The sequence below is a fragment of the Sipha flava genome, unplaced genomic scaffold, assembly GCF_003268045.1.
Source record: "Sipha flava isolate LNK unplaced genomic scaffold, YSA_version1 120_pilon_pilon, whole genome shotgun sequence".
Lineage (NCBI taxonomy): Eukaryota > Metazoa > Arthropoda > Insecta > Hemiptera > Aphididae > Sipha > Sipha flava.
In genome coordinates this window covers 241368-385546 of record NW_020271746.1, presented here as the reverse complement: position 1 = coordinate 385546, position 144179 = coordinate 241368, and the positions used below count along the sequence as shown (strand labels likewise).

At 28.6% G+C, this 144179-nt stretch overlaps 6 protein-coding genes across 14 annotated transcripts in view; 4 read left to right on the top strand and 2 right to left on the bottom strand.

Moving 5' to 3' along the window:
* LOC112693926 (blood vessel epicardial substance-like) overlaps positions 1–13191 on the top strand; it is a 38216-nt gene extending 25025 nt beyond the window's left edge. The window contains exons 4-7 of the mRNA XM_025569198.1: positions 5017–5128; positions 5201–5312; positions 6748–6972; positions 9632–13191. Of these exons, the coding sequence (XP_025424983.1) occupies positions 5017–5128; positions 5201–5312; positions 6748–6972; positions 9632–10005 (823 nt within the window). The 3' untranslated portion in view covers positions 10006–13191. The remainder of the gene's footprint in view (positions 1–5016; positions 5129–5200; positions 5313–6747; positions 6973–9631) is intronic.
* Positions 13192–16116: 2925 nt separating this feature from the next.
* LOC112693931 (ATP-dependent RNA helicase DDX3X) lies at positions 16117–22216 on the bottom strand. Of its 3 annotated transcripts, none has more exons than XM_025569205.1 (13): positions 22044–22216; positions 21751–21859; positions 19381–19428; positions 19084–19309; positions 18792–18987; positions 18507–18728; positions 18327–18448; positions 17989–18259; positions 17766–17922; positions 17404–17706; positions 17152–17308; positions 16948–17066; positions 16117–16271 (listed from the first exon to the last, which is right to left on the bottom strand). In XM_025569205.1, exons 1-13 carry the CDS (start codon positions 22086–22088, stop codon positions 16168–16170), a joined length of 2079 nt encoding a protein of 692 aa, XP_025424990.1. In that variant the 5' UTR covers positions 22089–22216; the 3' UTR covers positions 16117–16167. The 3 variants fall into 3 exon arrangements, with proteins under 3 accessions (XP_025424990.1, XP_025424991.1, XP_025424992.1); XM_025569206.1 differs by having other exon boundaries at positions 19084–19291; positions 22044–22215; XM_025569207.1 differs by lacking the exon at positions 19381–19428 and having other exon boundaries at positions 19084–19291; positions 22044–22215.
* A 249-nt stretch (positions 22217–22465) lies between these two features.
* On the top strand, positions 22466–24686 carry LOC112693932 (60S ribosomal protein L8). Its single transcript, XM_025569208.1, has 6 exons — positions 22466–22575; positions 22891–23036; positions 23269–23410; positions 23487–23705; positions 24305–24507; positions 24567–24686. The coding sequence occupies exons 2-6, from the start codon at positions 22899–22901 to the stop codon at positions 24639–24641; spliced, it is 777 nt and encodes a 258-aa protein (XP_025424993.1). The 5' UTR covers positions 22466–22575; positions 22891–22898; the 3' UTR covers positions 24642–24686.
* A 792-nt stretch (positions 24687–25478) lies between these two features.
* LOC112693942 (protein PIH1D3) lies at positions 25479–35412 on the top strand. 2 transcript variants are annotated; one of them, XM_025569221.1, is made up of 4 exons: positions 25543–25617; positions 32749–32789; positions 33283–33521; positions 34435–35412. In XM_025569221.1, exons 2-4 carry the CDS (start codon positions 32753–32755, stop codon positions 34690–34692), a joined length of 534 nt encoding a protein of 177 aa, XP_025425006.1. In that variant the 5' UTR covers positions 25543–25617; positions 32749–32752; the 3' UTR covers positions 34693–35412. The 2 variants fall into 2 exon arrangements, with proteins under 2 accessions (XP_025425005.1, XP_025425006.1); XM_025569220.1 differs by lacking the exon at positions 32749–32789 and having other exon boundaries at positions 25479–25617.
* An 18263-nt stretch (positions 35413–53675) lies between these two features.
* LOC112693954 lies at positions 53676–107304 on the top strand. 3 transcript variants are annotated; one of them, XM_025569237.1, is made up of 4 exons: positions 53676–53892; positions 101303–101488; positions 106130–106377; positions 107187–107304. In XM_025569237.1, exons 2-4 carry the CDS (start codon positions 101357–101359, stop codon positions 107191–107193), a joined length of 387 nt encoding a protein of 128 aa, XP_025425022.1. In that variant the 5' UTR covers positions 53676–53892; positions 101303–101356; the 3' UTR covers positions 107194–107304. The 3 variants fall into 3 exon arrangements, with proteins under 3 accessions (XP_025425022.1, XP_025425024.1, XP_025425023.1); XM_025569239.1 differs by lacking the exon at positions 53676–53892 and adding an exon at positions 100765–101133; XM_025569238.1 differs by lacking the exon at positions 53676–53892 and adding an exon at positions 100765–101175.
* A 392-nt stretch (positions 107305–107696) lies between these two features.
* On the bottom strand, positions 107697–137416 carry LOC112693953 (inactive ubiquitin carboxyl-terminal hydrolase MINDY-4B). Of its 4 annotated transcripts, none has more exons than XM_025569233.1 (10): positions 137134–137416; positions 120171–120259; positions 117503–117699; positions 116266–116431; positions 115687–115752; positions 115491–115561; positions 111695–111842; positions 111423–111634; positions 108163–108324; positions 107697–107945 (listed from the first exon to the last, which is right to left on the bottom strand). In XM_025569233.1, the coding sequence occupies exons 1-10, from the start codon at positions 137378–137380 to the stop codon at positions 107894–107896; spliced, it is 1410 nt and encodes a 469-aa protein (XP_025425018.1). In that variant the 5' UTR covers positions 137381–137416; the 3' UTR covers positions 107697–107893. The 4 variants fall into 4 exon arrangements, with proteins under 4 accessions (XP_025425018.1, XP_025425021.1, XP_025425020.1 ...); XM_025569236.1 differs by lacking the exon at positions 137134–137416 and adding an exon at positions 126241–126873; XM_025569235.1 differs by lacking the exon at positions 137134–137416 and adding an exon at positions 122408–122474.
* Positions 137417–144179: the final 6763 nt, after the last annotated feature.

The following is a 144179-nucleotide window of genomic DNA, read 5'->3' as shown; positions in this document are numbered from 1 at the left end:
TTATTGCCAACCGATTCATTTGGTAGTTTTTATGTGTTTTCAGGCTGGAAATACACGATAATCTTTAATCATACGATATACATTTCCAGTTTTAACTAGCGGTAAAAATTTATACATTTACAGCTTGACAATTCGGTATGAACAAATTATTCGATACGGTATAATTTGAATGGACTACACCGTTTCGCGAAATAAAATAACATTTTGGGAATGTGCTTACTGTTATTCTAAATTTTTCCGTGATATCCTTTTCCTTCCTTTCAATTATCACTGTTTCAAGGTCTTTTTGATTTTCTCCACAAGTCAATGTTTTTAAATTATGAGGCATTTTTCTCTACACCGTATACATGTAACAGATCGATTGCAACTGACAATATCGAATGTAGTTAACAATAAACCAAATGAAAAATATGATAATAAACACAATAAACGCGATTAAGTTTAGTTATTGGATCGATTATACTGATAATAATTATTATAAAAAATATCCGTCATTTTTCGTCTATAATCGGAACACGAAATGTTCGTGTTATCTATGATTTTTTTTTTCGAGTACCTACTCCAGGCTTTCGCAAAAAATCATTTATTTTAAATTATTTAGTTTTTGACTTAATGAGGTTCCACTGTACAATATTTGTTGATAATTTATTTAAAAACAATTTAAAATTGATTATATTTAATATGTTTATTATGAATATTTAAAAATTTTATAATTATATTATAAAATTAAATATTTAAAGAACTTCATTAACATACATATTTTTTAGATGGATAGGTAAAGAGTTAATATAAATTCATAAAAATTAAAGAAATATATTTTGCTAGAAAAAATATTTGTTGTAAAATCACTTACGCTAATAGACATTGTTTGATTTCATAAATATATAATAATGAAATTTAATACAATGTGATCCCCATTGGGCTCTAATGCAGCAATAATATTGATTTATAATAATAAACATTATTCAATGAAAATAAGAACATTCACTAACGATAAATTAGCATATTATTATGAGTAAATAGCGTTATAATGTATAATTTAATAATATTATGCATAAATTTACAAACATTGAAATAACTTTTCTTAAGACTAAGTTCAAAAAATATTGCACGTTTTTGTACGTAAGCATAACAGTATATTTATAGATGAATCATAAAGGTTAAGTTAAAAAAACAAAGACCTATATTACTTTTGTTAAGGTGTTTAAAGTAAATCATTTAGATTTGAAATAATTCATAAAACTTGTATTTTCCAGCTTATTTCTCATAATTTTACATGTACCTACTGTAAAAAATAAGTATAATATTATGCACCATTACTACTATTATAATTATTACTTTTATTAGTTAATATTACAATATATTTTCAAATTTATTTAATACATTAAATATAATTACTAGCTAAATTACTTGGCTTGGTATGGAAAAGTCTTTTTAAGGACATCGTTTTTAATAGATTATTACAATATACTATTTGAAGTCTATGTGTATATAAACATGTCTTTCTATGCCGTTTACTAAATTTAAAGAAATAATTATATCGTTATAACAATATTAAATTTATTTTGAATTATTATCGTTGATGGTCATCCCAAAAGCGAGTTGCACATGAAACTGCAAACATTTGAATTTGAAGGCATATCTGTTGAAATCATCGAGATGCGTGGCAACAGTTCATATTCACCTTTACATTTTCCATTTAAAATTGTAAATTCAATAATATTGTTCATTCAATTTTTTACCGAAAGCCTAGTATTATTCCAGAATCATGGTGAATTGATGTTTCGTAGAATAATGATAGACATACCAATTTTCAATATTAGAACGTGCAGTGGCATGCCTGGTAAATCATGTGCATTTAAGAATTAAATTGGATAACTTTGTCCTAATTCTTTACAGTATCGCTGAACTTTTGGATTGTTGTGTTGCCTGAAATTCTGTTTTGAATGCCGAAATTGATTGTATTGACATCGTTATTTATGGCTGCTAATATGGCCCGTGCACTGATGATTTCTGTAATTTTATGTCATGTTTGAAAAAAATTTGTCAATTAATACGTCACGACGGTGATCGCTGTAATCTTACAGAAATTTGTTGGCAATATTATTTAATGTGTTGATTCATTGATTTCCATTTTCCCATTCCCAATGTCCAATAATTGTTTTGCGAAATGATCAGAAGATGTATCATTTTATAGTTGTACACGAATATTAGTCTTCAAGTTCAATTTATGTACACGTTGCCATATAACCGATTAATTGAGACATGCATTGAGTTCATTAGTAGGTACCATAACTGGTAGAAATTGTTGAAAATTAACATATAAGAAATTGAGTGCAACACCGAAGAACTTTTGATTTTAGTGTTGGTACAATCATTATTATACTACTATACTATAGTATTTATAATCAATAGTACATTATGTCTCCAATGCTTTTTGTGCTTAATATTACATTCATCTCATATAATGAGTATACAAGTTTATAGTTGGTACTTTATCGATTCTTGAATTTTTGGTGATATTGCATGTTGGTAACTCAGTGATTTCTACATTCAATGGCAGTTTTAGTACTGAATGCGCTGTTCGATCGCCATCTAGAAGAGATGCTACAATTCTTGATGATATGGCGATTACCAGTGCAGTATTATTTCGTGATCGTATGATTGTCAATGATTTGTCTCCTGTGAAATAATCTACAGTAAAATAGACATGTTCATAATTTTTTGGGTGCACTCTAAGGTGTGTGACAGTAAAGTTCCTTTCCGTTTTTTCGGTTTTTATAGCAACAAAAAAACAACAACGGCTCGTTTGAGTTTTATCAGGTGAACCGATACTTCTCTATCCTTTTTTTGCGAAAAAATTTAGTTCTTTTCCAAAGTGTAATCTATCTCTGTACCAAATTTCAACAAAATTATGTAAGTAGTTTAGAAATGTATAAACGCATATGGTGTTTCAAATATTAAAAGAAAAATATGTGTATAATATTGAGCATATTTGATTATTTGGGATAACTATTTAATCCTTATTATTTTAAAACTCGTGAAACTCAGTAACAATAAATAAATAAATAAGTTATTTTAATTGTAAAAAGACCATGTACTCGTATATTTGTTCACAATAATTTTTTTTCTATTTTTTGAATGCTCTTCACTCACCAGTACTGTACAACTGTAATTTGATTTCTAAAAGTAAATAAATAAATAAATAAAACATTTTTAAAACATATCTATATCTATATATTATTCATTAAATAACAGTTTGTTTGGAAACGTTTTTATTCTTTTTTTTTTTACAACAGTATTGTTACTTTTTATCTTCTAACTGTTAAACGTTTATTTTTCTTAATTAAAATATATAAACTTTTATGACTCAATTGTTGTTCATTTAAAATTACATTGGTACTTCGTAAGTATTTTGCACTTAACAGCTGTTACAGTTTGTATAAAGTGAATTATATTTATGGATATCGAGCTAATTGGGACCTACAAAAATTGCGCGTCAGTAATATAAGTATATTGCCCGTACAACCATGTTTAAAAAATAAAATAAACTTTGATACGAAATCGAATGAATACTTTTTACGGCACTAGTTTTTTTTTTTTTTTTTTTTTTATTTAAATAAGGCTTCAACTCCTGAGGTTATTAGCCTGTAATAATTACAAAATAGTAGTAATAAAATATTGATCTTAAACCTATGGGGACACATTATGTTTAACAATAGAGGGAGTTTGTAGAATATAATATGTATGTACAATTATTTTTCTAAATTAATTTTGCTAAGCCTATGTTTTTGAAAAAATTGTATATGTTTTTGGAGTTATTTTCGCCAAGTGCTTGTTGCATTGTTGATGGGTTTCCGAGAATTTGTCTGGAGTTGGTGAACTTGGGGCATTCTAGTGTGATGTGTTTGATTGTCAGCGCTTTGTCACAGAGTTCGCAGGTCGGGCTGTCTTCTTTTGTTATGAGGTGCAGGTGTGTTAGGCGGGAGTGTCCAATCCGAGTTCTTGTGATAACTACTTCTTCGTGCCTGGATGAGGATGGGGGAGTTTTCCATGGGTCGATTGATGTTTTAATTTCTTTTAGTTTATTTGTGTTTGAAATCTTCTCCCACGAGTCTTGCCAGTGACTTTTAGTTAGATTATTTATTTTTATGAGTGCGTCTTGAAATGTTATTTTGTTTATTAATACCGAGCTGGGTGATGCTATTGCTTCGTTGGCTGCCTTGTCAGCTAGTTCGTTGCCACTTATGCCAGTGTGGGAGGGAACCCATAGAAATTCGTTTTTTTTTGTTGAGTTTGATAACTTTTCTTGGATGGATTGAATTATTTCATTTTTGGGGTAAGGATTTTTGAGGGCTAGGAGTGCACTAAGAGAGTCACTGATTATAAGTATTTCTTCGGACACTAAGGTCGTCGCGTGTGAGATTGCATTTTGGATGGCTTGACTTTCAGCGGAAAAAATGCTCGTTTCATGAGGAGATTTGAACATTGAAGTTTTGTTATTTTCTATGAATGCGAATCCGGTTCCATTGGGGGATTTTGAGGCGTCCGTAAAGATTTTTATGTGGTGAGGGTATTTTTCTTCAATTATTTCTGAAAAGTTATTTCTTATAGTTGAGGTTGAGGAGATTTTTTTGTTGAGTTCGAGTAGTTGGGTATTGAGCTTAATATTCCACATCCACGGAGGGGAAGACGGGAAGATAATTTTGTTAAACAAAGTTGGTTTGAATTTCATTATATCTGCTATGGCCTTATACATGTCGTCGATAGTGCGAGGTATGTTTGGACTGTTATGTATATTCAGAGGTCTTCTGGTTGGGACTTGAGTTTTGTTATTTGAGAATTTAGTTACAAATTTTAGTGTTTCTTTAATCCTTCTAAATTCAAGTGGGAGTTCTCCAGCGTTACACATAATACTTGCAGTTGGGCTTGTTACTAACTTGTTACTAACCTGTTACGGCACTAGTCTTTCCATACTATATGCTTGATATTTATGAGTTTTTTTTATACTTTTAGGTGTAGTGTCACTTGCGATGGTACACAATTGCACAATATCAATTCGTATCAGTTTATCGATTCACCTGAATGGATGGCTTCAAATTTAATACACGGAGAGACCATGTTTCAAGTAATGTTGTATAATGTGATCCATAACTTGTTGCACTTAAATTATACAATTTGTTGTATGAATAATTTTTAGGTGACCATAACTGCCGCTGAAGATTGTGTTTATTTGTGTTGGCAACAATCAAAACTCAATCGAATATTTAAACACAGAACACAGTTGCATGCTGTTATTACCAGTTTAATTGGTAAGTTAAAAATACAGTGATTCAAAAATAAATATGTCGTAGTTGACGTGATCCAATTTATATTTTCTACTGTTGTTACTTTTTAGGGAAAATAGGGTAAAATTAATGCTGATAAAATTCTAAAATGTATAAAAATAAGAACAATTAAACACAAAAAATCAAAGTTATACAAAAAAATAAGATACCAATAAGTTGTTAACATATAATATAATTTATATTTTGAAGAATGATTTGTCGGTTAAATTTTAACAATGAAATTATAAATTTCTATATAATGTGAAATATTTTCTAGAAACCCTATGGGAGACTAATACATTCTTTACAAGAAGAAAATTTGTAAAATTATTTTATAAATTATAATAATTCTTAAGTTATACCTAAGTAGGTACTCGAAATTTAATGTATATAGATATTTTTTTATTTATTGTAGATAAATATTACATGAATAGTAGGTAATGATGAAAATTAATAAATATAATTTTGAAATTTTTATATTTTATTTTTTATTTTTATAATTTGTAGAATTTTACTAATTTTTAATTTTATTTTACGTTCTAACAAATATTGTTTTAATTTAAAATATAATATGTATTACAGCGTAGTTTTTAAATTGTAAGTATTCATTAACAATATTGCTAAGAATCATTTCCTTTTAATAGTGGCTTATGGTCATGAAATAGTTTGTAGTTTCCTTGTAAAAACTTTATAATTATACAAAGTAATATCCGCCTGTTTGATTCTTATAATACAAAGAACGAACGTATTATTTATTGATTAGTTGGACTAACAGAATTTCACGAACACAACAGTTATCAAAACTTTTCATTTGGAATTTTAAGTGGATATATATATATATATTCCTTATAGCTAGTGAAATATTATGCAAAGTTTATTTATTGTTATTTATTTCTTAACGTAAAATAATCTAGATTGTGTTATAAATAATAAAATATTTATAATTTAACTGAATGGAAATGTTTCAACAGTGGGACTCGGTCGGAACAATTTTAAATATATTCATGTATATACTTGGTAATGATAGAGTGCTTCTTATGATGCCTCTAAAAAACAATAATGCAATTAAGTGTTGTATAAATATATATATCGACACTGTTCTTAATTATAATATATTATGTTTAAAACAAATAATGGTACGCGAACGTGTATCCACGTGTATTTACTATTATCGCTGTACGAATTTCATGTTTTCTAAGTTATTCCTCGGTTAAAACTAGTTTTATTTTACCTCGTACAATTTTCCGCAGCCATTCATTGAGCATTGATATCTCATGTTCAACACAATATGATTGATGATTCGTATCAATATTGCTTACCGTGCCTTTGTAGATATTTTTTGTAGAAATTTTTGACATTTTCAGTCCTTTCGTTTATTTTCCAGAAATTATATTTTTCTCTCTGTTTGTGTACGCTACAGGGAAAGACATTACGCACAAAATGTACTCGTTGAACGAGCAACTAGGCCAAGCGAAAAGTTTCGACGATCAAACCCGGGCGGCCCGGAATGACCATTGGCGGCAAGCAATCTATAGAAGCGTGAGCTTCGATGCCGTCAATACGGGAACCAAAGGAACGGTCCGGTCGAACGCTTGGAAACGGTACAGAGACCGGAAGGCGTCGTTATTTGCAGATCCCGTTGATAGTGAGTGCATTACTTCCGTAGTCAGTATTTGTTGTTAATTTATTTTGTATAATACGCTGAAGTATAGAAACTAATCGTCCATTGTTCTTGTTTAAATATTGAATTGTTATATTTGCTTGATAAAAAAGAAAATATTTGTATACAGTTTCGATTAAAGGGATTGCAAGCCATGATTTTCTTTCTCTTTCTATTACACGCGCTGTATAGGGGTTTAGACGTTTTCTATTTCTAATGTATCAATCGATCGATGAGGATTTTGAAAACTGATTTAAATTCGTTGTAGTCTTCTTTAGATCGACTTTCTCATATTTTTTGAATGTTGTACTTGACATACCTAAAAATTAATTTTGTTTATTCATATGTTTCCAACTTGTTTAATCCTATTTTGTGAAACATTGGGAGACAAAATTAAAAAAATTAAAAAGTCGATCTAAAGAAGACTTAACAACAAATTTAAATCAGTTTTCAAAACCTTTATCGCATCAATAGATCGACCGGTACGTTAGAAATATAAAACGTCTAAATTCCTATACTGCGCTTGTGATAGAAAGAGAAAGAAAATCATAGCTTGCAATTCCCTTAAGAGAGTAAAAAATTTATAAGCATTAAATATAAATTTTTAAAATTCCACGTATTTTTTTTTTTTTTACATAATTCTATATTTAGAAATCTGTTACAAATTTGAACAATAAGCTTAATTGATATAATAATAAATAACGCAAGAATAACAGAAAGAAGAGATCTCCTATTGGAGATACTTCGTCAAAAGATAATAGTTAGACTATAATTACACACTTTTACATTTTTTTTTATTTTATTTTTATTTTTTTATAATTCCATCTATAAAAAAAATAATAGTATGGGCTAGTGGTGGCTCAGAGAAGTGCACTGAGCGCATTATTAATAAAAACGATGAAATATTTTCTAATAGGATTTAAAAATAAATTGAATTTTAACGAGAATTTACATAAAGTTTAAAAACCATTATAATAATATTATATGTAAAATTGACTATGCGTTGGTAATATTACGACTAACTACGTTGTATTCATGCGTAATAAATGTGCCTTATAGATGTGAACTTTTCAAAAGTCTGCGCTACCTGCATTGTGTAATATTTACTCCGTAAGAAATAAATAAAACGAATTTTTTCCCTCAAAATAACATTTTATCATCTTTTTTTTTCATAAATAATATCAGATTGACATTGCGTTTTTTACTTTCGAACAGACGTTTTTATTCAATCGAAAACCTACAAATAATTCAAAAACAAATCAGAGTATGGTTGTTCGATCAAACTGGGTTCCCACTTAAATTGAATAGAAATAATGTAATGATACTACATTACTATCTCTTTGTCTGTCAGGGTTTTAATACTCACTGCGACTGACGATAATGTTTGAAATAATAGTGTAGGCGGACGTGGCTTATTTACAAAAAGAGTATGTTTTCATAGTTATTATTCACGTACCATTAAGGTTTAGTTTTTTAAAACTTTTCTAATCAATCTAACATTTACTCATATATTGTTACAATAGTTTCCAGAATAATATATCTTATACATATATGATACGTCACAATTACCCTTGGAGTGTTTTAGTACATAGTTGACATTAACTATTATTATATATCTTATTAATTCCTTGTCAGTTATAGGTGGAACTTGTTGGGGGCAAAGCGACCACGAAATTAGACCTTTCGCATTAAAATAATTTCATTTGACCTTTGAGTGTTATAAAATATTTATAACATGTACAATTAGGTACTAAATTATGTAATATTAGTTTTCAACTGTTATAAACAATTCAAATTAAAAATACTCGTCGAATGAAGGTATTTTTTCACATTTCCATAGAAGAACCAGGAAATAGTTAAAAACCATAATTTATTGCGCATTGTGTCGTTATCCATAATAAAATATTGATATACCAAACACAAAATAATATCACAGAATAAATTTTTAGTAGTGTATTATGTAGTTAGTTATTTTTAGTTTTTTCTTTTTTCTTCTTTCGCTCGGTTTCGGCCTTGAAGACCATACCACTTTGATGTTCTTCGCACAATCTTCCTACATAAATTATGGTCTCCCTAAAAATATTTTTCTTAAATGGGGTCTTCTGTCACCTTACTGATTAAATGTGATCCATGGTCCGCCCACATTATTTTTCTTTTTGCAATCTCTTTGACCACATTAGGGTTCTGAAAACGCATTTAGAGTTCGTAACCAAGTAACTTCGGCCACTCATTGGTCCGACTCAGCGTTTCCCGAAGGGCGCGTTTGATTTAATTTTAAAAGTCTTAAAGTTATTGTTCTCGGTGAACAGACGCAAAGTTTATCTTAACCTATTGGTGACAAGACTAAGAAATAAAATTATTTTTCCATTTTTTTTTTTTTTTTGCATAAAAACATGATAATTGACCTATTGAGATAAATAAGTACACCTTTTAAACCGTGCGAGTGTGTGAACAATATGGCAATACGGCATAACAAAATACATTTTACCACGACCAAATAATTGTATATCTGCGTTATAAACATTATATATTTTATATAAATACGGCCGAGGGGGGGGGGGGGGTTGTTTTAACACCCAAAACACCCATTCTGGCTACGCCACTGGTATCGCGCGCACACTTTACAGTAACGCGATCTGCGCAGGTCCCGTGCACGGCCCGAGGAAGTGTTGGATACCGGTGACGACCACGCAAGCGTCCAACAACACGACCGTGTACAACAGCGTGGACGGGCACTCGTCTTCGGCGGACGAGGAACGCGAACCGATGCTGCAGCCGCGGCGCCGGCCGGACGACATACCGCTGTACCGGTTGGACGGCCACCGCCACCAGCAGCAGCCGGCGGTCGCGCTGTTGCCGGTCATCGTGCCGTTGGTGTCCGCGGCCGGCGTGGTCGGGCTGCAGCTGAACGCGGCCGCGGCGCCGCGACAACAGCCGTCCCGGGCACCCGGCTCGTTGCGGCGGCACAACAGCAACGCGAGCAGCCGCGAGGTGAAGTTCGACGAGACGATACTGTAGACGGCGGACGGGCGGTACACCGGTGCGGACGTGCGAGCGAAACCTAGACGGTCCCGCCGGGCTACGGCGAGCCTCGGTTCCCGATATTCGGTCCCCTACGCTTAAAAATAGTTTTTCGTGTACGTTTACCGCGACGCGTTACATTATCGTTATTATTTCGTATAGGTATCTTATAACTACGCGTACCTACGATTCGCGTTCGTAGAGTCGGACGTTTTCAATTGCGTAATTCGTGCGCAACATTGTGGTTGGCGTACACGCTGATCGTTTTTTATCCTCGGTTGAACCGCGATCAAGGAAAACATTAGTGATTCGGTTTCTTTTTTCACTCCCGGAACAGTCCCGGTGTACAATGTACGTAATACATTCACGTCGCGAGTCGGACGAGAAAAAACTCACGTCTCACGAACATTTATACGCCTCCGACCGTTTCATCGAATCACAAAGTATTACATTTTTATAATACTCGCGGTTCGTCGGCGAACAGATCCAGCAGCGGATCTGCGTTTAAAAACGAACAGGACTAGCTAATATTTTCTTTGGCGTGGCCTCGTTCGTGTTAAGAAAAAATCAAACGCGTAGTATGTTATAGAATCACGTGACGGTTTTCACCAAAATTTACGGGCGCGGTGCACGCACGATCGCACGAAATCAAACGCAACAGCGGTGGTGACCGATTTTCGTGCGTTTACCGATGACGATTTCGTCCGGATAGCGTGTTACACGGATATTTTTTGTCGTCGGAAATTTGAGCGGTTTTTTTTTTTATATTTTTCGTTACCGATGGTACGCATCAAAACGATCTACCGGAATAAAGTAATAAAGATCTAAAACAGTATGCGGTAAGCGAAAATAAATTAAAACGACGGAACAGAGGAACTGTGATTTGCCGCACCGTGCAGTTATGATTCAAACGATAGAGATGACACGCAAACGATCGATAGATCGACTGCACCAATTGAACTTTCGTTCAAATCGATTTGCTACGGCTTTATCGGTGGTACACGTGTACCCCATCCGTGATCTGTTCACAATATCATTTTACCGTTGTGAATTTTCGTCGGGTGATGATTTTATCTAGCCAGTGTGGTTTTCGTGTAGCTCGAAACAATCAAAACAATATCGACCATTTTTTTTCACCGTTCGTTCTCGCACACTCGTTAACCGTTCAAATCTGTAACGTTACGATACGCGATTATGCCGGTCGGGAGTTTGCAGTTCCGCGTCTTCCGTGCGCACGGGTCGCGACACTTATTCTCCGTACACGCGTGATCGACAGTTGCCGTCGCGGACTTTCGTAACGGCTCTACGTGAGCGGTTTAACCGGTGCGAATATGTAAATAGGGTTGTATTATAGACATTTGTAAACCATACACGCGTGTTTACTTTTAGCATTCAATACACTGAATATCAAGAACAAATTGCTTTACCGTCAGCAGCCATACCGTTTACGCGTAGGTAAATGTATAATACGGGATTGCATCGGTGTGCATTATTATTTTGTTACGATTTTGTTTTTAACGATTTTTTTTTACTTAACACTTCAATACGCGTCCCACAAAACGTACCCCGTCCAGATTTTTTATATATACATGTATGTATATATTATATCCATTAAACGCACTTTACTGGTACATTAGTAAATTTAATCATAATTGTTTTAGCAAGTTTGTATCTGTTTTACCCGTCGTTAAGTGTGTATTTACGTCGATGTTACAATAGGTATATTACAATGTATAGAGACAATTAATTTGGTATTAACTATGTAACTATGTAGATTAATGATACCAAAGTATCGTTTTAAATCCGCTGAAAAATTATTTATTACATATTGTACCCACGTACCCATTTATTGTGTTTTGAAATGTTTGTAAACTCAAAAGTACCTAAGCGCAGCGACGACTTTTCCGCTGAATTAGTTTTTGAACCTTACTACTAAATTAATTTAATATGCAGTAGAAGGTATAGATCGAATTTCGATTATTTCTGACGTTCAGAAAAAGTTTATAATACTATACAAACCTATAAATGTTCCTAAATATTATTAAATTTGTACGACGATCATTTTGTCTGTGGTAGTGCAATACGAAAATGATAACGGTTTATTTTTTGAAATTTCGTTGTATTACAAGTGAAAAAAGCCGCCGGGTAGACCAAGATCACTTTGGGAAAATTATGTAAGAAAATATTATATAAGTGTCATAGGAGGAGATGATGCAGACCGGAGCTAAAAAGAGGTAGCAAAGAATAAAGAAGAATGGAAGAGCATTTGTTATATGGAAAGGTGGTCTAAAGGTTTTTTTAAAAAAAAAGAATAAATATAAAATTTGATTATAGTTTGTTACTTATTTTTAGAATTTTAACCTAATTGGTTACACGACGTTAATATTAGTCGGCTTTAATCTATTAACGTTGTTTCGAATAACTATAGAAAATCAATATATATACGGCGCACACTCTGTACAAATAAATTGTATAGCTTTTTAGTATATAAGTATTAAACCAATTTTTAATTATAGGTATATTAAGTTTTTTTTAATTCAAAGTATATTTATTTTTTAACGATATTCGTTTATACAGAGTCATCTGTTCGAGACACAACATACTTTTGACAACATTAAACCGTACACGTTTTTGACGATTAAATATTATTTTTTAACGTTAAACCGTTTTGTAATAATTGATTTTTATAAAACTTAAAAACATTTTTTTTTTTGCGCATGTTATACACAATCTATGTATACATAAATACACTTGGTGGATGATGAAAACGCTTAAATTAATAATTACTTAATATCGAGACACTTTGTACAAAAAAAAGTTGAATCGTGTTCGTACAGCAGACGTATCAAAATAATTGTACCAGATTTTAAGGAGTTCTGTATGGGCAATTCACAAACGATAAAGTGTCATTACAATTTTTTCGATTAAGATGTAATCGCTAGATTTGTACGAAAACATGTTTTTGTTTTATTTCGTTGATCAATATTTTATTTTAATTACATTCGAGACATAGTAAAATAACTATGCTATAACAATATTGTCTATAATTTTTGAATCAAATACATATTGTATTATAAAAAAATACTAATTATAATGTGCATTTAAACTAAGAAGTTCTAGTCAATTAAAAAAAAAAAAAAGGAAAATATATATCTTTTCTTAAGAATCAACATTTTTGATAAATTTTATTAATTTTCCTTCGATTTTAATACTTATTCAATACGGATATCAATGATATCTGAAATAATAATTTTTTTTGTTTAAATGCGTGCCTAATTGTACCAGCAATATGATAATCTGTACATTCATAAGCAGATATTTTTTGCTTATAAGTACCACGAAAATGCTCATCGCCTAAACAATATGCAATTATATCCATTATATAAGTACGATGATAATCCAGAAGATTAATGAACGAAAAAAGATAGTTTTTTTTTTTAAATAAAAAGTTTATATGACCGCTCATTAAAAAAATATTTAAGTTTAATATAATAAGATAAATAGACATACCTGTATGTGCAAAGATAGTCAAACCGATTTGATTAGATTAAGAATATTTTTAATTGTATTACATTGTGTTCAATAATAGGTTACCTATATAATTATGCGTAGAAATAAAAAACAACTATAAATAACGACATTTATAGACTACATAGTGTTGCACAATTGTGTATAAATACAATATACGTATATATATATATATATATATTGTTATACACACGCCGAGGATCGTCTCAATTATTATACGTAATTATTAAAAACGTATTTACATCACGAATATAAATTCATTTCTATTCAGTTTTACAATTTAGGCAATCATTGATGAGACTTTTATTTTTGAGCGCACATTTTTATCAAATAAATATATTATATTATAAATATTATGTGTACCACCGACAACGACGACGCTATTTGTTCAGTATTTCTTTAAAAATGTATATTTTAACATTTGTGTGGAAAAAGTTCGTATTCAAATGTTATTGCGATACCGAATATCCATAATATTAAGTGTGTTTGTGTGAGCGTTTCGGGATATTTTACTACGACCGCGGTAACGGATTTAAACAAACGTAATAAGCCATTGATTTTTATTGATGTGATTATTTTTTAAAACGCAGCTTTTTATAAACTTAAAGTTTTGTATACATTTATTTTATTAGAATTTGAGAAAAATAGAAAAAAATGTTTGTGTTGTAATCGTTGATTGTTATTAATAGAATTGATAAAATAAAAACACGTGGAATGTATTAAAAAATTGTTTTTGTGTTGCTCAATCCAATATTGTATACGTCCTAGTTGGTACCTACTCTACTTGGTAGCGAGAAAATGTTTTTTTTTTAATTTACATTTTCATAAAACGTCTAAGTGCTTTGTGCCACCACTGATGTAGGTTCAGAGAGACGAAGGGGACACGTTCTCCTACAAATTAAGTATTTTTTAAAACATGGCTACTATTCAATTATTTTTTTTTATTGGTAATTTAAGAATCTCAAAGCTTTTCATCTTCCAATAGAATAATATGAACAATTGAACATTGAACAGAATTAGTTAAAATTTCTTGTATTTGTACATACGAGCCATATACCAATAATTGTGTTGTATCTTATATCAATCTATATTATACTGAGTACTGTAATACAAATGTGACCATGAAAATTTAATTCACATTATATATATGTTAGTGCTGTTACGTATTCTTTATATAAGTCAACACTTCTCAAATTTTAGCCAAATTGGCTCAAATATCACTTACAGTACTGTGCAACAGGTGAACAAACATCTCACGATGTCAATATCAACAAATGAAACCGAGATTTAGAAAGTTGTATGTATGATACATAGAAGTATCAAGTTTTATTCGACAAAATACATTCATTACACAAAAAGAATTGAACGTATTAATTTAACATTTGTTAATCAGTTTAGTAGACAGATGACTTTTGAGTCTAATTATAACCATCAAGTGGTTTAGTCTATAATATAATTATTGATATAAATTAAATTATATCACATACATTAATTTTCTTTTTTCATATTCAACTAATGTTGCACAAATAATTACAAATATTCTATCTAAAATATTTAAATAGTATGTTACAGTATAGATATCAGTAAAATATATTAATACTATATAATTGGGTGGTTGACATAAGAGTAAAAAAAAATCTTTGTTAACTTTAAATATAAAATTAAGTGTGCAAACAATTATGAGTCTGAAATAAATGCATTTGTTCACATTAGAAATTAAATACTATTATGTATTAAATATATTTAAGTGGTATAAAAAACTAATATTGATATACGACACAACGAATAATGAAAATTTAAAAAATAATACAGGGAAATTTTCTCTTATTTTTATATTGCACATACATAAAAATAAAAAAAAAAGTAAAAAAAAGCACAATGAACGAAACAATACAGAGCTAAAGGGAAATAATACTATCTATAACTTAAATAATGGAGGTATTTAAAACACTCAAATAAGCATACAGATATTGTAAACTTAAGTAGCAAACACCCAATTGTGAAGAAACCTATTCTGATATAGAAATTATCACTTAAAGTAAAACCCAATGTATAAATAAATAATACTCATATAACTATTTAGATTTCCAATGCCAAACTATAAGCAAAAGGTAACTAAATTGATAGGTAATAATTTAAAACTAAGATGAAATACAAAAAGTGATTATGAATTTTATTTGTCTTATTCAAATTCATTAACTATAAATAAATTTAAATACATATACAGCTTCTTGTTATCTATATTTAATGTAACAATTTTGTATTAATATTACACTATGAGTAGAAATTATATAAAATGCTTAACATTCTTGTTTTTGTATTTTAAATACTCATTTTCAAACGAAGATTTAAAGCTATATCTCAACATATATATTAGATGTTTTATTTACTAGTCAAAACAAAGCTTAGAACAGAAATAAAAAAAAATAATATATAAACATACTTTGTTTGAAATCAAATTCATTAATACATAAATAATGAATTTTATCTATCGTGTAATGACATTTATCCTAAATTAAAGAGGCATATCAATTTATAAAAAACTTTAATTCATTTTCTTTCTTTCTAAACTTTAAAATAATATAATTTTTCTTTATTTTCAGTTGATTTTAACTTTTAGTTTTTGCACATTTAGGACTGAGACCACCAATCAGGAGATTTGGAATTACCATTGGAAGCAGTATTACCACCAGAATATGATCCTCCATAATTTCCACCACCATAAAATCCACCGCCTTAAAAAAAAAATTTTTTTTTTACAAAAATTAGTATAAGGATTTTGAAAACAGCAACAGACAATGGTCCGTTTTTGACAACAGAGCATTATCCACTGCAGTGTTATACAGATTAAATTATTTGTTTATGTATTGGATGATAACAATTCCAGTTAGCTAATAAGCACTGGATTGCCGTACATTGTCCTCTCAGTAAACTGGTACATTGCAGTGAAACTCACCAGTCTATAAGAATGTTAATACCAGATTTACTCCATATTTTTTCAATTTTAAAATTACTTTAATGTAGATGTAGATATTGAAATTAAAAACTTTCTCTTTCTAATAAAATAAGATCTATCCAAATTTTTCTTTTCATCTTTTTGTACAAATAGTACGCAATATAAACTTTTTTTTTCCAGTCAACATTCATCTAAAGTCTAGACTCTATATTCACTTGCTTTTTGTTTAGAACCGACTAAAATTAATTACAGAAAATTTATAAAATAATAGGCAACAGAAGCATTTCCATTATTTTGATATTTCGTCAAAAAAACAATCCATTTCATATAGGACTGGTTCTGTTAAAAAAAATGGTCGAAAACAAGAATTGCTAATGCTTTATCAATAAATCACCAAATTCAAAATAAATGCATTATTGCTAATAAAGCAATTGAGAGTACAGGTTGATAGTTACCATTGTTACTGCCACCTCCATAATCTCTGCGTGGAGGTCCTGAACCAGCACGTGATGGTGGCATACTACTCTGAGTACGATAATCTCGAGAACCAAAACCGGCGCCACCAAAACGACCACTAAAATTTCAAAATATTTAATTTATACATCATTGGTATTGCATTAATGCATTTTATTTAATCAATAAATATAGAAAATATTTACCCCTTTGATCCATTACTTCTTCTTCCACTGCCAATCCTAAAGTCACTAGCCATACTTTCTAACCATGTTGGTAATTCTTGTTTTGATTCGGTAATCAATTCCATGAGGTCTCTAGTTAAATTGCGATTTTTGTCATTGAAAAATGAGGTAGCCAAACCTAAGCAAATTAATTACGACAGAATGAAATACAATTATTAATATAAGCTTAAAATTAAATACTGATTCAAATTATGGAATCTATCTAGAATTTACCTAAATTGCCCATACGACCAGTACGACCAATACGATGAACATATTCTTCAACATCTGATGGTAAATCATAATTAATCACATGTGTCACATGAGGAATATCCAAACCTCTAGCTGCAACTGCAGTTGCAACTAAAATTGGTGTGTTTCCTGATCGGAAACTTTTTAAAGCATCTTCACGTTCTCGTTGTGTTCGGTCTCCATGAATTGAGGTAACTGGATAACCGCTGGAATACAAAAATTCTTCCAATGAATCTGCGCCTTTTTTAGTCTCAACAAATACCAATATCAAAGACTCAGCTGGTTCTGTAATAAAAAGCCAGCGATTAATAAAATAGAAAATAATTATTATCAAATTAACAAACGTGATCTGATTGGAGTAGCGTTTAATAAATCTAACAGGTAGGATCTCTTGTTTCTGTCTTCAACCCAAACAATTTTTTGGGTAATATTTTCAGATGTCGAACCAACTCTACCAATAGCTAAGAAAATATAGTTGTCAAGAAAATCTCTGGCTAACATCTGCAAAAATATTGATGAAAACGCATAACTTAAATATCATTAATTTAATATAGTTCTATAATGTACTTGGATTTCTTTAGGGAATGTTGCCGAGAACATAAGAGTTTGTCTGTCACCTGGAGGAGGCATAGAGTCCTTCTCTACAATACGTCTAATTTGTGTTTCAAAACCCATATCTAACATTCTATCAGCTTCATCCAAAACTAAGTATCGACAGAAGTCCAACCCAATTTTTCCTCTCTCCAACATATCTACCAAACGACCTGGAGTAGCCACTAATAAATGGCATCCTTGTTCAAGATCACGAATTTGGTCCATTACATGGGAACCACCATATCTAGTAATCATCAGAATTAGTTAATTATAAATTATTAATATATCTCATTTTTAAAAAATATACTTACACAACACAAGGACGTACTCTAGAACGATATGCAAATTTCTTTGCTTCATCATATATTTGGGTAGCTAATTCTCGAGTAGGAGCTAAAATTAAACCAAGAGGATATTTACGTCTTGACTGAAGCTAAAAAACATGAATTTAATTAATAAAATAATAAATTTGTGATTAATTTTCAACTAACCTTAGGACCCATATTATATGCAGATGGTCCTTTTTCATATATTTGATTAAGTATTGGAACCAGGAATGCAGCTGTTTTACCTGAACCAGTTTGGGCACAGGCCATAACATCACGACGACCAATAATAATTGGTATAGCGTACTTTTGTACTGGAGTAGGAGTATCATAACGTGTCAAAGAAATATTCATGCGTATAATATCTGTCAGCTTAATGTCGTCAAACTAAAAAACAAAGATTGAAAATTTATATTTATATCTAATATATGAAGACTTCACTTTACTTACAGTATTAATGTGAGGGGGTACATCATCACCAGTTGCTTCAACTGGAATGTCTTCATATTTATTAAAGTTAATGCCTGTGCTACGATTTCCAAAAAGTTCTTCTTCCAATCGCTCATCAGGAGGGAGTGGTTTTGTCCAATCTTGATTAGGAGCACTTGATTCATCCCAACGGCCACCTCTTCTATTCTCTCCAGATCTATAAAAACAATTGATATTCAATTAATGAACTAATAATTTCACTATTAATTAAAAGTAGAAAAAAAATGGCTATTATAAATATAATTTTAGTTACCTTCTCCCATCTCTTCCACCACCTTCTTGCCACCTACCACCACCGCCTCCTTGATTGAAACGCGACCAATCGCCGCCTTCTCTATCATTGCGGTAATTGCCTCGATAACCACCTCCGCCTCGACCGCCACCATAACCGGAACTCGCAGATCCATTGTAGGAACGATCTTCCAAATCATCTCTACGACCACCACCACGACGATCGTTTCCTGAAAAAATTATGCCATCTAAATATGATAAAACATTAAAATATAATTTTTTAACAATATATATGTTCTACATAATGATTTATAAGTACCAGATGATTGACGAGGTCCGTTAAAATTTCTTTCGTTATCTGAGATTTCTAGTAGATAAACAAACAATTTTTTTTTACTCAACGATAATATTCAATATTTTTAGGAAATATAATGAAAATATAAAATTATTATTATTATTAATTATTAAAAACCATTATGTATCAGAAATATAATTTTACTGGTAATTAATATTAATTTAATTATATTGGTATAAAGTAAAAAAAAACGGTAAGTTATAAACTAGCAAATAGTTTTTTATTCATGTACATAAAATTGTTTGATGGGGAACGAGGTGAATTTTCAAAAGAGAAAAACACTCAGATACCACCTAATTTTAATGTAGGAAGATAAAATTAAATTTTTTATTTCTATGAAATAAAATATTTAGTTTGCTCACAATTGAATAAATTCAAAAAGGAACAATACAAACTTCCAAGATTTTTTAAATGTTTTAAAAAAATATTGTTGGTACTTAACAATAGTAAAATTAAATTTACAAAAAATGCTTTGTTTTAATAACTACCTAATTAATTTATAAAAAATAATGCTTAATACAATAAAAAAATTATTCTGAAGTATTACATTTTTTTTAATTGGATAGAGTAAGTGGATTATACTCTAGGTAATTTAAATACACATATCCATGTTTTATGTCACAAAATATTGCTTAAAATAAAACATGTGCGTTTCGGTGCAACTAAACGTTACAAAATATACGTCACATTTCCCTGTTGTGTGAATACAACTCATAAAAAAAAAGCAATGTTTAATTTTCAGTAATTGTTATGTTTTTAAAACTATGGACTCGCTCGTCCAAATTGTTTAGTGTGTGTCTAATTTATAACCTAAGATACTTAAATTAATTTATTCAATTGATTTAATACATTTTTGCATTCATAGAGATTTGACAGGGAACATAATATGTTAACACATTGGAGACGGGGAATTTTCATGTTGTATTTGCGTTGGAGATGAGCGCCGTGTCTAACGCGGTGTCTGCTTATACGTCTAATAATAAATTTAAAATAAATAAATATAAATAATATAAAACTATATAAGATTAACATAACCTGTCGACCGTGTCTAACACGACGTTTGTCTTCAATGTGTTCACACTATAGGTAGATTTTACCTTTTTTTAAAAATAAGATACATGGGTATGAAAATAGATACTATACATTATTTCAAAGGACTGTTTAACTAAGAATTTAAATTTAGCTTTTATATAACAATATAGTAGTTAAAAATTTGATACTTAAGCAGTTGAAATATTAAAGAGTAGACAACTATTTTAATAATTTTTTTTTAGAAATAATGATTAAATTGGAATAAGATTAAATCAGAATACTGTTAGGAAGAAATTGAACACATAGTTCATCAATTTTTTTTTTTTGTAATTTATTTAATATCCTCAGAAATTATATTTAATTTAATATTAAAGACTAAATTATAATCAGGTTTCTTAGATAAAATAAAAAGAGAAGTTATTAAATAGTAGCATGTATGGATTACGTTATGTCTATCAATGTAGTACATTCAATGAGAAAAACTTATTTAAATTGATATAGTTAAGGAAAAATAATAGGTACAATAGAATATATAGTACTTATTGGTTATTGCAACTACTATAACTTTTTGATAATAAAGAATTCTAAAAAACTATTATAAAACTAGAAATAATTAATAATTCACTATAGGAGATATATACTCAGACATGCAATTTAAAATGCCTATAAATTAATTTTCTAAAAGATTATCTAATAGAAATCCTTATATTAATACTAATAATAACCACCACTCATAATGAGGCAGTTGCGATAAATTATATTATGAATTAATAATGTTCATTTATTCAGTAGTAAAATATGATAATTTATATATTATAAGATACATTAACTTTAATATTAGAAATGTTAATTTATATATTTAATAATTATTTTAGTAGGTAAGTAGATACAATATATAATACATGAATAAAATATATAATAAATATTGATTTTGAATTGTTTGAACAAAAAAGATTGTACCAACATTTTAATAAATTATTTGATTGTTTTTATTCATAATAGTTTAGTTTATATAGAAATTATTAAACAGAAGTAAAATTAAAAATAGGTGAATTAGGGGACAAAAAGGTAGTACATTTTATTTTAGTTAAATAAACTTAAATCCTTAAAGATTATGGATTTAATGAACTTCAGAGCTAGAAAATATCTACATTAAAATTAAAAATTACAATAAGTTCACTTATTAATAAAAATCAAGCAATGAAGAATTAACAAAGAGAACAAAGAAAACTACATCCAATGGTTGGGAATAATTGAATCAAATGTAAAAAACAAGAACTACCATATACAAATAAAATTTACCTGGTTCAATTGATTCGGAATTATTAGGTCTATTTCTCAAATGAGGCGGAACGTACTTGCTCGGGGCTGAACTGGGCTGTGAATTGCCCTGCAAGTCCAGACCAGCAAACTATGAAAACAAAAAATCAATGTTAAAAGCAGTTTATATTATTTCAATAGAATTTATAAGTGCAAGTAATTCATATTTAGAGGCATTATTACAGTATAGAATAGCGGTATTCAAGACAATGAACGTACACAAGTCTATTTAACCTAGTTGACTATGGTCGGACAGGATGAATTGAATTCCTTACCTGCTGCTCTAGACCTGATCCATTTTGATTGGGTACATTACTCATATTATAACGAATCGGCGACAATGAATACGTGGCTGCACTTGCGAGAATAAATCAACAAAACGAACGCACAAAAATATAAAAACGCTGAAATGAAAAAATGTTTTATGGCAAATGCCAATAATGGCCGACCAGATTGAAAGGAGAAAGACAGCTGATAACCTTGAATGTGACGTTACCAGCCCTGCGGTCCTAACCAAAACGGATTTTCGATTTTTGCCGAATCGCTGTCGCTTCCAGCAATGATTTTTACGGAAAATAGTCGTCAGCTAATTTTTAAAATTGAATCTGTCCCGAATACGTTTCATCGGAAAAGTGAAGAAAATTCCACGGATCATCGGGATCGTCCTCGCCGAACGGACTACGATTGGCTGCACTGCAGTGCCCGTGTCACTCGTCGCGTTGCGCGTCCGCACTGATTACAATGTTTTTCGATCACACGGCTCTTTCCCCGTGCGTACAGTCTCCTGATTAAGTCAACCCGTTAAACGTAAGTACAAATTTTTCTGTTCTTAATCCGAATTTATCCTAACCATCCCCTCGTTGATCGGTCATCCGGATCGCGTACCCGACGACATTCCGTCCGTTTTACGGTGTACACTGGTTCTCCGAACGGTGCCCGTTTTGGTCGTAGGACCGAGCACCACCGGTTGGCCGTCGTCCGTGGATTATAGTTTTCGACTTGTTTGTCACCTTAGTTCTCTATCGACCGTTCTCGTACATTTTTATTCACCTGCTCTTCTCGCTGGCCCGGACGCAGTTTTCCGCCAAACAACCGTTTCATTACTACGTTTTTGTGTTACAGGTATCGCAATGGGTAGGGTCATTCGTGCTCAGAGGAAAGGTGCGGGAAGCGTTTTCCGATCCCACACCAAGCACCGCAAAGGAGCCCCAAAGCTCAGGAACTTGGATTTCTCTGAGAAATACGGTTACATCAAGGGAGTCGTTAAGGTAATGTTATTTTAGTCCTTGTGTTTGAGTTCTTCGTGGACACTGGTCCATTTGTCATTTAATTCATTCATAGTCAATACTTAAGTTGTGTTTACAATTATAATTTTTCATCTCAGTTGAACGCCATCTAATGTTCAATTTTGATTATAATATTTGATTTATCGACTTACAATATAAGGATAAATAACTGTTTTTAATAATCCTTTTTTTTCACTCGATCCTTATTTTGCAGGACATTATTCATGATCCAGGCCGTGGAGCTCCTTTGGCTGTAGTACATTTCAGAGACCCATACAAATATAAGACAAGAAAAGAACTGTTCATTGCACCCGAAGGTGTATACACAGGTCAATTTTTGTACTGTGGAAAAAAAGGTAACCTATAACATTTAATATTTAATTATCTTAGTTCTCTTTTGTTTTTATTAATGAAATGTATCTTTATTTACAGCTAAGTTGAATATTGGTAATGTTATGCCAATTGGTGTAATGCCTGAGGGTACCATTATTTGCAATTTGGAAGAAAAAACAGGTGACCGCGGTCGTTTAGCTCGTGCTTCTGGTAATTATGCAACTGTTGTTGCCCACAATCCTGACTCGAAAAGGACTAGAGTTAAATTACCATCTGGTGCCAAAAAAGTTATCCCATCCAACAACCGTGCCATGATTGGTAAGAGTTATTTAAATAAATTATGTTATGTATTAGACTATAGACTGTTATAACTGTATTAGACTCTACATTAGACTAAATTCTAATTTTTGGTACATTTTTAAACTCTTGTTATAAAAGTTATAGTAGTTTATTAAATAAATTACTTCTTAAATTCTAATTTTTTTGTTTTTTGTATAAAATTCATTATTTGATTTCTATTTGGTAAATTATAATAATGTGTGTCTTTTTTAATTAACTTAATGTTTTTTCTTTTGTCATTTTTGATAGTCAGATAAATATTACATTATGCCTCATTAAAATCAATGATGGTTTATGACATTTGAAACCTGAAAATATTCAGTGATGTGTAATTGGATAACTGAGATTTTTTTACTAATATGTATTTCAAGTACTTTCTATATTAATTATTACATTAATTAATGTTATGATGAATCTGTGATGTTGAAATTTATAGACATTTGAAACCTGATTTTTCAATGAAGTTACATTATAGCTGAGATTCAATTAGTCATTATTTGTTATCTGTAAACTTTTACATTTGTTTTTTATAAATATTTTACATGATAATGATGTATTTGTAATATGGTATTTTAAAGGTCTGGTTTCTGGTGGTGGACGTATTGACAAACCTATGTTGAAGGCTGGTCGTGCATATCACAAATACAAGGCTAAGCGTAACTGCTGGCCTAAGGTTCGTGGTGTTGCTATGAATCCTGTTGAGCATCCTCACGGAGGTGGTAACCATCAACATATAGGTAAAGCATCCACAGTCAAGAGAGGAACCAGTGCCGGAAGAAAGGTAAATTATTTAATTATAATATTACCAGTAAATCTTAACTCTTCTATTTTGTATCTTAGGTCGGTCTCATTGCTGCCAGGAGAACTGGTAGGATTCGTGGAGGTAAAGTGGTCACAAAGAAGGGTGATGATTAATCTGTTTATTGTCGTGTTTGTATTTAATTTTACAAATAAAAAAAACAAAACCAAAATATTGATGTTTTATTTTTAGTTATGTTTTCCCTTAAATTTTGATATTTAATCTGGTGATACAATTAAATTAAGTGTAGTAATCATTAGTCATTCCCGAAATGTATGTGATTCAGTGATGCTTTATGATTGATTACATTAAGAAGATTAATGGATTTTAATTTCTTGATTTTTATTGAAGTTGTATGAAACTCAATTCAGTTATCTTAAAATATCTATACTATGAAGATAAATGAATTTCTTAATTAAATTAGTTTTAGTTATTGAGAGCCAAATTTATATTTTTCTATCATAATTTTGTAGTTATACATTTATATCCAACTTTTTACCTGTCTGCTTCATTGCAATAATATATTTCTAGATTAAATCTTTTATGTATTTAGAACTTTTAGGAATATTATACATAGTGTTATTGGTATTGTTAGTGAGATTACTGAATAACTGATTTCTTAACTTGCTACTTTAATTATTTGAGTTATTGTATAAATGATGTTAACTACATTAATGTTTTTCCAATATAAGTGAATTGAATAACTTGGTATTCTAATTCTAAGGTTCTTAATAATTATTTTTAAATATTTTGAGTTATTGCTAAAATACTAAATGCCAATTCTTATATTTTTTTAATATTTAGGATACTACTTTTACTTGTCAGTTTGATAACAGTGTTAGTCATTTCATTAAAATGTCTGCTTCCATTTGTCATGGCAACAATAATTACATCTATTTTAAATCATGTTTTATCAATAATGATAGTCTGAGGTTTTCGTATTTAATATTTTTTAGTTTTAACATTAAACATTCTTGAATTCATTAAAAATGGATTTTATTGATCTAAAAAAATTGAGTGAAATGCTTGTACCAAAAAATGATTCTTCAGATAGTGAAGATGATCTTCCAAGAACATCTTTAATTCAACTTTGTAAGTATAAATTAACTGTATTGATATAATACATTGAAAATTAATTGTGTTACTTAAAATAGTTCTAGATTTTTCCTTTTAATATCTAGTTTTTAATAATTTTAACAAGTAGACAAGAAAAGGTTTATTGACCTAATAAATAGTAATTGAAGAACTAGTTTAGAAATGTATTGCATTGAACTAAAAATAGTATTTTGTTATGGACTAGTTATGTTATAAAAATAAAATATCAATACCCACAGTTAAATTTGTGACGGGACTGAATGAAGTTTCTAAAACCTTTTTTTATTACTAGGAGTTCGTCTCTTCATTAAAACTAAGTTTCTAATTGTAAACCTTGGAGAAAACACTATGGTTAGGTTTGGAACTACCATAAGATCAGTGTTTAATATCTTTTTTTTGTCGAAAATCGAGAATGAAGTTGGTTGCCTACAAGTTGAAAGTTCTATTGTAATTATTTGCTTTCCGTGATATAATATGAATGAATTCATATTTTTTGTCTTTTTAAAGCAAGGAACATTAATTGTTTTACAAGCTTACAATAATGTTTTTTTTGTGCAGAAACATTTTTTATATAGAACGTTTTGTATAATCTGTAGTACGTATCTAATTACGAGTACTTCTACCTACGTATTAGACATTTGACACCATTGTAATTTGGGTTTCATTTACAAAGTAAAAAAATGGCGCCATTCATTATATCGGTAATATTGGTATTTAATAGCTTAGATTATAATGAATAAAATTGCCACGTGACCAATGTTTTCTAAGAACCTAAATGTCTATAAATTAAATTAATGAATTTTTATTTATTAGTATTAAATAGAATCATTAGGCCAACTATTAATATTATATTTATTCCTACTACTTTATCGGATTCAAGGACCGCACAGTGCGTTTTATATAATGCTATACTATTTTTTCCTATTATAAAAGTCAGTACAATTGAATTGAGAATTTCAAAAAGAGCCTATTTCGAGTTTTTATCTATATAGACTTTTCCGTATATTAATACATGTTTAGAAATAAACAAAAAATTTTTAACATAATGAACACTGTAATAATAATATATGATTTTTCAGCTATTCATAAAACAAATAAAATTAGGTACTTAGGGCTGCATATTGATGATTGTCTAAAATGAAATATACATACTGATAAGTTAACAACAATTTGAGAAAATTATTTTATGTAGGTACCATTTGAAAATCTTATTTATAACTCTTACCATTTTAAAATTAAAGATAGGTACCTATGCAGTTAGTTTTATACTTTAAATGTACGATATCAGTATCATATTAAATTAATTTTACTGTTAAAACTTAGTAATTATTATAAATGTTTTGTTCTTATTTTTTCGTTTTATTTTCTCACATAAGTATACTGTATAATTATTATTATTTAATACTGTTATGAATTCTCATTTTCACACAATTACAGGCTTGGTAGTGACCAACTATTATATTTTTTAAATTATTGTACTAATAAAACTATAGTTGGAAAATAAATAAACTTCGTTATTATTATTATACATGTCAAAAAGGAATCATTTGGTTGATATGAGTCCTTTTCAAAATTGATGTATTGTAGGTATTAATTATATTAATTAAATTATATTAAATTAAATATATTAATATTTTATTGATTGCCACTCAGGTCCGGCTCAAGGGGTAGGCGATATAGGCCCACGCCTAGGGCGGTATTTTTCCTGGACAATTTTTATGTATAAAAAAAAATATTTGATAAAATATTTACACGTAAGGGGCGGCAAAAACTAAATTTCGCCTATGTTTGTTTAAACACTTGAGCCGGGCCTGGTGGCTCTGCCGCCGGTCGATAACCATCGTTATTCATCGTGGCCATTACGTATACAGAAATAATACAATATTATCACTAATCACAAAGTTGTTCAATTACGATAACCTGATTACGTTTTGTGTCGTCTTTTCATTGGCAATTAAATAAGTAATGAAACTTTTGTCCTATCAAAAACAAAATGACGTTGTGCAAACATTCCTCCTACTGAAGAATTTCCACGCTACTCCTCTAAGCTTCTGATTAATAGCTTAAAAATGGAGATCTACAGAAGTTTAAGCGAAACATATCTGAAGATTTCATAAATTTCTATAAAATCATTCTGAAGTGGTCGACAGATATATCAGCACATTTAAACATTGAAGATGACTTTAAGTCCAGGAAAACTTTATTAATTTCGAGGAAATAATTTTCTGCTGATAATGTCAAGTCATAAAAATTAAATTAAAAGTAAAAGAAAAGTTTTGTATTATCTTTTTCATTAACATGAATATATTAAATACTAAATCCATTATCACCATCAAATGATTTGTTTTTAAATTTTAATAATATTATAATTTTCTACTTGTAATAAAAATCCATGAAAATAATATGTATAAAAAATATTTTTAAATTGATTTTTTGTCAATAACATGGATATTTAAAATTTTAATTCACTGTCGTCTACGGATAAATTTCGAGAAGGATGATCCATCTCGGAAAACATAATCAATCAAATTTTACTTCAATAATTTTATATTGCATGGGCATAATATTACATAAAAGTCTGTAATTTTGGAATAAAATTGTTTAAATTAAGAAAATAATGAAAAAATAATCGGTTTTTTGAAAAATTTTAATTTTTTTAATTTTACAAATATTAGCTTTTTTTTGAAATTCCCAAATAAATGATATCGAGGAGTGAGGTCAGAGACATTTTATAACCACTGTATGTATTACACTACACTACCACGAGCGACAATATATTGTTAATTTAATGATATGATAGATGAATTATTCGAAAAGTTTATAATCTAACTTAATAATTTGTATTTTTTATATTTAAATTCATTTCCAATCAAACATACTTAGTATAATATAAATAGATATTCATGATTTATCGACCAAAAGTTTAATTTGGTTTTTTTTTATTGATATTGTAGTTAATGGGTTTAATTATTGGAGTATAGGTTATCAAACTATACTAAATTCAATAAGTAATTATTTCTTTTGGATATTGAATACCTACCAAATTGTTGTAACAACTGCGTGTCTTCGGTGTCTGGACGTGATTTCTAAAATAATGGATTGTAATATTGTCAGCGATTTGTAGATAACATTTGGAGCTTATTATTATCGACGACAACCGATTGTTTCAGTTTGAAAGATTCTCAAGACCAATGTGACAAATTATACTGCTCATATTTGTCTGGTGAGTATTAAAAAAAAAATAAAAAAAATATCTTCAAATGAAGCTCAGAATTTTTCACCAAGTTCAGGGCATAAACTGTTCCAACATCCGTGATGATTATATGAATAATTTATGATTGTTCTCTTTAATCAAGTCAGTTAATGGCAGTACCTATTGGAGTTTTTCACGAATAAAATAAACGATGAATTAAAACGTACTACCAACGAACAACCATCATGTAGTACGGTCATGACTACCTACTGCTACGATTCGACTCTATTTTGCTGGCTGTCGGATTAAACGTTTACTTTTAATTATTTGTTGATTTGTTCAACGAGACCAAGTGTAATAGAAGTACATAGAGAACCAAAGGCGGATTCAGCATCTATTTATGGTCGGGGCATTCTACAGGATAAATTGTATAATCGGCGAACGTAGGAGTGTCTTCAGGGGCTTAGACTTCCCTCCAAATAATGTGATAATATTGTACTAAAACTGTCAACATTTATTTGTATTAACTATTATTTCGTTCTTCTAAATATTCTTTATTTTTAATATAATTTTTTTCCAACTGGGGTGGCACTTTTCTCGTTCCTCCCCCTCTATATTCGCTCATGGCGGAGACGCTTGTGCTGCGCGACATTTTGTAATAATGCGTTTGCGGGTGCTATGGGACATTTTGTCATGATGTGGTGTCGCAATTTTAAAAAACATTTTAATATTTTATACACTTATGCATACTAAATAATATTTTATTTTGTATAACAATCCAAAATATGCCCAATATATTTGTTTTGTATTATAAAATTATTATTTATGAATAAAATAATTTATAATAATTGATATGACCTTAATAAATACGAAACAATGCTGGATATGATAGCCAATATTTAAATTTAAGCAATTAAAAACTTTAATGAAATTATAATTTATTTTCTCAAAATACAACTTTAAAACAACAGTTTTGAAAGTTCATTAGAATGATTTCCAATAATAACAATTACACTTTCTTTATCAATTTCAAAATTTCTTTCAAAATTCATTATTTCTTCTATTGTTTTTTGAGAAATAAATAATTTTAATTTAGTTTTGATATTTTTTAATTTTGAAAATGTTCTTTCACAAGTTACTTGGGTGCATGGCAATATCAATACAAATTTATATGCATAATATGTATTGTTAAAATCAGTGGCGTAGCCAGGTAGGAGGTTAACTGGTTATAACCCTCTCCCTCTTATTTTGTAAAATATACAATCATTTTAATATATAAGAATAATGTTATACGAGTCATCTTTAAATAATTTTCACAGTTTTAATAAACTGAATAATAATACATTTTATATTATAATTTATGTTTAATCGACTTATTAAAATAAAATATTGGTATTTATGTAAGAGAGAATTTAAAATTTAAAACCTTCTCAAAATATTTTTCTGGCTACGCTACTGGTTAAAACAACCAGTGTGAAATGACTAATATTTAATTCTAGCTCTTCATTAATTTCTATAATAAAATGTTCAACTTTAGAATAAAGATTAATAAATATACTAATAATAATTAATGCGTAACATTTAAGGGTAGATGGGTGTTTTACAGTTCATTCAGCAACATCATTAATTTTAGAAGTAGCCGCCACTGACTATCAGCGTTATCATCTTTTTTGATTTAATTTATTTATGCAAATTGTTAATTATATTAAAAGCACTTAGATAGTTTAATGATGGAGATTAAAGAAATTTAAAAATATATATAATCTATAGATGAGCTTATATTAAACGGGTCAGGATAAATTACTGCATTCACAATAACATCAAACTTAGACCAATTTTGTAATAGAGTGCGAGCAGTGCATTTTGTTTTCGAATCAAATGTAGAGTGAATTGAAATTATCTCCAGAAAACAGTATAAAAATAATAAAAATCTTGAATTTTCTTTATCTCGTTAGTTATATTATTGAGCTTAACACTTTGTTTTTGTGCCACCAATGTGTAGCATCAATCAAATTGAATCTCCTTAATTTATCATTACTTATATTGTATGAGTTTTTTTTATTAAATCAAACCAAACTTTCATTGTTTTATAGGAATCTAATAATAATATGGACGATTGTTGTACTAAGCTAAATAGAAATTATGCATTTACACAATATTCAGATTAATCGACCATAATCAAATTCAGTACATGCATCCCATAATGAATTATCGTTTTCTAAATTTGTAGTGTTATCAATATTATATATATTTTTTTTAAATTAGAAATAAAATTAATTTATTTTAAAATCAGTAAGAAGCCCTGCGAATGTCAACACATATTAAATACAGTTACTAAACAAATGGTAATCTTATTTAACTTTTAAATATGAACATTGAACATAAAGTTTGGGGGCCCCCAAACTAGCTCAGTCCGATCCTGGCGACCATGTTGTTGTGTAGTTAAAACATAGACACGTGTTAAGTATGAGTAAATAGTCGTTTGTAATAATACATATTTATCATGCAAATCGTAGTTGCCGTAAGTAACGCGCCGTAAATAAATTCTTGTATGTTGTTGGTATGATTTCAAAACGCGTGGTAATAATACCCGTGTGTTTCCTAGCCTTGAGGTAACGGCCACGCTTAAGGTGGGCTTACCTGTCTACAGGGACACCCGTTTCTTCGTCATCTGCTGGGTCGGATTTCCAATATGTGCAAAGGATGGGCTGCTTAACGGTATAATGCATCACTTTATTGGCATCACTATATCTTTGAACTTGAAAAAGTTTATTCGCAAGCGTATATTGCACTGTACATATTAAAAATCACTGACCGGAAATTATACGCACAATATGGTATAATTTAAACAGATCGCGTTTGCGATTTTTCAGCACGTTCTCTCTGAAAATGTTTTTCCCCCTTTAGTCGAATTTAATTATCGAGGGTTCAAAAATTGTATTTTTTTTTTTTAGATTCTCAGTAAAGCGAGGAATGCATTGGTTTTAAAATAATGTGTATATTATGATTATTATCTTTTTTTTAATTTTTTTTTTGTCTGCTTACATGATTTTGATTTCGGATTGATTCGTTTATCAAGAGGAGGGTTAGGAAATTAACTATCTTCCATGTTGTTTTTATAGTACTGCAATATATTTATGGTTTTTTTTTTCGTAACCATTTTTTTCATCATATTTTATTGTTACTTTTTAGTTATAGAATGTTAATTAAATTTTTTTAGATACCTTATTCACATTACAAAGAGTTATTTATTTTTTCCTTAGTTGCGTTTTATATAGATATTATTATTGTGCAAATTTTAAGTTTCAAAATGTTTCTCTTCTCAAAGTTTTGTGTAATTTATTCGACGATGTTGAAATATTTTAATGTTCCTATACAATAAATTATACATTGTACATTTACATTTTAAAATTGAATTTGGTTATTTAATCATGTTAATGAGAAAAAACCTGTACAAACCTCAGGTGTATAACTTTAATATTGTTGTCTTAAAAGTCTACTTCGACTATTTTGTTTTGAATCTGCAAATATTAATTCTAACAACTTTAAATGTTGATAAATTTTTTCTTAAGATAATATTTCGTATACGCTGAACAATTCTTTAAATATTTCCATAATATTTAAACATTTTTTTGAAATATTATCTAATAATTATAATTTATTAAATAGTTATAATTATTTATTGTAATTTTTTTTATTATACAGATAATTAATAATACGATTTCTAACACGATTGTATAATGTGGATTAACGATTACATATTTTTGAATAAAATATGTCTGAAGTTTTCAGACACATTATTTTATATTCTATATTTTCACTTATATCACGTGGATGTCATATAATATTATTAAGATTAGTTGAGTTAAAACATACAAAATTAAAATTTTTCAAACCTTATCTATTATAATAATTATTTACAAATTAAATTGTAGGAATATGAGTTTCCATGTCGATGATCTGGTGCACAAGTACGGTAAGTGAAATTTATGGTGAATTTCAATTATAAATACTAACTCAATAACTGATTTTCACAGCTTTCTTTATGCACAATTGTTGCAGTATGAAATGCGATATTTTACCAAATTTATGGCGCTTTTGTTTGAAATAAGTACCAATTGTTATTCATTGGAACTTAAACTTTCAAATGCCTTTTCAAAAAGTTCTGAAAAATTACCTAAATTTCACTTGTGCACTAGTATCATTAGACCATCAATGTATTTGTTATACCATACATATTTCATATTGTTGTAATGTGTGTTGTATTTTGAACTTTTAATCCACAAGAAGTTATTAATGAGTAATTTCCTTAGCCAAGAGAGGGTTGAAAGACATGTGAATACTTCCTTTAATTTTGCTTATTAACCAAAAAATTCATCGATAATAAAATACGAGAGATTAGAGTAGAGTTAGAGAGATTCAAGAGTAAAAACTAATGATATATTAATTAAATGTTATAATTACAATAGGTAAATCTAAAACTGGAAATGATACAAAGATTGTGACTAATGAGTCTATAAAAAAAGAAGAAAATAACAAGAAAATCGAGGTGTTGCAGTCGGAAGAAGAGAAAGCTAAAGATATTTGGCATGTGGACGAAGTGATAGTGGTTCCGGAAGCATTAGACGTGGTTTCAGATACTAGGATTAGACCGGAATACGATGTCAAGTATCAACAGTACGTTGGTACGGAAGATGTGTTTCTACAGGTAAAGTTAAATAGATTAATATTCAGAAGATAACTCAAACACGTTTTTATAAGATATGCCACAATGTTATCATTATTATTAAAAATTATGAATGATAAATTATTGTAATATTAAATTATAATAAAATATAATTATTAAATATAATTGATAAGTGCTCTCAATCAGTTCACTAGACACGTGGTATGAATTTTTATTTGATTGTACGAATTACTGTAGAAATTTATTCTATTTTTATAATTGAAATAACGGATATAAGGTAGATCAAAGAGTATATAAATATTTATTAAAAAAACTTAATAAATAACTACACATTTTTATTTTTTTTCGTTTTCAAATGACGTTTAAATTATAATATTTGTTCTATTTATTATTTTACATTTATAATGTAATTATTTAAAAATAATGTCTATTATTTTAATATCATGTAATATAAAGTTAAATTTTATGATATTTTTATTGTTTTAATAACGGATAAGCAATAGTAGTTTTTAGTGGTGTGCCAAGATAAAATTTTTTTTGATGCCAATTGCAAAGTCTAGATTACCACCTACCCACCCACTCATTAATAGACCAAAAAGTACCAATAATAGTCACAAACATCAAGTTACATGCCATAAATATAGAACAAATATAAATGTGATTTACATATTATTATCCAACAATTACCTACCCCTTTTAAACTTGATGCCTGGGCTTCATTTAGACCTATATTCGGCACGCTACTAGTAGTTTATATAACCCAATCAAATAGGTGTCAATTATAAAGCATTAATTTTCCTTTGTATTGATACTGTTATCGTACAACATGTAAATCCGTACGTATTCTATAAAATCGTTTTTGTGATAATTTTTCTTTAGCTAATATCATTGTTAACACTCGGTGGTATAATGCTGTGAACCATTTATTCCGCAGGTGGGACCGAAGACTCCATTGACTTCTAGCTGTGAGGCAATGGTGATTGATGTTAAAATGCCGGGTGATAGTATACAGGATATTTGTACGGACGTTACAGGCGACGCGGTGGACGTCCGCAGTCCTAAGTACAGGTTGCACGTACCGTTCCCACATAACGTGCATAAACAGATGTCAAAGGCTTTGTGGAATGCGTCTTCGAGCACGCTCACAGTCACTGTATTCCTGAAACGTGAATTTGATGATATAAATTTTTGACTTGCAGCATTTCGACTGTTACATGATGCACATTTCAATGACATGCAATTCTACGCCATATTTCTACGTCGAAACAATAGAACTAATTCTGATGCGACATTATTGCATTTAAACGGGGTTAAATATGTTGTGATTATTAAAACGCACTAAGTGTATTGTCGTTATTGTTAAGTACTCGGTAATATTGCATTTAAATTACATATTGAGTACGTTCACGGGGTTTATGGGGTCTCAGATATCCGAAAGACATTTTTATGATTTTTTTTTTACATAATTCAATGGTTTTGCGAACCTAATAGTTGTAAAACCGAAACGCTTATTTTTCATGCACTTTATTGAAGCGTGTTAATTAATATTTAAGCACATAACCATTGAAGTTATTAATTTTTAATAATTAATGTGATTAGTGTTGATTTATGTTGTTGACACAAATTTTTCACAAAAAATACCTCACGGACGTGAAGGTGTCGTGAATCCGGAAGAGCAATTAAAAAAGTGTTTTGGTTTTTGCCGATTAATTTAGGTTAGGTTATCACTTTAAAGTTTTGTAAACGGTATTCAACGAATATAATATGTGTACAGCAATGCAACGTGTACATTAATTATCAAAAACGTAATACATTTGGTGAGAACATATTTTATACGCGTTACTCGTTGTAAACTCAATGTTCACGGATATGGACAACATTAATGATGTAATATATGATACGTTTAATACGATTTAATTATTTTATCAAACAAAGTATACTAGTGGTTTTATTAAGACTCACGGACCGAGGAAGGTAGGGTTAGTGTGCGGGTTAGGTGATGGTCGGTACGCGTGGCCTATTATTTACAGTCGAATCCGCATAACACTACAAGTAAATCAAAGCTCGTCTAGTCGCTTGTTTAAGCACTACTCAATGAGCACTGCTTGAAAAACAATAAAACGTTTTTTCGACGGAACTTAACTATAACATTTATTTGCGACTTTTGTGAAAACGATTGGTTTTTATTTTGTTTATCACGTTGCGATGATAATTGTATGTGAACAATAATGTAATGCACCGCGTCATCAATAGGGCTCAGATTTTGTAGCAAAATAAATCATTAAAAATCATTTTAAGGGGCCTAAAAAAGCATTTATTAAATTAAATTTAAAATAATAAATTGGAATTACACATTTTACACAAACTACACAAATTAAATATTAAAAATGGAATTTACGACAATGTATTTGGTTAAATATGGTTCAGTAAAGTTCATCCTATTGGTAGCTAATATATTAATTTACATAGAAAGTGACCTTTCCGTATCATTTGAAGTAATTGGTGCATATTTCATATAAATTAAATCGTTTAAATCATACTGATTAAATCATATTAATGTTTAGTGCAATGCCATTATGAACGCTACTGATCTTAAGAAGTTTTATCCATCCATTATTCTTTGAAAAAACGTGATCGCACTTTTCTAACATAAATTTCGCTGTTTCACCATTAGCTTCCTCTAACTTATGTTTTGATTTTAACACAGTAGGTGTATTTTTTACCAAAGGTTCGTATTTATCACGTGTTTTACCGTTTATGGAAATAATACTGTAGCAGTCAAAGTATAATATATATAGAAATATGTAAACTTTCATGAAAATTATTTAAAAATTAAGAATAAAAACCAAATGGGAGAAAAAAAAATCAAAATAAAGTGTATTTCGTTAAAATCAAAACGATTCAAAAACGTATTTTTACGTAAGAATTATGTTTCTATCGCACTCCCAAACAAAAGAAGAATTTGCTTCAAAATCCGAGCTTTAATCATTAAAGGACCGTTGGTAGTCCTGCGGCCGTCGCAGCCGTTCAAGTTCGAACTTTGACGTTCAATTAACGCGATCGCCGTTTAAAGCGGTTGTCCTTCACAACATTTACAACGTGGCCGGGCCAAAACGGTCGCAGCGATGGGAGCCCGAAGGCGGATCTGTTTTTGCCCCGAAAACTGTGCGTCTACGCGATTGTTGTGATTGTTGTAATCGCGCGTAGGTATTGCAATAATGCTGTAACGGCATGAGTAGGTTTTTGCCGACGGGGTGCAGTCGCGACACCCCCGTCTGCCGTCGTTCGAGGACGAAATTAGTTAATTAGACACACGGCCGTTTCTTATCGAGCCCGACGAGTGGGCACGTATTCACACGTCCAAATGTACACGGCACGTTATAAGTACAATTGTATAGCGCGCTCGTCGTGATGTCGTGACATGTTCGATTAGCATTCGAGTGTGTGTGGTTTTGTTTCATCGCCCGGTAATAAATATTATGTATTATTGTTTTATTGTTTCAACAACGTCTGTTGAACACTGACATTTCAACTGTATTATTGCAACAGCACCGTTATGTTTGTCGTTATGATTAATTCATCTCGCAATAGAGTTAAACACGTAGCGAGAGAAAATTGATATTTTTTATACATAAAAATAAATTAATATTACTGTAATGCATTGTGTTTGATTTGAAGAAAAAAAATAAATACAAATATGTTTCAGATTGACCTACAATCAACCGTCATTGCGAATAAACAAGTACGCCAACATCGACACAATATTCTAAAATAAACAAGCACCATTTAATATTTTTTCTTACTTTGTGCGCATTTAATATTGGAATTGTTTAATCTAGTTGCATTACTTTTTTTCATTTTCGTGATAGCTGAAGTAAAAGAAGTATATCTGTTCCATTGATATTAGGCTATAGATATATTCAATAAACATCTCTGTTGGTTCTTATTTTATATTCTTTTATATCCAAGATAGTATTGTTGATACAACACTCTATGTGTTTTTTTTTCAAATTTCATCAATTTTTCTTCATGGCTCTTGTATACCTATCTTATTTTACATCCGTAAGATAGAACTGGTCGAATTTGTCTTGAGTACAAGATTGCTTTTGTTGTTATGCATAGTACTTGGCCTTGAATAATTCTTCTAGTGCAAAATATTCTTTATTAGCTGCTATTTCTTTTTGTCTTATTTCATTATGCATAGTATTTTGTATAATTTTTATTAGTTCCTAAATATTTTTAGTCAGTTAAAACTTGAAAAGCTTATTTGCTGACTGTTAAGTCAGGTATGTTTCTAGTTTTTCAGTTTTAGACCATGCACTTAGTTTTATCATGGCTTATTATTAATATTAAGATTTAAAATCATCCGAGTTGGGTCCCGAGTACTAGGGGCTAATCGCAGGTAGTGTCCCGGATTTTTATAGGCACTACACTAGTTCCTGAATATTTTTTTAGTAAGTACTATATTATACTAATATTTTCCTTCCCATTTTAACAGGCATGAGACTGTCTATGTTCTATTTAGACCACAGGTATGGTGTAAAATGTTTTTTATAGTTTTTTTTGTATAGTTTCTTTTCTATTAAAATATAAATTATTAGAATTGTGTTGGTAAAAATGTTATAATTAAAATTATATTACTATTATTGTATAATATTTTTAATTATTATAATACTTTTATTACACTGTACTAACTTTCCAATACTACTATATAAAAATATTATACAAATTATAGAATTTTAAAAGAATGTGGTTCTGTGATCTAAATAGATCATGGACAATTCTAAGTCTGTTAATATAGGAAGGAAAATGTTAGTATAATGTAGTACTTACTAAAAAATATTCAGAAACTAGCCTATACCTAAAATAATTTAGGAACCAACTAGTGTAGTAATTTTAAATTTGGGACCCAATTCGGATGAAGCCTTTGAAATCTAAGTATAAAAAGTTATAGTTAATCTAAAAGTATTAAAATTAAAAATGTACGATTATAAACATATGTATGGTTTTTATTAATCGTAAATGGTTTTTCAAACATTTTCTTAACCAAAAACTAAAATAAATAAAATGCAAATATTGTTCTGTGATAATAAGCAATAATTTTCTATTTAACGACAACTACGGGTTTTATCAATTTTTCGCAAACTCTATAATTTGTGTTACTTAGAAAATCGTTGTTAAGCTTTACAGAAGATACGTAATCCTGAAGAAATAATAAATTATATTTATTTTATATATATATATATATATATATATATATATATATATATATATATATATTTAAAGATATTACATATATCTGGTTTTTGTTGATAACGGTTGATAAATAACAACTTGCGAATTGCTTGAGGATTTTCTTTGATACACTTAAATTAAAGTTCACTGTAATATAATAAACGAAATAATTGGGGCTCTTAAATTTTTTTCTAATAACATCTTTTTACAATTTGTACTGTTAAATGTTAGAAAATATACTACGCTATATAAATTGAAGATATTTTTTAACCATTCAACAGTACAAATTTTGAGAAAATGTTATTAGAAAAAAATGTAATGTATTGTGTATGATTTATTATGTCTATAGTAGTACTTTATGAATATATTTGTATACAGTTCAGAATATTTTATATTTAGTATAGAATTTATTGAAATTATTACGTATCTTGAAGATACCTGAAATATACGGAAAAACGAATGTAAAAATATCGATTGTAACATTTGACACTCATTAATCCAGTCAAAAATTTATTCGAGGATTGGTGACAAATGTTGAATTGTCAACCATTAAATATTTACAAACGTATTATACGAATTTAAAATTGTTATATTTTAGCATATTAGTGTGTTATGATCATTATATACTTAGTCTTACCAAAGTATAATCGTTTTGAGTAAAATTAGCTGAGTGCAGTTATATCAGAATACACTATAAATGCATAACATGATTTTCCGCGGATATATGTATTAGAAACATTGTGCAAACGAACTACGGCAAATGCATATTTAGCGCTTGTAATCGGATAAGCGTGTTGGTTGTATTACATTATCGTTGAGACGATTTCAATTCCACACCGCATGTCTCTTTTGACGCGTATTGATTATATTATATTTTTATTTTCAATCGCGGAGACATCGGGAGTAAAATATTTCGTAGGATATATACCAGTTCACATACGACAGATAGCGAAGACGTACTGAGCGTAGTCGGATTGAAAAAATTAATTAAAATCCCGAACGTTTATTGTCATAAAGAAATTACATTTTACACTTGAAATCATTTCAGAATGTAATTATAAAGACGAGCACGAAACGCGTAGTTCACCGCTGCTCTATTGACTTTGAGTGCAACGAGAATTCGCAGTCAATCGGTGGCAAAGACAGGGCGTGGGGGTAAACTATTATTATTATTATTATTATTATTATCTGTCATTGATCATGGTGCAGGGACGGATTCGGGTGTAGTTGCAAGAAAGCGAGAAAGAGAGAGAGAGAGAGAGAGAGAGAGAGGAGACAATAGCGAAAGTATAATATTGTAATAATTATTTTTTCCTCCGAACGCAATCAGTGGGCTGTCTCCCATTTTCCCCTCGACCGGATACTATAATCTTGCATAGTACCCATTGCTAGAAAACCGACTACCGCTGGAACCGACTGGCTCGCGAACGGTTTATTCTTCGACGGAAAAATGAGATTACGTTTATTACACGCGGGAGTAATATAAATGTTTGTTTTATGTCCGGCGTGGACCCAGTCTAGCGTGAAACGAGATTTGTCGGGATTTTCTCATTCTCGTTTTTCCACAGTATACCACAAAAACTTTCTGGACGTCTGAAACCGGCCGTGATTACCGTTCGCTATCATCTAATCGTAATAATATTAAGTTGGAAACAGACTATTGTCACGTCACGTCAACCCCAGAGGGGCCATGCCTCCGTCCATTGGCCATATTATTTTTTTTTGTTATTGATTTTATATCAGTGCGTCCATAGACTATAAATAAAAACTACATAAGTATATACTTATTCTAGTAGTTTCCTTGTCTAATGTAGTATAGAAGTCTGATAAAGTTTTAGAAGCAAATAAAAACATAGAAAAAAAAAACTGACTGTTTTTATTAAAAAGTCACCTTGGAGGATGAAAGTTGTATATTGAAGTAATTATACCTAATAAAATCTTATATTAAAATTATTTTTTTTCACATTTATTAAGTTGTTTTCAATAAATTATTATAAGTAAAAAATGGTTAGGTATTTTATTAATTTTAGCATGATGTATTTAGAATTATATATGATCAAATAATAAGTAGGTATACGATTTTTTTTTTTTTTTTTTTTTTTTTTTTAATAGTGAAAATAATACAAATTTCATTTGTATGAAATTTCTTTTTACTAGTCCTTCTTTTTAGAAATCCTGGCAATACCACTGTGTCACGTGAGCTCATTCGTTATCATATTGATAAATTTAAACTATGGTGTCACGTTTGGATATACTCTTCTGTCATATATTATTGAGGTGGCGCCGGTTTTCGTTAGATAAAAATTGAAGATGAGAATCAAGTGACCGAATCTGCGCTTTGCTACCGTATTGTAATAACTACAATAATTATAATATAAATAATTATTATTCTCAAGTTCATTCGACTATTACTTGAAACCGCAAATCTTGCGGTGGTGTTATACGCGAGTTCATTTATCGTGGATAGTAGCCTATTACGACGAAAGAATAATGTCATATACTATATTGTCATGCTTTTTTCACATCACAGTTTTAGTCGGTTGTTCGCCATTAAACCCGAGGATTTTTTTTTTTTTAATGGATTGTGCTAGTTCAAATAGTTCGTCGGATTGGGAAAAGGAATTGGAGTCTATAGCTACTTTTGTATCTCTTGACGAATATAATTAGTCGTCAAGAACAAAAGAAGGGGTACATACAGAGATCCGAAACGATTTCACGTGTGTTTCCGAATGACAATGGAAGAGTTTATTTTTTTTTACATAAAATCATTAAACCACACATAATAAAAAAATACAGAATTTCGTGATCTCTTACTTTTTCTATCAAAAGCACGTCTCCGCGTGGAAAAATTAAAAATATTTTATTTCTGGACTCCGGAAAAGGATATTGAATAGGAACTATCAAAACGTGAGATAAAACGTGACTCGAGAATATGTAAACTGTGAGAAACAAAATTCGTGCTGCTGTCCCGCATGAGGTTGATAACGTAACGTGACTTCAGTGTGGTTCTGACCGTGTATTCTACAAGATTCATACTTTTTCCACGTGACGCGAGATACCGTGACAGCACGTGAGCTGAAATAAGGTAACAATAGTCTATTCCCAGCTTTTCTGTAAGCATATTCTATCAGGGCCCGTGTAATGATTACAATGTGTTGTGTTGGTTATGCCATTGATTTTAGAATATCATACAGATACTCCATCCAATTCGTTAAAATTGGTAGCTCCTATTAGTCATCGCTGCCATCTATCGTATTCGACTTGATCAGTACAAGTTTCAAACGAAGAGATACAACTATTTTCCATGGTCTTCGGTTATTGAAAACATTTTTTGATCATGCTGAATGCAAACGATTGAAACGACGTCTAGTGGCTGTTTTTACGTAGCAGTTTTAAATCATAAATAACCTATTACTTCAAAAAATGTACGAGATAAATTATTAAAATTATATATACATACGTATAACTCGGTATACAATTTCGATACATAATAGAAAAGAGAATTAAGTAATTATTAAAAAGAAAACTTCACTGGCTGGATTTAAAATTATGCAAATTATAGCATGCATATATAAGAAACAATAATATTTATTAATACACCTGACAATAGCATGCCCCGTCAAACACGAAAACAATTTTAGTAAGAATATTTACTATTACGGCGCTAGATATAGAAATAGAAATGGAACGTGATATTTTATAAAAATTGTATATGATATACTGGTGTGGTTTTCGAAGTAAACGATGAGTACTGCATTGATTTTCACAATAAACATATACTTGTTTTCTGTTACTTTAATTTAGGTGATACGGTTTATACATTGAAAATATCACGTAGGCCACCTGAAATCGAACGTTTAAAATATGGAAATGTACGAAATAAAATAAAACAACGATTGAAATGGTATCATTTACAGACAATTAGTTTATAATAAGATTATTTTAGCTTATACTTTAACAATTTAGAAAACAACCGTATTTGATTCTTAAATTTTTTTCGCTTTCATGATAGATTCATGTTATTGATATTTTTTATGAGGTTTATATGCATGGTCGATTTTTTATCCATTCCACATTTTTATAAAGACTGTACGGACCAATGTATTTTAAAAAAATTTAAATTTAACCCATAATATGCTAAATTATTAAATTTATTGTTGAAATCACTATATATATATAATAATAATAATAGAATAATAAACAAAGAAGAAGAATATAAACGAATATTAAATTACAGATAAACTAGGATATTAAACTTATAAAATATGTATTTTCAAAAGGCAAAAATTATTAATATTTATTAGAACAATATGATTTTATCTATGATTTATGGATTTTTATTATTTTTATTTATAAAAATAATTTAGTATAGTCTTGTTATATAATAATTATTAATTATTAATTATAATAATTATATAATTATTATATTGTATAGTAAAATACTTCATTATCAAATATCAGTTAAACCATCTTAGATTCTGAGTGAAATGAGGAATGCATATGCATAACCAATATTGGTTGTGTGATCTGTGTATGTATATACGATTTTGACCAGAAGGATTCCTCTGATTTTCACAAAATAAGAAGAAAAACATAGGTATTGGGCTCTAGTTGGTATTTTAAAAAGGGTAATTTTTCAAATTTCCCAATATTTAGTATTTTTAATAATTGTGAAAAAATGACGTAGTTATAAAAAAAATAAAAATAAAATGGAAAAATACTAGAAAATTACCTGAAAGTCATAAAAATGTTTTAATATGTCTTATAAAACGAAATTTTGATAAAATTCAATGAATTTCTATTAAATTATATTAGTTTTTTAATTGTTATCTTATAAATATTAATTGTAGTGATTCAAAACATTTATTGAGTTCTTATATTAGCAACTTGTCAATATTTCATAGTGAAATTTCAACTGTTGAAATACAATTGAAATTTTCGATTTTTCCCAAATCTGAGATGGTTTTACACGAATGTAATACCATTAAAAGCTCAATTTAACTTATGAAAATGTGATTCTATTACTATATTATACATCTTAAAAAATAAAAACTGATCCACATAACCTTTTTCATTCAGAACTGTTTTTTCAAGAGCAATGATATATTATCGGTCAAGTTTAAAATACTAATACAGCAACACCGTTTACCCATACCCGTATTTTTCCCAACCATAGATTCTTACCCGACCCAGGAGTTTTTCTTTTTTTTTATTTAATTACAAAAAGTTTTACTTCTATACGATCATTGTTTATTTTTTATAATAATTGATCAGCTCTTTATAATTTATAGAACGACTTTGACCATTTTAGTTATAAACTTATAAGTATAGCTAAATATTAACACTTCATATAATAGGTAGTAATAAAAACGTTTTAAATTATTTAACATAGACTTATAGCGTTCTAAAATTTTATTTTATGTCGTGATAAAATGCGTTTTATGTATAACATACATATTAAACGAATGATTCATTTATTTAATTTTGAATTATAGTATTTCTTTGTTTTAATTTAATTTTAATTATTTCAATTCTAGTTTAAAATTACTTTAAACGTCCCTTTTTGTTACGTCATTAGAAGTTTATTGAAATCAAATTTTTTTTTTTTTACACAAAGAAAATTACATTTTTTCAGCAAAATGTAATTTTGTTCTAGTGATTATTAAATTAAATTATAATTAATAATTATACTCTTTTAAGATAGTATTTAATGAATCTTGTTTTTTCTTTCAGAACATGATTTCCATAACAAAAGACTTAACACATCTGGTCCAATTATAAATATTTATTTTGCTCAATTAATTTAAATATATGGCTTTAGCTTTTATTTCTTGAGTTTATTTAAAACAGTTATTAATTATTTAACTTTTAGACTGACGTTTTGAATATATATTTAAATTTCAAATTAATATTTAATTTTGTGTCATTTGCAATTATAAGTTATTTAAAATTGTGATTATTTTATCTTGTTAAAGTAATTAAAATAACACATTTTTCTTTCATGTTATTTAATAAAATTGGAAATACGTATATCAAAGAGTTCAGAAAAAAGAAGAGTCATCATTAAATAATGCTAGTACATTTTTTTATGGTACCTATACGTTTCTTGAAATATTTGAAAATATAATTGCTTTTAGACCTTACAATAATGTATGCCTTTGAAAGGATATATTCTTGAATGATTCTCATTATGCAAGTAACGAACCTATTAAATATATTTTATATGCTGTTGATATAAGTATAGCAATTTAGTTTTAGAATTTAAATTTCTAAATAGGACCATCAATCAACCTTTATTTTAGTTCATTTTATCATTATTGTTTGACGTTTGAAATATCACTTAAAACTTTGATTTTAAAATCAAGCTGGGGACTCTTCATGTTTTTATAGTACACCACAATGTCTATTATTCGGCCTAATGGACACCACAAAAATTGATCGTAACAAAAAATATGTGTAAAGAATCCTCACTAAGAAATTATTATTCAACTCTCATTACACCAAATGGCTATGATGGATCATTAAAAAAAATAAAAAAATATATATTTATTTTCTTATTAGCTATAAAAATATTAGATACTGTTAACCAACGAAAAACAATAGTTGTTTGATGTTAATTTGAGACTTCACGTAAACATTAAATGTGGACAAAAAATAATATTACATTTTAGAAGTTTTAAATTATGTTACTTGTTATGTACCTATATATATATATATATATATATATTACACATTTTTATAATTAAACATGAATTTATAAATAAAAATATTCTCGTAACGATGTAATACAATTCGTATATTCGTTAGAGTTTAGACTGTTGTAGTCTAATTAAATAAATGCACAAAAGGAAATATGAACTCCGAGTACATGTGTACACTTCTTGTTGTCCTCTTTTAATATAATGCCAAAGATTTACTAAACAATGATAATGAAAAATAAATTATATTCCATTACATAATTTGTTAAGACTATGTAGATATGTATGGTATGCATGGTATGTATATACTGAATTGAAGAAAAAAACAAATAAACTATACATTTAATTTATCTTTAAATAGATTAGTTAAAATTAAATTAGTGAGGTTGACATTCAGCTGTATGCGGTGGCGTATTACCTCCAACATAATTTTATACCTATTTCATCAGTTATCACATGAAAGTTGACTGCAATAAGTAAGACAACTTATTAAATAAATAATTTAGTGATTTCATAGTAAAATTAAAGGGTATTTCGTTTTCAGTGGTTTCGCATTCAGGCGAAATCTTATATAAATGCATAATAAAAACATATAGTCTCAAAGTATCATATAATTTTTTTTATTACACATTAGATTAAAATTTTCGTTTATAAAACGTGAAATCAACATAAAAAAAGCATGCAGCTTATAATAAAATACCCTTTATTATTTTATTAATTTTTCACTATATATTATCTTTATTATACTTGTGTGAACCGCGAACCTTATAATATTAAACACAATTTTTAATATATTTCATAAGAATGGTAACACGAAAGTAGATTATGGAAAAATTGGTTATAGACTATCGAAAAAGTAATTATTTAGTTATAATTGAAAGTAATATAATGACAGATACTGTGGAAGTGCAACTTCAAAGAGATGTGTGGAGTTGGATAACTAAGTTATTTGACTTCAAATAATTTAGAATAAAGGTGGATAAGGAAAAAATATCTCATAAAAAGAACATTATGATGATCTAAAAAGCAGTTTATTGATATAAAATACTACAATAACATAAAAAACTAGAAATTTAAATATGTACCCAAAATATTAATAATTTTTTTAAGAATTGAATAAATAATAAGTATTTGAATGGATATCGAGTGTTATAAAGTTTAAATATCTTATTATTCTTATTCACAATAAAATATTTATTAAATATTTAACATTTTTATTTTTATAAAAAAGATATAATATATTTGTGATATAATAATTTATTGAAAATTAAATAATAATCTTTTTATAACTATTATAATATTGTTTTTTGAAAAAATAAAATACTCAAAATATTCATAAGAATTGATTTATATACATAATAACTTTAAATATTTTTAATCGAATAAAATACTAATATTACAATTATTCTATGTAAACTATTTTTTAAATTGTTATACATTTACTGTCAAAACATTTAATATATAACTATTTATATAATAATGTTCTTGTGTTTAATAATTTTTAAGCATAAATATTATAATTTTTTTTTTTTTTTTGGTATTTATGATAATAGATTATAACTACAGTGAAATTAATACCTTTCATAAATCGGTATTATAAAAATAATTTATACATATAAATATATAATTATATATACACATTTACTCACAAACCTGTACTCATCATATTAAGTTAAATATAAACTTTGAGCTAGAAAAATTATAAGCTTAGAAACAATATTTTACTTTTGAAAAATCATATTAAAATATTGTGTTTAACTGGCGTTTTGTATAGGCAATATAGATACATTCCTGTCGGCTTATTCTTAAATTTGATTTAAGTTCAAAAGTAACATCTGGTTTATATTATTTTATGATCAATATTATTTTATAGTAATTTTGTTTCTTTGTTTTATGTGTTCATATTTTACATTTTAAAATATCATATTATTTAATACCTATTAATAATATAAATTTAGTGATACGATTAAAATAGTAACACAATTATTAATGACTGCGAAATTACAAAAAAAAGATTTGATGTGTAAATTAATCATTGCATGGAAGTCTTATAGTCTCTGACCATTGTTCTAGTATAAAACTATTGAATGCATTAAAATATTTTATTAATGTATTAAAAAATAATTATATAATCATGAAAAAAAACTTAAAATATAAAATAATTGAGTTTTAAATAATAATTACTCAAATTAACTATATTTTTTACTATTAGTAAATCATATCAAAATTAAAAATAATCGTGGAATATATATCAAAGTAAAAAAAAAAAAAAAAAAAAAAATGATTTATCCTTTGTAATTTTATGAATATTTTCTATTTTCTATTCAATGTATCTATCATAATATGGGAAATGAAATAATTAAAAATTCACCTTTAAGTAATTATCCCAATTCAATGATCATAAAATGAAATTTTATTTTAGAGTCTAAAACTAATTTGATACTGATATGTTTAAAAAAAAAAAGTTTCAGAACATCATTAATTACAATAAAATAACTTTTTACTGTAGTTGCAAGTATCGAAATTTAATACAGTACTTTGTAGAATGGGTTTAAAGCGTCATGGCAAGGCAATAATAGGTAAATAAATAAATAAGGTAAACCAATAACACGATTCAATTCATGTATTAAATATATCTATGCGTCAGTGCATTTTATAAGGAATTTTCACTGGGCTACAAAAAATGTTTTTCTCAAAGTCAATGTAATACCATAATACGATTATAGTATTTCACGTCTGTTTCGCATTATTTCACCCAATCTTTCAAAATACTGTCGACAGAGTATAATCACTGGGCGAAATTTATGTCGCCTAGTTAACCAGTTAAAAATGCACTGGTATGCGTACATTTAAATATTGAAATACATATAATACAATCTATATATATATAAAAATGGAGTCAAAAATGTATAACAATTCATCAATTGAGAACGGTTGGGCTGATTTGGCTCAAATTTTTTTTTAATGTTCGTAATTGCTAGAAAAAGATTTTTATGAAAAACATTTTGGAAAAACCCTTTTTTTTTTAAATTTTTTTAATGATTGGTTTTTTGAGTTCCGGAATGTTTTTTTCGAATTGAAAAAGCTCCAGAAAGCTTTAGCTTATAAAATTGTCCATATGACATAATAAATCGTTAAAATGGGGCCCCTGGCCAACACCAAAAAATGGATCAACATGGTGAGTGATTTACAGGGTTTTTTGCCATTTTCCTCCAAAATGGCTTAACCAATTTTAATGAAATTTTGTATATACATTTGGTAGATCTGTGAATAGGTTTTTATCTATTTTTATAGTTTTTTATACTCCTAAGTGCTATTGTTTAATAAATCGTAGTTTAATTTAATAATTTTTGATCCGATCGATAGCTATGCAATTGAAAATGAATTATTAAATGATACTATTAAAAAACTATTAATTTTATTTTTGGTATTAAATGATGGATATTGCATAAATATTAAACAAGATTCCGTAACAGGTACCAAAACAAAGAAGAATGTTAGTTCGATTGATTATTATGCATATCGGTTGATGATTAGATGCGATCAGGACAACGTTATTCTACGATGTCGTGAGCTTTGTCTGCAGATTATGGTCGACATGTATGTAAAGTTAAAGAGCGAACGATTACGATACTTGCGATTCGTGTGAAAAAAAAGCTGTGTGCAGAAGGTTCTCAAGAAAATTTTCAGATATTGGTGATGGGAAAGTTACTACAGATGAAACGGGATGCATACAATGAGTGACCGATTTCTGCACAATCATTGATTCGCAAGATGCTCTAATTGACCAGATATTTATCAATGTATACAGACAATACACAAATTATGAGTGGCTGGCAGAAAGAACAATTTTAGCAACAAAAAATGTGGACGTCAACGAATTGAATCTCAAGATACAACATTTGTTACCAGAAAACTTGGTGTTATACAAATATATTGATACAGTTTGCGATGCTACTGAAACTGTAAATTATCCAACAGAGTTTTTAAACTCATTGGATTTACCAGGCAAGCCATTGCATAATTTACAACTGAATGTTGGACATTCGGTTATTTTGCTTCGTAATTTGAAACCACCACGGTTGTGCAATGGTACGCGATTAGTTATTAAAAAATTAATGAAAAATTTTATCGAAGCCATCATTTTAAATGGCAAATTCCGAGGTGAAAGTATATTATTACTGCGAAAATCCCTATTATACCCACAGATGTGCCAATACAATTTAAAAGCCTTCAATTTCCAATTAGTTTGGCATTTGCAATGACTATCAATAAGTCTCAAGGCCAAACGATGTATGTCTGTAGCTTAGATTTGAGCACATCATGTTTTTCACACGGATAATTATATGTGGTGTGCTCTCGAATCATTCAGTTTGTTTGTGTTGGCGAAAGATGGGATAACAAAAAATATTGTACACTCTGTGGCATTAAGGGATTGATATTTTTTTTACTAATATTGTTATAATTAGCAAAATATATAATTTTTAAGGATCAATTGTAATGAATTATTAAAAAAGTAAATGTTTGATGTTTTTTCATTTTTATATTTCGTCACCGTTCACAGCACTCCATACCACTTTCATTTATATACCACATCCTTACATACCTATTAGTTATTTTTTTCTAGCAAAATATTCTCTAGAAATAATTTATATGACAAAAAAACGTTTGTCAGATCAGCTAGTATATATATAATTATAATATTGTAATACTTATATATTTGAATACTACTTATTTGTATATTAATATTATATAATATTTTATAAACTTTTTAATTATATTTTAATTATATAAGTATTATTATATTATATATTAATATAGTATTTTGTTTAAAATTTCGAGGGCAAAAATTAAAAATGGATGATATTTTAATGAATTTATCGCGGTTTATTTTTGTTTTTTTTTTTTCAAACCATACGGCCAATTGTAAATTTAATAAGGAAAAGTTTAATAAAATGCATAAACATTTATTTGCAGTTAAAAAGTGACAAAATCAAAACTTAACAATTTAAATTACTCTGTAATTACGATGCCAGAACTCACATAAGCAGATACCACGGTAGCGTTGTAATTTGTAAATAATGGGTATTTAATTATAGAGGTGTAATGTTTTCTTTATTATGTGTATGTACTAATATATATTATTCCATGTATTATGTACTTGAAGTAAACTAAAGCTTTATCAGTTTATATTAACCCTGAATAGTAAGTAATTACTCTGCGTTGTACTTAGTCGGGATGAACATTCATTAGGTATGTACAAATTGTAACAAGTTTGTGTTTTTTTTTTTTAAATCATAAATGAACTGACAAATTGATGTTGATTGTATTAATTTTATGGTTTTATTGAAATGATTTCAAATTTTATTACTCATTAAACTTCAAAATATTGAACAGATGTAATGGCTAAAATTTAAATTGTAATATTTTTAAGCTATTAATACATATAGCAAATGTTTTCAAATTAATTTAAACGGAGTTCATTTTTTAATAAAAACCAAGTAACTAATATGACCGTCAAACTTTTTATCATGTATACACATTTTATTACCACATTTATATAATATTCAGCCAACTAGTGAGATTAGATAAGTATTTTTTTATTCATATAAATATAAAGATAAAGCGACCAAAATTCATCTAGATGGAGATAGTAAAATTAGATATAATGCAATTCAAAAATATAATACATTATATAATATATAATAAATAAAATTTAATTCAATATAATTAAAAAAGATAACTAAATTCAAATTTATCTTGATGAAGATAAAACCATTTTTTATTAAGATAAAAAGTAGATGACGATAATTTTTTTTACTATATGGAAATCTAATGATTTGAAAGTACACCTAGCTACTTTTTAAATAATATTTAAATACAAGTTTTATGTTTAAATTTATTTTTTTCGTTTGAATTGTTTATTCAACCTTTTAGAAATAGCTTTCTAAAATTGTTTATTCAATTTATTCAAGGAACAACGCGCTAACTCAATTATTGTATATTATATTTAATATAATTGTATAGCGTACCTGTAGATTGTATGCTAAATAAAAAATATTCTTTTTACAAGTTAATTTATCTAAAAAAGGTGTATTTTGTATCTTACATAGTTATTTAAATAATTTACTACTATTTATCTAGATATTTCAATATTGAAGTCAATATAATATTATGTTTAAATAATATAATTATTATCTGATTCATTCTGACTAGCTGGATGATCTGGTTTTAGCAAAGGGTTAAATATTTATTTTTATAAATATAAATATTGTCAACATTACTAAAAATGCTTTACAGAAATTTCTGCAATTTTGAACTTTTTTATTTGTAAAAATTAAAAGGGGGAGTTTTATTGAACTACTTTTCATTCAACAAATGAGAAAGAAGCATCGAAATTGAGGAACTCGTGGGAATATTAGATATATCTTTGTAAAAAAATATTGGGAAAATCTCCAACCGTGTCGTGAGAAAAATGGTACATAAGCATTACATTCAAATACAATGGGTGCTTTTGCTCTATAACACGGCTGATGACAAAATGGTACTCCAACACTTAACGGATCCTGAAAAATGTATTGATGTATTTTTGTTGAAATTGGTCGAATAGTTTTTGAGTTTGTCACAAGAAAATACAATCACATTTACGTTTAATATTATATTTCATGTATTCCCAAAGAATTTTAGGTTTTACAGAGTTGTGTTCATTTTTTTCAACTAGTTTTGAGTTCAAATATCATTAGAATAATAATAATCAGCTTAAACACCTAGAAAACATAGATTTGACAATACATCGGTAATTTTTAGTAATTTTGTTTGTATAGCTTTAATATATTTGCTTATATATTTTACAGTATTTTATTAATTATAATTAACATATATGTATTCGTAAAATATAACTAACACGTTTAAATGAATTAAAGTAAAAAGTAATTTTTCGAGATCCAAGTAACATATTCATAGTTGTATCCCTTTAATGTTTTTTATACGATTTTACGTAATCGGTTCAGATGTCGCATGTCTTTAACACTGTAAATATTATAATTTACGTGTAAATTAACCGTTATTATTATTAGTTACACCGCATAATATAATTACATAAATAGAAACATGAAATTTTATTCGACCAATTAGTTTGCGAAAGAATCATTAAGAACATAATGATTACCTCTTATATATTTAGTTTGCGGTAAGAGTTATATTATCGTTAACAAAATACATATAAAAACGGTATAGGTTGTACAGTAATAAATATTTAAACTTACATAATTATAACATAAGTTTTTACCTTTAAGTGGAACAAATAAAATGCGTAAAATATTTTATACCCGCTATTTTTAAACGAGATAGAACACGAATATATTACGTAAAGCCGAACATTGATGACAATTTTTATTAGTTCGGTTATGAAACGATTAGGTGATATACTTCGTAAAAATGTCTTATTTTTTTCACGCATATCGCACGGAACCAGTCGAACTCGTTCGCCGTCGACAAAAGAAGTGTCATTAAAAAGAAAAAGAAACACGTTGATGGGGACATACATTTTATACATTTTATAATTCGCATCGGTACGGCTTGTTTTCGGGTAACCCTACGGACGGGTCGGCGCGCGAACGGGTGGTGTTGTCAGTTTCGCTGGCGGTGGATCAACGTCGGACGTTTACGATTCTGTTCGTAAAATTTAGAAACCGTTATTGTACATCGGTGTCGTTCGGCGAGTATTGTCTTATAATCCCGTCACGGGTTCTGTTCGACAGTTTTTCCTCTCTCGCGACGTGCACGCAGCCGGTCGAAACCGTATCCCGTGCACGTGCACGTGCGTTTGCGGGTCACGGTGACCATTGGAAAACGTTCGTAACACGTCGCCCGGAACGAGAGCCAAGGGTATTATGTCGCGTCGCGCGTTGACACGCGTAAAATAGGTGCGGCGTAGGTCCTCTCTCCGCGCTCGGTCCCTTCGCGATCGTCGTTTCGCAAACGCCGGCTCGAATCCCTACGCGAAATCGGTGCGCCCGATAGGTGTTTGCGCGTTTGTTAGGCCGATATACGTTTTACGAGCGCGTCGTACGGGGCCGATACGCGCGGCGGCTGTGCGCGCGGGGCCGATCGGCGAGCGGACACGGGCGGTCGCAAGGTGGGCCGTCGTCGGCGGCGGCGGCGGCGGCGGCGGCGTTCGAGCGTAAGCCCTTCGGGAGGGGGACGGTCCCGTCGGTCGGGCCGCGGGTACGGGCGCGCGTTCCTATTCGCGTTCATCCGCGCGCCGCAACAAGTTCGTACCTTCGCCGTCTTCGGGGCAGCAACAAGTCCCCCGTCAGATCGCACACGCATCTCTCGCACCCGTCAGATCGCACGAGTCTTCGCTACCGCAATCATCTCCGTCGTCGTCGTCGTCGTCGTCGTCGTCGTCGCGCGCACACCGCCGCACAACAGCTGCCGCCGCACATTCCGCGCACTAGGTACGTGTTGCACACGATTACGATTTATTAAAATATTGTTTGACCGCAACGAAAACGTCTACACCGTTCCCGTTTCGTTCAACACCCCAGTCCGTCCCGCATAACCTCGCCGCGACACGTACGAGACACGATCGCGTCGTGTTTAGCAGTCGTATACGATTTTTTTCCTCTTTTCCGACCACATTTAAACACTACGATCGTGTTCTCGACGTGGTGAAAAAAAAAAAAATTAAATAAATATCAAAACGTAATGGTTCACCTCGTTCGCGGTATTGAGGTATAATAGTTTATGAACGGTTTCGATTAAAAAAAAAAAAAAAAAAAAACAAACCATCATCGGTTACTTAAAAAACGTACTTTTGTTGTATAGTTTTATGCATTGCATTGCCCCGCGTTTCGTTCGTCGTGTACGGGCGAACAGGAATATTGTCAAATCACTTCCGGTCGTATGTTCGATCGCAAATCGCAAGTCTCCGAACCCTCGTAAAAAACCGTTCGTTGTAATTATTTGAAGACACTACGAATATGGTCGTGTATTTTAACTTAAACGTAGGTTTTTCCGTCTACGCTTTTACTCTAATTCTTACAGCGACGAAATAAAATGCAAACATACAAAACAAATCGAAACAATGTTTGACTTCTAGTTGCGTGGAACTAGGGTTCATTTACGTTCACGAAAGCCAAACAATTTTTGGCTATATAATTCTTTCGTTTTTTATTAACTTTATTATCGCAAACATTATTTGAAACTGTTTATTAAAACCATTAAACCGATAAAGATGTAGAATCATATTTTTAAAGCGAGTTAAAAATAAGTTTAATTAAGAAAAAATTATTATTTTATTTCTTATGGAATACAAAAAAAGAGTCCTCATATAATTAACTGCAAATGTAAGTAATTTTATTTATTGAAAACGGACCAAATGTTATCTCATAGTCTTTTTATATGAAAATAGTATTAAATCTTTTATTATATTCTTATATTTCTTATATAAAAAACTGACCTGTATTGTTTCCTATAAACACAGGTATCAAAATAATTTCATTTTTTTCTTAAAAGGCGTAGAACATTATGATGAATTTTGTATACTAAAAATAGCTTTTGATTCGTTTCTTACCTAAGATTTAATGTTAATTGTAATCTTTTTTTTTTTTTTTTGTTCACCGTGAAAATAAGAATATTTTGGCGTTTTAATATTATAATTTGTAATCCTGTTATTCAAACTAATTATTTGATTTGGTTTTTCGTCTCCTTATGATCTCTCAATAATTATAACACTAGATTTTTTCAAAGTGTTATATTACCTTTAAAATTAATCTTATTCGTGAAAGAGAAATTTCGAATTTTATGAAAATAATTACATTTATTGCACTTAAGTTAAATAAATTTATGTGTTAACAGTAATTTTTATCTTGTTTTTAATGCATCTTAGACTACGAAGTTTTTGATCCATATGGAATAGAGTTAATAAAATGTATCAGTAAGTGTATTCTAGAATTATCCTAAACACTAATATACACATCACATTTTCAAAGAATGAAAGTATAGTTTTGATATAGATAAACAAGTTGATTTACAAAAAGAAAAAAAATGGTAAACATATTGAACTTATTTAGATCAGGAAATTATTGAAAATTAGTGACGTGTGATATGGATTGCTTTGCATGAACTTCCGAAATCTACAAAAATAGTGTTGGTATTTTTTTTTCACATTATTTATAGTGACTATCCAATAACGAATGTGTTAAAATGAATTTCTATTAAAGATACAAATCTTCGTTTTGAGAAGTTCAATACTTACTTTGATAGTGAATTGCTTAATTTATGTTTCATTTTATCACCACTCGATTGATATTAAGCAGTGAGAAGTTCTGTTCAATTATTGGTTATACCAATTCTTTTATATTAGGATTTGGAGATGTATTCGTATCATTGAATTTGTCAGCATCAAACATAACAAAATAATAATGAATTTTGTAATTTTTTCACTTGTTTAACAGCTGTCGGCTATCATTCACTATGTGCTAATAATATAATAATCATTATTATGAATAAGTTATACAACGATAGCATATTTTCATAGTTATTTAATATAATAACAGCAACTTAAATATTATATTCTTATTACAATACGGAAAAATATAAAAAATATATATTTTTTTTTATTATTTTTTATGAAATTATATATTGATATCCATAGAATTTCTAAATATATGCAATATTTTGTTATTGTCAATTTATACCACGTAGAAATGACTGAATTGCATATTTAAAAAAAAAATAATAATTATAATAAATAATATATTAATGAACATTATTTATTATTATTATATTAAATATATACATTTATTTGTTTTCTGTATATTGATAATAATAGAGTAGAAAGAATAACGATAAAGAAAAAATAAATAAATCAAGAACAATGTAGGTTTGACATTTTCAATGGGAATCTCTCTTGCATTGTATACTATTATTGGATATAATATGTTATTATTTATTCTTAATATGTACTAATAAAACATTATGGTTTTATTAGGTCCAAACCACACAAAAGGAAATATTCAAATAGGCTTATAAAAATAATCCTTGGGATTCCGGGGGTTACAAAAAATATGCATATAATTATTATTACTAATATTGGCTTATAAATGCAGTTTTGGTACTCAAATGTTATGTTATAAAAACTGCTCACTAAAAAATAATTCTTTGGATTCTTGTTTTGAGTTTAATTTTGTACTTCACAGGCTATTCGATTTAGTAATATGGGTTTAGGTGTTTTATTTTATTTCATTTGGTCCAACATTTGAAATGTAATTTTTCATCGTCGGAGTTATATTTACTTATCCTTTAAATGTATCCGCAAAGTTAATATTCATCTTATTGTATGATTTACTAATTTTATCAATTTTTACGTCTTGATTATATATTTTTAGTATAATATTTAGTTCATTAATCAATGTGAAATGATCTATTTTATATTAAGAGCAAGCACGATTCATAAACTAATTTACAGGGAACACATTTTTCATGGATAATTTACTTAACTTATAGTTGGATGGTTAATAATTTATTTAAATTAATTAATTGTTGAAGTTCTACTCGTAAAACAAAAGTTTCAAGAGATAAGTCATGTATTTTTTTTAAATAAGCAGTATTTTTATCATAATGATACCAATGCATTGGTAAATATTACAATGGAAGTATGAAAATATTAATAATATTTAACATTAAATCTTATATAATTGATAAGCAAAATAGTTATCACCAGAGTGATCATTTTTTTCAAGTACCTGCAAATTGCAAATAATGCAATACATTCAAATATATTTTAAAAATATAATTAATTTAAATAATTCAAATATATTTCAACGTGAAAGTTCAGCGCATGTATGCCACACTCAAACTATGCATTTGTAAACATATTTGAAATAAATTATATTTTTAAACAATATGATGTGCATTAAAATTAAGCTTATAAGAAATTAATATACATATCGTATTCCTAAATACGTGTACAACTGAAAAACAATTATTAGTTAAAAACAGAAACAATTGGGATTTAATTTATTTTTCATGAATAATTGATTTATAAGTTTTTTTGAATAAAATAAATACATTTTGATCAAAACCATCCATGATTTAATAAGTAATAATTTTAAAATGTTGTTTTAATCGCTATAACAAGGCAACAATAAAAGTAAAATTAATTATATCGTCATAAAAATAAAACCTGTCTAAATTAAACAATTAAATAATTACGCTTTACGGTGGTAAGAAAAAAAAAAATTTTCCCATATAAAGAATTAAAAATATTGTGTATAAAATGCAACGATATGTATATTGGTATTACTTTTGTAGTTTATTCAATAATAATGCTACGAAACATAAATATTTTACCGAGTACCATAAGAAAACATTTATTTAAATTAAATTAAATGTATTTTCTAATGAAGTTTGTATATAACGATTTGTATATAAAAAACGATATTCTATAAGTGAATTATTATATATATTTAATGAAACCACTGATGTGTCTCGTATATATATTTTAATGTTTGTATTCAAAACTTTATCGATAACATATATTCCGTTAGTTTTTTGTACTTTGGTAATATAGACTTAACCGTGTAGTAGTTACTATGACGATATAATATATTTTAATTAATTTATAAAACTATAGACACAATGTTTTTAGAGGTAAGTAATTTAATCGCGATTAGGCAGTCAATTATTTTAATGATACCAAAATAATGGAATGGAATATATATATATATTATAAACGTAGAACATAAATTATAATGTGACGATAAAAATATATGTGTTGGGTCGGTTTTTTTATTTTTATTTAGAAGAGGTTTTAAACACTATTTAAATTATACAAGAAATACATTTTTATTAAAAACGCAACTAGAAATATTTATTGTTGAAACGGTTTTGTAGCTGACAACAAGTAGTGGATTAAAATATATCTAAAGGATCATTAGAATTAAGAAAATTCATTTTTAATGGCGAATTTACGCATTTTCATTGTTATACAATTTTTATAATTTCAATAGTTATTATTTAACCATTAACAATCAGAAATAATACTACGTGTATGTTGTGGCCGAGAAATCGAAAAAAATCTAAAATTACTTTAAATTTAATGGTATGCTTTGAAAGCATTCAAATTCAATTTTGCAAGTTTTTAGCGCCTATAAGTTTTTACTGAAACGGTTACGAATTCCATCTAAAATGTAATTGCCATTGATAATTAGTATAAGTACATATTTTTTGTATCATTACGTTACTTTGGTATAACAAAAGTATACTTTACCATTGTAAATTGGTACATATTATTGTACTCTAAAATATAATTGTACAGAGTTTAAACAACTGTTAATCAATCGAGTGATTTATTCTAATTTTGCTTTACTGTAGCAAGTATTTAATAATGTAGCTTTAGTGAATTTAACGTCAAATCAATAACCATGGTGATTTACACTATTAAAAAGTTTATTTTTCATTCGGACACAGATGTTTGATCAATTGTTTTGTCATTAGTAACAATAGTAACTTTAGTTTTCGATTAAATTCACACGCAATATAAATATATTAGTAAATTAATTGGGTTCTTATAATTTTGTTTATCCGTACTTTTTGATATATTTGAAAACAATTGATAGCAAATATGGAAATAAATTGAAAAAGTACTAAGAATTAATGGTATTATTATGAAATATTTTACGTAACAATATTTCACTTCATTTTTATGTATTTTGTTAATTTCCTTTGGATTTTATTCTTTTTCGTTTTGAGTATTACAGTATAGGTTAACTATATATTATACTACATATTTTTTTGAACGATAATAAACAACGAGGTTATAAATGTTATTTCATTTAATTAAAACCTAGAAGTTTTATAATAATAACTAAAGGCATACAGCTCTGAATCATACTCGTGGTATAGAACAATGTTTATATTTTTTTTAATGGTACTTAAAATATGTTTATTAAGCATAATAACTGTCAATTATAATTTTCGTCATATCGTTATAATTAGTTTTTGTGAAATTGTTGGCTAATAATAATTGTTATAAACACTAATGTACGTTCGGTATCATAAACAAAAATTACAGTTATGGCGTTAAAGTTTTCGTTTGAAATGAACATTCAAAAGTTATATTACTGGTCACAACATATGAAAATAAAAATTATATTTTGTACATAATGACATGGCATGTATACATATATATATATATATATATATATATATATCATAGAAAAACGCGTAGTAAGAATATAATATCACTATGATTTACAATAGGGTTAAACCTAGATAATCTATAATTTAATAATTATTTAGGCAAGAGTAATATTAATAATCAGAAGTGTCATTTGGGCGTGGAATATGTTGGTGTAAGTTTGAATTAATTTCTACCCAGCTGTTCGAATTTCGATGTTGGATAATGTAGATACTCGTATACTTTTAAATCAAGAATTAAAAGTATTTTATGTAATCAAGTATTAAAAACATATGAAAGTTTAGTTTGTTCACGGTTTTGTCATCACCGCTAAAATTTATCACTACAAATCATACCTACCTCTTGATTTTTTATTGTGAAATAATCATGAAAAAATAAAAATATTTTATATTAGATACTTGCGAGGTGTGCCATCACTTAAATCGTTTGATCCAGTGCCACATTATTTAGTAATTGAGTTTGTGAGTTAAAAAAAAAATCTTTAAATTTAATTTAATATAATTTTTTAATAATCACATTTTACATCAATGAGCTCCAATTATTATCACCCAAGTAGGTACATCACAATACTTTATTACTAAATATCTTCTAAATTCTAAAGTTTTCACATTGAACTTAATAGACAGTAAGTTTGTAGAAAAATTAACTTTGTTCCTTTGTAGTTGTCGACAACAAGATATCTTAGAATGCAGTTCACTAATTTACAATCCGTGCAAAGATAATCTGATAAAATAATTACAAAAGTGGTGAAAATCGTGTTTCATAATATGATAACCATAAAAAAATTAAAGAATCCGCAAGTAAATTGATATTGAATTAGACTGATTCTATTATTTTAACTATATTTGAATTTATTTGAAATAGATAATACATTTTAAATCTATTTGAACAAAGTTGTCCTCAAAAAATAAAATGTATATGCATTTTTATTATACTCTAAATGAGGTAATATAATACACTCATACATACTCGTATATGTATAATATGATCATTTTTATCACATTAGTGTCAATGCTGAGCTGTTGGGAATTACAATTTATCTACATCTCATTGGAATACTATTCAATACCTTTAATTTTATGGATGAATTTTAACAAATTTGTAAATATGTTATAGTAATAGTGACAATGTAGCCATAATTTTGTTATAATGCTTTATAGTATCGAAAATGTAACATATAAAGTAAGTAGCATGTACCAATATTTCGACAGCTGTAAATTTCCAAATAACTTGTCCAGTACGTTTTATGTAACGTTCACTAAATAAATATGCCACAACGTAAAAATGCACTGAAGACATGTATTGTATTCGTTAAATAAATGTAAGAAAATTATATCATTCGTATTGACGTCAAATGTGGTGATTAAATAATTCATATATACCAATCGAATTCAATCTGTCAGTTATCCGTTTTTTTCTAAGTATTTCTAAATAAATGTTTAAAGCTGTCTATAGTACCTACTTAAAATAATATGAACTATTTATGACAGTAAATGTCATATACAACGCACTATAATTACTTATAATGTTTGTGCAATTTTCATGGAATTCCTTTATTCGAAAAATTATTATAAATAATAATGCGTGGATAAGGAATTATGTTTTTTTGTAAAATAATAGTCGGAAAAAAATCAAAATTAAAATTATATAATGTGTGTATCGTAGACCTCAATATGGTACATAATTTTCAAACTCATTGAAATGGGATTATTTTAAGATATTACTTATATTCAAACCACCATAAAGTATTATTAGGTAGTGAAATAATTAAACTCAGCGGATTCACAAAAAAAAAAAAAAATTCGTTCCTTAATCCACTAATCATCAATCAACTCGAATAGAACTTAAACGCATTATATAACTTTATTTTTATTTTAATATAAATTAAATCTACTTTCAGATAAATTTTAATAATGAATTATGGTATTATTATTAATCACGTTTTATGTATCGTGGGTGATGATATACAATATTATGCACATTTTTAGTTAATTATTTTTGATTTATTTCAATTGTCAACTATAGTATATGTTCAACAGTCTTAGTAACAATATTTGTTCTTGTTTCGTTTTTCATATATAATCTTGATATATGTATTATAGCAATTATTATTATTAACTCTTATTGTATCTTAACAGGTTTTGCATTAAAAAATGCTTCTGAACTTAATTTATGTATGATAGTTAATTTTTTTTTTTTTAATGAGATTTTAACGTTACATTATGATATCTCGACAATTATGTACATGAATCTGAAATAAATTAAGGTTGGTAAAGCTCACACTCTTAAATTCGGAGGCCTGATTGCAAAATAAAATTTAGTGTATGTTTGATTATATTAGCATTTTCGGTCGAAAGAGCATCAATAAGGGAAAAATGAATATCAGAGGTGAAAAAGAAAATCTTTAGCTGAGATCTTTGGATAGAAAGGGATCGACAATTTATGAGTAGGTGATGGAAATCACAGTATTCTCCACCACAGTTGGGTAGGGGACAACACGCACTACTGTTGAGTCCCAATTTAAACAAGTGTTGTGTTAATAGGCTATGATATTTAATTATAATATGTGTAAAAGATAATTTGAGGTTGACCTTGTACAAATATCATATAATTTTCAGAAAGCATAATATCAAAATTATACGAACTCGATAAAAAATAAAAAATTTCAAATTTACAATTTAATAAAATAATATATCATATAGTTTATAACGTATTTATTATTTATATTTAATGTAAATTATTATCTTTATAAATATATAAATTAACTTATAACTTATATGTCTCATTCAATGTCCCGCACTCGTAATGTGTGCATCTAAATTAATCGTTAATTATTATTTTATTAAAAATCAAACCAAATACTTAACCGTTTTTGTTGTGAAAAGTGTCAAAAAAAAAACAATAATTTTTAAGTGCTCTTTAACAAAAGAAAATCACTCTCCGTATGGGGTCGAAAAACACCAAGATACGAATTTTTGTAAGTATTTTAATTACTTAAACCCGTATACGTACATACAACCGTCTTCCCAACCAGGTATCTTTCACTCACGTTACAACATCTAATTAAAATGAATACTAAAATAACCAAAACTATCTCCCTAATTAAAATTACCAATCAAAACACCGTGCAAAGAAAAAACACACACAATAGTCAGCTATGTTACTCAGCTAGGTCAGCTACTTACTCCAATAATGATGATGTTTTCAATTACGACTGGACTGAGGTTGTTTCTCCTAAATCTCAAAAACGTTTAAACTCTGAAAAACAAAGTCCGTTATCAAAAACAGCCAAAACTACGACGTGCACGCGATTTTCCTGCCGTAATAAATTCAGTGTCCTACCCTAAAACGAAGACACAGATATGGAAAATAACGAAATAAACGAAATCGTATTCAAATTAACTCCACCAATATTTATTAAAACAAAAATCCAAAGTTATCAAGCTTTTTGCGAAAAAATAAAAAACCAACCGATCATTTTACTTGTAAAAGTTCTTAAACTTAAACCGAGTCTCTTAAACTTAACACTACCTCGTCAAATGCATACAGAACTATAATTAGACATCTAAAAGAATAAAAAGTAGAATTTTTTTACTTATCAATTAAAAGAAAACAAACCGTACCGGATTGTTATTAGAAATTTACATCCTACTACTGATCCCGATTACATAAAAGAAGAACTTGAAAAAGAAGGATTTTAAACAAGAAATGTCACAAACGCTCTTTATAGAATCTCAAAAATACATCTACCCCTATTTTTTGTAGATCTAGAACCAGCACTAAATAATAAAAACATTTTTAAAAACAAAACTTTATGACATATCAAAGTCAAAATCGAAGCACCTCGAATTAACAAATTAGCACCACAATGTTTAAATTGCCAAAACTACGGTCACACCAGAACTTACTGCAACAACCCATCCGAGATTTGTCTGTTGCGGTGAAAACCACAAAACTGACAATGTACCAAAAGTCCTTTTGATTTCCTTATAATTATTATTCAACAGTGTATTAAAAAACATATTATCTAATCATGGTTCAATGAATAATTTTAGTACAATGAAAGTCGTATTTGACAACATTATTTTAATTAAATATTTGTAGCAATTAATTTGAAATTGCTACAAATTACATTAATTATATTTTAATAATTAATAATTTAAAATGTTTGATTTTATAACTTTCTAAAAAAATATGTGACTAATATTCAATATCTGTTAGCGTTTTTAAGTTTTTATGGATAATATTTTTTTAAAAAAACGTAAAATTACAAACGTAATTTGTTACGTGAAATATTTTGTCATTATTAAATAAATACGATTAAATTACTAAGAAAATAAAGCAATCATTTATTTATTCATAATAAAATTATTATAAATATATATTTTATCGTTGTATTTAACTTAAAAAAATAATCTCTTGTAATCTATTTCTAAAGTATAAGTAATAAAAGTATTTATGTTTTGTTATATTTTATATTTTACCGAGAATATCATTAAAAATATTATTTTAAAATTATTGCTTAATTTTATTGAAATGTATAGCAATAAAAAAAGAGATTAGATTAAAGTTAGAGATTATTTTCATATTTTTTTAAATCATTTTACTTTTAAATATTTGGTCTGGGACTGATATTATATCATGAGATTTTCTAAGCGTAAGGATAAATCTGAAGAAATACTTATATTGTTATATCTTGTAACCGTTATGTTTTTTCAACAAAATTTAATGTTTTTTGACTTGTGATTAAAATGTTATACTAGAGCCTGAACCTTAAGCTATTTTTTGAAAGATTTAATTAGATTTAGGAACTATGTTGATTGGTACGATTAAATTATCTATTACGAAACTCTTGATTCATTATCTTAACGATAAATTAATAAAATTAATGGAATAAATATATTACTGATAAGGTACACTTACGTTATTGTATTTAAAAATAACATTCAGAAAGTTTCGAAAAATGTTTAAACCTAATAAATTTCCTTCAATCAAATAGATGTAACCTCTCATTGCGTACGCAACGGTCACGTTTACATGTGTACAAGTACTACAAACACATAATACAAACGCGAATAAATTATAATTTTAAACAAATAATTATCATTAGAGGAATAGTTTACTAAACGAAGATGAACCCGAAACTCCCATGAAAAATACTGTAGTGGCAATATCACGGGTGAATAGTTTAGTAGGATTTTAGTGATGGAAAAAAAAAACAAGAGAACGGCGCGCGAGTGATTTGAATGATTGCCCGGTTCAGTGAAAAACCTTAAAAATCTACCATCTGTCGACAATTTCGTTAAACCGTGTTTTCTCTCACGCCACTCATTTTATCACCGAATGCGACAAGTGTTATTCTTCCATATCTTATATCCACCTCGTGCAAACAACGCCTAACACCGCAGAAAGTGATACTTACGATATGTGCAATACTACGCGTGCCATGTTACGCAGTAATATTTCCCTTCGTTTGTTCCGGACGTGTATATTTGTGTTCGCATTAACGGTGTTCTATACGTGCATAATCCATTCCGGTGTAAAACGAATCGCAATCCGTTGTACGTCGTAAAGCGCTGTGCACGGCGTCCGGGTGCTGGGTATCACGAGAGCTGTGGTAACCGATACGGTAACTGCCTACTGACCGTACGTGTTGTACATCGGCCGTTGTTAGGGACCGTAGATTGGCCCGGTACGATCGGAATGTAGGGAGAATGTAGATCAGTCTTCGGGGAACGGTCTGAAGTCAAATTTACATTCACGTACACGTGTTGCCGCCACCGTTTCACGTGGTGCTGTGTTGTGCACGATTTCGGCCGAAACGAAAATTTCATGTAACGAATTACGATCGAATTGCTCTCGTAGATGGATTTATGGGCCTTGTGAACAGGTATAATACAGATTTGTTCTCTCGTAACAATGTTGTCTCTTTCGATGTTTGTTTAAACAATGTTAAAAGTATTTTATGATTGTTATTTGACAAGAAAAAAAAGCTCTTAAAAATATACGTGTGGAGTATTGCCTTATACAATTGTACAATGAAGAATGTCATAGAAGGTGACGTAAAAGGTTATATTGGAAGAGGGAGGACAAGAATGGAATATATGAAACAAATCATGACTGACATGGGAAAGGATAGCTATAAGGATGTAAAGGAATTAAGTTACAATAGGGAAGCATGGAGAACTGCAGCAAACCAGTCAAACGACTGAAGACGCAAAGAAGATTTGTACATAATGTTATCTTTAATATTATACCCATCACATTGACTGTTACCTAGTCATAAGTTGTATTGTTTTATTAGATGTATGAATAATACTTTGCAATCAACCGATCATTATTATTAATTATATTGGAGACAGTTTTTTTTTCTCAGTGTTCAATCCATAGTTCGGTCGTTTTATTTTCTCTATTTTTCATTAGCACCACATTTCCAGAGCTACAAGAGGGATTTCATCTTTTTTTTCGTTCTTTTTTTGTGTTTATCGTCCATTTTTCGCACGGCTTGCTTAGATTTATAATGAATAAATTCGAATCATTCACTACACCGTCGGGCGTACGTGTCGCATGCCGATAATCGTCCTAGTCGTCATTTTGGCCGTCAAAAACAGTCGGTCTCCTCGACTGCACGGCCGCGATTGTCTAAGATCGAAGTTGTACGATCGTACGACGGCACGCGTGATTCGATCTAGGAGCGGGATTTATCATTAACCAAGGCAGGGGCTAATGGAGGTTTAAGAATTTGGTTAGTTGGTTTTTTAAATCTATATAAAATTTTAAATTACAGAATATGTTTTTGAGTCCCTCATAAGTAAGTCATTTTTTTCACAATAATAACAAAGTTTAAATATTTACATTATTGGTATAGATTTCGATTTGAAACCATTTTAAAATATAGGTAAATACATATAATTAACAACAAAAGTGAACTGTTTATTTATAAAAAAAATATATAAAAAAGGTACCATATTCATCAATGACCATTAACGATATTTTATTATAATTATTAATAGATAATAATACTTTTCTTTGTAAAATAGATAGATTAGTTCCCAGAGGGGGGGGGGCTAATGCCCCCTTAGCCATCCCCTTAAACCCGCCCGTGATTCGGACGGAACTCGGGGATCGAGCGCACATACACCGAAATCTGGTGCGGTACCGGGTGTCGGGGGAAAAATACGTCAAACGCGAACGACATGGCCTGTGACCACGTGATCCGTTTCGATCGGTCGATGAATTGGTCTAGGAAGATATCGCGTTTTGCTACGAACTTGATGGTGCGATTAACACTTTGGAATGGGTACCATTGTCATACGTAGATGCAAGGACGAGCGTACGTTGGACAGCTTCGACCAAATGGTGGAGGCTAATGTGAGGGGGTGAAAAGGAGGAGCTGGAGCGGGATCGCCGACTGGGGGATGGACTTCTAAATGCGGGGGAGTAAGCAACCTACACTGCTGTAATCCCGCATCGTGAGGGACGACCAGACGACCAGATTTCCCGTTTTTCATCCCAACGATGATGTTTTAAATATTAAACGAACGTTGAGAAACAGAAATGTGAAAAACGAATTCCTACCGTCCTCATCTAGATCGAAACGAAAAAAAAAACAGGTACTCTTGTCGTAAATGTTATTAAACGGATAGCACCATAATCAATTAGTTAATTGTTTTAAAATAATACACGTAATTTCTCGAATGGATTTCGGTTAATTTTTTTTTATCAACTTTTACGATTTAGACGATTTAGAACGTTTATTTTTATTTGAAATAAATAATTAAATAATCTTATTTCACTTAAACACCAGTACACATCTCGTCCGATTTTTAACTTCTGCGCTTCCCAGCTCACTGCGCCATATATTAATCGGAGAATTTTTTCAATTTCAATATACGTAGGTACGTTATGCATTATTTAAGTTCTTTAAGGCTTTAATATTTTTCTCGAAAGCCTAAAATCTGTAATATGAGAACGTGTACAAACCTTTGTTTTTGGCGATCTCTACTGCAATTGCTTCAGTTTTGAGAATCATCTAGATAAATTATCTAAATAAATAATTAATTGTCTTTTATCTTATCTAGATAGTTAACAAAATTAATTATCTGATGAATTAACTTAGATGAATTCTTGAGTTATCAATTATAATTTATCTAGATAAATAAATACGAGTATAATTATTCAAAGTATTCCAAAAATTGAACTTTCAAGTTAAAAACTAATAAAAATTTAAAATTAATGAAAACTTTATTAATATTATTAATTTATTAACTTTATAATCAATTACTTTTATTTTAAAAGTTGTGATACTGCAATACATATTTAGTACTATATTATTTGTACTATTTAAATAGTGCCTATGATTATTATTTTTAAGAAATGTTTACATATTTAAAGACTATTCAATTTATACTTTCTAGTGACTCTTACAATATTTTATTCCTAATTAATATAATTAAATAAAACAGATAATGGTTGAATTAAATTTTTAAAATTATATACCATAAATATTACTACTTAATAAGTATTATACAAATTGTAATGAATCGTTTTATAAAATTATAATATACCTACAAGGAATGTATTTTTTAAAACTAAATACTTATTATTTATTATTTATTTACCATATATGGTAATAGTATAAATATATTCTGTGTTCATTATTTATATTGGAGGTACCTATTAGATCAGTGTTAAGTTAATTTGAATTTAATTAAATTTTTTAAGTATAAATTTATAAAAAAAAAAATATAAATCAATTAACTAAATAAAAAAAAAATCTTTTTTTTATCCAGATAAAAAGTCTTTTATCTATCATCTCTATCTAGGTAATTTAAATTTGAATTATCTTTTGTTTTTATCTTGATAAATTGTATCCAATTTTCTCTTACCTTTATATAGATAAATTTTTTGTATCTTTGCGCAATACTGAATTATTTGTACGCAAGTGTAAAAATCTTGACTATGTCATTGAAGTTTATAATAATAAATCACAATTAAAGGGGTCTTCTCATTTGTGATGGAATCAAAATAGTAAAGTAAACATTATGCATGATTAAAGTTTATGAACTTGGCGCATAAATATTAGTTTGTTCGTGCGATCTTCGTAGTACATGAGCAGATGCTCGAAAACGTATTTCAAACTGTACAGGATTAATTTATTTATACAAGCTAATGAAAACGTTATTTGTCCAACAATAACTACAAAAATAAGCGAAAACTGTATAGTATTTTATAATACTAATCATTTCTTTGAAATTACAATTTTTTTAAATTTTATTTTATTAAAATTGTTAAGTCCAGGAGGATTTTCTCCTCTTGGTCATTATAATTTATCACACGTTTTTGTTTTTTTTAATGTTTTTGAAATAGAATACGGTCTTGTTTGATTACACTAAGCAAGAAACAACAAATTGTATTATTCAAACATTAGGTACCCATCTATATCTCCAAGCAATTCAAACTATTATATGAAAATATCCCTAATGTGTGAATATATTTTATCATGACTCGATTACACGTTACAAAAATTAGGAATAATTAAATCGAACGCCGAATACTGACCTAACCATTATATAATTATATTCCTACCTGATTGATTTATATATAAATAACACGTAAGTATGTATTGAAATAGGTTTCAAATGTTTTATTAAAATTGTTGTTCATGTAATTTAATAGGGGGGGGGGAAGAATAACGATCAGTTCAATTTCCTTCGATATGATATGCCAATGAAAATATCAATTGGACATAATGATAATTATGAAATCAATATATTCTGTCAATGGTTTGTAATAGGTATGTGATCATTTTTTTAAGATTTTAAAGAAACTCTTTGACTAATTGTAATAATTGTCTTAATTCAAAATATGGTCTAATTATATTACGCATAAAACCTATATCTTATATTTCGTGCAACAATATTGGCAAGTTCTATTAGCGATTATAAATATTTACAATATACAGTAACTGTTGTTCAAAAATTACACTTATATTCAAAATAATTATGTTTTCGGTGAATCAGGAAGCTCACAGCCCAATGGATAAATTTGATACCTGTCCATGGAATGAAAATTTATTGAAATTTATTTTTATTTAGATTACCGTATTCTAGGCAAATCAAATACGTGCCTCATTTTTATGTGACACGTAGCTACCAATATTTAAAAATCAATTAAGTAAAAAAATATATATACAATAACATTTTCATTTTGTGACGAACATGTTAAAGAAAAGTATATATATGTTACTAATAATAGGTAGTAAAATAAAATTTCTCACAAAAAGCAAAGTTAGCAGTAGAAGAGAGATGTCAAATAATATTGCAAACATCAAAAAGGAATTATTAATTTGCTTTTTTTTTTTTTTTTTTGTTATTCAAATAATATTCTCATAAATATTAATTTGATTGAAACGAGAAATATATTGGTTTTACCATGATATGTGATTTGTATTTTCTTTTTTTATTATTTTTTTTTATTGTATCTGTACTCACGATTTCGACCAAAAGAAGTGCTCCGATCATCATAAACTAAAAATTTCAAAGATAGGAAACGGGTTATAGTTGGTACTGTTGAGAGGTAATTTTTGTATTTTTCAACAGTTTTCTGAATAATTGAAAAAAAAAAAACAGAGAAAAATATGTTAAAAACTTAAAATTTCAATCAATCGAGATTCTTACCTTTATCACTATTATCACATTATTTTGTTACGCAATATGTTTTCTTGTCTGTGTACATGATTTTAACCTGACGAATTACTCCAATCATCACAATTATCAAAGATTTTTAACTTTAAAAGTTCTCTTATTAATAGGGATCATTTTTTGAATTTCTTAACTGTTTCTTGAATAATTACAAAAGACGAATAAAAATTATATAAATACGGCAAAATTTGTGACATACCGGTTTTCGATAAAATCGAATATGAGTTTTCTTTTAACTCAAAAATTATAATCGCAGGGACTAGAATTTTTATATAGAAACTTTCATTACCGTTTTCTATGGATGATTTAACTTTTAAAAGATTATTTTATTAAGCTATTAATGGAAATTTAAAATTTAAATGATTTTTTAAGTTTTTTTCGAAATCGACGATAAAATAATTTTAGTTTGACAAAAATTCATAAAAAAGTAATACAAAGTTCCTCATACCTATCAATTACTGATTAAAGAAACAAACATTTACGAGTATTTGAACGATACATTTTGATAAAGTGATGACACCCATGGTTTGACAAGCCTGCTATATCCAATATAATATCTTCTGGTATACAGTTTGTCACCGGCTGATGTTTATACAGTTAAATATTTTGATTTTACAAGTCTTATATGTTCATTTTTCACTATCCGTCTTTTAGAATAAACAAATAAAAACATTACTGAACAAATATAACCACTGTGTATGCTATTAAAAAATGTACGGCACAGTTTATATTCATGGTTAGACGTATGGTATTATTCATAAATGGCACCTTAATATACAGTCGGTCCATGACGAATGTACGAAACACAAAACTAATGAAAACCGAGTGTATAATGTTTGATGTTCGTACTCACACCAATATAGCATAAAATTATAGAAATGTATCAAGTATATTTGTGTGTTTATGGTGTATTTTATTTGTGTTTATTTGTGGACACTCGGTGGAATGACAAAAAACTACATTCGCTTATATCTTCACGTGCATTATTGTTCGTGCAGAGCTGATTAAATACAATTAAAACGAATGTGTACATTTTTGCCTCGAGTTTTGTTCTAATTAACTCAGAATTACATTCCAATTCAATTAAAACGGGGGTCGAACAATAATTTTGTCAATGTTTTTTGTGGTTAATCTCAATATCCAATGACCGTGCCAGAATGCCACTAATCACTTATTATAAAATAATTTCCGGATTTTAGTATATATCCAATTAATTACTCAGTATTCAAACGCATGGAAATGTAGAGATTAGCAAAACGCGGGTTGAAAAATTGTATTTATATCGATATTACAATTGTTACTGTTTACGATAGACATAATATTTTCAAATACCTGAGTGATAATTATATTTATGAAAATAAAAATACAACAATATTCACGATAATAGCATTACTCTTATTACATTTATTTTGATATTTTTATTTGTCAATAAATATTATACCAGTAAACAGTTCACAATAACGTACCCATGTAGTTATTTTTTTTTTTTTAGCAATATTACATTTATGTATTGGTTTTGTATACGTATTTTAATATTATTAATGTGTAATATCTTTTTATTTTTCAAAATTGAAAAAAAAAATCTTACGAATCGGTAACTTTAAATTACACTTTTTTGAACTAAACGAAAGAATTAAATAACAAATGGTTCTAAATGGAAATCCTGTATAAATTCCTAGTATACTGTCTACTACTATAATGTCTATGGAGATACTCGTCCTATTTTCAACCAATAAAGGGATTATAAGAACATTTTAGAGATATTCCAAAATATATGCAGATAAATATAAAAAAAAAAAAAAAACACATAATTGTTACATTTCACAACCACAAGCTCAGAATCGCTAAACATATAAATATTACATTTCTTTATTATAAACTATGGATCGCGTGCTATACATAAGAGATAAGACGTATTCAAATTTAAAACGATTCAACGTGTTTTCTCTGTTCGAAACGTCTAATTATCATGTACTTCGAAAAGGGGTTTTTAGAATAAAGTAAGTAATAATTTATACCGGTTATCGTAGTGTACTTTTCGCAATATACTGCAATTTAAATACCTCATTTTCCTATTTAAGTCTTACAAAATATATGTTTGAAGCACCGCTTGAGTTATAGATTATTTCCGGATAAGAAGAATTTCTAAAATGTTGGCGTCTGTATAGTATAAACGTGCACGCCTCTATCGTACTGAGTATGCAAATTCTTGACTCATTATTGTAACAGAAAGGTCAATGTCAACCGATATCTTTTTTTTGAATTCTTAAGCGAAGTATTCGTTACCTTTTAGAGAAGGCATCAGAAAATTCCCTTTGAAATTGTATTCTAGAATGTAGTATCCTACCTACTTCAAAACTAATGTCTTAATAGGTGTATTCATATTTAACGAATCAAATTATAGTTATAATTCATTTATATCTTAGGATAATTTTAGTTGATTATTAATTTGATTTAATAACCATCTTGTCAATTATAAATACAATTATATTATAATGGACAGTTGACACGGAACAAACCGACAAACCGTAACACTATTAATTATAATAAAACTAAAACACTATCGTAGATTCTAAATCTCTCTTAATTAAGAGAATGTTTGAAAGCATTTCACGACGATATTTGAATTATAATCCACCGTCAAAAACAAAGTATTTTTTAACGTTATTGTCCGTTAACCATTTACCTCGTTTCATCTGTTCTTATTTTGTTAAGAATTAAATATACGTTTTAAATATCTTTTATCGATTTTTTACCTAAAAGAAAATGTTTTAGTAATTTCAATACTGAATTATAACTATATTATAACGGTGTGGTATAAAATATAATTAATACTTGTACTATGCTTCTTTTTTAGTTTTCTTTTTTACTTAACCTTGTTAGATTCTGTTTCAAATTTTACTAATTAAATTTCATAAAATAAAATAAAAAATTACACCAAAAAAAAACCACCAGAACTAGACCAACAATATGTTTTATGAACATTTAACATTTATATACTCTATGGTACAAGCAGTCTTACTTAGAATGGTTATTTGTGTATAATGATTTATTTTGCTTTCAAAGTTAAAGGCAACTGTCCTGGAAACCTTTATAATTTTTGTATCTCACTAACTCTATATCTAGCTGATTTTTATTTTTATTTCAACTGCATATTTTTAAATTAAATTTTTCCTAAGTATTTTTTGTTACAGCATATTTTTGAAATAATTAGTTAGCGAGATGGATAGTTGGTACTCATCCATCATTTACTTTTTTTTTATTAAAAATGTAAATTACTGTTTTTATATAAATTTGATGAAACGATAAGAATTATCTTTCTTGATTAAGCGATTTATATTTATTAGAAATTATGATTTTTTTTATACTTGTCAGTTTTTGTTGAATTTTAGTAAAGGTTAATATTTTTGCATCATTTAAAGAATATTTTTTTAGTTTACTGAAATCGTTGATGATACCGTATATCTTACATAAATTACCTTAAGTTCAACTGTTAAACATTTATTTTATCCGTTGTAAAGTTTTCCGTTGTAAAATAAAACATTATTATTCATAAATATTAAAAAAGTATAATATTATTTTTAATTTTCATGGCATATTGAATTTTTAATGCAAATTTTTCTTTTTTAAAGACTTATAGGTAGCTTCATTATTTAATCAATTTAAAACTAATTATACGTGCAGTTATTTATCGTTCGTAGCAATTTTCTTAGATACTGTTTTCATAATCTTGATTTGTAATTTATTATTTATGAGTAATTTTATTTTTCAATTTATAACTTTATATATTTAAGGTAAACATATTTATGAAATTGTCATACTAAAAAGATATTTGACTTGAGTATTTTGAATAAACATAGTATTATACTAAATACCTTGAAATAAAGTAGATTGTTTGACATCGTGAGATAATACATTTTATTACTTTGTTATTTTTCTTTTCTTGTTGGACGATCAAGTAAAATCATTAAATATGTTTGTAAACAGCTCGAATTATTTAAGTTAACTTAAAAACTACATCGGAATACCTAATAATGTAATTCGCTATTTATTTTTATTCCAGTATCTTGCTATTATTCCTATTGTTAATTCGTGCATTTAAATGATGTTGTTCGTTTTGAATCCAGCGTGGCTGTTGTTAGTTATTTTCCAGTTTTCTTACATGGAATACTATTTTTGAAACTTTTATCATCTTGAGGTTTTATTTTTTGAAGCGATAAGACCAAAATATATATTTGCTCGAATCTTTATCGAAAAATAAATCCATAGCTTATAGAGTATAATAAATAAAAGTGTGTAGTGGATTCAACCGTAATAATTATTGAATTATGTATACAGAGTAATCTTCCTGAAATAATGTTGCATCGAGCAATAATGTGTCTTACATAATCTTCCTTCTATGATAATGTTTTGTATTAACTAGCTTTCATTTTTAACAAGTTTCGCTGTGTACACGAAAGCCAAGATTAAATAAAGTATTATAATAGAACATAAGGTTCTATTAAACACTAAGTATTCATTGTAAATACAATCTCTAAATTGTTATTAGCGATTGTATGCATGAGTCAATTTGTTTTTTAAATTAATATTACTTCAATGGATGATTAAAAACGAAAAAAAAACTCGCGCATTGATTGAACTATAAAGTTTTCACTGCTAAGTGTTGAAAATCTATAGTATTGAGTGTAATAAGTAAAAAGAAATCTAATCATATCAAACGATAGTCCTTAATGTTATTATGTCTTAATATATAATTCATAGAATATTAACAGTTATCCGTATTTCTATATTTGAAAAGGGTTTACATCATCATCTATAATTTAATATTAAATTTTATTTGTTTAGAAGATAATACATTTTTTAATTATATGTTAAATAATATCTTCAGAACTTTTGAATCCAAAAATTATACTCGAAACAAAATTTGTTAGATAAATATTTTATTTTTCAAAAATTAAAATCAAGTGCACTAGATACATCTAATTTTGGGGTTAAAAGATTACAAAATTCATATTCAAATTACGTACCAACGAGATAGCACTTAATATTTATACTGTACAATAAAATACCGAGACAGTGGACGAGAAATATAAACTGTTGACATAAAACAATTATACTAAGACCTTTGGATGTATTTGGATTTTAATAAATTATACGTTTGATAAATAATAATAATAATAATAATAATAATAATAATAATTTTTAGTTTTAGAGTTTTCAAATTTTTACCAATTTTGACGAACATTATTAAGTACATGTGAAGTTAAGATTTTGTTAGACAATGATATGAACTAGTTTATAGTCGGGTAATAAAATACATTTTTTCCCAAATAGTGTTCTATAGAGTAGTAAATAATATATATCGGTAGGTTATTAGTTTAAAATGTTATCGGTTAGAAGTTAAAATAAATCTGCCAATAAAATTTATATACTAACAATTAATTATCAAACATTTTTAAAACCATATTTTTTATAAATTCAGAGTTTGTAGTTTTAGGTATGCTAATTTAGTAAATCTTTTAATGCGTAAAATTTGTCAGTAAATATTTAATACTATTGAAAACTTTAACTGGTATGAAGTAAAATTATAATGTCCTAAAATTCTCCCTTGAAATTACGGTATTGTTTAAGAATTTGTATTAAGGATTTTAGTGTTCTTTAAATATCATAAAATCTATTCAAGATCGATATTCACATGTGATATGAATATTTATTGTTATAGTTGCTATAATACTGAAAACGAGTACCGTAATTCATACACTGTCAAGTGTTAAATCATGGTAAACTATTCAATAATTATCAAAAAATGTAAAGTGAAAAATCGCCTAACCATTGTGATTTTTTAATTTCCATAAGCTATTAAGGAATTTAAATTGAAACACATCCGTAAAAATATTTTTAAATCGATTAGCATGCGTTCAGATTGACGATTACAAAAATAGTCAAGTCATCTAAGACACACGTGCAAATAGTCTTGAGAAACATTCACACAAAATCTCGCAGATAACGATTACTATTCCGTTTAATGTCTGTGAAAACAACGGACTAAAGACAACGACACTTTTAGACATGTAACCAATATTGCATATCATGAATTATAATATAATTTATAAATCGACCGTACTAATCAATAATCATCGCTACAAACCTCTTGTCCAACAGCACAATGGTTTCATATTTTATAATATCATTTTCTACGAGTAACAAATATGCAAGGAAAGGAAATCAAAAACACCCCACACAAAATATTCGTTAATGATTAAATATTTTATTTAGCCAACGTTGTTTGGAATACAGACGGATAACTTTTTTAAATTTTAACTACAGTAGGTACACACTTTGGCATTAATTGAATATAAAATAAAAAATTATTTATACACGACTTGTCTTTTAGGGATAACGTACTATTGGATTTCTGAATAATCAGTTGAACATTTTTTTCATAAGTTTAATTCTAACATTCAGAAATAAAATGAAATAATTCTACATTGAGCTATCTACAGTAATTTTAATTATGTTCAAGTTATTTACACTTTTTTTTTTTTAGTAACTAAAATATTTTCATTTACAGATATTTCTAATACTCGTGATCTTTAATGAATAAAAAATCATTTTTTTTAAAATTTCACGTCAATAGTTTGTGAAAAACAGCCACCCATTAGTAACTTTTTCGTCTGGAAGAAGAATAAATGTACTGGAATATGGTTGTTTATTGATAGCGAATAAATTAATATTATATAATATAAACATTATAAAATTAATGGATTTGAAGAAAAATAATTATAATATATTTTAAATTATAATTTAAGTTCATAACTTAAATAATCTGTAATTCATAAATTGCAATTGAACTCTAACAAAAACTCTGCAGTTAAACTTAATATTAATTAAAGTTAAACTTAAACGTACCTTTATTCACTTAAGTTGAGTGTAAGGTTATTATGAACTAAATCTAAAAATTTAGCAAAATTGTACATGTTGATAAAGGTACGTTTAAGTTTAACTTTAATTAATATCAAGTTTAACTGTAGAGTTTTTGTTAGAGTTCAATTGTAATTTATGAATTACAGATTAAGATTATATAAAAAAATTTTCTAATAAATATTACAATCAAAAATTACTATAAACTAATAAAGAATTAAGATGATTTAGATAATATATTTACATTTATGTAAGTATAACATTTACTATAGTAAATAGTAGTTAGGTGGCAATGATAAAAGGTATAACGTATTGTATTGTTTTCAGATTTGAATAATGAAAATTCATTAGGTCTACCACATACAGATGCTTAAAATTTATATACACTTATATACTAATTTTCCACATGGTGGATAAATCCCAACTTTTATTGCCATTGACGTTTTCCTATAAATTTCATTGAATTTATGTATTCTTCATTCTTATTTCCTTCGTAAACATTTAAATCATGTCGGGGATTCCATATCTTTAAAACTCATAAAATACATACATATTTCAAAATTATCTTATCATAATATAAATAGAATTTCTAATACAATAAATTCCATTTTTTCCTATTTTGCTCTTTTATTCCAGGATTCATTCTTATTGAAATGAATGTTGAATGCATTGTGAAACGGTCCAATATAAATTCTGCTTTAAGCGAATTACACATGACTACGTCTATAATATATTATTTAATTTATTCCAATGTTCAGTTCCAGTGTAATGTTAATTTAACAGTTCTAATATCTATTTTGAATAAAAAAACAGTTTTTTTCTTTTATTAGTTAAAGTGAAATAAGTTTTCTTATAATTATTATTATTATAATTTTTTTCTTCACATTATGAGCCTAAGGTTTCTTTATGAAGCTTTTTCTTTAATGAATGTTCTATAAGCTGACGAATTAAACGTTTTTACATATCGTATAAATGTATATTTTAAGGTTTTTAATTTAATTTATTAATAATACAATTTTGTTATAGTTTAAATCTCTAATTAATTATGTACTAATATAATCCTTCGTTTAATATAAACCTATTCGATAAAAGTCACCAATACGAGTGGTATTATTTGAAAACCTCGATTTAAATACTACATAATCGTATAATCTTACAATTTATTATTATTTTTACGCAATCGTTAAAAAAAAATCAGAGTTTAATCTTTACAAAATAGGTTTAGGTTCAGTGATATATTTAAATATGCTTATTGATATTATGAATACACTTTCGTACAGTAAATATAATTTTGTCAATGAAATATGAATTTCTTTAAAGGTATTGTCAAAATGAGCATTATACTTATTTAATATGCACTACTTCGAATATTAAATTATGGTCATTTACATTTCACGTAAAGAGATTATGGAATTGAATTTGGTATTTCTTAAAAAAAACAAACTTTACAATTAGGCTGACTATAATTAATTAAAGTTGACCAAATAACTGAAATAAAATCTTGTCTCATTTATTTTCAATTGATATAACCTAATAATAAATAAAAATTTAGCGTATTTATAAAATTAAAATATGTTCTATGATATATTTGAATGATCATCCCGAAGAGCGCAATTGAATTAAAGAAAATATTTTTATTTATTTTCGTTTTTAGACAATGTACAAGTCAGATACTTTAAAAAATAAATTTGGTTATAAATATCCAAGAGGTAAAAAAAAATTATTTTCGTTTTTTTACACTTGACTAAATTTCAACCACATATTGAATTTTCCCATTATTTTTCTATTATTCATATATATTTTGTTACAAAGATAAATTCCACGATTTCGAACATAGATTCGTAGATCATAATCACAATGTAGGTGACTTATATTTGTTAATCATTAGTATTATTCAAATTATATAGTTTTACACTGAACATAGGTTAATATAAGATCGTTTTTGCATAGAAAAACAATAAAAAATAATTTTTGAACAAAACACTTTAAAATACTTAATCATTATTATTATCTGCATCTTACCTGGAAAGTTACATTTTTTTTAATAAAATAATCATTATAAATGATGATAAAATACATACATATTTGTACAAAATTACTTTAAATACAGCATGCTCATGATTTTTTCTTGTCTACATTTGGATTTATTTGAAATTTTTCATCCAGCAACCATCATATTTGAATTGCCATTTTTTATTTGATTTTTATTGCATTTCAAATTAATTACTATTAATCTGTTAAGCTATTCCACCGTGTAATTTATTTTGCTAGTTTCTACATTTACACGTTTTTACGTTACAACTATTGTATTAAATAAATTTAACAAATTATTGTATGTTGTTAATTTGCAATTTGAATTATATTTATTATATTATTTTAGTAATTTGTTTAGTTTACTCTCCAATCATTGTATTCGTAATATGATTTATTATGATGCACTATAATGTACTTAATACTTTTAGGGATTCGATTTATGTATTTCTAAAATATATCTAAAGTGTAATGAATTAATATATTATGCGATATGAGAATTGATATTAATTGGCTAACTTGGTACTTATTAAGTATGGAATCTATCACCATACAGATTACGTTTTGTAGAGATCGGTACGAGGGTGAGATTCGGAAACAAATTAAATGAGCCTGAGGATCAGATATTTTAAAGTTTTCCTATACCTTAGCAAATACGTATGTAAAAAGGGCATAAGGGTTAGCAAAAGGTAGCATTTTTTTGTTTTATATTATAATCTTACTTAATACGTATATATTTAAATAAGTATATGTAATTTTGTTGTCTTTCGGATGAATAATGCCGCAGCCGAGGGTCCTTATGGTTTTGGTATATTACACTATTCCGCTGAAAATAACCATGCGCGCACCGAAACGCCGACATATCGTAGGTGTGGGTTTGCCCATGTTATTTCGGTCTGGAATGTTCTCATTAGGTGCAGGATTCGGGCGAATACGTGTTAGTCTGACGAACGGGGAAAATAAACATTATTCTGAGGGTACCAGTAAAATGCGATATGTTTTACCACCATTTTGTCGTTTTGCGTGTATGTGTATGTCTAACGGTTGTGTAAATAATAAACTTTTTAAAACGTAAAAATAATCTGTTGACATAAGATGATACGTAAATCAACACAGTAGTCCGAGTGTAATTATTCGAAGTATTGAATGGTTGTATTGTAGTTGTGTAGTGTTATTGTTCTGATTACGTTGACCTTAATTGATCGTTTTAGTTTTCACTTGCGTTTAAAATAAATGTAAGAAGGTACGTGCATGATGGGTTGTCTAACAAATTATTTATGTTCAACACACACACACGCGGATAACAAATGTAATTTTTAAAAATTAGTTGTAATTTTATCGTACGCAATTCAGGTGGACAAACTTCAAACGAAGTGTTATACATTGAATAATTCATAAGCAATACTATTTGAACACTTATTGAAACCATATGCGTTATGTATATCAGAGGCTAAGGTTTTTGATCGTGTGATAGTTAAATTATTGATAATACAATGAATGACCCAATATAATTGAATAATACAATAAGTTAACTGTAAGCATTGAACGAAAAACTGGTGCAAAAAAGTAAATGTTAAGTAATTATATGGTATTTAGTATTTAATTCGTACTAAGAAACTCGCGAAACATAATACACTGAAACAACTTTAAGTTTGATATTTAACTGTATAATTTTATATCTTAAAAATTATGTTTGCGTTTAATTTATTGGATATTATTTTTGCTATTCATGTTCGAAACGGCACTACTTTTAGTGGTAAAATACTTAAATTCCAGTTTACACTTGGTTAACCAAAGCAAAACAAATAAAATCCATATATCATACGAATTTTTTTTTGAATTTTGTAGTCCATCATTTTCCAATAATCAGTTCAAACGATTATGTATGACTCTTTTGTTTTTAAAATTTATCAACAAACGTTGGTTTACTTACGATCGTGCAGTATATTTTAAGTACCATATTATTACGAATTCACACGTAGCATGTGCGAACGTATACTAATTTTTTGTTTTCATTAGCAGTACGTTTAGAAAACGTATTGTACGATATTTGGATGCATATATTATCATTTATAAGCGTATGTAAAATCATAAGTTTAATCATTGATATTTTCGTACAAAAGATGAAGCATTACACGTTGATCGAATCAATTTTGTGCGCAAAAAACACGCACCATTGTACTATTGTATATTAAACACGTACAGAATGAATTTTCTTGCATTTCATCTAAGTTTATACGAATTATTATTTAAATTATTCATTGCAGATAGTTGATAACGTATTCTGTACCCATAACTGGCACTATATCATTACATCAATTATGAATAAATTTTGTCTACGGAGGAAATAACGAGTATCAACTCGATGTTTATGAATGATATAAGGATATGGAAAAAATAAACACTTCAAAAAAAGTGTTTTACACCTAGGGACTACGTTGTTTTTTATCGTTGTAATGTTGTATGATGGTAGTATACACGCATAGAAAAACAATACTTTCCCGCACAAATATCAACTCGCGCTAAACTTTTGTAATTTAAACGCGTCAATATATGTATTTCAAACGAACGATACGTGTCAAAGTCCAATAAATATAGTCAACCGTTAAATGTTCGACGATTTACATAAAAACGTGCAGGAAAAACCATTAATTTTTATCCATAAATATACTTCAAACATTTATTCTTTGTAAGATCATAATATTTTGGTCTGAATTCGTAACTCGTAACTTAGGTTTAAGAAATTTTTAGCCTTTTCACGCTGTTTAATCAATTATCTTTCATTTACACGTTTCCATCGCATACTTTTTTCGAGTGTTAGGTACTCCTTTTTTCATTTATTCATTTTAAATTATAATTACTCTTCTGTTACACTGTACCAGTTTCATTACTTGGCATTAAAACATAACATACTTATAATATTTATTGGTAAATTTAATTTATTTTTAATAAATATATATTATTCAACTTATAATGGTGTGTAAAATAAGAATTTGTTACGAATCAGGAAAACGTATGGGTCAAAAATATCCTAAATATTCCTAAAAAACAAACAATATTTTTAGATATTTAAATTAACTCCAGATTAAAAGGGGAAGAGGGAACACGTCCCCCGGACCTAAATACATAAAGGACTCATAATCTTCTTGGTTTAAAATTACATTGCATGGTAATTTATACTTTGCATAGTACCAACAAGAATATTTTTATTTTTTCTTATTTGTACTAACGGACGTCGAGACCCGTTACACATCTACCATGTTTACTACGATGCGTATGGAGAACAGGAATATATATTTTTTATCACTGTATTTAAAATAAAACTTTAAAAGCATTTACTACATAAAAAACAAAAATAAATACTTGCTATATAAAATCCTTCATTTTATTTGTAGATATATGTAACAACAAACAAAATATAATACTATCAATATAATTAAATTAATATTAAAAAAATTATTGTGATTATAATATTTTTATTATACTTAATTAAAAAGGTTTGAATTGGTTTTATTATATATTATTACAATTTTAAAGAACTGATTTCAATGGTTGGGGCCCACAAAAATATGTTTCTCTTGGGCTCTTGAAGGCCTAAATCCTGGTTTGATTTTGGTACGACTATTACGTTCGTTTAGATGCCGAAAACTTAAGCGTTAATCATCTGCATCGATTAGGAATATGTAGGATAAGAATAATCAATTAATGGTCAGAACAGCATCAAAACTCATTAAGTATCAATACATTTATGTAATTTGTATTTTACTTTTTGTTTATAGCTTATTCATATTCATGCCTTATTAATTTATCAAAAAATATAAATGAAACCAATACTTCAAATTTCGTGTATTGAATAATCAATACTCAACAATGAAAATTATAGTGTTAAACAGAAACATTTAATTATTTCCGAATATCCGTTATTTTTCGATTTGTTCAATTTATAGGGTTTTTTTTTTATATCTCCGATATTCAAAGCGTAGTTTTGTATTTGAAAGACATTTTAGAGGGTCGAAATGTTTCCAAATTGTCAACATTTAAAACTATCGAATAATTAATTATTATGAAAGATAATTTGTGTACAAAAAATTATAAAATATTGGCTTATTTTTATTTATCATAATTCTTAGTGGCCGATATTTTTGTTGGTTTTTGCAGGAACTATGGTTATATTTTTTAGGTTAGTAGTCTATTATAAAGGTTTATATTTTAAAATATTCATATTCGGTAAAATTATAAATATAAAATTAATTATAAGAACGTTATGCTTATAAAATTATAATAAAAGTAAGAAAATGGGAACCTAGACTATATTATGTAACTTGATTTTTTAAATACATTTTTAAAATCATGTCAATAAATCAATTAATTAAAAATATTAAATTTTAATCAAAACCACTGTTATAATTTTTCAGTGTTATATCTAATGTTGTTGATGTTTAATTAACGTATTTGAAACTCTTAAACACGTGTATGTGTGTGTGTGTTCACTTTATTCGACTAGTTTTAAAACTAATATATAAAATTATTGGTTGGCACATGGAGTGTGCTGTGCTCGAGCCATTGTATATTGCGACACACTAAACAAAGTACTTTAGTTATTTTGGTTACACAAAATAATTTCATTAATATTAAACTGTTTGAACTAGGTCTACTTAATTATTGAATGTACTTTAGTGGTTCGATTGAATATGAATACGTAATTTATCAAAAATAATATTTGACGAGAAAACTTGAAGTAAAATGTAATATGATCAAACTGGGGCAGGCTTGAATTTCGTATAATATTCCTTGCGAGTAATTCAATTCCGAAAACCGATATAACAGCGATTCTCAATATTTTTGAGGCCACAGTCCCCTATAATATCATCAAGATTTTGAGTGATCCTTTTATTATGATAACATTAAAAATTAATGATAAATTAATATGATTAATATAACATCTATATTTTTTATTGGCAATCCTAAACTTTTGTCAATTATAATTCTCAACAAAAATGATCATGATAATATTTACAAAAACACCTTACTTGTTATTTTATATATTGGTGAACCCCAAGAGGGTCACGACCACTAGTTTGAGAATTTCTGAGATAGAATGTTAAGTAATTTTTGGTGTATTATCACAGGATTGAATGAGATCCTTTAGTGATAGGACTCCTATAAGGTAACGAGGTCTGGTGGTGCCCAAGGCTAAATTACATGCTTTGCGCGTTTATAGTATAAACAATATTAAAATGACAGTTGCGAAAATGGCCATTGTGAACATTACAAAACGAATATTATCGAATTAAAATGTCATATCTCCCGTAGTTACAATTTCCGTAATTCGTTAATATCAGTACGAATCAAATCCGAAATGTACATAAAAACCATGTATTTATATTATTAGAGGCAAGGCGATGGTGCCGTGGTCAAACATCACCCAGCATATTGCTAGTTGAAAGATCATCTGGGAGCCGTTAACGAACCCCATGCATACTATAGTTTTCCCGTAAAAAAATGTACATATAACAATCAGAGCTTCCACTACAGATACATATGAAAAAAAATTTAAAATTACGAAAATTGAAATGAAAAATAGGATTTAAATTTACGAACTATTCTTCTTCTTTTTGGGTATAAATGGTCATTAGGACCATCCCGACAAACAACCAATCATCCGAATCTTTTTATCCTCTGATTTTGTTTTCCAATCTAGATCACTATTTTAATGATTCGGCGTCTTTTTTTATCACGTATTTTCATCTTACAATTAGTCTAACAAAAAAATTTTCCCTTTTTTACCGGATTCTTTACGATTTATAATTAATAGCATTTATTCGAAGTTTTAGAACTTTAACACGTTTCCCATAATTTTTTATCAAATGATATTCTTATAATTTTAATAATAATATATTTTCGTTTAGAATTGGCTTTAAGATCTTAGTTCTATCAGCTCATTTTAATAGATGACACTACTATTTTCAATTTGATTTATGAAATCATTTAAATTTAAATTTGTCAATTAATAGAAAAAAAAATTATTGAGAATCAGTTAAAAATTGTTTAACTACAAAAGAAACCTTATTGCAATTATTCTATACATAATATTTCATATTTAAATCAATTCTTTAATACGAAACTTTATAGTTACATAACAGTATACTCACCTATAGTCAAAAAACGTAAATTATAATGTTATTTTGGTTATATAATAAAAAATAAATTCATTTTCTTACATCAGCAGGTAACGGTATTTTTCGTTTAACATTTATAAGTAAATTCGTCTTACCGATTTTATAAAGTTATGACCTATATAGAGTATAAAGCTTTACAACATAACATTTTAATAAACATAATAATTACATATTATTATAACCGATTAAAGCCTAAGGATATGATAATAATAATTATTTACATCGATTGAACTGTTCAAATACTTTTATACAATAGTTAGAATTGTGACAACATTTTTGAGCTGTTTTTTCACACATTACAATAGTAAGGTTTGGGTATATATGAAATAAATATTATTTAAATATGTAAAATTAGATTTTCTAGGGGAAGAAATTTCTGAAATATTTATGGTGACCTGAAACCAATCACATTTTTAACTTATATAATTATGTTGAATATAAAGGTATATAGATACATTGCAATGTATGTATAAATTAAATAATCAATATGAATTAGTCGCTAAAAATGTTTTATTAATAAAATTCACATATCAAATAATATAACGTATATTTCATGTTGAATATGTATGATGGAAAAACTAGTTTGACGATTGATTTTAGATTGTTCATCGAATCATTCATATTTTAAACTACAACGTTGAAAATTCCTTTCATCGTTCTAAAGTAATATCGGAGTATCTGATAATTGAATAGTTTTGGAATAGTTAGAAAGGGATAGAAAGATGTAATTAAATGAATTCATTTACAGTGCATTGTATCTGTCAAAATGCTATAATTTAGTCGTATCGTATCAATTTGTTCTTACGTCTTACTTAATGCATTATTTTATTCTGAAATTTATACTGTCGTAATATTTTCGCAAGTAACCATCGAAAACCGAATGAAAACTGCATGTTATGCAAACTGTATGTTTTTGAATTTAAACATTATACACCGAAGTGTTCTAATACAGTCTGCGAACATGTGTACCATGTTGTGTACCATAGATTATGACGTTTCGTATTGACTTCGTGGTCCGAACAGCAACAAAAATTTCGTTTACTTTTTTCCGCCAAAACTAAATTATAATATTTCTTTGTATTCGTTTAACGGTTACACAAGGGTAAGGTTGTGTTCAAAAGCGTAGTCAGGTGGGATTAAATTCCTTTGACCATAAATATAATATATTTTGATTTTAACGAAATTTTTAACAAACCTAATATTTAAGCTGATTACAAATTTTCAAAAGTTAATTTTTTTTAAATTATATTCTAAGTGTTCAAATTATGATTTCCTATCCAATGACACAAGTTTTTAGTTTTTTTTTCAACAATACAGTTTTCCATGAATATTTTTAATATATCATGAATTTTTTTTTTTTTTGTAGGTTTTTATCTAGTAAATTATAATTAAATATCATAAAATAAGATAACAATTTAACAGGGCTAAACATTTAAAAATACATTAAGTAAATAAGACTAAACATGTTTTGATAGTCGGTTGTCTGATCCCACTTATGAAATTTCTCGCTACGCCTTTGGTTGCGTTGCACATGTAATTCTTGTCATAGCTTATCGACCGAGTAAAATCATAACCCGTTCGTGTGATAAAGTTTCTTTCCGGCGTATCATTATAGACGTGTATAGGTGACAGTTTACCCGTAAGGGGACGCGTTTACGCGTGTAACCCGTAGAGCGCGCGATCAAGCGTTGAATCGGGTGACGGGTCGTGGAGAGAAAAATAGAATTGAACAAGAACGGGTTGTGTTTGTAATTCGCACGTCAATAGTGATCGTGTCGACCGGAAACGTTTACCGGAGAATCAGAACCTGAGCTCTTAATACACGTGAGTTCACGGAATTCACGTGTCACGTATCACGTGTCAAATCCAAAATAAAAACGGATAACCTCTTCTTAATTCTGTACAAATGATATTTTATCAAAAATTCAAGTACTTTACACGAAATCATATATGTTATCGTTAAATAAACGGATATATGCTACGGATAAACATGTGTATCAATAGTTCTAGCCAGCGTGCGCTGAATCAACGCGAATTACACTTTATTGGATTGATGAGTAGGACGACGTCACGGGCACGTTCTCTCCGCCGGGGCCGTTCGTCGGAAATTTGATAATCGACGATGACTGGTGCTGTGGTGGTAACGGACCGCATAATTAGACGCGACGTGCACTCTGGTTCACCGAATACGTGCTAATATTTTAAATTCTAAATAAAACGAGGAATGTACTGAATTTACCGTGATGTGTACGCGATTTTGACTGGGAGTGCTTCGTTTATCATAAAATTTTAAAAAAATGGTAAATGGATTATAGTTAGTAGAATATACTTTTCATGGGTCATTTTTTGAATTTCCCAACTGTCTACCGGATGAATGAGAAAAAGAAAGAAGAAATGCAAAAAACGTGATATTTCAACCAACCGAGATTCGAATCTTTTACAATAATAATCACCTCTAATTTGGTCACGCAACGTATTTTTTTGTCCGTGTACACGGTTTTGACCAGAGAGATAACTCCGAATATCATAATCATCAGAGATTTCTAACTGTAAAAGTTTTCTAGTTAATAGTGGTAATTTTTTTAGTTTCCTAACAGTTTTTTGAATAATTGGGAAAACCGAACAAAAAGTTATATAAACACGGCAACATTTGTGGCATATCGAATTTTAGTTTTATTTTCAACTCAAAAATTATTGTGGTAGGGTTATGAAATTTTTAGTAAAAACTTATATTACCGTTTGCTCGAAATCGACGATAAAATAATTTTGGTTTGACAGAAATTAATGAAAATTTAATACAAAGTTTCTCAACATATAAATTACTGATTAGCGAAAAAAACCTTTACGAAAATTTGAATAATACATTTTGAAAAAGCGATATAACCCATGACGTTCCCTTAAATTTTTGTAGTTAAATATTCATTAAATATTCACTTGAAAATTTTCTCTCTAATATAGCTGTTACGAAATAAAATTTTGACATAATCAGATACTTCAATGAATTTCCATTAAACGATATTAGTTATTTAATTTATTAGTTTCGAAATATTGTATTGAAGCTTGTGTTGTCAATAGGCACTGGAAACATTTGGTTTTTCAAAGTTGTAGATGTCTTTTTTTTTTTCTGAAATTTAGAACACTGGTTCTGGTACTAGAAAAACCATTCTTAGAAAATATAATTTGTATCCCCGATCTATTTTGCTCAGAGTGGTTTTTGTCGAGAACAAAGGTGCTTTGGTATCAAGTTTAATAGACCAATACAGCAATATGATTCACCTATCTCAGTATTTCATCCGACCGCGGAGTCTCACTTGACCTAGAAATTTCGCCCCTTATTGGGTTATTCACAATACGTGCATTTCAAAATGAATATCAAATGATGCGATAGTAAATCAACAACAATAATAATAATTATAAAAGCTTTTGTGCATTGTAGAATTTTTGAATCGGATATTGCTGTATTACTACTAGTGATGGGAAAAATCAGGATTTGCCGAAGATTGAAAATCCGAATTTTCGGGATTCTAAATCCAGATTTTGTTAAAAATTCTAAAATCCGAAAAATCTTAACTAACAATAAATAAACGATGAATAAATTAACAACAACTAACAATTAATATCTTACATAATATATTTTATTACTTTATACATTTATTTTATTAGTGACATATTTTAAAATTAGTATGATTTTATATATGTTGTTTATAACTAGAATAAGTTAACTAGGTATTTAATATATTAGTACATAGTGAAATAGTTTTAGTTTTTTACATAATATTTAATACTCTGATAAGAATTTTATAACCAGAAATTTGTATTCTAAGGTCCAAAAATCTGAATATCTGGATTTTTGGATTTTCAGTTTACCCGGATTTATTTCACATCATCAATTACTACGCGATTGAAAATAAGTATTCGAGATTCACTCAACACTCAAGGTAGATTGAATAGGTGTTAAAGTAATTTGTTTTTCAAATTAAACACGAACACAGTACACAATGGTTTGCAAATATTTCCGTGCCGAATGAATATCTCACGATGAAATCACTATAGTTTATAAAATGTTTTCGATTTAATTTTGAAACGTAGTTTTCTCGAGGTATATTTTATAGTTTATACACTATACAGTTTATACAGTTTTAGCCGGTGAAACGTCGTAGAACTATGTTTACAATCACATATCGCGTAAAAAGTTTGCGGAATGTTCGTACGTATATACTCTCTCACAAGTGGATCGACAAACAGTCCGTATGTCGTCCTACGTGCATGAAGTTTTCACCGGGGGAGGGGGGGGGATGAAAATAAAATTACCAGCACGATTAAACAATTTAACCGTCACTGAGGAGCCGCGGTGTAAAAGTGAACGTAAAGACGATAATCAGATCTTCGTAATTTGCTCGTAGCGAAAACTCCTCGCACGTTTCCCAAAGCGCATAACGTATTGCGCGACGTTCATCCGGTAAAATCGTCGACACGGCCGTTCGGCAATAGTGCAAGCGCGTTGCCGACTCTTCTGGAGTTCGAACAATGCGTGTTCAACCCCTTCGCGACATGGAAATATTGTAATGTACACACGTACGTACATTACAGGAACGGCGCCGCCATTATCGCACGTGAATTACACCGTATAACACGTACCTGCCTGATATAATAATAATAATATAAATAATAACGCGTATCCCACACGCAAAACGCATATTTTTACTTCTTTCGTTGCACAAAAATCCACGTCGACCGTCTCTCCCTTTGTGTTTCCTTTTCAGTTCTCCGCGGACGCGACACGTGGTTTTGACAAAAACCCTTGTCAAACGATTCGCTAAAGGTTTTGTCAGCGTTCGTTTTTTTCCCCACTCGTTCGGTTTTCTGCGTTGTACCTCCGACCTACGCACTTGTGCCCGTCCGCCGACTTGTGTTTTATTACCCGTTCGCAAGCTCCTCGGGATCGGAAAGGTTTTCCAAGCGCGCGATCATCGAAAAGATACGCAACACGATGCGCGTGGAATATGATTATGTGAATACGTAAATGCAGTACATATTTCCACTGCGCTTACAACCGTCGTTCGCGTGTGTGGTGTACGTAAACGACACTTTACGTCACCTATTATGCATTCTAATGTTTCACGCTCGTGCGTGTACCGTAAAATAAAACGTGTGTGAAACTTCGCACGTTTTAACGGTTTAACGATTGCGAGTTACCGACGAAAAGTTATTAAGATACGGGCGACGTTTACGGCGCACCGGTTTTAGGTGAATTTTAATTTTTTGTTTTTATCGTAACTTAAAAAATGATAATCGTAGAGACACGATGTTTCCACCGTTTACTTATATCGTCGTTTTATTAAGATGGCAAAGTTTTCAAAAGATTTTTTTGAAGATTGTGCTGTTTATAGGCACTATATAAACTATTTTTTTAGTATAAACTGATCTACCCAACTCTTAAATTCGAAACCATTTTAGTTAATGGTGCATTGGTTTTAAGTTTAAAAAACTAATCAGCGATTACATTTATTCTTTCTTGTATCTTGTACGATAGTAGAGTTTTGCCAGTTTTTAAAATCGGAAATTATGTGTATTAATTAATGTTGAGTAAAAATCAAATAATGCATTATTTATAATTTCGTGAATTGGTACAGTAATAATTTTTTTTTAAAAATTTCACATTCTTTTTTTCTTCTGCAGCTTCATCAGTTACTGTTGTGAATATGTCAAAAGTTTAAAACTTTAATTTAATATATTGATTTAATATATTACTTTATGAAAAATCAAAATTATTTATCCTATAGTTTATTATAAGAAAATTAAGTAATTAAGTAAATTAATAAAACGCAATCGTATAAATAGTATATTAACTCAATAACAAGTATTTGTATTAATTTATCAATTATATGTTGGATGCACATAATAAGAATATGTTATAGCATTTAAATATTTAATTTCATTTATTTTGTCAGAGATTAACTTAGAAGTATGTGAAAATATTTTAAATACTTTTTTTAAATTTTTAACATATTTTGATAACGTATAAATTTATTTATTTTCCATGGAAATATATTGTACAAATTACAATAACAATAAAATATGTTTCTTGCATCATTTTTACAATACTGAATACCGAAATAGAGTATTGATATTTTTTTTTTAAAAAAAAAAAAATCACTTGGAGTACAATTTTTTATGGTTAAATTGTGTATTATTCATAAGTTATGAAATTCCTATATCAGATTTGAGCTACGCACCTGAATAAAATAATTTAACATAATTTTGATTAAAATAACAGAATGTCGTTTGACTTAAGTAATTTATTATTAATATAAACATAACTAGGAAATACTATGTTAGTTCATTTAAATAATATGTACTTTCAATAATAGATGATAATTAATTAATGAATATCATATGTATATATAATTTTATTATATATATATATATATGTCTTAGGTATTTTTGGTATCTTGGAAACATAGATTAAAACAATAGTTATAAGTTGTCATAACAGTTATTATGTTGGTAAATGTTAAATTTCTCTAGGTTATATTTATTAAGCCCTAAATTATGAAATAGTTAAATGTAAACTGGCAAGACAATAAAATATAATGATGATACGAGATAGATTCAAGATATCAGCCAGTCCATTATATTATTTAATATATTTTTTTTTCATCCGAAAATCCCAACTATAATAATTTAATTTTCTTTTAAATATTTTAATCAATAGTTGTAGATATACACTTGAATTTTTGTGTCATAGTTAAATTATAAAACTATGTACTGTAATTGGATTTGAGATATTTTTTTAAGATAATATTATATGACAATTAATTCAAGAAAGTTATTGTTACAAATCATAGTTCATAAAGGCCTTGATTATGATTTTGTCTCTTAACTTTCAAAGGGTTTCTCAATTACAGAAAACTATTATGTAAAGAATAGATCAATTAATATTCAAAGAAATATTAGCTTGTAGTAAAAGAAAAAAAATTGATTAGGATGAAAATTACAATCTCTGCTTAAAACAAACACGTGTCTTTCTATTTATTTATACACATATACATTATAGAAGCAATAATGTAAATTATACTTAAAAAATGTGTGCATAATATTCTTGAATAGATAATTACGAGTAAATATTATAAGTATAACATAAATATGTTTAAGCAAACATAGTGTTCTACATTTTTTCTTAGATTGGATATATACTTTCAAAATACTGTTACACACTTATCATCTTATATATTCAAAGTATTGAGACCTTGAACGTATAAAAACTTTTTTCGTTGTATTTCAAATAAAATACTTACGTTAAAAAATGATGTACTATTTTGTGATTTTTTTAATATTTTTTCAAAAACTTTAAGGAAAGTATTAATGTTCGGAAAATATCGAGCAGTTTAATTTTTTCCGTCTCCTCAAAAAATATTATTTGAAAACTATCATTAACACTGATTATACTATATACGCTTAATTTATTTTCATAAAATTAAAATGTATTACGAAATAACAAAAAAAATAAAAGAAACTCACGGCTATTAGTTTTGAACTGAATCTTTGAACCCATATTTGAGTAATCTAAATTATCTAAATGGAATCGCTTTTTAGATCGGTATAATTTAACATTTATTTTAAGTATGAAATTGCCGTGCAATACAATATATAAATTGGCTATTTTATAACGACTTGTAATCCATTAAATATAAAACGCATCGAATCCTTAGATATCCTAAATCCTAATAAAGTGAAATCGCTGCCATGTAAACCGGTAGTTACTGTTACGCACGTTTTTACTAGTGTCAACTTGACGATTTTATATAGGCCAATCTGTCGTATAAATACGTGATTATTGGTTATTCACGAAGCTTAGATCATAATTTTTGTACGTAGTGTTATACCATAATGTTATACATTATATAGAACTTGTGGGTGTTTGTAAAGCCATGTGGGTTATTTTTATATTTATCAACAGAATGTTACTACCTATATAAATAATTTCTAATAAAAAAATGGTTAAATGTTTTATATACATTTGGCCATGAAAACGAAACCAGCATAATAATATTATGATAGGATTATTAACAGAAAATATAAAAATGCATAAATAAACTTTTAAATTAATTTGATAATTTCTGAATAAATAAATAGCAGATAATTTATTTATTCATGCTTAATCATCAAAAAAGTTTCACAAACCATCTGTAAAATACAGAAAAAAATGAAACAGATTTATTATACGATTAATAATATAACTGTTAAAATAGGTAATAAAGCAATCACTGCGTTTATAAATCGGTAATTTATTTTACATATGTAGGTACATATATTTAAACCAATTTTTAAAAAACTTTTACCTAAACACACACCAAATAAATAATTGTACAGAAAATAAACTTTGTTTTACTGTAATTTATATGTGTTTATCATAATAACCTGTACACATCTTTGACAATGTTATCTGAAAATAGGTCTTCGTACACTTAATGTATAAAATATAAAATAAAAACAGATTTCTTATTATAGGATTCAATATAAACTGAATTATTTACAAATTTTAATACACATTTGTACATATTATAATCCATAATATAAACCACTGAATGAGTTTGGAAAAAAATAACCAATCTTAAAATTGTTTTTTTACTTATATCGTCTATGAATAGTAAGTTGATTATTAACTGATGGTATTTTGAGTATTTTTTTTTTTTTTTTTAATAAATACTAAAAAAAAATTATACTACATCTTTCGGAAAAATATTTTTTTTTTACTTTATAATTTAATCCTATTTTGAAATGTAACCAACTGCAATAATCTTAGTCTCAAATTTAATTCTTTATTTAATATGTTTAAGATTAATACTGTCTGTTAGAAATTTCTCAACAATGGTTGATCTTTTTACTAAAAACTAAACAAGAGGTTTATAAATTAATATAATATTTTTATTTAATATTTTTTTTTTTTAAAATAATTTGTAAAAAATTGATTGTACGTAAAGTAATAATATTTATCTAAGAAAATGTATTGCAGAAGAAACAATAAGAAAATAGATAAAATTAGTATTACTAGAATAAATCTCATTATTGCAATCCTATTGTAAATAATTAATCATTCTAATCGAATTTATAGTATTTGAGAATAGTACTCAGGGAATACGATTTGATGAGAACACCGAGGGAAGAAAATACACAGACGAATAGGTTAAAATTAGTGGACGATTATTTATTTCCGAACGTCGCATTAAAATCCAATCAAGTCACAATAGTGATGATGTAGAAAAAATTAACGTGAGGAGTGGAATAAAAAAGAAAATAGTATACCGATATACCTTGTGTTCGTTAATTATAAATTTCCTGGTTCCTATTTGTTTTCAACTGACAAGAAAATAGGACTAAGTGTATTAAATATTTTTAATCAACCCTTTTTATTTTTACCATACAGGTCCTGACAAGGGTTGGAAATATTTTTATTTTCATTATACTTTTCTCCAATAAAAAATTAAAAATTAAAAAAAAAACAAATTGTTGTTTGAATTTAATAAGTAAAAAAAAAAAAAAATTACCTAAAATACACCCGAGAAATGGAAAAAATATGTTCATCTAAGTAAAATTCCTGAGGGTGGAAAGTACAACCTTTGCTCTCATACACAGTTAATTTGCTATACATATATATACTATGTGGATTATATTTGTTGATCATTCAGAAAAGTGCGTTTTAGACATTAAGAAGGATTGACGGTTTCGGATGGCGATCGCCCTACAACCAATTTGATGGTTTCGTATACCCGATTGTAGAACATACCTACGTGACAAAGGGTCGTACATTTTGTCAAATTTCTACTATCACGTGTGAGCACATATCTCAGCAAAGTGTCGATATTCGAATGGTTTTTTTTCTCTGTACCATTCGGCTCCACGTTTGACGTTTTCCGCCTTCCACCCGTAATCACATGCGGATGACACTTGTTCGTATAATATAATCTAATTCGAACTCCGTCGCATGAATACCAGACATTTATTCAGCTGACAATCGTTTTCAAGGATTTCTGAAATCAGCGATGGCAAATAGTATGAGTAGTAGTCAGTGTTCGAAAATGAAAATAATAACCCTTTTTATACGTAATAAATAAATTATACAAAGGATATATTTCAAAAAATACGCCTGACGTGCAGATTATATATTGATAAATCTTGAAATTATTAATCTCCGCAAAACCTATTCTTATTCCTTAGTTTAGAATTACAAACTAACACGAGTCCCGTTAATCAATTAAATTCTTTTAGCGAATTATCACGGTTTAATTGTATTTATTTATTTTTCTTAAAGAATAATGAATATTGTAAAAGTGTCTACATATTATTATCGAGTAGCTTATAACTTTCATGAATATTAAATGCGAATTTAAATATCATGTAAATAAAATACGACCACAGGATGGATATATTACCATATAAAATGCATTTACAACGGTAAACGAAGGAAAATGTTATTGATATGACACAGTATATATTATGAACATTATGAATGATGCCTTCGATATTAAAAAATTATAATTATTATTGAGATTTGTATATTTTGGTAATATTATATACTATTTTATACGTGTATATATATTCCCTTAAATGTTCAATACTTAATGTGCATACATTCTTTATATTTTAATTTGACATGGAACATGTATGGTTCTTTTTTTTAATCTGTTAACACATTTTTTTGAAAAATAAATTAAAAATATTACATTTTTTTTCACATGCAGGTAGAAATTAAAAATTAAGCTTACTTTTTTTATTATTAAATAATTATACTGTACACGTAATACATATATATGGGGAATTATAGTTTTACTTCTAAAATAATGTCATAATATTAAAAAATATTCAATACATATGTATTTTTATTTTTTTTTTTATGTCATGGTCTTTAATCACAAGCATATCCAAGTACATTATTACATTTCTAATACTACTCAAATACTATAATATGATTTAGCAGTGATTTACTCAATTTCTGTTTCAACGCAATGGTACTTTATAATTTTAAATTGTACTTTGTGGTAACAATGATATGAAGATAAAATACATGTTAATTTTAATAATTTATTTATCTGTGTTTATTACGGCGAGATCAGATATGTATATTGACTGAATTTTATCACTATGATAAGTCTATTGATAAAAAGTTGCATTTTAATAATTTTAATAATCAAAAATTGGTTTTGGACATTTTTATTTTTTTTTTTTTATAAGGCTACAAATACAAATGTTTATTAGCCTACTGTAATTTGCGTGTCTAGTGGTTACATTAGGTTACAGATAATTTTATTTTAACATTAATATTTATAACTGTATTTGCATATTGCTGGTTGTTGTGTGACGTCGTTGGTACGTTGTCTTATATGCTCGTTGTGAGATCAGCCATCCTGATGAAATTAGTTATGATTTTTTTTTGTCCTGGTCCGAGTGCATCTTTGAGTGAGCTGGTGCTTATGTTTGCTTTTGTTCTAGCATTTTGGTAAGTGGGATAGTCTAGGAATAGGTGTTTAACAGTGAGTTCACTTTTGGACGATTATTTTTCAACATTCGGTTAATATATCTTTAAATATTTTTTCAGAACCAAAAAAAAAACAATGTTTAAAAAAAAAATACAGTATCACATAATTATTCTTGTTTCATATGTATTTACGAGTAAGAATGTTGAAAACATTGTTCACTGACATTTGTTTAGTTAAATGGTAAATATTTCCAAACACGTATTTATTAATTGAAATTATAATTAAAACCAACTATTACAATTGATACACATAAAATGTGTAAAAATATATTATATTTTAATGGAATCGACATAAAATGTTTTTATAGTGCAGTCGTAGATTGAACATAGAAAAAATTCTCGAACATTTTGTTTAATGCATGACGTAGTTGTTCTATATGAGATAATATAGTTTATAAGTACTTAAGGTATATATGAAATACGAAATCTAGAGCAATAAAGATGATGGAACAATTTGAAAACAAAATCAAAGAAAAAGCGATTCAATTTCATTGGACGTTAAATTAAATACCATTAAACGCGTGCCTTGAATACATTACGAATATCTCCGTGAATATAGAATATATGGAATACTTCAAAAAGTATTACATTATTTTTTTTGTTTGTTTTTAATAATGTCTTATTTTGATATTTATACATGTTGATATAATGTAATGTCATTTTTTAATCACTAGTAAGAATCAAAAGGAGAACAAAAACAATGATAATCAACAATCATGTTTCTGTTAGCCAATTCTTATTCGTAGCAATATTATGCAAAATAGTTAAATTACTAAGAACCTGAATGAAATTGTACTTCAATAACATATTAATCAAATATGTTTTGATTACTTTAAATTTCAGATATTCATATCTCATACTTTTCGAGATTCATAATTCAATGTATTAAGCTAAAAAAAATTATATTATAACAATTACACTAGCTTAATATGAGTGAAAAATGAATTGTTTATTTTTAACACTATATGTGATACAATAGTTTTGTTAAATAACTAAATCTAAAATATTTGTTTTAGTTCCGAAATATTACAATATAAAAGCTAATAAAATATTTTTAGTATAATTTATTCTTTAAAATCGAATCAATCATTTCGAAGAGAACCAGAGAGTCAGAATTTGATTTTTTTCGGAAACGTAATTAATTTAGTTATTACGAAAAAAACATCAGTCAAGAATTGCATTTTTTGAAATTCTGTACCTGCGTTACTGTGATAAATGGTTAATGCGATAAAATATTTCATTTATACTTATAGTATTCAAAAAATTAATGATAGTATAAATTTTTCTTTTTTCCATCAAACCCATTTCAAAATAACTGATTTAATTTGGATTCATATTTTAAAACAAAACGAATAAATACAGATGGGTCATTACATTATAAACATAAATATCAACAGATGTGTTACATTAAACAAGATTGATAAAAAATAAATTATGTACTTGACCGGGAAAAAGTTTTTTACAGTTCATTTCTTCACCTTAACTGTGAAAGTTAAATTTTTAAAATATTCTACTCCCCTTTAGTGTTCAATTTATTAAAATTTTGTATGGAATATTATGGATTTGTAAAAGTGTTTGAGAAAAAATAAAATATTATTGTAGATAAGAATAAATTTTGAAAACTTAAATACAATATAACAAAATAATTTAACAGAAAACCATCGTATAGAACATATACGTACCTATTACTTATACGTATACATATACGTAATAGAACATATGATCTAGAAAAATCATAAAGTACGCAGAAAAATAAAATATTTACTGTATACGACCCTACATGTTTACTCTATTCTATTTGTAATTCATTCGATCATGAACAAGAATCTTACTCAAATGGAGAACTCAAATAAACTTAAGTCAGCTCGAGTAACTTGAACCTTAAAACAAGAACATTTTTCCTAGTTATATATAAATATTATGTCCAAAAAATATAAGATAATTCGTAATTATTATTGCACAGCTGTGTTTTAATTTACAACTCGATCGATGTCTGCCACTAGAGTACATCTATTACACTGCATTAATTTTGTGAAAATTGCTCTAAAAATCACTTACAAACCCTTCAAAAAACATTATTACTGTTTCTAAAATTAATTTTTTTTCGAATCATGCCAATATATATATATGTATAAATATAATAAATAAAATAAATATATAAATAATGCACATTTATATTTTATGATATTTTGAGTTCTCTGTTCATTGGAATACACTGTTTTATACATTTTAAGCTAATTATATTATTAGTTTTGAACTAATTTGTTAATATGAGTAGTTTGACAATATTTCACAAATAAAATAATATTGTATATCGCTCATCTGGAAAAGAAACGACACAAGTCAAAATGTGAAATTTTCCAGGAGAGCGGATTAAACATTTTTTTTATACATGTACCATTATATTGAAATATAAAGCAAACATAGTATTCCAAATAACTCTAACTGTGACATTTTTCTTGATGTGTATCGCTGTATAAAAATAAATAACTCGAAACATGAGAGTTTTCTTAACACAAACGCATTTATGTTCGAATGCGGTTTTGAAATAACTGATAAAGTGACACTATTCTTGGGTTAACGAGTGTTATTTTCTTATAAAAAGAAAATTGAATATTTGATTAACATAAGTGTCATTTTCCACGATAAAATACGCTTCCTTTAATTATTATGTATAAAAAATCGGAAATTGATATTTTTTGACTTATATTGTTTCTTTTTTCCGGATAATTAGTTTGGAAATTAATTTTCCTTTTACTTGCTATCATAATTGTTTTCATGGTGAGTACGCAATGATTATTTAATCAAATTTTCAGAATTGTTTAGATTATCAATGATAGATACACGACATTGTACATTAGATATCCTCATATAGACGTAGTTTAAAATAGCGTGTCACGTAGATTTTTTTCAAAGTTAAATAAATAATTATAAAATAAATTTTATTTTTGTAGGGTCATGAGATTTATAATATATCATTAAATATTTTTATAATAAATATTAATTATTATTAATTATTGTAATATCATTTTATAATTTTCAAGTATCAAAACAAACTTAAATACAAGTTTTATATGTTTATAATGCTTAAAAATTTTTTCGTGAGAAACCAAAGTTAAAATCTCGGTATTATAAAGAAATTATATTACTAGACTATAAATAATAAATGCGTAGTTGCATTTTTTCGTTAAAAATATAATCATAATTATAATAAATTCGAGTCACTAAACGTAAACACGTGCTCGATTACTAAGTACACGCATGCGCACGCCCCAGAAAATAAAATAAGAAAGAAAGTATTATAATATATTGCTTTATAGATTTTAAAGAAAACCCACGTAGTTTTGATTTCAGTTTCAGGTTCGTGGTGTTAAAATCGTTCCGTACGTGTGCTTACGTCGTCCGTTCAGTTTTATCGATTAAAAATGCAATAAAAAGGTCGTTAGCATACATTGGTCGTTCGTCTGGTCTTACGAGAGTATGTGATCGATCGCACGTGTACAAAATTACAATTTATCGTGTTCTACACATATTCTACGAGTGAGAGGACCGAAATGATTAGATATGATAAAATTACAATAATCATCATAATACTTACTACTAGTCATCGTTATAAAAATAAATATATACATATAACAGATAATAAAACGTCTATTATGCGTCTAAATATAGATCGTGGGAGTGAGCATAGAGGTCGAGTCGTATCTCTATACTCTATTTTAATGCAAAGTAAACGGTCGACCGACCTGCAATATCCATTCCCGGCGTAGTCGAGAGAGCAGTGCGCGCTCGAAAACAATATTTTCAACTGGAATTTCGTATATTTTATTTGTATTTTTTCGTTTTACGTTTAAACATTATCATCAACCCGTCCGTATAGTTATGAGGCCGATCGTGATTGTCGCGGAATACCAGTCATCAATGTTCGTCAACGGTGTAACAATCATATTTCTGGTGTTGGAAATCAAATAGAGTCGTCCGGAGTCTTGTGAAAAAAAATCTGGGCACCACAGACAACAATAATTCACGACTAAAACAAAAAAAAATATATCATAACAATACAATACCGGTCTGCTGCACTGCACTGACGAAAAATCACGAATTCCGACAACGAATTCAAAATAGTAATTTACGCATAATATCCGTTCGAAACACACTCGAAATTGGTATATCAGCATTATCGTTATGCATTAGGATTCTATTATAATATTGAATCGTTACGATATATCGTTTGATTAAAGTAATTACTAATTTCTTATCTATTTATTTATTCTTGCATTTCTTCTATTTCAGAAACTAAGTAAATCGTTCAAGCCATAGCCGAAAACCGTTGACCAGCGGAGAACCATGAGGCTCTTGACGATCGCCTGGACTTTGGTAGCCGTCACGTGGTGCTGCGACAGCGCTACCATCTACGAACCATTGGCTCGGGACGCTCGCTGGTATGATCCCAGAATTCAAGATTTGGAACTTTTCGACGTAAGTGTTTATTTGCTTGTCGATTAAATTGACCATTAGGCTGATGATACCTTAGGAAATGAGAATGGTTTCGAAATCATTAATAACATGTTTTTCGATATAACCTATCATCAAAATGTTACTAAAATACTTTGCAAACATCAAATTGAATACCGATGTATACACCCCAATAACAGTACTCAGTGCCGTATTATCGTGATTGATATGATCCTCCCGTCTCCCAAATATGGTCACTAAAAATGCTTTCGACATTTTTCTTACGTTTTTGAATGCCTAGATTGCAATTTTCTATCTCCCGTCAATATAAATTGATGTTATTTTTTCTCCGAGTAATCGTCTAGTAGCCCTCACTTTCATTTCGTTTACGGCGAACAGCAAACGAAATCTATTGTGACGTACGAGTACATCCGCCGATAATCCGTTCGGAAAAGTTATCCGACTTAAAAACAACACTTCGGCATGGGAATACGCTAGTATCATTTCCTAAGTCTAAGGTGGTTTTCGAAAATAAGTTTTATAAGCTTATGGTTGCATAAGACTCATGGGAAAAAAAGACAGTGTATGTGCACACTTGAACATATCCTCGGGGGAACAAAGTTTGATCCTGAGTGCTGACTAAAGGATTCACCTACGAAACACTCAAAAAGTCCAAGTTCATTAAAAATACGCTCAGGAATATAATGATTGTATGCTTTAATTGTAATCAATATTGGCACTTTCGTGCACCATAATCCTTTAAGTGTACACTTGTTACTTATGGTGTATTAGGCTGTACTGCCAAATAACTGACACCTGATTAAAAATATGCACAAGTTTATTGTTAAACATTACTGTGATCAGTGATCGATATTATTCTTTTATGATAATATACAAGAAGTTAAGATATAACTAACTGTAATAACTAAAATGTCTTTATTAAACTTATTACGAGGACATTGCAAACAGATGCACATTTATATTCACGAATAAGCGAATTAAATAATATTCTGTTACGTAGGAATCCATCGCATGCTCCAATCCTTCCAATATTAATTCCACTCCAATATTTTTATTTTTTGTTTTCGTTATGTACTATTACATATTTATGTCCCAATATTTAACCATACATATTGTCATGTTATAATGCCTCACGGCGTTTATTCTGTAAATAAAAAAAAATAAATAAATAGTTATGGAATAATTATTTATTAATAATTTTATAGTAAATTCCGTAAAATGGTGTAAATTAAAGTACGTGGTTAGTATTATATACTCGTTTAAGTAAAAATATGCAATATACGTATCCTTTGGGATATCCTTGCATTATTTTGTCACATTCGGCTAGATTTTTAATTTACTTGATTAGTAATTTATGTCAGAGAGCTTTTATAGTTTATACACAAATTTTAACTTAACATAAAACGTAGCATAGGTAAATAAATTAAAAGTGTATAAAGTAACTTTAATACCTTAAGGTCTATTGAGTTACATAACCTTTACAAACAGATAAAATTTATGACAATACTAAAAAAGCATAATAAGTAAACTCGGTTACTGCGACGAACTACCGGTGTAATATATTATATATAATTAAATTTGTAAGTAATTTAAAATATGCAGATGACTGATATAGCCATTGTTCTAAAGTGGTATTTGAGTCTGGATATTAATATGTGATTGAAGTATCAGTAATTTCATCGAATGATATATTAAGTTAAACGGTACATTTGATGTCGCATTTCCGTTCTTCTCTACTACGAATCATTAATATAGTACCCATGGTGAGAATAATTTTCATAGTTTTCTCTTTCGATGGTTGTATAAGTACAAATTATTAGCTTAGATCTGTTTTTTAAGGTGGCTTATTCTGATATGTTTTGAAAACAATATTAAATCACTTTATTATAACAATAATATTATAATAGGATCTCAATTCACTGTAGTGCTTATGAATCAAGTTCATAAAATAGCATTTTTTTAGTTAGTTATATTAACATGTATCGAAGTATTGATGTACACATTTATGTATACAAATTAATTTGAAATAATCAAAAATATTTTATAATTTAACATTAACTACGTTAAATTTATAATTTAAATTTAGTTGTTGTCACATAAAAAAAAAAGAAAGTTCTAATAGATCAGTGTAAATATATTTGACGTATTGCTACGTCAAATATTTTACAGATTAAAAACTTAAAGCAAAAAAAATCGTCAACACTCATATAAATTTTACCTTATCTTAAACTTTGTACAGTCGTATCTGTAGTAGATGCATGACTTATGAAATAAAATGGTTGAATCGTACTCGTCTCACTTATCGTTAATCCGTATATATCACTTGTTCATTGCTAAAAAAAATACCAGACACAAGTTTAAAATTAAAATCCAATCGGCGAGTTTAATGCCAAGAAAACATATTGACTTTTGCCGAAACACTTTATTTTTGTAAATTTTTTTTTAACTTCAACTATCCGTGTGTACCAATCCTGTCGGTTTTATTGTCTCCTAAATTAATTACCATCAATACGACTGAACGATTGAATTCAATTGCTGTCATTTAACTGTTCAAATAACTAGGGGCAATATATATTTTAGAAGCACGTGTTTGTAATATTATAGAATTGTATCAACTTACGTTTTGTTTCCAGTGTACATTTGAAACGCTATTACACACCGACACCGCGCGGTCAGAGCGGCGTGTATAATATTCGCGATATAATCTTCTTCTTCTCCTTCACCTTTCTCCCAAATATTTGGTGTCAGCCACCTTTGTACTAAACCTCCACTCGGTTTCAATTTTCTACATCATCTACCCACATCCAATAGCCCTCGTTTCATTCTCAATCGTATCCAATCATCTCGTTTTTGGTCTATCTATTCCTATTTTACCTTCAACGTTTATTTTCATAACTACTCTTACTGCTTTTGTTTCCTCTCGTCTCATCACATTCGTTATACGAACTATCATATTAATTATTCAATCTTGATAAGGGCGCTATGATTGAACACAATAACCATCGTAATGATATTGATCCTGATCGAAAAACGTCGTAGACACGATTACGACGATATAGTGTTGTATTAGGCTCGGTGGTTTTCAATAGTTGATCCGCGAACACCTTAAGGATTCGTGGGGAACAATGTTTGCGGGTTCGCGGCTTCCATGTGGATTCAAATTATCAACGAAGAGTGAGCTTATAGATCCTAAGGCGGTGAACTGAGGTAGGTGGGTCGAGAGTGATGTATGTGATATGAAAACTTCTTTGTGATATTCCTATAATTTACTCACACACATACATACATACACAATCACGTTCATATGTATATTATTTTGACGTGAATGTGTGATGCTCACGGTTCCGGAACGAAAAACACGTCTACGAAAAATCGGAAAATACTGTTCTATACGTGCAATAAACAGAGGCGACGGATAAGCTTTTGTGCGCGAAAAGCGTCGAACAATAGTTCGGTATTATACGAACCACAACCAGCCCACAACATCTCCACCCGGTTACCGATTGCATTCGCTCGCGTGAGATCGGACTCGTGTTGTTACAATATTACGAATCGGACGGATGACACACGCCGCAAAGCGTAAACATTGATTATTAATATTTCAATACATCTGCGAGGCTACCGCTATAACTTATAATATCGCGATGTGCACAGAGGGATGTTTTCCTCTTTTGTTTTCATTTATTTTTTAATACAGAAACGTAGTCGAGATGAAACAAAGCTTGTGTACATAATAGGTATTATATACGTCGTCACGGTTGTACTTTGACTGACGGTACAGTTTTAGTGATTTTTAAAGGACGGCTATAAAACGCAATATTTTATACTGGCGAGTTTACGTGGAATTGGAGTAAAAATAATAATACTAAGGTACTTTAAGACTCAAGGGTTTCAAATTTAATTTCTCCTGTATGTTTCGATATTTTTTTCAACTAAAAGCTTCACCCTGTCGCCGCCATATATTATATCTTCAAATATCTTCAAAACGTATACGTAGCGCATAATGTTTAATGGTTTTTGAAATGCTCGAGTGCAATCTGTTCAAATGTTTTGTGCTTTCGACATTGCATTACTTAGAAATCAATGATCAAAATAATCGTATTCAACTACAGTAAAAGAAGTGACATAAAAATGCCGTAACAAGTTAATATAACAGTGTGCATATAATTATACGTATAATGTTTATGATACATAACCAATAATTATACAGATAGATTAGATTTCGTAGAACTATTTTCTTCATGCGATTCGGTCGTTTAGTTTGTATGAAAAGAAACCATATTATTTCCCAGCATTATACGAATGAAATACATGATCCTTGTAGTTTCGGCGAAACATATAATAAACATTGAAATCTCGAACACGGGGAAAAAAAGAAAAGGTCGCAAACGCATTGATGCATATCGGAATTTACTTTTTCTATACTGTACATAATGCTAAACAGGGAAACTCGAAACTTATCTACGAGAACGCATAGTGCGAACAGTATAGTATTTTATATATAATATATATATATGTATACTACATCGAATTACGATTTAAAAAACTGATAACCGACGAAAATATTTGGTTTTAGATAGTGTTCGGATTTATGTAATCGTTACGTATTCTAATAAATGCTGATACATTATTCAATTTTTTTAGCAAAACTACTTGGATATCGCTACAATGGACAAGAGGACGCCCATGGGCGCAATGCAAGGCGAATCATCGCCAAGAAGTGGACCAACTTTGTCAATCGTCAACTCTCTAGACGTCCTCCGACAAAAGTTAATGTATGAAGTGGCCCGACGACACGTGAACGAGAATCAAAAAGTGCTGTCGCAAAACCACCAGATATTGAAGAGCCTCGGAAAGCGGTCCTTGTATTCTTACTTTGGAATACCACGAAGGTATGTAAAAACGTACGATCGGTAAAAGTTATCCACTCGCCTCCCGTAGATTGTAAATGTTCGCTTTAAACCGGCAACGACAGACTTGTTGTTCACGTATGTACGATGAAATATTTTCGTGATAATATACTCACAATATTTGTTTGATCATTATCGTATTTTATTCCATAGCCCTGAGTACAATTTTTCTTCCTTTCTGCAGTTAGTGTACTGTACTTTGGCACGCACGTATGAAGTATAGGATTCAGACCGTGAAGCGTGCAACAAATAAAGGGGTCACGCGTATGAGAGATACCTTATGATGAAAATTAGGATTTTACGAGGAAAAACTCGTTCAGTATCATATTACGCGCGGTGTACCCTTGTACTTAAACATAACCGAATGAGCCAGGGACATTTTTCGATGTTTACAACGGTACCGATTTAAAATTTTTAAATATCTTAAAGTTCATTGTCCTCGCGGTGTCAACACGTGTTCAATCACGGGTCGTATTTTTAAAAGCGAATACGTTAAAATAAAAAAATCACCTGAATTAATGTGAATTTACATATTATGTTTTTTGGTTCGGGAACAAAACGCGTTCAAAGCCCAAGTCTTTACGGTTCAATATTTTTAAACAGCCAGGTATACTCTTGTATAATAACATAACATAATTTCGAAAAACAAACGCCCTATAATTTTACATTGCGTAGTAGACGTTTATTATTCTCTATCATGTATATTACGAGATCTTCCTAGAACAGACAATTATAACTAGAATTTGGCTTTCAGGCTAATGTATCATTAAATGTTTGCTTTTATTTTACAGGTTTTAAATGGAAACCATTTCGATTTCGTCGGTTTAACAGCGTTATTATTTATGAATATTTTATTTATTATGCAAAATTATTAATTTATTTGTTAAATTTACATAATATCGTAGACAGCCAAACCATTGTTATTTTTCATTCACATATATTTATTTATGTATTTCCAGTATATATATATATATATATAAAAAAAAATATATAATAATTAATATCTAAATAAATATACACTGATTTAAATACAATTCCACGCAGAGAAATGATTCTTCACTTTAAAAACTAGTTTCGAAAGAAAAAAAAAACAACAACTCACAGTATTCTACGTTTGATTTAATTTATTTTGTATTTTTAATTATTTACAAACTAACTAGAGGATCGCAAAGTGATTTAATACCTGTTATTTTTTAATAAAAAATATATTATAATATTACAGGATTCGTGGAATTTTTATTATCGCATTAATTATATTAACACAATATGTAATCTATTTATATATATTAACCGTTGTTCAGCTATACACATATAAGATATATAAATAAATATCGGCGTTTTAAATATTATATATGTATGTATATATTGTTTTATATAGAAAAGTACAATAAATACGGTCAACTTCGTCGTACGGAGGAACTTTCGCAACGAACTTGGTCGATGAACTTTAGGTTGCCACTATATGTGTGCTCGTCGATAAAATAATAAACAGTTAATGTTAATTCACGGCGTTTTTGACGCCTGTCCATTGTACCGAAGCTCCTTCCCACCTGAAGAACAAAACAAACAGTGTTGATAATACAATCGTAAAGCGGTTATATTTAAATAATACATTATTAAATATAAATATCAACCAAACGCTGCGGCTGCAATTAACGAAATCCGTATCGTAGAAAATAGTTTAAAAAAATAAATAATAAAAATCAGGTGCCCTCCGGACGAAAATACTTATATAATAATGTTATCGTTATAATAATAGTCGGTTACTTGGTGTGTATAAGACATTCGACCATCAACAATTGAGACGTGGTTGAACTGTTAATGTCGTCTGTGACTTTCATCCGTGCATTCTGATCGTTGGGATGCGACCGCGTGTCCACCGTCGCGTAGTTTTCGCTACCGCTACACGAATAGTAAGTCAACGGGAACCTGCAGGGGAAACGATAACAATACGTAATTGGTATCGATACGAAAATGTATGTGTGTTCAGAGTTCGATTTCGACGTGGTAGGGGATGGAATGCGATCGTCGGATAGGATTCACAAGATGAATAAATACAAAAATGTTTGGATGAATATTTATAATACCGTACGGATACGCGCATCAATACTGAAATAATACAGGTTATTCATACTCTGTTACGTGTAACGCATAATATGTACAGGGTGCGTTTTTCTCCATCAACGTGAGTTTTTGTAGGGGACGAAAATAACATCCGTACTTGTCCGACGTGTAGCGCTAATGCTGCCATGTAAAATGTCGGTGCACCATTTTGCTCAACTCGACATTTAATTTCTTACATGTAAGTATAACTATCACCAGACTGGTTTGAAATTTTACTTTCGTAAACATCAAAATTCGCAGAAAAATATTATTTTACCACCACTGATAACCGTTAAAAGTTTTGACTAAATAAATTACTCGATGAAATATTGCAACTGTAAACAGTAGTAAGATATTATAGTGTAGTATAAACGGTATAATGACTGCAAATTGTATAGAAATACAATTTTTTGTCAAAATACATTGACTGAGAATATAAATATATTAGACGGTAAAAATATCACTCTGTATAATATATGCACACGGGCAAAGTTTATTTATTATTAAAGTTAATTTATTTTTATTTTTTCTAATTAAATATTATAATACGGCATAAGACTATTGCATTTTATATTAAATATCATATTGATAGAGACAACAAAATGTTTGTAACGCGCCGTGTTGTGCGTACCTTGGAAGCAGAAGTTATAATACATTTCGATCTCGATTAAATCGTTTTCCGAAAGTGTCTTATAAAGTCAAAATTTGTCCTGTGAAATTATTACAACTTCTCCGATGTCATATAATGTCTGATTTCCCAAAAGCCCGGTGATGTATTCGACCGAAACACAATCATCGCAGCTAACAGAAATAAAATTAGTGTATTCATATAACAGTCGATCAAATCGTTCAACAATATGAAAATAGTTTCCGATGGGTTATAATTATTTTTCAATTCGACCGGAAAAATGTTTTGGAACGAAAATTATTATAGAACAATTATTCCAATGAATACGATCTAACGTAAGTATTTTAATATGGAATCTAAATATTCGTCTTCTCATCGTGTACAAATCGCTAACGTACACATCTAGATTGAACATCGGTAATACATTTCAATACGCTTATTCCCCCGCTGTTTGTTATTTTCGCGTTTAATTAAATCATCTAAGACAGTGGTTCTCAACCTCTTTTTGTTCACGGCACACCATTTACATCACAAGCTTTCGCGGCACACTCACGCACTCGACAACAACAAAAACTTTGGCTACGCGCTAAGATATCCAGTTGGGTTAAAAGCGTACAAGCTTAACTACATATGTATCGTAGGTATTATCTGCATTAATTAATTGGCATTTAACTGTCATAGTTTTATCAATCGGTATTTTCAAATATCAAGCGTTTTTCACGGCACATCTAGTCGAACTCGCGGCACGCCGGTTGAGAACCACTGATCTAAGATCTTCAAGATGCATAATAAATCGTGCGGTAAATCACGTTTACAATACATCATATTATTTCTTTATTGGATACGTGCACGGTTTCCGTAATACGTTCAACAGATCAAATGAAATGTCGTCATGAATTCGAACACGCCGACCGACCGGAACGGTGCACGATTCCGCGTGTGCTCGGCTCGTTGTCAGTGCAACGTCGTTGTGTTATTGCTGTTGGCGAACGTCGATAATAATCCGTGCGCAGATTATTGCACGGGCCGTGCGTCGGGCGCTGTCGAATCGCAAACGGAATAACACCGCGGAAATCGCGCGAGCATTTCCATCGGAATTCGGATTATTCGACCCCGTAGGCGTGCGCAGGATTCTGTGCCGGGTGCACCGTACATTTTTGACCTGGCCACGAGCGGCCCACTGATTACCCTCGTCGCGACCGTAAGAAATACGATGAGTATAAAAAACAATCGTGCATAAGTATGCAATACATAATACATAAACATATATTGCATTGCTATTATGATAACACTGAACGAAGAATCGGAGGAGTCACGTAAGGGGAAAACGAACAGTCTTACGGCATACGATACGGCACTGCCCTGGTAAGTGGCCGAGCGGTGGTGGTGTGCATGCGTGTGCATGTAATGTCCCTGCGTCTATACGTCTGGTTCGTACGTCGGGTATAAAAACATTGTACTCGTAAGCTTCTCGTACTGATGGACGGTACTACCGTTCTCATATTCGAATGACGTTGAATATTTGTACCGGTTCCAAGGCCGTTCGTTCTACGCGTGCCTTTCGGACGAGTATACGAGTGGCACAGCTACCATAGGGCAAAACGGGGCAGTGCCTTGGGGCCCCAAAGCAAAATCCTTGGATAGTTCTGAGACTATACTATGCTACGAGTAGACTTTATAAATTTAATTCCTAAATTAAACGTGGTAGTTTTGATAATTTGTTGATTTATTTATTAGCGAACATCAGGGAAAAAGAGCGTACATTATGTTATAAAGAACAAGATTGAAAATAATAACAGCAAATTTGGAATACTGAAATTATTAATTATGGAATATTTAGAACAGTGATTATTAAAATTTAATAATTACTCTTCTAAACATTTAATATTGAAATCAAATAGTACGTGGCAATTATTTATTCAAAATCAATTCTAGTTACGATCGTGTATTTAAGTAGAATTCACGCAATATACAATATGTTTTTTATGATATTGAACTGGATATCCTTTTTACTTTGTATACATATTAATTATTCGTTAAATGTTTTCGTTTATCGTTTCATAGTAAGTATTCAAATTTCAAAGAACAATATGACGTGTATATTTTGAATTTTCATATTAAGATAATTTAAGAGAGGGGCTCAATTATTTTTATTGCACCGGAGCCCTTTCCTGTCTAGCTACGTCACTGCGAGTGTACTACACTTGACCGGGCCGCCTTATCCAAAAGACAAACCGTCGGGCGCAACGAAACTTGACTACGATCAAAGATCACCCGAAATGTGCATGTCGCGTACCTCCGTTCGGCCAAATGGTTCCTGAGCAGCTCGCGGTTTGTGTTGAATAGTACGCCGTAATGACCTTTGGTGCAAGTGATCCATATCGGATACGAAGGCGTCTTCAACCGGGAACCCGGTATCTGGGTGATCTGCACAGGTACGGACGCCTCTTCGTAGTGCACAAGTAGGCCCACCTCACTCCTGGCCAGTATCCCGTAATGCGGTATGGCCTGCAAGAGATGAGTGTCGAAAATTGACCAAATATTAACCGATAGGAACGCAACACTTACGTAATGATGTTCGTCCCCGATGTTCACGATCCCGTTGTGCAGATTGGGCGTGGCTCTGCCGGTCAACATCAGCGTCACGATGCATATGGACCCCTCTTCAGCACTCGATATCAGGTACACCTTCTCGTCCATCAGGTCCGACATGATCCTGTAACACGATTTGTCGTTCGTCGCGTAACGGTCGACCTGCGCACGAACGCGACGGGCGAGCAATTCCAAGGATAATGTTTGAGGTAAAAACGTCCGTTCGTACGTTTCATACCGAACGGAACACGTCCGTCCCGTCATCCCCCGATAAACAAACCTTGTTTCACCCCACCGCAGACCGTTACGTCATCGAGTAACACGGTTCCTAGTACAACTGAGTATTTTTTAACACGTACACTTATTCGTCTCGGACACGACGATCTCGATTGTATTTAAATCCGTATACGTGTGCAAGAAGTGACGAGAAAACTAGTGATCGACCGAGACTGTTAAAACCAGCGAGAGCCGTCTTGACAGTGTTACACAATGCAGTCGTGTGACCGGGATGCGATCAATTATTTCAAGTGTTCGGTACGGAATTGAAATGGTAGCGTTAGTAGTTTAATTAATGCGATACACATATACATTGATACGTTACAGTTATATTTCATTAGTTAATTATGTGTAAGATCAGACGATTACAGATTAATATACAATATGTGAGTTAAAAAATTACAGATTTACGCATCTCACCGTTATAGTATTGTGGTACAAAACTCAGAACAATGTACAATCGTCACATGTTTAATGAATAATAATTTTATCTCTTCATGACAATGAATTTAATGAATGGAGTACGTATTGATGATGTTTTCATATGTATTTGAATTGTCTTTCGTAAAAGTAACACATTTTAAAGAATTCCAGTAATAAAAAATATTTTTTAAAGAAAACGATGATCATGAACAAAAATAGTATTCAACTTAAAAAAAAAACAGCTCATTTTAATTGGTTCATTGTTAACGGTTTTAACACCACAGTGTGATCAAATATATTTATTTATTTTTATTTTTCGTTAATAAATAAAGCAATAATGTCAATCTAATAATTTACTTATATATTCAAAATAAACTACATTTTTGAGGTGAATTATGAAAATCAGTATTGTGTTTACATAACAAATAAGGTGGGCCGTACTACTATAAACTGGAGTTCAATATATATATATATCAATTCTGACACTGTAAAATAAATAAGATTGACGAAGGTATAGTTTTGCCAAGCTAAAAACATCTAGATTTTATTTTTATTGAATCACCAAAGCTCGTTTTTAAATGTAAGTCGAGAGTCAAAGATTTTTTTTTCTTATAATCTTTATTAAATAGATTAATTTTGCAGAAAATATATTTATATTACAGTATTATACGAGGATAGTAAAATATATAACAAATTTTATTTATATATTTACGTACACCAAAAGATAAAAATTAAAATAAGTACTTCTTCAGCCCAAGGGTTCTTTGGCAACAATTTTCCTCGCCCCACGCTTCTCCGTATTTATTTTTATAGTTTATTCTTTGAGTGAATACTATTATTTATTATTCATATTGAATTTTATTTAAATTTAACAACAATCCTTTATTATATTTTACTTTTTAAAAAGATAAAAAAATATTTCCCATTTGATGTGTTGTATTATATGTAACTTCCGTACAATATTTTGTTATGCTCGTTTTAGTAATATTGGAATATATTTCGTAAAATAAGAAAAGTTTTCACGATCAATTAAATATGTGTATGAAATAATTGTAGTTCACGAATATAATATTTCTTGTTCGCTAATGGAACATTATTAAGTATGAAAAAATATTAACTATTAAGTTTTAAACAATTGCGTTTCCAAAAACTTATTCGAAAGAGTAGTAATTTAAAAATCTAAAAAAACAACAAGAAAAAAAATTGAAGAAATACAAATTTACGCAAATCAATCTAGACTAATTCATTTTTCTTTTTATAAAATCTTATACCAATGGATATTTTAAAGGTACACGTATAATTTTGAACATTTTATTATTTATTATTACGTCATGGCTAGGATACAGGACTTTTGACGGATTAAAGCTATCGAAAAGAACTTCAAACCTGGTAAGGTCAAAGCCCTCTTACAACCACGCCTAATTTTTTTTACCATTAACAATGCAAATAGTGACATATGATAATATCGATTAAGAATAATTACATATAAAAACTACTATTATTATAATATATCTTTTAAAATACAACAATATACTATGGAGATAAATCAAAATTGAAAAAAACATTATGAAATATGTATACGTTTGTATTTTTATCCACAAAAGTGTTGATTTATTTTAAATTTGAACACACGCTATCGATAATAATTGTTAATATTATCAAGTAAATAAAAATGCGGTAAAAATATCGTTTAAAGCTATTTAAAGGATGACGAATAAAAAAAAAAAAAATTGACTTATTTAACAACCCTTTTCGCTACCGTGGAAATAATACATGATTTAATATTAGACATTAAACTTTATAAAGATGCATCTCAAACAACCAACGCCGTTAAGTGAATTATAATTAAGCAATATAGCAATAGCTGTTGGCGTTTAACGTAATCGTAATAAATTATTCAGACAGTAGAAGTGTAAAAAATAAAAATCTAAGAATAAAAACGAATTAATTAATCATCGTTTAATTTTTATTTATTTATAAAACACTAAAAATTGATAAGTTAATAATTTTAAAAAGTATAAATTATTAATTTTCGTATAGTATACATTATTAATGGATTTATATCTCAATACGGACTGTTTCAATGCTCTATTGTTTGTTAATTTATTCAATTGCAATTTTTATTTTAAAAATATCCTATCTAATATAAATATTTCTGTTATTTAACAAATCCATAGAAACTCCTACAATACGACCTGAATCAAATTTTTTAAAGAATTTTTTCCTAAAATTTTTTCTCAATAATTATAAAGTTATTTGAAATTAAACTGTCCTATTTCCTTTCCTCCATATCTATTGGAAATCCATATTAAATACGAAACACCTATATGTGGTACGCCAAAGTACAGTTGCAGGCAAGGGCGCCCATAGGAAAATTCTCAAGGGGGGGACAACATTTTAATTTATCAATCTATTCATAAATAGGAATGACCTACAATATAGGAAGGGGTTTACAATTTTACATTATACTACTCGTATTATATTATATATATCAAACTGGAATACTATAAAATAATTATTATTTAACCAGTTTACCATAAAAGTATTTTATAAAAATTTTTATTTAATTAATAATATAAAATGAACACTTAAAACATTAGTTATGGGTATTTATTAAAATATTATTTACAAATATTATAGAAATATTATGGTTGTGTACACACACACATATACATACCGTATTTCTGGAAATACACAATATTTTAGGAATTGATAATTATTTATAGAATAGAAACGAAAAAGCGTATTGTTATTTATAGCTGATAACCTGATTTTCCAAACTAAATAGATTTTTCATAAACAAATTACAGATTTTCATTTATTAAATTAAATTTTTAATTCTATTTAAATAAATATTTTCTGATCATAGTTAACAATTTTCCAAGATTTTTGACATTTTCCAGGGGAAACATGTCCCTCCCTTACCACACCCATGTGGGTGCCCTTGGTTGTAGGTTCTTCTCAAGTAAAATTTCATTATTAATAATCAAATTTTCTTCGTGGTCTTTCGAAAGATATATTTACATGAAAGTATTTTTTGTGATAAAAACTATCAAAAAAAACATATAATTACTTGGACAGTCCTCTTGTTAACACTGAACTGTACAGCAACAGTAGTGATCCGGGTCCGGGATCATCTTGAAACTGCAATATATAATCAAAGATATACAGATATAATTAATTTTTTATTTTTAAAATTTCAGAAAGCCTATATAATCTAAATATATACAGGTTTGTTATAAAATTATTACAAAATTACAATAACATACCAAATGCAAATATCTCTTGAGAAAAATTTCCAAATCTTCTATGTTGGTCATCTCGAATAAGTGGAGCTGTAATTTTATTATAACATGGTCTTAATAATACAATAAAGCAATTTTTTATAAAATATTAACTATACTAAGCTTCAATACAAAAAATTTTTTATTTTTACACAAAATATGACAAATTAATTTTATTGTAATTAAATTCTAAAATATAATCAAAATGTTTTAAATATTTTTATTGCACTAATTTTAAATAAAACAATACATATTTTAATAATAATAAAATGTACAATATTACTAAAAAACACATTTTGCTTTAATACGGGGTCTTTATAACACTATAAAAATTTTATGAGACCAATTTTATCACAAAATAGGGAAATATATATTTAACGTTTAATTATTTTATCAAGTTCTCTAAATAAACCTAAATTTATTAATGTAAATTAATTTTTCAATATAACTATTTGCAACTTTATTTACGGGGATTTGTTGCATTAAGTCTTGAGATTAAAATCTGTCAACTTTATTAGAAATTAAATTTTAAGTTCATAATAATATACTATTTAACCCCCTTACTTTTTCTGTTACATTATCCTGAAAGTAGTTTAATGAGTGCGGCACATAACTCTTCTCTTGCGGTAAACATACTATAACTTTTTCGTTTTCACCAACCTTCCACAAGATTTCGGTTAGTGATTTACAAAGAGCATCTAATTGCTGTTGCTTCGATGGTTTCATACATCTAATGAAATAACAAATATCAATTTAATCGATACATTCATAATAATTTAAATTTAATATTACTAATTTTTTTTTGAATTTAAACCCGTAATTTCTTATTTGGTGTTTTATTTATACTATTAATAATGATCTTTAAACACCTCCGATTTATCTAATGTAATAACCATTAAAATCGATTCCAAAAACTATCACTTATTACACACCCAAAAAATGTATTACATCTAAAGTAATTAAGCACCTTTGTATTATATAATATTTTAGATTAGATTTAATAAAGGAGCATTCAAGTATTACATCAGCAGACCAAGGAAAAAGAATTCGACTGATCTAACAGTACCTTATATGGGAGGAAGGAGGGTAAAAAATGGTAAACGATGTCCTAAAATTATACTGGAATGCTCCCTAATAGGTAAATAAAATAAAACATTTTAACTTTTATATATTTCTTTAAATTATTTGCTTCTTCTATAGACATTGTAAATGCATCCGGTTGTACGAAATAAATGATGATATTTCATTAATTTTATTTAATGACCAGTTTATGTTATTTGTGTTGAAACCTCTGTGTTCACAAGTTCAATCTGTTGAACAAACTAACCGAATATAAATCGTATATTTCCTTTGTTAAAGGAAAATAAAACGAATGATTCTTAATTTTTTGTCATTTCTTAGGATTGTAATATAAAAAATTATGGTATTTATTTAATTTTATTGAATTTAATTAAAAGAAAATATTATTCGTCAAACCACTTGATAGCTTCAAGCAACAGTAGATAAATAATCCCATGTAAATTAAAAATAACTATAATAACTAAAAATAATTGTCTTACATTTATAATTGTACGATATGTTTGTCTAGTTTAAAAAATAAAACCGTTATATGTATACTGCTGTTTTAAAAACCATTTTCTGTAAACAAAAATACTAAAGAAACATTGGTTTGTAAATAAAATTGACTTTTGAATTCAACATAATAATGGAACCCGTCAAAATAAATCCATTCATCACGGTAATCACAACTATTACACTTAAAATAAGTTAAATGCATTTTTAACGTTTTCAAACAAATTACGCATTATTGACGCTGGTGAATAACAAATGTTTGAGTATATATCCTTGTATTGCCGACAGCATACCCCGGGTACCATTTCTGCGAGCACGTAAGCCATACGAAAGCTCTTTCTCGGGATCTCTGAACACAAAACCCGTACGCAGCCATTCACCTCTAGGTGGTGTGTCACATGCACCAAATACAGTCAACCTTAATGCCTTGAAAATAAATAAATAAAATCAATTGTTTATTTTATACTTATATAAATATATAATTTTTAGTTGTTTAAGTATAAAAAAAACTATGCAGTGATCATCGAAAAACAAGTAAGTTAAATAATTACTTCCATACATTTTAGTGATATATTTCATTAGTTGTTTACAAAAATAACAATGAATATAATAACTGTCTTAATTTTTTTTGTGCATATACATTTTAAGAAATAAAATTCTGCTGTTTGTGATACGGGAAAAAAATGTGCTTTGTTAAACTTAATGTATTACGATATGAGCAAATAGAATGATTAAATACTTTTAAACTAAAATGAAACAAAATATAACCTCATCAGAACTATACTGTAGATTAACGTTTCCAGTTTGCTTTGTGAATAAAAATTATTTGCAATTAAAATCTCTAAAAATGGTTTCTTAAGTATCTTTCGTATAATGTACCAATTAATAATCTGTGCGACGTGTTTTGAAATAAATACTTTAACAAATGTAAAATTATAAGCACACTTTTACTTTTAATCAACATTATCGTGTTAAACATTAATACTCGTATTATTGTAAATAAAAATGGGTAGATAAACACAATAAATGATTTATATCTCAATAAATCATCCCCAGTACAAATCATAATACAGCACATAATTTGGCATTAATATTTTTACATTTTAACATTTTACATAAAATCAAAATTAAGATCCACACGTTATGAAACCTGAATGTAGTCACTTCAATAAACAATTAAAGTATTTAATTAAAACATTTTAACAAATAGTAAAGATCATTAAATACAATTATAGCAGTATTTTTTTAGAGTAATGGATAGCTAAAACTCACAGCTCAATTGAATCGGTCATTTCGAAAAGGCCATATCTCAATAAATTAAAAATTATCAGGAAACGTAAAAATTGTTTTTACAGATCATAATTAAATGTAGATAAATTATTTATTGTATACAACTTGTAGATTTTACATATATGTACGTTTATTCTAATTATACTGTAAGTAAATTAGCAATTTGGTGAAATACCATAAAATACAATCGATGGGAGGTGTTCTAACACCTTATATCAACTCCCCCCCCTAAATACGCTCCTGGTAATAGCTATCAAATAAATTGTTAACTTTAGGATATATTTTTGTACATTTTTAAAGAAAATGTTTCGTTTTAATCATTTAATTATGATACACCAAAATGTATGTCATTCAAAATAATTTATGAAAGTTTATATAATAAAATTAAAAGTAAAAAGTTGTTTATATCTCGTTCATTTCCAGAAATTTTGTCATCATTATCATATCAAATCAAAATAAATTACAGTTATCTAGATAAGTCACTCCTTGACACTGAGGGGGGCATGTTGCGTTGGGTTTTAAATGTAGTTAGTCTAATGAATGATTTTAATAATAATATTACATTTACATGTGTTGGATAAAATATTTTTTATTGTAATTTTAAGATGGGAATGCAACGTTCGACTGGACTTTGGACAGAAAAAAATGGAGAGGTTTAATAGTGGCAGCGCGGATCCTTAATGGAGCTTTAAGCTGTTGATGATAATGATGACTTTTAATCGTACCTTATTCACTATTTCCTAGTATTCTAAGAGTTAAATACATTATTTATAATCTAGAATATATTTGCTCTTCCTCTACGAAGCAGTTGCTTCATGAGGAATAGTAAACTCCTACACATTTAAGTAATTTTCTATATAAATATATTGTTAATTCCTACAAAATAATATAATAATATATTATAGTAAAATATATTAAAAATAAATTATATATATATATATATATACATAATATACTAATAATATAATAATAAAAAATAATATTTATTACAAAAAATTCAAATTTATTTTCAAAAATATAAATCGTATAATTATATACAGCATTAAATACTAAAGCACTAAATTACTTAGGTAAATAGATAAAATCACAGAAGAACCACTTTATTAGTTCATCCTCTCTCTTAAATATATTTAGATACCTATAATAATTATAATATAATAATTTGCTTACATACTAATAGAAGAAATTAAAAATGTTTATGCTAGCTTATTTTATATTGTGATATTAATATGACCTGCATTTATATTATTTAGTACTACAGTATGTATAATCAAATTATCTGCGTAGATTTTTAAAGTTATTGAATAGAATCAAAGAGCAATTTTTGAAACCTGATCTCATGTATTATTAATATAAAATTTATAGAGCTTAATAGTTTTTACTTTTCCATAATACGTTCAATTTGTTTTTAAATATACATAAACTTTATTTATAGAACTAATAAATTACTTTTATTCCGTTGGATACAAATAATAATGTTAAATGCAAAATTTGTGTTTTTTATTATTTAATTTTAACATTTAATGTTGACACTTTTTTTCGTTAAAAATTGTAATTAAAAACTACATAAGAATAAGAAAGAATTTTTAATTTTTGGATAAACTTACTTTTGCTTGTTCCACAGTAATTGGTTGGCCACCCGTCACTGGTTCCTTATTGTATTTATATTGTTGATTTCTTGCATACATAACACGATCTATAAATAAACATTTTTATGATATTACAGACATAGAAAACATACTGTATTACAATTTTAACGTGATACAACATGTATAATGTTATTATTTTTTCTTTTTGTAAAGTAAAAGTAAGTTAAAATTTCAATAATTTAAATTTTTACATATTGTAAACAAACATAGACCAAAATTTACATAAATGTGTAAACTTGTTATTAATTTAATTTACATACAAATTTCGTATAATATATTGAATTTGTAAAATGTCATTCGAAAATGTTATTATGTGTGCGAAGTTAGCCTCCCCCCCCAAGTTATCATATTTATACAAATCGTGCACTAAAAAATTATATATATAATATATACTAATATATATTATTAGAATAATTTATGCTCTTAGAATAGAAGAATACTTTTCCAGACTTATGAATTACGGAATAGCAAACAATTTGGTGGTTTTTTAAATGCATACGTTACAAATGAAACTTAAATAATTATATCAAGGTTTATTAATTTATTCACGTTATTCATTTATCGGTTATAAAAAATTATACATTTTAAAATCAATAGATTTCTCGTTATACTTATAACATAAAATTTATTTTCAAATACTATTAAACTTTTTCTTTATCTTACATGTAGTTTGTTCAATAGTGATTTAATTTAATCCCACTTTCAAACACTAAGTGTGATGTAGAAAGTTTATGGATTAGTAATTTATTAAACAAATTTAGATTTAACCATTAAATATACTAGATTGTCACAAGCTAAATCTTCGATCAAGTTTATTTTATCATCGGTTTGACTTCATAAGTAACATATACACATGGCAAAACTAAACAATTGAGTTTCCGACATTTGGTATAACAGAAGTTTGCAAATTAAAATCAACACGATGTTTGACATACAATTAAATACACGAAACTTGATTGAATATATATCATATTTTCAATAATAAATATTTTTTCATTAATTTTTACTTTTTGAAAGTATGCGTATCGGACCCGCACTAGATCTATTTATTTGTTAATATTCAATATTAATTAAATATTATACAACGTTATTAGTATTTATAATATTCATGTTTAGTATAATTTCAAATAAATTCATAAGTTTAAAAAAAAACGTGGCTCAAATGTAATCACGTTTAGAAAGCGTCTTTGATTTAATGCGCAAAATATACTGAAAAAAGTATGTTTACAAAATCTGTTTTTTATTTTTATATTTTTAAAATCTTATTAATATGATATATACATTTTTATTTTTTAAACTGATACATCACATATTTTAATAACCAATAGATAAAAAACAATTAATTATTCTTAATAATTCTTATATATAATTTATTGCCTATAAAATTTAAAATATCAGGACAATAATACTATCTATTTTATAAACATAAAAATAAAATGTCAAACGATAAAATTATTTATCCAGTATTTATTTTTATACAAATAGTTTAACAATATTATTCATCTTTCAGAATTAATTGTATATAAAATAAATTATCAATAACTTATATTATAAAATATTATATTTAAAGATTATTTAGGTATTTGCTTGTATGACGGATTCTAATCGCAGAATACTTTTTCTAATGCACCTTTCATTTTCAAAATATTTACTTAATGTTAACTGCACAATGTTGCATTATTTTGTTTTTTAACAATCAAAATATTCAATGTATTGTAATTATTATTTTATTTGCTTCTAGGCTCAAATAATCAAATCAAATTTGAGTCAAAATATAGATTATTATATAGGAAATAAAATAATATTCAGATACAAAAATATAAATTTAGTATTTTAATTAAAACAAGAATCTAATATTTTAAAAATGTTGTACAACAGATAACAATTGAGTGAGTATTTAGTGCTAATATTTTCTTAAGGAAGTCTTAAAAATAGTTTTGGAAGTCAAAACCACTCAAAGTCCACAACCTCTAACTCGTGCTGCATGTTTAATTTAAAAATTACGACATATTGGATTATAATTAACATGATCCTACGCATTGTAGATTATAACTAGCAAATAAACATTCAGATTAATTTCAAAAACTAAATAAGCATTCCACATCATTTTTTTTTTTTTTATTTAAAAAAGAAAAAATACTCATAGTATAGAATTAATAAACGAGCAGTTGGTCTATATAATTGACTTCGCTTACCGACATCGTCGTTTAACAAATTTTCGTTTTCAGTCATGGTTGCCACCGCGTCTATTGCTTAACTAAAACGCTGTTTGATTGTTTTATTTGTTGAAAAAGTGCAATTTTCGAAATTCGAAATACATAAAAACGATTATCTGTCGTCAAGAAAAAATAAATAAAAAAGCGGTTTTATCGGAAGTGCGTGTTCGAGGTGTAAAAGTTTTATTTTCGAAAAACAATATTCCGTCACGAGACTCGTTAAAAAATAATACACGCAGTACATATAGTTTTTCTCGATGAAAAGCGGGTGAGATCTTTTCTTTTTTTTTTGCGTGCGATATCAGTAAAAACTTTTGGTACACGAAACCAATTATTAAAGTTTGTATAAAATTAAATGTATTCATTGTTTATATTTTTTATTATAATGTAATTACGTTGTAAAGCAAACAAATGAATTAATTATCCATTTACCTATATTGGAATACTTCTAATAACCTTGAAAATAATGTAATGTAATTTTAATGAAATTACTTAGTTAAGAACGGATTTTGAAGTTTTACTACTTTATAGAATTTTAGTTAGATTTAAACCCCTGTATTTACATAAACAATATCTTCTTAATCTTAATATAAAATAATAGACAAATTATAAAATCATTAAACAATTTTACTATTCATTTTTATTTTTTCAATTCAAATTTGTTTGTCATTTTCAACAACCTTATAAAATGTTTTACAGTTAAGTATTATATACATATGTGTTTTAATTTATGATATAAATACGTTTCAATACTCTTTTATATAATAAGTCACTTGTTCATAAAAAATATTATCCGGGTAAGCGACTATTTTATAGACAAAGCCCAATATAATGATTGCAATTATAAATACAACTTATGTCCATGCGGTTCCAAACCGATTAACAAATGTGGTACAATAATTTTATAATGGGACCAATAAAAATGTATAAAACGAAGGAAATAAAATCATTCCACCTTTATTATATTACTGTACGTGAATGTAAACAGACTACTTTTGCTAATATAACATTTCCGCATCAATTTCATCTAGAATTTAATAAATTAATATGGCAGTAGGTTACATCTCTCCAAATGTAATCTTTCTCCTGAATTCTCTATCTCCATCCGTTATCACACTCATCATTAGTTTCATTTCCAATGCTGGTTTCCGCATTTAAAATATTGTTTTTATTTAATTATTTATTTGTTATTATTTATTTATTATTTTACTTTTTTTATCTTAAATAATTATTAATTGCAATGCTATAATATAATCTTTAAAGATTAAAGAAATAAAAAAATAAAAAAAATGAATATGTAAATAAATATATTCATTTATCAACCAAAATTAACTAACAACTGCCTAATATTTAACTGCACTATGGCCTACACTTACTGATCAATACATGTATAATATTTTTTATGTAATGAACGTTATTGAAAAATAATTTTTATTTATTTTATATTGTACCCTGTTAATTTATATAGGATATTTAAAAATAATTTCATTTTTATTTGTTATTTATTTGTGTAAAAGATTATCAACTTTTTTCAACAATCTATATATTATATTATATTTATATCAAATGGTTGTCATATAAGGAAATACATAAAAGTAAATTATTTGCTCAGTACTAGGGATGCTATAGACTTTAAATGCATTATTTTTTGCTTTGAAGATAACCATAGTCTTAAAGAATTATACTAACTGATATAACATTTGCTTTTTTTTCAGATATCTCACCGTATTTGTACATAATATTGATGAAATTAGATCACTATCAAAAGCAATGTATTTTTATTGAGTATACACATATTTTGTTAAATCTATATTATATTATAAATACTACGTTATATGTTATACTATAATTCACATTTCAAAGAAAATTATCACAGCTATTAATCCTTAATAAGCTATGTCAATAAAATTCGGAAGTGTTGCATAGTGAAAACAAATAAATATCAATACAATGCGACTTAAGCAATAAGTATTCAATAATAATAAATGCAATTTTTCAAATTTTGATTTATTTTAAGCTTAACACAATAAATTGTTTAATTATTAAATTGGACACGTCCTGTATATTGTTATAAAATAAACATTTAATCTCTTTAATCTATACTCGGCATATCAACTCACTAATCCAAATAATGTAGTAGCCAAATACCCTGATTATGATTATTTTACTATTTTATTTATTCATTTTTTTTCTTTTATGTATAGATTATATCATTTTCTTTTTTAAATAAAAAAAAAAAAAACATAACATTTTGGTAATTCAATAACCTAAACTAACGAGCCGTGACCCAAAGTACAGTGGTATAAGTGGTATAAGATAATATATTATAACTGTAAAAAGTAATTAGATAATATTATTAAAACTAGGTGGCTGAATACTCATTAGCAATGCGTATCATTCTGAACATAGGTTTATTACGGATATAATTGGTGGTGCAAAGTGGTATGGAAAAAGGATAGTGTGACCATGAATGGAAACTGGGGATTTTTAAGTTAAGTTGACTTAGAAATTCATGACAGTCAATAGAGCCATCTATGAGTTTTTGTAAGAATATATATTATATAATCAATTTTTTTCAATTTTTACTAGCACCATGCATTAATTTTATTAATTTTCTTCATAAAACTTTTGTTTCAATTAAGAACGTTTTAGCTATATTATTGTTCAAGAAAATATACAATACTCGTATAGGTCAAGAATACCATTATTTATGGTATCGTGTACTATATAGCTACCATATAGATATTAAATTAATTAAATTGTAACAAATTGTGTACACTTATTACAATGTTAATTTCGTAGCTGATTATGTTCACGCTTATCATTTGTTCGTTGGCATTGCTTTAAATTGCACCATTTGATTTAACTTTTATTTGAAAATACCGTTTATTATAATGCATAGCAATACCGACATTTAGCAAAAAAACAATGTAATTTGTTTACTTATAATGAAAATCAGCAGTTTTGCCATCATTTTATTCCAAACGGTACTACAACGTTACACTGACGGTCGTTAAAGTAATTACTCGTATATAAATTTGATTTAAACTATATATTCGTGATTGCTTTTCAGACTGAATACGAAACGTTGAACGTGTTAAATACGAAACGATTATTCAAATCCTATGTTTTTTATCTTTCATTCTAATTGATATTCTAAAACTACATATTTACTGTAAGCAATTATAAATTTAATAATAATTAACAATTAAATGAATAAAAAAATCGTAGACATTGAATTGATTTCGCACTGAAAATGTCGCTCGGGCGCGGTTAGTGTTTTAATGTTAATCTCGACAATGTTCGTTTCCATCCTATTTCTGTTGCACAGAATACCTGCGCATATTGACTTGTTTGCAGTGGAAAATGTTTAGGGCGCGTGAAGGGTCTTCAAAACAGGATTTCTATCGTTAAAAACAAAACCGGTAAGGAACCGACAGCGTTTCTTGTCTTTACGCGTAAACCTCCGGGTAACACGGTCGTCTTAGCTCTGATCCCGACGGGAACATAGCGGTAGTTTATATCCCACTATAACACAGCTGCCGCAACCGTCCCCGGTCGAATCGATATCGAAGTAGGTACGTATCCGGAACAAGAGTGCTGTTTCCAAGAAGTTCTCCTCGGCCAACTACCGCGACAGCTGGAGATCATAACGCGCAGCGAAAAATTGGAAAAAAATTAAAAAAAAAAAAAAAAAAACCCAGAGATAAAGTACCCGAACTCGGCCGTTCGTCACGCGCTCGCCGTCGTCCCGCGTGCACCGCACAGCACGATAAGGGATACAAAAACTGTAACGGTATCGTAAACATTACCTGTGCGTCTGTGCATCGTGTATATTGTGACGTGTGGCGGCAAAACGTTTTGCGATAAATGTCCGATGGTCTGCCGGCATCGTCGTCTTATCGTCGCACCTGACGGAACGCCAACCGCGAACCGCGGTGGTCGCCGGTCGCGTCCACGGCTGCCGAGTTCGACAGCGACGTGACGGAAATATTAAAAAAAAAAAAAAAATGAATAAAAACGTCTCGTCGTTCGACCGGGAACGATTGAACGTGCAAAAGACGTCGACGACAATGGTGCACGGGTTCGCGAGTAGAACGTCGTTTCGCGTCCAAGTTGGTCGGCGCGGAGGTCGTGGTATTTACCGCGAGGTCGTCGTAAGACTACTCGAGTGCATGTGCAACGGTTGCGACAGTGCAACTACGTACCGTGGTTAGGTTAGGTGGTCATGTACGCGCGCGGTCGCACTGCCGTGAAGTACCATCGATGGGCAAACGACCGTCGACCGGTTACGGAATAACCGATAATCCCTTGTCCTCGGGCGATTGGGTGTTCCGGTGCGATGTCCGGAATACGCCGTGCCGGCACGCGCACGCGATACGGTTGTCCCGTCGGGCGGCGGGTGAAAGCGTCGCCGTAGTCGTCCGCGACTCGTGACCGTTACCGTCGACGCGTAGCATGGTATACCGCGGTTGTCGAGGGGCGACGTAGGGGGAACGAACGTGAGGGATGGAACGATTTGAAGGGGGGGAAAGAAAAATTGAAAAAAAAACCCCGTCGCGAGCCGGCCGAGGGGTGAGGAGAGAGAGCCGAACAATACGACACCCCGAGCCTTAGTTCAAATGTTATAGGTGTTATTGGCCTTCGAAGGCGTATGGATGTGTGTGTGCGCGTGCGGCAAAATGAATGATTGTGTAGACAAGGGGCGAACGTGAGCCTAGCTAGCGGTGGGGCGAAAGAACAAAGAACACACAATTGGTGGCCGTGAATAAAGGAAAAGAAAAAAAAAGTGTTCGCCAAGTATTACAAGAAAAATGCTTTGATCGATCGTCATCGGCCGATGAAAATGTCGATTTGAAGGTCTCGGTGGTGAAGAAGGCGGAAAAAAAATTGGCACAATATAATCAGTGTTAAGTAGTACCTATCGATGTGATGTGAACGAAATAATAGAAAAAAAGAAAAAATAATTTTCAAAGGCAAATTAAAAAAAAATAATAAATAAAAATAAAAAATAAACAATGTAAAGAAAAAAAGAAAAAAATTACCTCTGTCTGCTGTATCTGATTTTCGCTTGTTAAATGTACTCGTACACAAAGTGTATTTCCATAATAACAAATGTATAGAAATTTTATTTGTTTTTACAAGTCGACAGGTCTCCGGCCAATGTTAATATGCATATTTGTTTATGTGACAATATTATGATAGTATATAATTATTTTTTATACAAAACGAAATCAATCGATAAAATATTACTAATTTATGATTGAAAAAAAGTGAAAAAAAAAAAAGAATTATATTTGGTATGTACGTATAACAAATGTTCAAATAACATTTTCATTATTCAAAATATCTTAAAAATACGTTTCATTTTTTAATATAGATCTTAAGTGTTTTTCTCTCAATATAATAAGTATCCATTTCCTTTTTTTTTCTTTTTTAAATCGTAAAATTTTTATGCACCACATTTTATGATCCTTAAAACCAATTTTAAAATATTAATTTAATACCTACAGCGTTCATAATTAATGATAAAAATTACTTTCATTCATATAAAACCACTGAAAATTAAATTAAATAAAAATCGAAATATGTTCATCATTTACATACTCGTATATAAGGTTTATTTTATCTTTTTTACATTTTCCATTTTTATGAATTAATTTTTTTTTTAACTCGGTTGTTATTAAATTATGAATAATATTCTTATACTCAAATAATAAAATTGCGTATTAAGCATTTAATACCTGCATAGGGTTTAATAGATGGTCAAAATAATTTGAATTTATAATGTATTTCTTTTTCATTCATATTAATTGCTTGGATAATATTAACATTTTGCTGAAGAAATAACCGTGGATATAAAATAACAGAACAACAGTTTCTAGTAGACGGTTTGTTTTTATTTAATAGCAATAATTAATTAACTTCTTCCACACCAAAAAAATTTCATAGTTAAATTCTTTCTGTAAATTTTAGAAAATTTTAGTGATTATAAAAATAAAAACGAATTGAGGTAAGCAATATTTATTATAGGACATAGTATCGTATTATTTATTATCATAAAAAAAAAATTGTTTTCATGAATTTGATTACTGTAAGAAAAATAATAAATTCAAAATATAATTATATTAACTATATTATTTTAACACTTAATTCATATATTTATTTTAATAACTGTATAAAATTTAAACTTTCTAATGGAATAACTCAATATTTATTTCAAGTGTAACTTTCAAAAATAGGAAAATGGTATTTTAAATGCTTTATATATATATATATATATATTGGACAAGATACAGGGACTGAGTGTCATTATTTGTTTTACTTAGTTCATTCAATATAAGAAAATATATTTTTCTACAGTAAATAATTACAAAATTTATCGGAATAAATTTTTATATTATAATCACAAATATAAAAATATTTAAAGTTATTAATTTAAATTTCATTGGACTATATTAATATTTAGTTGATTGTTTAGGAAATAGAAATATGGGACATAAAATAATTTTTAAAAAAAAATTAATAAGAAAACATTTAAATGTTTAAAATCAAACGAAAGGGTTTCAACGGAACTCTATAAAATGTAGTGGGTCTTAGATTTATAGTATATAGAGTAAGTAAAAGCTAATTAAGAACATTCAATTTACGTAGAGTCCTAGAATTTTAATTCTGTTTCAGATGGTTGTCATAAAATAAAAATGTACATTTTGATGATCTTTGATGATTTTTAACTTAATTAAACAAACGCATGTGTAGTACAAATTTCTTTTCTTAAATAACAACCACCTATTGTAGCCACTAATTATTTTTTTGTCTTAGTTTTTGATGAATTTCAATAATTTATTATTAAATTATTTATATTAATTATATAATTATATATATTTATATATTCATAAGTTAGTAAAAATATACAATTATTTTTAATTTACCTCATAAAAATTAATTTAAATTTAAGTGTTAGTAGTAGCCACTCAAAGTGTCTGTAAATTCCTAGCTATCGATTTGGAAACTTAAATGCTCAGTTGGTTGGTGTTTTATTTTTGGATCAAGTGTGTGTTATTATTTTAAATTAAAATTAAATATTTCACTTTCAGTTATTACCATATAATCCCAAAGCCTACATTGATAAAATACAATCGTATTATTGTATTGAATCTGATTTTCAAATTTTTCTCTCGTTGATAAAATTATTAGAGCAAAAGTATTTTTTTCAATGATTCGGCTTTTATTACTACAATTATTAAGGCAATAAGTAAATGACAAGTATCATAAGCCAGAAATGGGCAACTTACATGAGGACAGATTTTCAAACTATTAAAACGCTTACAATAAATAATTTGAACATTTTACATTCATAAATATTCCACTATTAATAACTGTATAAGTACGTTAATAATGTTTAATTTTTAAAAATAGTTAAAAATTAATTAATAGCATATGCGTAAGTCATGTACCATGTTTATACTTTTTGTAGATAATAAATTTAAAACTACGTTGGAACAATTATATATATATATAGTTGGACTGGTCGGATTTAACTTACTAGCCGCCAACAAATACTCGTCTCTGGTACGGACGGTTAACGTTATCATTTGATTTACATAAACCGATAAAATGCTAATCGTTTTAAGGTGAAATTAATAAATTGTATTTTAAAATAACGTAGTTGCATTATCATGCAAATAAAAACATTCGAAATTTATATTTATGATTTATATTTAAATATTATTTAAATATTATCTAGATAAGTTCAGGTAGTTGTAATGCGTGAAAGTAAAAAATAACGTATATTTCATACCAAGAAGAGTAGCTGATGGTTTTTAGACATTCCGTGTAAAATCGATGTTGATTTATTTTACCTTTTCGTATATGCATATAAATATACCATAATATGTGAATTCCATTCGTGCAGATGATATGTATCGTGGAAAGTGTTAGTTTTCATACATTTCCGGACAAAACGGTAAAAGTAACTGTATCTAAACAAAAATACTTGAGAATTCCATTATACGGATATGAAAACGAGATATGCCAGTTATTCCTTTATATTAGTACACAAAGGATATGTGCATATAAATTCTTGCAGTGGTGTTTATTGCTGCTAAACACGTGAAAATTATTCCCTTAGATCGTCTGAAAATCAAAAATATTTGTAAAGTTGCTATAAAAAACCACTTGGAGTATGGTAGTGGAGAAATACAATGTGAGTTAAGTAACTTTTTCGTATTGTTTGATAATGAATAAGACAGAAGACTTGTAAAATTAGCATATTTGTTTTGCATAAAAACAAAAATATCAGAGTACAAAACAAACACCTTTCATTCTTTCACATAACAAGTTTTGAAATTAAATTGTGTATACAAATGCATATTTGAAGTTTTTTTTTTATTGTTTTAAGGACATATTTCTTTTATTTTATGCTTTTAGATGCATGTTTCAAATTATTTTTCATTTTATTTGTTATTATCTGTTATTCTTATCTGTTGACGTTTTTATTTCATCTAATATACGACCAAATTATTGTTGAATTAAAAATAATTTTAAACTTTGATCACATACTATGATTGTTCGCAGACGCATGTTTTTCCTAGAAATACTTCTCGATGATTGCCAATTAGATTAATTTTATTTATGAATACGTAGACTACATTATACAATTTCCGGTAGGACGTTAACGGTTTTGTTGCGGACTTACATAAATGTAGGTCCTTACGACTCATAAGACATGGATGGGACCACGTAGATCATAAATAATAGAAATCGGGAAATGATTATTATTAATATAATATTCGTATTCGTATGAATAGAAAGGAATGATTAAGACCCGAGGGTGACACGAATATGAGCTGTCAGGCTACATTTCAAAGTATTATAATAAATGCAATTAATAAAAGCACATAAAAAAATATGAGAAATGTGCGAATAGTAATATTACCGAGGTCAACCATTTAAATTACAATTTAGCACCTCAGGGTAGTAACAATAATTGGAAATAATTTATTACATAGAAATGCGCGACTAATTCCCACGAGACTTAAGTATATAAGGGGGTTAGGAATAGACCAATATTCGGATGTGGTTCACAGGTATAGTCGCAAGCACCTTCACGCCAGATCATTTTTAAATAGTGTTTTTGTACTTAGAAGAATTCTTAAATAAACAGTTAAATTATATTTGAGTATTTTTTTATTTTTATTTGGAATATTATCCTAAAAACTTAACCATCGTTACGATTGGACGACGGCACGCAACAGTTTCATAAAGAATACCGAAATATGTTGTTGCGCCTACTGACATTAGTCAATCCGCTGTTCATTAATAATTTAATATTTTAGTCCATTGTTTCTCAACCTTTTTAGTGTCGCGACCCCCAAAATAGGTATAAAATATGGTCAATCACTTCGCGACCCCCCTCCCTTCATCTATATTATGTAAAAATTTATATTTTGTAAATCAGGGGTTTATTATTTTTGACCTACGCGACCCCAATTCAAGGTGTTCGCGACCCTCTTGGGGGTCACGACCCCCTGGTTGAGAAACACTGTTTTAGTCAATAAGTCTTAGTTCTGTAGTCTGCGTACATACGTACTATTCGTAATTAGTTTTAACATTTTATCTTTGTGTACTATTTTAACATAAAAATGCCCAAAGATTAACAGTCTTTTAACAATTGGTTAAAGAGTTATTTGTTGGTATTTGATGCCGATGTGTTTTCGACTGATTTTGACTAAATGTTACGCAACAAAGTTTCTAACAAATCGTATAAAAAATATAAGAGCGTATTTTTAGTGTATATAATAGGGTGTTTTAGTGTATAATTGCTTGCATATTTAGTGCTTTTTTAGAGCTACAAGTCTTTTGCTCTAGTAATAATATTAGGTCTCATATATCTTATACTACTTCATGTATATTATTATTGGCAATTGGAACAGTAATATATAAATATAATAATGAACACAAGCTTATAAAATAAATTATGTTTGTACTGATATTAATTAAATATATATCTAATAAATACTAGCAAACAGATCGGTCTCTAAAGATGAAATATTAATAAAACATAACAAATATAAAAATAATAAATAAAAGGACAGAGGATACTCGTACTCAATCTTCGATCACAACGACCCACAGCAAACAACATCACCAATACAATGACAACTAGAATCCACCGAATTATGTGTACTATTAATACTTCAATACTATATATATATACTATACCATTAATTAAATATTTAATCAATATATAAACTCTTCACATTTGTATTAAATAATATTTTATATTTTTTATACATGTCATATGCATTTAATACAAAAAATATATACTTTTATAATAATTATATTAATACATGGGTATCAATAGTACGCACATAAGCTAATACGGCACCCGTCGCATACATAATCACGACAATCACTGGTAATTTATATTTTTATTGATAATTATAATAATTTTTATCTATATAATATATTAACATACTCCTACAATTATTATGATAATGGTCACAGTGGTTGTATTGGAATACTGATAAAAATATCAAGTCACAATTTAATAGACTATGTTTTTTTTTTTTTATAATAAATTTCTGTCAATCTTACGTTTTACGTCAATCGCTTTTATTAGTTAGAATAATACAGTTTAAAACTTTAAATATTTATTCATTTAGATTTAAAAGAAAACTTATTAATTTAACTAATATATTAAAACAGAATTTCTTGACAATTTAAGTATAGTTAGACTTAGTTTTCGAGGTGTCGTGTTATTACTGACGGTACCATTTCCGACAACTAATTAATTTCACTACATTTGTTTCCCTCCAAGCTATCATATTCATAATTTTTAGTAAAATCAATGTTTCTTCTTATAGAATTAACTTCAAAATAAGTGTATTTTTTTATCCATATATAATTTGATTGCTTTTAAATACCATGGGTTACTTTTTTGAGTGAGTCAGATATTTTTCATTTAATTACTTAGATTACTCAATCTCAGTAGGTAAGTATTTTGATTTTTGTCATTAAAGCAATTTTAAAATTAAAAATATAAATATAATTTGTTTTAATAAAATAATATATTTATCAGATATTGTAATATATTTGATCGTTTTGCTAAATATATTCTTGGTTAACTTTAAAATCAAAATATCTTAGTAAACAAATAACCAATATTAGAATTGGTTATATTTCTAAAAGAAATTTTATTTATACTTTTGCGTTTTATCTTTATTAACTTATACATACTAATAATGTTTATTACTACTTGAATTAGATAAAAAATTTTGAATATCTACTCAATTCAATTTATGGAAATATTGTAGGAAAAAAAATGAATTAAATTTGTTTCTATTAACGTATATTATTGAGCATATTGGTCCTACTGAACTAGGACCAAAACAAAAAAAATTAAAATTTATATATGTAGTACATCGTAGTCATATTATTGTATTCAAAATGTATAAATAAGTTTACAATATGGAAGTTTATATAAAATAAGTATTTAATGTTCTTCAAATTGTATTTGTTTTCGTAATTATTGGAATAATAAAAATATATGCTTATTTAAATTACTGAAAATGTATTAATTATCAAAAAACAATTATAAAACAAAATATGAATAATTTTGCATCAAAGTCAAATCCATCTGAATAAAAAATGAATAAATATAATAGGTAGAATGAACGCGATCGAAATATCACACTCAGACCTTTATAATATAATTAACTTTACTGTAAATTAGTAGTTGACAATTATGTAAAATAATTATAATCGTTTTATTATTTATTTTTAATCTATATTAAAACATTTATTTAAAAAAACAAAAACGGAACTCTTTAAGCAGTATGTAAAACGGTACTTATTGATTTACGTTTATAAACATTTGTCTAATATTGATTTCTGCAAATGTTTTGTGTGTTGAAGGTTATTACGTGTTTCAAATTTGTTACATTTTTCTAGACAATTAAAATTATTACAGGCATAAAAAATTATTGTTATAGAATCGATAAAATACAGGTGAAATAACAATGAACAAATATCTTTACACTATACATTCTTAGTACGGAAGTTTCTATTTATTAACTATAAATTATTTACTAAATTTGATCGAATTAACTGGTAGATATTTATTATTTTATTAGGTCAACTTTTAATTTAACTATTAAAATTGTGTTATATTGTATATGTTATATATTGTATGTTTAAATATTTTCAATGATTTAAAAAAAAATTAAATATTTTTTATTTCATTCTATACCATTTATAGTAGTAGTAGATTATTATATTTTAAAATTTTAATATTAAAAAATAAAATGACACAAATAATAAACAAATACATAATATTAGGTACAAATGATTTATTTTTGATACATAAAAATTTAAGTTAAAAAAAAATACAAAGCAGTACGGTTTAAAAAAATTATTATATATTATTATGCTATGTTGTGGTACCGGTTCTAATTACTCATAAAATATAACAATGCTATCTTCTGGTATAGTCATCATTATTTTCTTGAGTTAAACATATTCATAAATAAGTATTGGTAAAATTTTTCAGAATTTAAAAATGTACTATTTATATTTAATTTTTTTTTTTCATACAACCAATGTTTTCAACAGTCAGAAAATACGAGTATTTTATAAATATATTTTAAACTTTTCAACAGTCTCGTAACAAAAAAGTTAACATGTTTGAAACAATATACTTTAAATATATATAATACAAACATATGATAATGGTCTTCGTAAGTTACGAAATTTATAGAAAAATAAAGTTTATTTCAGAACTTTACGAATTTGAGGTACATATTTATTTATTTGTTTAACACTTTTTTTACTTTACATTGTATTCAAATTGTTCTCAAACAAACCGGTATTTTTTTAATTCCCTAAAAATATTTATTTAAAAGTATGTTTTATTTGCAACACTTTTTACCATACTTCTGTAAATACTAAGCTAATTAAAGTTTTATATTTATGACTCATGTATCAATTCACACAAACTAATTAATTTTATAAAAGACAAACATACATTATGAAATAAAATGTACTAAACATTTTAGAATTAACACTGGTTCAACTCCTCTACGAGTATTGGATGCATATACCTTTTTTTCTTAAAAATCAAAAAAAATTAGCATAATTCGTTTATAAAATTACATAATTATGTCATATGTGATGATAATTACATGATAATGTGTAGTATTAATGTTTTACAAGTGTAATAATATTTTTATGATTTGTTAAAACACGAATTTGAATGTTAAACTTTTTATTTTTCAAATAAAAAAGGTATTCATCATAAATTCGTAATAACCCTATACATTTCATTATGAAAACTGGATATCATTACAAAAACCGTATGAAGTACCATGAGAACATTTGAAATTAATACATTTATTTGAAAGGATGATATTGGATCGCCACTTATCAGTAAAATGTTAATCACGTATCTGTGTATTTTTAACTGTAAAAGGTGTATTATTATACAGTTGTGAGAAGTCTAGATCTCCCTCAAAAGTTGTTACTAAAACACAATAATCACTGACAATAATTAAGACGTTTTTTATTATTACATTTTGGTATAATCGGTCATCGAATTCGGATACGTGATCCTATATACGCGTGTGCAGTACTCGTACCGGTAGGAGTTTCCAGAATCACGTACGGTTTAAACGGTTTATTTATTCGAGATAGACGTGGCTTGAAAACTATTGCCGGTACAAAAGGCGCGAAGGCGTCGGTGAACGAATTGACATGCAACGATCGCGTATAGAAAGTCTCGTGTGTATTTGAATTGCAATGCACGTTCAAGAAGTCCTGAACACAACTTGTTTAACCCTTTCAGATTACGCCGCGTGCGCTTCCGCACAGGACTATTATAGATCACGAATTTCTTCGGTACCGCAACAAGCGCTCGCAGGACAAACAACGAGACGTCGAAGCGGTTATTGAATGTTCTCGTTGTGCAGAAACGCTGAAACATTATTCGTTCCAACGCGACAGTAAATAATTCCGTTCATAGTGTATTAAATTACGCTGCAGTATACTATATTATTATCAACAGCATGCGTGGGCGTTTCGACAAGACGAACAATATGTGCGTGAGCATAAGTCATATGTTTACTATAATATATTCTATTGTGCGACCGTTCTCCGAATGCGATAAAGTGTAACACATAAAAATAGCGTTTTTTACTTATGGGGCTGAAGTAACGAATGAATTAGTGTTATCCGAACGAACAGTAGTACAAAACTAATGATTATAACTTTCGCACGTTCGTATTTGATGAAACCACGAGATACCATTCGGTACTGATGATGGTCCGCAAAAAAAGAGCTTCGGTGACGGTTCGACTGCTTCCGAATTTCGACCCTTCCGCCACCGTTGTAGGAAAAATTAGAAATGTTTAATGATCACTCATTGAATGTTAGCGATTATTTATTTTCTTAACTCATACTCGAAGTGACAGTGCAATTTATTTAGTAAAATATTTTTTTATATTTTTTTAACGCTTTTAACCCTGTTTATCGCCAAGGAAAACCGAGTAGATTAGAAGCTAACCACGTGAACATTTTTATTCGAATCCTGTTTACGAACACTCTTCCAGGTCGTATTCCCGTGGTTAACCGAGCCACCTCCCCCAAGACGTGTACCGCTGAAACGTAAAAAGCGTCGCACGCAAATCCCACGGAAAACCTGCGCTTACCGTTTTTCGCATCCTTATGCGCGCGGGCCATGGTCTGTTTGTCGACAACTACGGTCGCGGCCACTGCCTTGGCGACGGCTCCCAGCTTCTTCGCGGACCACGCCACGCCACCACTGTCGTTGCCACCGCTCCCGGCGGTCGTCTCGATCGCGGTCGCGGTCGGCTCGCGGCCCGTGTCACCACGGTGGTTATTGCGACGGTCAGCACCGGCCACTTTCCCGGGACGCGCGTCCCGTAACAACGGCATGTCGCGCTACGTATGCAGCTCGCGAAAGAAGACGGAATTGGCACGGAACCGATCGTGGTATGATGGTGCCGTGGGTACTAACGGCATGAAAAACTTATGAAGACGGATTGAAAGACAGACAGACAGACAGAGAGAGAGTGAGTTTGAGTGAGAGAGAGTGAGAGGGAACGGGAAAAAAACCGACAAAAGAAAAGAGTTTCTCTCGTGTTCGGAAACCATTATACGCCCGCACGGATCGTTTTCACGCCATAACGTAATCAACGCGACAATCTTTGCGCGAACAAAATACCTAAAACTTATAACCCTTTACCCCGTCTGACCCTTAGGCAAAGCAAAACCGCACAAATCGTAAATGCGGATCAATGCGCGGGCGCGTCGATTTTCTGAACGTTCGTCGTTTTCACACGATGTGTGCACGGGACAAATCTGCGCACAACCCCGATAGAGGGGGGGGGGGTCATAATTACCTGAATTTCACCACGGCAATTATGCTGTCGTACTCGTTCGTCCGTTCGTGCGTGTGTTTCCGAACCGCCCATTAAATCCCGTCACGCCGAGGATTCGTTGCCCCACGTCGAAAACCGAAACCCGTGGACCTCGTCCAACCCGTCGTACCGGCGCGGTATGGTACGGGTACCCGCCAGCAGCCAACTCCCCATCCCTGACGGCGTCCGTTGATCGGATCCACTAGCGTGTTTGATTGTCGTTGATCGTTTATCGTCCGAATCGTGAGACCTCGTCGTCGTCTTCCGTATTAACATTCTGCGATTGGTCTCGGAACTGCCGCCTATATACGATTACTGTCTTCTGATCGGCATACGTTAAACTGTCGCTAGTTTTTCAATGTTATCGCTTATCGATTGTTGGCAGCAGCCTATATTCTATATGATTCTTTTCTTTTTATTTTGCCGTTCCTTCGTAATCTCTACCGTTTTGCTATTTATAGGAAATATATTGATTCGATCCATATCTAAAATTGGAAAAATTCGAAGTTAGGTAAAAGCTATTACCGATCGTAACGTAAAAAACATTTACATTGATGTCTTATCTGGATATTTTAATCAAATTCCATATGTTAAATGTTTCGGTTCAATGATAGGTACATACCTAGAATATTCTATTTATATTAAATTATTATTAGTTCGCTAGAAATAGGAAACAAGAAATTTCCATTTAATATTGGCCTGATCTTGACCATATAACATTTATTATTAAATTCACCAATTTTGACTCTTGAGCAAATAAATCTAGTTGATGGCTTAACAATATTATATTAAACACAACTCTTACCGATGTGTAATATTTTATAGTGTAATAATCGAGGTCACTACGTCATACTTAAACTACTTTGTGACCTTACCTTGAATTGTTTTCCTCGAGCGTTATCGAAAACAACTTAATTTTAAAATACTTTTATATTTGGAAACGGGTTATTAGTTAATATGTTAAACGGGTACATTAGATAGTAAGAATATTAATATTATTTTTGTTATATTAACTAACAAGTTAAACGGGTATAGTTGTTTTCGTATAAGTTTTTAAAAAATTAATATTATTTTTATTTTTAAAGAACAACGAAAAGTCTGGAGTCTTTTCCTTGTTCTAAACTGCTTTTACGCACTACGCCCGACTATCTGTGTATAAATAGGGACGTAGTGTCAATGCTTAATTAGATATAATGTAATCATACTTAAGAGTAGACCGGTACGGTTAAACTTACAACTGTTAACTTATCGGGCTACCTTTATGTTGTATCTCAGTAATATAATAAATTCACATTTATAACTTAAACAGTGTTTTTTTTATTTTACTTCAACGGACGTGTAATTTACTGCAACAAGAGGTGACTTCGTCATAAAACGTTTTGAGTCAGTTCTGATCAGATTCGGCTCACTACAACAAGCTTGAACATAAAAAAACTATAAATTTAAAAAAAACGAAAAAAACGAAATATAGAATAAATTATTCATTAAGCAATACTTTACCAATATAAATAAGTATTTGCCGGTTTTTCATATATAATCAAAAATTCTTACTATTTATTATATTATTATGTAGCAAGCAGTAAAATGCTGGAGTCTATAAAATAATAATGTTCAGAGCAGTTACTCTTTTAACCTTTACCTTACTTATTATTGTTCGCTTTTAAAATGTTGATAACCAAATATCTTAGGTACCTCACCATGTCGTTCGGCACCGCAAGACATCATTAGGCGAAATTAATACGCAGTTGTACACCACATTATGTACGGATGAATTTGACGATTCGCACTTCATTCGTTGTTGCCGCGATCGCATCACATTATTACGTCTAATAGCTGTGGTCTCACTGGTCGCAAGGGACATTAGATATCTCAACCAAAAACTTGATTTTCGTTTCTGCTTAATAAATTTCTGTCTACATGTTTGATTTAGAGTCTGAAAACCATTTAGTGTTACCCAGCAGCCATCGCGTTATATGTATGTAGTCAAATATTTCTGAAAATTCTATAGATTATTTAAATAACATCGAATAACTGTTGCGTTCTTTTTTTATAATGCCATTCTTGAAATTATTTTATTTTTGTGTTCGTTTGTATATGTAGTTTTGAACATACGAAATAAATTTTTTTAAAAATGTAACGTGATATGCGATTATATCATAAATTAGATACCGAATTATTTTTATTTATAATAGGTAAGAATTGCTACGCCGTAAAATCAATTGTATCGAACGGCTTATAGACAAGAGCTCTTAGACTCCACGTCAAAAATATGGGTAGAAACGGATTTGGCGAAAAATAAAAAATTGTTGGCAGAAAATATGACCACCGGTCGCGAAACACCATGTAATCGTCCTCGGGGTAAATGTTCTTTAGCGAATTGACAAATTTAACGAGAACACTGTCGGTGGAACATAAAGTTATTCAAGGACACGTTCACGTTCACTACGTGGAAACAGCTACACTACGACTGCCGCAGAACCCGTACTGTACAACACGCCGATTTACATATACTGCTCATAATTTTTAGTTTTACCATTTTGCGCTGGCACCACTACCTAGATAATAGTTTGATTTTGGTTTCATTTTTTTCTTGTTTTTTTTTTTTTTTTTTGATTTTTTTTTCTCCCGACACCCAGATACTTAAAGGTCCCCGGTATTGTAGGCACGTCGCTAATGTGTATCTGATACGACGTAATATGCTTTTTGATGACACGTGTTACGTGCCCAAACGTGTACACAATTTTCTTTAATACATTGTTCTGTTTACCATAAAGGCATTAAAGGCGACCGTATTACACAACGATGTACGTTCGTTGTTGGGTAAATCGAATTCCTTCTGCTACAAGTCACGTAGACCCTTCGTCATAGTTAGCATACCGGGGCAATTTCAACGTGCACTCACTGCGTCGGCGTGCAAGTATAACAAGTATTTAGTCGAATTTGACCGTTATCCGTTGTCGATTATTAAACGTGAGGTACGAATGTGCAATTTTCCGGTAACCGACGTTTATAATCCAAACGAACCATCGAAAAGTGTTTTGTCGTTCTCGAAAGATTATTCGGCACAAACGAAGATTGATTGTTAACGAATTGTTTTTACTGTCGCCGATAGAAAAAAAAACCCAAGCACCGATACGAGTGCGGTGAGTTCAAAGAACTCGGTTGACAAAAGTTACGCGTGTTGATAAGACGGTGACATTTGCAAACTCGAATTTCTAGCAAGACATGACACGGACATTTATCACACGGCGGTTTGAATAGGCAATTTCGCTACTCCGGTGCGTTGCGCAATCGAGCGCCATTGTCCGAATCGTTTGGGCGTACGGTACGACCTCGCGATTGTTCGACCCGAGGACTATCAGTGCAAACGCAATGTCTACGAAACGGCGACCGGTCACAACTTTTGTCCGGCGCTCCTCCGATCGGACAAGGATACGTCGGAGTCCATTGGAGCATAATTAGTTCGCTGTTTGATTACCGAAAATAATTTCCGCTTCGGCCGTGTTGATTTTATCGCGCGAATCTACCGTGTTCCTTAGACGTTTCCCGACCCTAGGGATTAAGCGCGATACGTAGATACTTGAGGAGTGGAAAAAAAAAAATAAAATAAATATATGAAAATTCTAAATCAACTGTTTCGTTAAAACACTCTCAAACTACCGTTATTCGATGGTAAAACAAACTCGATTTCTCGTTCGAAAAACTTTGTTTACATTATCGCATTGCTTACGGTGTAATAATATTAAAATGTGAGACGCATTTACAATTTCGAATAAATAAAGCATGTCTCAAGTGTAAAGTATAATATAAGGTTAATAATTATTTCAATAGTTTTTTTGTCAATTCCGTGTTCTGAATGGGCTGTACGGATTAATATTTACTCTTAAACGTGCTATTTTCTTCGAAATTAAAGGTGGAATGTTTAGAAAACTTTTCTTATTACAGCAATAGAATTTATTATATTCAAAACGTTTTTGTTTTTCACGCTATTTTCTGGTTAGCTTTTTTATTTTTCAGTTTTCGTAATACAGCTAATTTAATGTAATAGCAATTAATTTCAATACAAAAATATCATAAAATAGCGATTATACATTCATAATCAATTACAGTTGATTTTGATGAAATTTCAAACAATGATAGATACATAATTGGCATAAAAATTACTATTGAACAAAAATAAAACAAAACATAAAATATTTAAATTATTTACACTTCCCTTGTGTTCTTTGACAAAGATATAACTTTATAAGCAAAATATTTTGAATATTATATTAATTTTTATTTTTAATCTTTTTCGGCTATAATTTTTTAAGTAAAACCCTATATTTATTATAAAATATGTTTTCGATAACTACTTTCAAAAATATCTCGCATCAGCAAAATGTACGATGAAATAAATTATTATTTTATTAATTATAATTTTTGTGATACATAACCCTGATACATAAAGAAAATAAACAATAAAAATAGAATTCAGTAAATTCATTATATTATTAATTTATATTTATATTTATGCGATATAAGTTTAATCAAAATTTGATCTAACTTTTAGAAACTTTTCATTGAGTTTATATATATATATATATATATATATCAATGATCCATTATTTATGAAATCAATAAGAAAAATATTCATATCTAAGAAAAATTTCACTAGAACTCTAAAATTAAAAATACTAGTTCAATCGCAACACTATAGCAGTACATAAAATCATGCATAAAACATAGAATAGTAAATTTAATTTTAAAAAAAATACATTCCTTGAATTACATAAATATAAAAAACATATAATAATTATTATTTACAACTCCACGATTAAAATTTTTGAATATTTTGGTTTTTATCGATGTCCAAAGTAACGATATAGTTGTGTGATAATTATATAGCTATACATTTCAAGACATACCTTATACGTATGTCGTTAAATTCTACGGTTAAGTAATTGTTCTAAACTTCCAAGCTTTTAAAATATGTTGCCGTGTTACCAATATCGCATAAACATTGATTGTGTCCTCTCCCCTCCGTCGACAATTAACAAATGCGTGTTAGGCTGACCTTAAATTGCATTCGAGCTTTATCATACTGCTCAAAACTCATCGTATATGCTAGAATATTATATTGCAACCGTAAAAACTACTACATTTTTCATACTGAACCAATAAGGAACTATCATTATTTTAAACTTCCATTCATTTACTGTACGTTACGTGTAAATTAATGATTAATGCAGAATTAATTTTCAAATGCAATTGATATAAAATCAGAAATCAAAATAAGGTTAAAATCCAGGTTGCACATTGTTTACTTGCATAGGTTAGATCTAATCTATTTTACTAAATAAACATCTATAACGCTTAGTTAATTAAATACATTCAAGTTAAAGTTAAAAAAAAATTAGTTTAGAGAAGGAAATATTACCTTAGACAAACTGGACTGTTATATTTGTACTATTGTATACCATATTAGAAAGGTAATTCTTTTCAACGAGAAAGTTCTATGATTTTCATCAAGTAGCGAACATTTACATACATGATAAATTGCACCTATCAATTTATGTTATTTTTTGTAGCTTGACTAAAATCCTGAAAATATTTTTGCTCGCCAACTCACATGATTTTTATTGACTTGATGTTCGCAATTAGTATTTTGATAAACCATTGTGCGCAAATGTTAGTATTATAATATTGGCCTGAACGAATACGTGCGTAACTATAATGTAGCCACTTTAAAAAAAACAAAACCATAAATTTTTCTAATTTTATATATATATTGGTACCGTATGTACAAGAAAATTTTTTATAAATAAACATTTTATATGTTATGAAAAATCACAAATCGACGAAATATAATGTAATATTTGAGGAAATAGCCATTCATATTCAATTGACCAAACTTATCCTGTGTTAAATATACACTTCAGTAGTACTGTAATAGATTGGTGTATCTTAATTCCTGATTTTATTACTGACTTCTGGCTTTAAGACTCAATGAACCATCGCTACTTGCTTCAGTGGTAATAAACGTCAGTATGAAATTCACATTTGTACTCACATTATTTTTAATTTTGTGTTGTAATAATAATATTGGCGAAAGTGAAAAATTGTATTTATTCAACGGAAGTTATGTAAGGTTGGGTTGCATAAAAATAACAATTAAACGTCAAAGAATTTTTTTTATATTTTTTACTATAATTATAATCGGCTGTCACATATGCTACTGATAGGCAATAGTGCAACAAACAGATCGGATCGACCAGGCACTGCCAGCCGCACATTTCGGTAATTAGACGAAATAAATATTGTAATCTCCCCAA

Coding starts and splice junctions, on each gene's coding strand:
- LOC112693942 (XM_025569220.1), top strand. CDS start 25,515: ATGGATTTTATTGATCTAAAAAAATTGAGTGAAATGCTTGTACCAAAA. Junction 25,618..33,282: donor AACATCTTTAATTCAACTTT/GTAAGTATAAAT, acceptor TAATTACAATAG/GTAAATCTAAAACTGGAAAT. Junction 33,522..34,434: donor CGGAAGATGTGTTTCTACAG/GTAAAGTTAAAT, acceptor TTTATTCCGCAG/GTGGGACCGAAGACTCCATT.
- LOC112693954 (XM_025569237.1), top strand. CDS start 101,357: ATGAGGCTCTTGACGATCGCCTGGACTTTGGTAGCCGTCACGTGGTGC. Junction 101,489..106,129: donor AAGATTTGGAACTTTTCGAC/GTAAGTGTTTAT, acceptor CAATTTTTTTAG/CAAAACTACTTGGATATCGC.
- LOC112693953 (XM_025569233.1), bottom strand. CDS start 137,380: ATGCCGTTGTTACGGGACGCGCGTCCCGGGAAAGTGGCCGGTGCTGAC. Junction 115,562..115,686: donor TCAAGAGATATTTGCATTTG/GTATGTTATTGT, acceptor TATATATTGCAG/TTTCAAGATGATCCCGGACC. Junction 111,843..115,490: donor TTAACAAGAGGACTGTCCAA/GTAATTATATGT, acceptor ATCGTGTTACAG/GATCATGTCGGACCTGATGG.
- LOC112693931 (XM_025569205.1), bottom strand. CDS start 22,088: ATGAGTAATGTACCCAATCAAAATGGATCAGGTCTAGAGCAGCAG. Junction 21,860..22,043: donor GATCAGGTCTAGAGCAGCAG/GTAAGGAATTCA, acceptor TTGTTTTCATAG/TTTGCTGGTCTGGACTTGCA. Junction 17,067..17,151: donor AGAAGTAATGGATCAAAGGG/GTAAATATTTTC, acceptor TTGAAATTTTAG/TGGTCGTTTTGGTGGCGCCG.
- LOC112693932 (XM_025569208.1), top strand. CDS start 22,899: ATGGGTAGGGTCATTCGTGCTCAGAGGAAAGGTGCGGGAAGCGTTTTC. Junction 23,411..23,486: donor TTTGTACTGTGGAAAAAAAG/GTAACCTATAAC, acceptor CTTTATTTACAG/CTAAGTTGAATATTGGTAAT. Junction 24,508..24,566: donor GAACCAGTGCCGGAAGAAAG/GTAAATTATTTA, acceptor TTTGTATCTTAG/GTCGGTCTCATTGCTGCCAG.